At 37.0% G+C, this 118,189-nt stretch overlaps 14 protein-coding genes, 4 non-coding genes and 2 pseudogenes across 25 annotated transcripts; 11 read left to right on the top strand and 9 right to left on the bottom strand.

The window, feature by feature from the left end:
* The first annotated feature begins 2,057 nt into the window (after nt 1-2,057).
* Nucleotides 2,058-10,475, top strand: TIM50 (Haloacid dehalogenase-like hydrolase (HAD) superfamily protein). The gene is made up of 10 exons (XM_089136574.1): nt 2,058-2,500; nt 2,632-2,720; nt 5,165-5,201; nt 5,513-5,574; nt 5,725-5,838; nt 6,134-6,238; nt 6,651-6,749; nt 8,746-8,902; nt 9,031-9,142; nt 10,154-10,475. Exons 1-10 carry the CDS (start codon nt 2,236-2,238, stop codon nt 10,200-10,202), a joined length of 1,089 nt encoding a protein of 362 aa, XP_088992700.1. The 5' UTR covers nt 2,058-2,235; the 3' UTR covers nt 10,203-10,475.
* A 540-nt stretch (nt 10,476-11,015) lies between these two features.
* Nucleotides 11,016-20,172, bottom strand: LOC149003010 (isopentenyl-diphosphate delta-isomerase). Its single transcript, XM_089136575.1, has 6 exons — nt 19,772-20,172; nt 17,179-17,521; nt 14,261-14,345; nt 12,896-12,982; nt 12,577-12,813; nt 11,016-12,127 (listed from the first exon to the last, which is right to left on the bottom strand). Exons 1-6 carry the CDS (start codon nt 19,930-19,932, stop codon nt 12,051-12,053), a joined length of 990 nt encoding a protein of 329 aa, XP_088992701.1. The 5' UTR covers nt 19,933-20,172; the 3' UTR covers nt 11,016-12,050.
* A 1,083-nt stretch (nt 20,173-21,255) lies between these two features.
* LOC149003009 (uncharacterized) lies at nt 21,256-25,913 on the top strand. Its single transcript, XM_089138924.1, has 4 exons — nt 21,256-21,524; nt 21,629-21,824; nt 22,324-23,046; nt 25,252-25,913. Exons 1-4 carry the CDS (start codon nt 21,370-21,372, stop codon nt 25,444-25,446), a joined length of 1,269 nt encoding a protein of 422 aa, XP_088995050.1. The 5' UTR covers nt 21,256-21,369; the 3' UTR covers nt 25,447-25,913.
* Nucleotides 25,914-26,312: 399 nt separating this feature from the next.
* Nucleotides 26,313-27,707, bottom strand: LOC149003008 (hevamine-A-like). Its single transcript, XM_089138798.1, has 2 exons — nt 27,699-27,707; nt 26,313-27,140 (listed from the first exon to the last, which is right to left on the bottom strand). Exons 1-2 carry the CDS (start codon nt 27,705-27,707, stop codon nt 26,436-26,438), a joined length of 714 nt encoding a protein of 237 aa, XP_088994924.1. The 3' UTR covers nt 26,313-26,435.
* A 1,107-nt stretch (nt 27,708-28,814) lies between these two features.
* On the top strand, nt 28,815-28,886 carry TRNAG-UCC (transfer RNA glycine (anticodon UCC)). The gene has a single exon. It is a non-coding gene; the product is annotated as a tRNA-Gly (tRNA).
* Nucleotides 28,887-29,159: 273 nt separating this feature from the next.
* On the bottom strand, nt 29,160-30,347 carry LOC149003006 (acidic endochitinase-like). The gene has a single exon (XM_089137562.1). It carries the CDS (start codon nt 30,307-30,309, stop codon nt 29,401-29,403), a length of 909 nt encoding a protein of 302 aa, XP_088993688.1. The 5' UTR covers nt 30,310-30,347; the 3' UTR covers nt 29,160-29,400.
* Nucleotides 30,348-36,564: 6,217 nt separating this feature from the next.
* Nucleotides 36,565-37,519, bottom strand: LOC149003005 (hevamine-A-like). The gene has a single exon (XM_089137742.1). It carries the CDS (start codon nt 37,468-37,470, stop codon nt 36,565-36,567), a length of 906 nt encoding a protein of 301 aa, XP_088993868.1. The 5' UTR covers nt 37,471-37,519.
* Nucleotides 37,520-39,257: 1,738 nt separating this feature from the next.
* Nucleotides 39,258-39,329, top strand: TRNAG-UCC (transfer RNA glycine (anticodon UCC)). Its single transcript has one exon. It is a non-coding gene; the product is annotated as a tRNA-Gly (tRNA).
* Nucleotides 39,330-39,573: 244 nt separating this feature from the next.
* Nucleotides 39,574-40,847, bottom strand: LOC149003003 (hevamine-A-like). The gene has a single exon (XM_089137509.1). It carries the CDS (start codon nt 40,726-40,728, stop codon nt 39,820-39,822), a length of 909 nt encoding a protein of 302 aa, XP_088993635.1. The 5' UTR covers nt 40,729-40,847; the 3' UTR covers nt 39,574-39,819.
* A 7,353-nt stretch (nt 40,848-48,200) lies between these two features.
* On the top strand, nt 48,201-49,372 carry LOC149003002 (uncharacterized). The gene has a single exon (XM_089138487.1). It carries the CDS (start codon nt 48,302-48,304, stop codon nt 48,872-48,874), a length of 573 nt encoding a protein of 190 aa, XP_088994613.1. The 5' UTR covers nt 48,201-48,301; the 3' UTR covers nt 48,875-49,372.
* A 408-nt stretch (nt 49,373-49,780) lies between these two features.
* LOC149003001 (hevamine-A-like) lies at nt 49,781-50,845 on the bottom strand. Its single transcript, XM_089138486.1, has one exon. It carries the CDS (start codon nt 50,843-50,845, stop codon nt 49,940-49,942), a length of 906 nt encoding a protein of 301 aa, XP_088994612.1. The 3' UTR covers nt 49,781-49,939.
* Nucleotides 50,846-53,416: 2,571 nt separating this feature from the next.
* Nucleotides 53,417-54,604, bottom strand: LOC149003000 (hevamine-A-like). Its single transcript, XM_089137401.1, has one exon. The coding sequence runs from the start codon at nt 54,552-54,554 to the stop codon at nt 53,649-53,651; it is 906 nt and encodes a 301-aa protein (XP_088993527.1). The 5' UTR covers nt 54,555-54,604; the 3' UTR covers nt 53,417-53,648.
* Nucleotides 54,605-56,074: 1,470 nt separating this feature from the next.
* TRNAG-UCC (transfer RNA glycine (anticodon UCC)) lies at nt 56,075-56,146 on the top strand. The gene has a single exon. It is a non-coding gene; the product is annotated as a tRNA-Gly (tRNA).
* A 157-nt stretch (nt 56,147-56,303) lies between these two features.
* LOC149002998 (acidic endochitinase-like) lies at nt 56,304-57,476 on the bottom strand. The gene has a single exon (XM_089137531.1). The coding sequence runs from the start codon at nt 57,426-57,428 to the stop codon at nt 56,520-56,522; it is 909 nt and encodes a 302-aa protein (XP_088993657.1). The 5' UTR covers nt 57,429-57,476; the 3' UTR covers nt 56,304-56,519.
* A 2,562-nt stretch (nt 57,477-60,038) lies between these two features.
* TRNAG-UCC (transfer RNA glycine (anticodon UCC)) lies at nt 60,039-60,110 on the top strand. Its single transcript has one exon. It is a non-coding gene; the product is annotated as a tRNA-Gly (tRNA).
* A 1,393-nt stretch (nt 60,111-61,503) lies between these two features.
* On the top strand, nt 61,504-70,593 carry LOC149002996 (Intron maturase, type II family protein). 5 transcript variants are annotated; one of them, XR_016170204.1, is made up of 4 exons: nt 61,504-61,817; nt 62,508-66,330; nt 68,359-68,495; nt 69,043-70,593. XR_016170204.1 is itself a non-coding variant. In XM_089136859.1 (2 exons), exons 1-2 carry the CDS (start codon nt 61,682-61,684, stop codon nt 64,832-64,834), a joined length of 2,463 nt encoding a protein of 820 aa, XP_088992985.1. In that variant the 5' UTR covers nt 61,504-61,681; the 3' UTR covers nt 64,835-67,727. The 5 variants fall into 5 exon arrangements, 1 of the variants encoding a protein (XP_088992985.1); XR_016170203.1 differs by having other exon boundaries at nt 68,359-68,546; XR_016170205.1 differs by lacking the exon at nt 68,359-68,495.
* A 4,809-nt stretch (nt 70,594-75,402) lies between these two features.
* Nucleotides 75,403-84,838, top strand: LOC149002995 (Agenet and bromo-adjacent homology (BAH) domain-containing protein). Of its 2 annotated transcripts, none has more exons than XM_089136261.1 (6): nt 75,403-76,686; nt 80,984-81,102; nt 81,183-81,305; nt 81,391-82,215; nt 82,983-83,196; nt 83,920-84,838. In XM_089136261.1, the coding sequence occupies exons 1-6, from the start codon at nt 76,392-76,394 to the stop codon at nt 84,432-84,434; spliced, it is 2,091 nt and encodes a 696-aa protein (XP_088992387.1). In that variant the 5' UTR covers nt 75,403-76,391; the 3' UTR covers nt 84,435-84,838. The 2 variants fall into 2 exon arrangements, with proteins under 2 accessions (XP_088992387.1, XP_088992388.1); XM_089136262.1 differs by having other exon boundaries at nt 75,404-76,686; nt 81,008-81,102.
* A 612-nt stretch (nt 84,839-85,450) lies between these two features.
* On the bottom strand, nt 85,451-95,957 carry ADA2B (ADA2 2B). 3 transcript variants are annotated; one of them, XM_089136265.1, is made up of 13 exons: nt 95,599-95,957; nt 94,894-94,949; nt 94,144-94,322; nt 92,961-93,026; nt 92,697-92,822; nt 92,525-92,600; nt 90,948-91,003; nt 90,783-90,843; nt 90,552-90,665; nt 89,058-89,280; nt 87,946-88,156; nt 87,251-87,568; nt 85,451-86,684 (listed from the first exon to the last, which is right to left on the bottom strand). In XM_089136265.1, the coding sequence occupies exons 1-13, from the start codon at nt 95,646-95,648 to the stop codon at nt 86,493-86,495; spliced, it is 1,728 nt and encodes a 575-aa protein (XP_088992391.1). In that variant the 5' UTR covers nt 95,649-95,957; the 3' UTR covers nt 85,451-86,492. The 3 variants fall into 3 exon arrangements, with proteins under 3 accessions (XP_088992391.1, XP_088992389.1, XP_088992390.1); XM_089136263.1 differs by having other exon boundaries at nt 85,452-86,684; nt 90,783-90,841; nt 90,940-91,003; nt 95,599-95,956; XM_089136264.1 differs by having other exon boundaries at nt 85,452-86,684; nt 87,251-87,565; nt 90,783-90,841; nt 90,940-91,003; nt 95,599-95,956.
* Nucleotides 95,958-105,437: 9,480 nt separating this feature from the next.
* Nucleotides 105,438-106,738, top strand: LOC149002993 (serine acetyltransferase 1, chloroplastic pseudogene; annotated as a pseudogene).
* Nucleotides 106,739-113,181: 6,443 nt separating this feature from the next.
* On the top strand, nt 113,182-114,193 carry LOC149002992 (serine acetyltransferase 1, chloroplastic pseudogene; annotated as a pseudogene).
* Nucleotides 114,194-118,189: the final 3,996 nt, after the last annotated feature.

Genomic DNA, 118,189 nt, shown 5'->3' with positions numbered 1-118,189 from the left:
TATTTGATTCGCACTTAAAGACTTTTTTTTTGGTAAACCACTTAAAGACTCCAATCCCAATGGACTATATTCGGTGCTAGACTATAGTGTCTAATAAATTCTCAAATTGAGGCACGGCCTACTTGGACCCTGCTATTAATATTTACGGGTTCCAAAGGTGTGAAAGGATCGGATCTTCTACTTGTTAGGGTAGAAGTTTTTCTCATATTTTTCCACCATACAATAAAGGTGAGATATATTGAAATGGTGACAAACTTAATTAGAGATATGATTCTAGTGGATCCGAGCTCAATATCTTCTAAAATGCTGATAAAATGAATTAAATATATAATTTCAGTAGTTTCGAGATTGGACCGCAGTGACCTTAATCTTCTTTACAAAGCAAGGTAGAAATTTATCCAAATATTTGTGGCCTCTTTTGTTGAGGGATACAGATTGCAGATACTGATGTGGAAACTCAGATCAAAATAATGTCCCGCATTGCTTAAATTTTCAGTTCTAGTAAATCTGTCGGTAGGATAGAGAGCTAATTGGTCAGGGTTCTTGACTGAAAAATTGGCAGCACCCTTGAATTTGTGAGCTTTTTGAACTTCTTGTAGTTTGTATCTTTTTATAGTTAATCTGATTTTGATCTTCTCTTGGATTCTACTGTGAAGGTATCCAAAGGAAATACCAGATGCATATGAGAGGCTGCTACTAGATGCTATAGAAGGGGAACATCGGTTGTTCATTAGAAGTGATGAGCTTGATGCTGCATGGGGAATCTTCACCCCTTTGCTGAAGGAATTAGAGGAGAGGAAGATTGCTCCAGAACTCTATCCCTATGGCAGTAGAGGACCAGTTGGAGTGCATTATCTTGCCGCAAAATATAATGTTCAATGGGGAGATCTTAGTGGTAAAGATTCATGACTTGGTGTTACTACCTTAGGTCTGTGCTTGTGAAGCACAACACAGTTGATAAAGCACCAATGTATGAGGAGGTCTTGGGTTCAAGCCTCCTGGTTCTCATCTTCTATCCATCCCCATAGAAGAGGCACCCATATACGTTTGCCTCATTGTTTTGTTGTCATATGCTGGATGTAGAAGGTCCCCTCAGATGTTTGTGAAGCATGATCAGGATGTTTGACACTGAAACATGTCCAAATGGCTGAAAATGGATATATGAGAATCCCAAAGGGTTGAGTTGTGAAGATCTATCATTCAAATTGATATTCGCGGTTCCAAATTGTTAGAAGAGTGTTTTTGGGGTGTTTTGTTAATCCTTTGGAGTCTAGGTCATATCTCTGTTGAAGGAGTGTAATATGTTCCTCTGACACTTTTTCACTACAAATATGGTGGACCCACTTATGAATATTGCTCTCCCTTGACGGGAAGTGATCCAGAATCAATCCTGTGGGGGAGAGGGAGAAACCTGACTTCAAGGAGATTAGAACTCTTTTACTCTTATGCTAACTGAATCACATCTCGGGTTGGCTAAACTCGATGGAAAGACGAACAATTCTAATGGGGACATTTGGAGGGAATGGCAATGAATTTCGATAGCGGGTGGAATATTCCCAGCGAAGATTCTTAAACAAGACAATGTTTTTTTTTGGGTAATGAATCAAGAAGAATGGAAGTTGAAATTTTGTTAATTCAACTATCGAAGAAAATATTAAACTCGGGCCCACCCGAAACAAGGCCCAGGTACAAAATCCATTTAACCCGATGAGACTGGTCCAAATCCATACAACCCGGATGAGATTGGCCAGGTTTCGGGTTTGTAGTCTACCCGACCCGTTTTAAATCCGATACTCAATTCACCCCAAAGAAACAAAAAATCCTTTTCCTTTTGTGTTGAAAGAAAGAAAATAAAATAATTTTTGCTGCTATCAAGTATGAAGTACCAATTCTAGGTTTTCTCACGATCCATTTTGATCATTCTCAATCCAATTTCCAGTGAGAATTGGATCCGGATACGATCCGTTTTGAATGTAATTAAAATACCAAAACATGATATCTTATTATAATTACCCGGCCCGAATACGATCCGTTTATTCCCGTACAGCTTTCTTTTCTCTCATTTCTCAAAGAGCCGAGGTGGGGGCGGCGAAGGGAAGCGAAAGCTTCGTTTTTCGAGTTTCCATTGGTGTGGAAGTGGAACGCTCTTCTCAGCTTCTCGTGTTTCTCTTCTCTGATCTCTCCTGCTAAACCCTCTTAGCGGAACCCTACTTGTCTCGGAGAGGGTTTAGAGCTATGCATCGAATCGTTCGATCTCGTCTTCTCCCCTTCGTTTCCAAGAATCGTTGTAGAAACTTCTCTTCTAGTGCCTCTGCAGACCCTCCTAAGGAACCTATAGTCTCTTCTGCATCTCTTCTAAATGAACAACCTCCTCCTTCATCTTCTACTCCTCCTCCTCCTCCTCCACCTACAAACCAGAAGAAGTCATGGAATCTCCTCAAGTTTGGAGTAATCGGAGCTCTTACTACAGCTTTCGCCACTGCCGGCTACGCTACATATGGTGTGTAAAATTTTAATTTATGTTCTTGGTGTGTAAAATTTTAATTTATGTTCTTTGTGTACTGTTTCTATCTCAAGAATCAGATGATTTCGATTCTTGAATCCTGAAATTTCTTGTTGCTTATATTGCAGCTTACAGCTTGGACGAAGTAGATGAAAGGACGAAGCATTTACGGAAATTTACAGATTATGCTGTGGAGGATGATGCGTCTGCTTTAGATGTAAGCATTACCGCATATCAGCTTCATTAATAATTGGTACTTTGCATCTTGATGATGGGGAGGTCATCCCTTTACCCATTGTTGAGTTTAAAAACCAAATACTTAATAACACTTCCTGCAGTTGATGTGGTGGTTCTTGGCCGCCTTTTGTAGTAATTCCAAAAATCAACAGAAACCAGAACTGTAGACTAAGGGAAGTTTCTAGGATTCAGGAGAAAGAAAGCCATTAAAACAGAATCAGAAACTAATGTATCATTGATACTCTGTTCGAAAGCAATGTTTTACAGTAGAAAGAAAGCCATTGAAACAGAATCAGAAACTAATTTACCATTGATACTCTGCTTGAAAGAAATGTTTTATTTAAGAAGCAGAATATTAAAAGGTTATCGTATCCATTGGTTGGAATATGAAATCTGTAAGAAAGTGTGATAGGAATTCCAGAACGTGGGAACCCCAAGATGCTGACTTACTAAGCAGAAATTTGAGAAGGCTCAATAACTGGTTGTCACAACCTTGAGAAGGGTTGAGAACTGTTTTGAGGGTCATTTTAAGGGGAATAACTTTGGTATTTCAGCCAATTCTAATAATGGAGTTGGGAGATTTTGAAATTTTGTAACGGAAGTCTGAAACAAGGAATCTCAAGTATAATGACAATCAGTGCTCAGTATTTGCTCTTGGGAGAAAGAACAAAATATAAAAAATAAGTGATACACAATAACCAATCATTGCAACTAATAAAGAGACAATAGAATAAATCCAAGAACAACTAATAATCATATGGGGAATGTATACACGTTTTAATAATCCGTCATGTGTTCTGAAGAAGAATATGGAAAAGAGGAGTAGGATCTGACTAAATGAATCACCATCTAAGACCTGGATTGGATTCACAAGTAGATGCTTCTCAGTTTATCGAATCACCACAGATAAAGTTCATGGCATCACCACAATAGCATTTTGAACAACGCCAGGATAAGCTAGGCAAAGCAAATTATTGTTACTCAAATTTTGCACAAGGCTGGAGAGCATTCCAAACTTAAATAGTGCTTAAAACAAACAAAACACTTGAAAGGCTGGAGCCAATCTTTAAAAAAAAATAATAAAAAAGAGTATACTCTTAAACTGAATTTCTTTTTTAATTGGGGGGGGGGGTTGTGTGACCTGGATAACTCCTAATCACAAGCTATAGAAGATCTCCTAGACTTATTCGGACTTGCCAAAACATAATAGAAAAAGGGGTGGTATTTTAATCAGGATTCCAGCCTTTACAGGGGAACTAGTTAATAAAAAAGAAAGAAATTTGAAGGAGAACCAGAACTGACCCTTGGGTTCAGTTCCGACCAGAAATTTGACCCAGAATCAGAACAGTTAGGTGGTTTTCCAGACTGGTTCTTGTCCACGTGAGTTGAGTTATCCTGATAGTGTGTCTGCATTACCATTCCATCTTGAACGCCAGCGCAAGTAGTGGAAAATAATCCACCTCTGTAGTTGGATGAAAAATGTATACCCAAGGAATGGAGGGTTGGAGTTGTTTGATTCTGTTTGGTTTATCATTTTTAAATGTATGCAAATTTGAGACTTAATCCATGACTTGTTGCCCATTTTTGCATTTGCTGGACAAAGAAGCTCAGTGCATGATCCTTCACCCACATTTTGTTGCTTTCTGGATTCTGCAAATTCATTGTATGTAAATTAATAATTTTGGTAGGTGGTCTAAATATCTTTTACGGAGTGTTAGTGGTTAAGACTTGGAAACAGCCTCGCAAAGCAGGGTTAAGGCTCTGTATATTTGCCCCTCCCTGCAGGGTCCTTGTGCACTGGGTGCTTTGTTGAGTGTTCGTAGTTGAGAAGACATTAAAGAAACTACACATTGGACCTTAGTGAAACTTCATGCACTGTTTTGGAATCAATCATCTCTTCTCTGCGTGCTGTAAGTGAGTAGATATTACTTCATGAATTCTGTTAGACATTTATGACGGTGAAGAGTACATTGGTGAATTCTTGTATGAGGTCTTCATGGCAGAAAATAACAATTATGTGCAACAACAAGTGCGTTTTTTCCTTTTTATTGTTGAAATTAACCATCGTTTTTCTATGTTACTGGGTTGGTGTTTTGATTTATGTTGTAGTCTAGCAGGGGGAACTCATTATTCAAGGTGCAATAGTCATCTTAGAAAAAGGGAAAAATGAAAAATGAAAAAGAGCAGTAAGGGGAGAGGTGATGGTCAGTGATGGTTTTGGGACCAAAAAATTTATCTTTTGCCACTTTTGTTTGTTCTCACTTCTGATGATCCAAAATTAAGGAAAAAAAGTAGTTGTGGATTTCATGTATCTTTGACTACAGAAAATGACGTAGATATTGTTCTCTTCCGTTAGTTCTTTGTCATAATAGTGTCATACAATTTTGTCCGAATAATAACCCCCCCATTTTTTGTGTGTAACAGAAATTCCAGGCTATGCTATATTCAGCTGCAATGACAGGTGACTCTCTTAACCATGCTTTATTCTATAATCCATTATGTCATGGATCCTTGTAATTTTAGCGCATACCATTCCTTCTTACGGAGTCCCTAACCCCAACCACCACCCCAGTCCTCCAAAAACAAAGGGTGCATCTTCTTTCTTTCTATCTTTTCTCTCTCTCTCTCTCTCTCTCTCTTTTTCGTACCACTCATTTTTCATCTTAGGACTTTCAGTTTTGAGTTATTTTTTTCTAATCACTATGCTTCTCAACATTGCTAGGTCCTGAGTCAAAATTATAATGTTTTTGAATATTCTATTTTCTGATCCAGTGCCTGCCAAGACAATTGAGTTGTACTTGGACCTCAGGAGATCAATTGAAGAGCAAGTCCGGGTGTGTGTTATTTATTTTTCTTACTTGTCCTTTGTCCTGAGTTTTGAAGAATGTTAGTAATGTAGATATTAGCCAACCCCATTCAGTTGGGTTAAGGCGTAAGTAGTTGTTAGTTTTGTAATCCTTATCCTCGAATATGTATGGCTGCAGGGATTTACTGAACCATCCTCAGATAAGCTTCTTCCTGACTTACAGCCTCACGAGCAGCATATATTCACACTTGTTCTTGATCTAAATGAGACACTGATATATTCTGATTGGAAGGTAACACTGGTTTCTTTGGAGATAAATGGTTGTCATTCCTGTTGTTCTCTGCTAGAATGGTTTACTGTGTCTTCATAATCATGTTGCACATGGACTTTCATGGTCTACTTTGCATCTTATGACGTCTCTAATTTACTGTGATTACTCTTTCCTGCTCTACATTTGTATCTGTCCTTGTGAAGGATGTACTTCATATTGTTATAGTAACAATCTTCACGAAATTGGTCTTTCCAATATACTTTCTCTCTCTTTCCCACTAAACTGAACTTAACAATTAGTCTTTTGATGTGCAAAGCGTGACAGAGGCTGGAGAACATTCAAGAGACCTGGAGTTGATGCATTCTTGGAGCACCTTGCCCAATTCTATGAAATTGTTGTCTATTCAGACCAGCTGAATATGGTAACTTTTATTTCTGGTTCTCCGTTAATATTTCCTTCTCTTAGTTACAGGTACTTCTTGTTGTAACTAAATTGGAGTATTGAAAGAGAAGTTGTAACCTTCTCTTGATTGCCCTTGTTTTGGTCCTAAAGTTCTTTCAGGGGTCAAAAGGGTTTTTAAAACTGTTTGAAAGTTACTTGCCATTTTATCATTTAAAGAGTTGTTATTGTCTTGTATGCTTTTCAAGTATACATGTGATAACAGCATTTTACAACCATAGAAAGAAAAGTGTCATTGAAATGGGCCCAAAAAAAAGAGAGTAAAGGTTTCAACTTTATTCACCAACTTTCATTGCAACAAGATTTCCCTTTATTTGTTTACTGAAGCACCTAAATATAGTTAATTTATTTTTGGGCTGTTCCTTTGTCTGTAGTATGTAGATCCTATCATTGATAGACTTGACAAGAAGGGATGCATACGGGTTAGATTATCAAGGTCTGCTACTAGATACCAAGATGGAGTGCACTACAGGGTAAGCAAGACCTATGTACTATATTCTGTTTCTATGATGTTGGATGGCATATTTCAATAGTTACCTTTTTGCTTCACTAGTAGTTAATAACCATGCACTTCAGGCTTCTAATTCTTTTTCTGTTGTATATTTGTGGATCATATCAAATTTCCTGACCTTGATTCATTTCTGAATTAAAATTCAAGCACTCATTATTCTTACATTATAATTTCTTCAGATTGAGTGAGTAATTCTTCTGATTGCAATTTTGATTTGTATACTTTATGCATTTCTCATAATTTATATGTTAAAAAAGGTAAGCATACATTCTGGTGCATGTTTTTAACTGTGCTCTCATAGAACTTCTATGCCCCCTCCCCCCACCCTAACCCCCCAAATTTTTTTTTATAGAAATACATGTCGGCGCTGACATTTCTTTTTTGATAGTAATGAAAAGATATATTACTTTAGGATAGTTATGTGTGAGACATGCTTCTTCTCACAAATAAGAGTTGTACTGCTGCCTATTCTATTTGCAGCCAAAAGAGCTAAGTTATTAAAGCTAGATAAGAGTGGTGGGGATTTAAAATTACAAAAAGATGCTTCTGCGTAGTTTGTCAAGATGTTGATCAAAAGTTGTTTTGAAGTTGTTGTCCAAATTAAGGACATTTCGTCTCTCTCTCTCTCTCTCTCTCTCTCTCTCTCTCTCTCTCTCTCCTCTCTCTCTCTCTTTGCTCTCTCATCCAAATTGTTGCCAATTAAATCATCTGAATGAAATTGTTATCCCGAGAAAGAATTAATGAACCAAATATAATGGGAGAAAAGATTAGGATAAAAATTTTCCTCTCCATTCTGATATCTGCCGTTGTAATTCTGAGGCCCTAAATCTGAGAAGTGAAGGTTAGCTGCTATGGAAGGCTGGGCTGCTGTCCCCTACCTTATTCTCTATTTTTTTGCTCTTTTACTAGAGGCAGTTTTGGAATCTCATTCAGATTAGGGTTCATGGTGCCACCTGATCGGTCCTAGTATGGTGGGAAAGGTGACATGGATGTGGTAGCCCCTCTATGCACAATTATCCTCCTAACTCTTCAAGTTACCATTCCAAACTTTACATGACAGGCCCATCACAAGGCCTATCATCTTTCCCTCAGACCTGAACACTAAACTTCTTTGAGCATTTTATTTCGGTTCAAGTCCGTAGTTTAGTCATTGAATTCCTTACTGAAATCCAAGTAATGTTTCACTTTGGCTGCGTTTGTTTGCAAAGGTGGGGTGGGAAAAAAGGGGTTGGAAAATAACATGTGGGTCCCATATGTAGTGGGGTGAGGGAGAAGGAAATGAAAGGAAAGTGGGGAAAAGTGTTAATTGTGGGTTCCACATTTTCTTTTCCACACTTTTTTACAAAGTCCCACACATTTTGTGGGGTTTTGAGAAGGCTTGGGGTGGGAAAGTTGGGTTGCCACCTCACCAGATAAGTTTCCTCTAACTTTCCCACCCCAAGCAACCAAACAATCTACACTTTTAGGTTTTAAAGGAAAAGTAGGAAAAGTTTGCTTTTTTTTAAAGAATTTTCCCACCCCACCTTTATTCCAGCAAACAAATGCAGCCTTTGTTTTTTCAGCATTCAACCCCATGACCTGACTGTAGATTGACTTCAAGAGTCAACCACTGCAGTAACTCTTAGCCTACTTTCATTTGTTAAATCCCATGTTCCTGAAGGAAATCTTTGGCTATTATACATAAACATATTATAGAAACATATTATAGAAATAGAGTTAAAATAATTTTAAAATAGAAAGAAATAAAAAAATAATCCTCATTTTAGTCTAAGATTGTACCCAAAAAATATAAAAAGCAGTGACAACTATTATGGGAGTCAGAGCCTTTAATAGAATTCCTAAATTCCACCCATATTGAATTTTAATGACTTCTATCCTTAAGTACTCTTTTTCTGTGAAATATTTGTCACACACACATATCTATCAAATAAATAACTAGATAAACTTCATCCTGTCAGGACCTCTCAAAACTGAACAGGGACCCGTCAAGGATTCTCTATGTAAGTGGACATTGCACCGAGTCTTGCCTTCAGCCAGAGAATTGTGTTTCGATCAAGCCTTGGAAGCTTGAATCAGATGATACTTCACTTTTGGATCTTATTCCGTTTCTTGAGTGTAAGTGAACTACCACGATGATATATCCTTGTAATGTTGCTAATAGATGCATTACTTGTGCTTCTGATGATTTAATCTGAATCCCCCTGGGGCTGAAAATTTATTCATTTGACCTTCGGGTTATACAGATGTGGCCACCCACAGACCTGCTGATATAAGAACAGTTCTAGCCACTTATCAAGGACAGGACATCGCTAAGGAATTTATTGAGCGGTTGAAGGTGTTGAAGGAGAATCAGAGGTAATGTCTTGTCCATTCAGTGGAAGCTTAATTCAAGCACAGCTTTGAAGTTTGCACTTGACTATTTGTTGGTTATTTTTAAATCCCTCTGTATACCACTAAAATGTTCTTTTTTCCCAGTCCAAGCCACTGAAAATATCTAACTAGTTATTATATCAAAAAATTACTTTTGAGAAGGGCCATTCACAATTTCACATGTCTCTGTTTTACATGGACTATTAATAACTCTGCCTGTAGTTTGTGGCCTTGAGTGTTTTGAGTTAGCTCTTTGTTTCTGAGAGGGATAATATCAGTTTCACTGACCATCGAAGGATTCCCTCAGTTGGTAATGACCACACCTCTTAGTGAAGAGGTCACCGTTTCGATACTCCCAGTGGTATATGTACCCACCCCCTAATATAAAGCCATCAATCCCTCCCCCCCTAAAAGGTTTTTCACTTTCACTAATATGCCAACTTTCTTGGGGTTTGCTGACATCAATTGACAAAAATGCTTTTTTGCTTCTCCCTGCCCCGTTGTCCGTGTCATTCTACCATGCTGCTTTGAAGCCCCTGAATAGGCACATCCTTCGCTGCCATACAGTGAAAGATAAAGGGCTTAGAACACTGAAATTGACCAGGTTCATCTGCAGTTCCATTTATCTGCCAATATCCCATGTTACCCAATCTATCAACCACGATGCATATCACTTCAGTAGCTTAGTAGCTTAATTGTTTGTTACTACTTTTGGTTAGTCTGGAGCTTGAATTGTGCTCATGGATTCCTTGAAATATAGTTTGTGAATATTAAAGTGCTTCTCTTTTTGGATTTTTCCCCCCGTCTGACCATAATCATTGCTTTCCATTTTTTTCTTCAGTTTTTTTTTTTTTTTTTTTTTTTTGGGGGGGGGGGGGGGGGATGATGTGGTTACTTGTAATTAAAATGTCTTCCTGGGTATATTTATTTATTAGTTGAATGAGATCTGGTGTAATGTTGTTTACCTGACATAGTGTTGCTGTGTTGCTAATGCAGGGTGATGCAAGAAGAGAAGAAGAAGAAAGTCCTACCCTGGCAATGGTGAGGAAAAAGAACAAGCTGTGAAGGTTTTCTGTTCCATGGGCTAATGGGCAAATAACTTTTATTCTTTGATGATTTGAATCTTCTTTTCTTGCAATTTCTAAGGATATTCAGCCTGAGGGAGGGTTCTGACAGCTCCTTTTGATAATTTTTCCGTACAATTATCATTCTTTTAGGGAGGTCGTGTGTTGTATTGTTTGCTCCTTGTAACTTGATGAATTTTGACTGGAGTTAATTTTACATTGCCTTCAGAAGAAAACCTCCGGAAGTTCTAACTGCTGATTTGTTTGCCTGTAGAGGTATAAAGCATAAAGGTGTGATAAGCAAGATTGACTTAGATACAAAGGATAATTTGTTCTTAATTATATTTACATTTCTTGGGGTACAACTTCTGTTTTTTCCTTTACCTTGGCGGAGTTTGTGGTGGGGGTTAAAAACCCTTCTTTCTCTGAAGGGTTGTGTTTCATGGCAAGCACAATGTAGTAGTGGAACTGATGCTTATTGGCACCACGGTCTGGTCACTGGTGCCAGCAGTAGTTTTTCCTTCCTTTTTTCCCCTTAAAAGTTTTAGGTGATGGAGGATATGGTGAATATAAAAGGCATTTGATCTCGCCTAAAGTTGGGATCAGACCATTACTACAGTAAGTTCGGGTGGTCGACCATTACCATAGCATATTTGGGTCTTGGCTCATGTGGAGAGAGGCAAATTTGTGTAATTTTGACTTGGGAGTTGAAAGACCATTGCCTCATAATTAGCAGGCTAAGAGTTTTAATTCTCTCGGTCTTTCCCTTTAATATATGAGTTCCTTATGGGCTTGTTGAGATGTATATAAACTGACTCAGACGATTCAAATTTCAGTATAAAAGGAAAAGAGAACTGGTTCGAGTGCAATACCAAATGGAGCAGATGTATATTCTGTTCTTCAGATGATAACCTGATAAATGCGTACAGCCATCAACCATCACAGTAACTTCTGACTTGCAGTTCAGATAAATGGACTATTTAAAAAAAAAAAAACCCCAAAAAGTATAAATAAAGGTTGTTTTGTCGGTAATAACCTGCATGGCACCTCTTAATGAAGAGATCCCAAAATCACCTTCTTCCAGGCGGCATGAATGTAATGAAGTCATTCATTTGACCCCAACCAAAGCGTTATGAGACCACCATGTTTAACGGGGAAGCAATGAGATAACCCAGGTGCATGATCTTGCATCGTTGATGACTTGATGTAGTTCTCATTGATCATTAACTAGACTGCAGCTTGTTGCCTTCAACATATGTTTAGCTAACAGCTTCAAAGCAGAATTATGGCAGCCACAAACATCACTCTTTATTAGGTTTAAGTAGATACCGTATCTCTTATAAAAATGTAGGCATGCTATTTTAATCTGAATATTAAGTCTCTCAGCTTGAAGATTAAATCTTCGAACTTCTTCGCTCTAAAGTAGGACCACCTAATGCATTGTTTCCATCTGAGACGACATAATGAATCATGCATGTCAAACCATTATGTCTGTCAGCTGCAACTTATTTTGGAGGGTCTTAAATTTCTTACATTTGAGTTTCTGAAAATTGCACAAAAGAAAAGTTTCTGAAACGCATGAACAAAAACAAGATAAGCAATTGGAGTGGCGTTAGATTACCACTTCCACATCTGAGTCTTCAGCTACAGCATTTTGGAAATTAGAAGTGGGTTTTTCAACTCTGAATACCTGCCTCATAATGCTTTCAGAAAAACAGCTAAAATCTGTTCGAGGAACCGTTCTGAAGATCTGGGTCCAATAAAGGAGCACTGGTCCTAAAACCAAGCCAGCGTAAAAGTTAAGAAATGTTAGGCCAATCCCATGGCTTTTAAACCGCCAAGTGAAAAGCCCTCTCCAAACAAAAGGTCACAATCATGGGCCCTGTCAAGTCCCCAATAGCACAGCCTGTAGGAGAGCCACACAATTTGATATGTTAGCCAATAAAATGAAAAATAAAAGTATGGACCAAAACTTAATGCAACATGGGAACTACAGAATGACTACAACAGATTATGAGGAGGTAATGGTGAAACGAACACAAGGATAAGAAACTCAGGACCAGCTCGTGTTAGGGTCCAGTGGTAAAACAAAGGGGGGTTAAACTCAGGAAACAACCCCACTTGTATCACTAAAATTTGAAACACAACATAGAGCTGAGGCAGCCCAGAAAAATTAGGATGTCACATCAAAGGATAGAACTATTAAACTGGTAAACCGGACCGCACTCTTGCTGAAGCTGTGCACTGGATAAACCCTTTAGGGGGCCCTACACTCCTTCGCCGCAAAAACAGTCTTGACATTTTTAACAGGAAACGTAAAGAGTCAAAAGTGAAAATATAACGTAATCATCTTACCAATCCATTGTCCTGCTGATGGATAGAAAAGGGCACCAATCCCACCACCAATGGAAGCAAAGACCAAGGATGACCCACACCTTATAGTTGCATCAGAAACCTTCTTTCCAAGAACCCGAATTTGTTCACGTTTGGCAACCTGATCAGCATCTTCATCATTGGCAATACGAGAGAAGCAACGGTATATCTCAATTACCACTTGGACAGTCCATGATGCTAAGACTCCTAGCAAGTGAGCTGACAAACCAAACCAGTTGGGTTGTCAGGCACCCAGCACAATGATTAGAATGAACATTATTGTAATGTAAGGGTTTTTAACCTCTGAAAGTAGTTCTACTGACACTGTAGAAGTAAACAGAAGTAGGCATCCCCCTTCCAGCCTTGCGCCTTGCAGATTTTGGAGCATCTAATACGCAAATCAACAGTTTAGCATCATCAATGAGGGATAGAACAAAATTAATGAACATGAACAACATAGCAACAAAAGATATGGAAAAGACTGAGAATGAAAGGTTTATACAAGATTCACCTGACATTATTATTATTATTATTATTATTATTTTGGATGAATAAATAATTGAATAAAACAAAGAAGAAAACAAAGCGAAATGAACAGGGGGGGGGGACTGAGAACCCGCAAGAGGGAGCAACACTCAAGTTGGGGAAATAAAAGAGCAACTGAGGAGCCCCCAGGTGTTAACAATAAACCTATTCCTGGGGTTATCATCAACAGGGGGATGGGGAGAGGAGAGCAATCTAGAAGACACATAAAATAGATGGCTTTCCAAATCAAATCTATAGATCGAGATTTGGAAGTTCATCCCCTAAGGTTACGCTCCCACCAAATGTGGTGGATGGTGGCACTAAAGACTAGCTTGCCTATATGGTCGCAAATGGAGCGCCAGTCAAAATTCCTCAAGAACCAAGGCCAATCACGAACAAACCCAAATGAAAGTCTCGAGCGAGGCCAAATCGAAGCAATAGCTCTTCCCCAAAGGGGATGGGTAAGGGGGAAAGAGAAGAAGAGGTGATCAATGTCCTCTGAACCATTCCAACATAAGGTACAATTAGGGTTAGCAGGGATGTGGAGGCTAATGAGGAAGGATTGGGTTGGAAGGGTACGGTTGAGGGCTCTCCAAAGGGTGAGGGCATGACGGGGGATGTTGCTTTTGAACCAGACCAAGGGGGACCAGGGGTCCGGGGGGTTTGGGGAGCGGATAAGGTTCCAAGCAGAGGAAGCAATAAAGGATTTAGATGGAGAAGGGATCCAATTGGTGGTATCTCGGGGACGGTTATGGATGGGGGGGAGAGCATTCCAGATTTGTGTGAGACTGGGGTGAAGGAGGGGGGCCCAGGACCCATTAATGATGAAGGTATCAAGAGTGGTGGACTTGGGGATACGGGAATCATACATGAACGGGGGCCAAGAAGGGTGTAGAGAACGCCCAAAGGATGCCAGGGGTCTAGCCAAAAAAGAGTGGAGGATCCTTGAGAAATTTGGATAGAGATTGCAGAGAGAGGTCTAGACCACCTGGCATTATTTTGCTGACAAATAGCAACGAGTGAAGTGTACAACCCTAATTTTGGCCTATATATTATATACTTAAAAACATCAATCCCATATTTCTTTCAAGTTTCGACCAAGTTTTGTCCCTTTTAAGACTAATGGTTGTAGAGGGAGTACCTTTCAGCAGCTTCCATGCCATCCGCCGTGACACATAATGCACAGCAAGTCTTTCCAGCAGCCGCCTCGTTGTTACAATTGTAGTCTGCATTCAAATCTCTTCAAGACTCAGGCTAAGGATCAAATTGACAATGAGAAAACATGTATATTAAGAACCCCTTTTTATCTCCAAGAGTATAGAACATAAGCCTACATGACATGCTAAAAAACATATCAACCAAAATCTTCAAATACATAATAAGAATGATGCTAGACGATAAATAGTTCTTGGAAAGACAGAGAAGCAAGTTTGTTTCTGCAATCAGCTCTCCTCAAACACTTATTTCTAGTCCTAAGTTATGCATGTCTTTCTTATTTCTAGACAGAGAAGCAAATTTGTTTCTGCAATCTGCTCTCGTCAAACACTTATTTCTAGTTCTAAGTTATGCATGTCTTTCTTCACCACTTCTCTCAGACAATTGTATCGCAATTTATTATTTGTAAAAACTACAATGAACGAAGGACAATAACAAACTCAGCTTTATCTCAACTTAATGATGCCGGCCACATGAATCCTATCAAACAAAGTACATAATATTGAAAAGTGAAACTGCAGAATGGAAATTGAAATTAAGAGTGAAAAATTAAAAAGACAAATGAATAGAAGAGGAAAGAGGCACTGCCCAGCAAGTCAGGAAAATATCATCTAATTAGGGTCTGCTACATGGTCTTTGACCTCCAAAAGGATCTCTATTTGAGGTCACACATGGCATGGGACCCTAAAATATGCATGTCATTTCTCACAACTTCTCCTATGATCTAAAAGTTATAGCTAGAATCAACATAAACCAACTCACAAATCAGGACAGAATTAGAAGGTGTATGGCCAAACCAGACTGCAGAAATTCACTCAGGCAGGACAATATCTAGCCAACAAGTAGAAGAAATATACTGCAACAACGGTTTCAATTCCAACAGATGGATAAGCAAGAACTGGGTGGGTTTGCTAGGAGGAGGAGCAGCAAGCTTGTAACTGATTGCTTGAGAGTGATTGAGTGAAGTAAACTCAGTTTGCAGGCCTTCAACAGTAGCACAACTTCAGTGCGGTAATAACACAGAACAATAGAAGAGAAGGATGGATCAATTTAGCCCTCTAACCAAGGCCCCATAAGCCCTAGGGTCTAGCAGTAAACAGCATGGCCCCTAAGCTCTGGGTATTTAGCTCTCTCTCAGCAAGGTCATAGCCCTTCTCATCAGTCACAATGGACAAGAGACTCTTCATACCCAAAGGCAAAATATTCATCAATTCAATAATTTATTATTTGGGGGACTGAGTAGCTTTACATATTTATAGAGCTGTAGAGTACTAAAATAGGAAATAATTTTGCTCAGAATTAAAACTGATCTTTAGCACTAAAATAGGAACAACTTAATAGCAACTATGAGTCAATAAGAATATAAACATCCCTACTAACCCTAACTGCATCCTTTGTTGGAATTGCCTCGAAGACCTTGATCACCTCTTCTTTTTATGCCCCTTCTCCCGACCTCTTTGGGAGAAAGCCCTCACCTCCATTTGACTTAGGTCGAGACACTCTTACAGCTTTGCCCGAGATTGGGCTTGGTGCTTACGAGCCTTCCCAGGGTCCTCTCCTTGCGATCGAGTTGGCAAGCTAGCGTTTGGTGCGGTTATCCACCACTTATGGTTGGAGCGAAATCTTAGGTGTTGGTCTTCCAAATCCCGTTCCCTTAATATGATTTGGAAGAACATTTGTTTTGAGGTCTCTTCTAGACTCCTCTCTTCTCCCCACCCCCCGGTGATCGACTTTCCCAGGAATAGGCTAATTGTTAGTTCCTGGAATTTCACCTCTTCCTTTAGGCCTCTCACATGAGAGGCTTGTTTCCCCTGGCCCTTTTATTCTCTTCTTGTATTCTTGGCATGTTGTTTTTTAATATATTTCTTTATTCATCAAAAAAAAAAAAAAAAAAAAACTTCTAATAGATCTTTAGTCATCAAAAAGCTACAGATGCAAGTAATATTCTCATTAAAAACCAAAAAGTGATCGCACCATCAAAGAGTTGCTCAGTTGACAATGACCAACACCTCTCAAATGAGAAGGTCATGGGTCTGACTCTCCCTCTGATGGTATATGTAATAGTCCCCCACCCCTTAATATAAAGCTACCAGTTCCCCAAAAAGAAAAAAAAAGAGCGATCGTGACACTATTCACATGAACAGTATTTTGACCTCTTTTTGAGCATTCTAGAACACAGCTGGGCTGATTTAACTTGGTCCAGTTGGTCCAATTGAATCTGGTCTGGTTCTGCGAGGTTCCAGAAGAACAGTTACACTAACCTGTCATTCTTTTAGCCCTTCCACTGAAACATATCACTATGTAATGGGGGGAGTCCCCAGGCCTCCACTGGACATGATAAACCAGCTCAAATGACACTCTGAGTTTCTCATTGACAGGAGCAACTCCAGGCAGCTCTGTTACGATCATTCCTTACTTCATACCTTTATTTTTCCACTCATCTATCTTAACATCCTCATCTCTGCCACACATCTCTTCAATATGATACTTCTTAAAAGACCAACATTCTGGCCCAAAAGCTATAGTTGGATGAACAAGCCAGAATTCATCACTACAGAAGTTGGAGAATTGTTGGATGTTAAAAAGTTGGATCTTAAGTTGTTAGTTAGGTCAACAGCCAGAAGGCTTCAGAACCAACCAAAATGTGGTTCCCCAGAGTTTATCTATTCAATGCTTCCAATGGCACTAGATTCAAAACCCCAATTTTCATTTTCTCTATAACTGCACTTTGCTAATTATAAGGAATGAAAATGTCCCGAAATACAATGAGTTAGCAAAGAAGAAATTTGACATTGCCTAAACAGATAAATCTGAGAAAGGTATAGAAGAAAATGGAATACATACCTCACGAATGATTTGCTTGATAGATTTTTTAAAGGGAACAACCAAATCAACATGCCGCTCTTCTTCTGAGTCCTGTAATAAATCATCATCGTCCTCATTTATGTTGGAACGTGGCTCCAAAAGAGGCAAATAGAACATTAAGAAGGACCTCAAGGATGTCATTGCAAACGTTCTCAGTCCAAAAGCTGAGAATAAAGGCTTCAATTCTAAAGGGTATTCCTTGGTTTTGTATTTGATGGCATCATTCTGAAAGATATTGGCAGAAGCACTTCGAAAATTAGAAATGACATCTTCAGCCCATTCTGAACCAGCATCAGAAAAAGCAACTGATATCCCTCCATCTCTGAAACATACCAGGACAACACAAACAGTAAGGTTCATGCAAAGGAATGGTAAATATCGAGACAGAAAATCACAAATATAGTTTAGAAAGCAGAGCAGTTGATGTAGTAGTGCCACATGGCTGGACTAACATCTATCTGGAAACCAGACCAAGGAAAAACCACTTTTGGTCCAATATCCACATGTACAGAGATCTGCCACATATACATTATGCCATTCTTTTATCTCAAAACCTTGTGAAGATACTAGTGCCATATTAGAAAACCACTTCAAAAGAAAAGAGTTTTTAAAAATTGAAAACTTAATATTCCCAATTTTATTCAAAATATCCACCAAAAAAGGGGATAGACTGAGGGGCCAAGCTTGGTGCAGTTTATTTAGTTATTTGGGAACATTTCTGTAAATGTCCTTTTATTTCATATGAGAGGAACTAGATTGAGGTGTTAGTTATAGTTGCATGTAACCTACAATGGAAGACAGCGAATAAGAACATTAAAATTTCTCCTACTCTAGGTGACTTGTTACCCAGTTTTCTTCCACTCTTTAGCTTAATAATTTTTTTCTTTCAAAAGCTCTTATCTCTAATTCCAATTTCCTTTATTTCTAAACCCATCTATCTTCACAAATTGATTCCCCAACCAAGGTTTCACAGCTGTCAACTGTGACAAATCTCTCCGAGGTTCTCTAGGATGAACTGCTCCACTAGGAGAATGCCTTCAGGGTATTTGTTTTTGCTAAAGCTGATACTCTTCCTATATCCGGCTTTTATCATTCTGAGCTTCATGCCATCCTCGCTGGCCTCTAATCTGCTATGGACACGGGAGCTCTGAAAGTGGTCTTCTTATCTGACTCTACTTCAGCTATTGAAGGAACCAATGGAACATAACAATACACTAAAGAGCTTAGGATATGGAAAATCAAATTAGGACCCTGCCTTCTTCTCTTACAGATTGCTCCTTCCATTTTGCTACAATGGAGGAGACAACTTTGCAGATTGCTTGGCTAACCTTGTACAGTCCCATACAAAAATTATTCTTTGTATAGAAAGTGTTCTCCACCCCTCCGGCAACTAACTTTTTAAGATGCCACAGGACAATTTTATCACAGGATGTAATTCTTTTCTTTTTAATTGAAAGCTTACATCTATTAAAAAATAATAATTATTACAATAAAACTTTTAAAAAAGGGGCCTCATGTCAATGCCACATTGACAAATATCCCCCATTGCTGCCATTTAAGAAGTGCCAAGCAAAAAAGGAAATTTGAAATTAACTCCCATGAAGCATCAAGCCTTTGAATGCAAGCTGCGCCTTAGGCGACCAGGTTGAGGGCACACTTGCATTGGCATCACGCATTGCATAAAAGAAAACGTATCCCCAAAAAAAACTCATCCAATTGTAATTCAGTTTTGACTGCTTAATAAGGTGAATGCATATGGATAATTGTCATTGATTGAGTGGTTCATAGTGACCAGAAAACCGTTTTATGAAAATTGTGCTTATATGGAATACATAAGCAATAGAACCCAATAAAGGCAGAACATCGACACAGTGTAACTTCAGAACTTTGCAAGATGAAATGTCTGTTGCATAGAAAACTGATTAGAAGGGTGGATCTTTAGAAAGGTAATTGGTCACAGTATTACGGCCTCATAGAGTGCTAAGTCATTAAAGCTTCACATCCACATCATTGGAAAATATCCTACATCAATTTTGTGGTAACAAAACAATCCAAATTAGACTCCCAAACAGCCAACCACTCATTATTAAGGATGAAAAGAGACCAAAAGACAGCAAAACAATATGCAAAGAAATCTACTTACATGAGCTGAAAGCAGTCTGAGAAAGGGTGGATGCACAACCAAAAGGATATGGCAACAATTAACAGACAAAAAACGAGGGGGGGGGGGGGGCGGGATGCACAACCCACAGTGAGAAGCCAACATGAAGTTCAAATCCGTGAGACAATCAAAAACATGAAAGATTATCTTTTCAAAAATAAACTACTGATTCGTGCAAAAAACATTAATCAACCACCACTGCAACGACATACTAATTTTTTTTCTCTCCTCGCGTCAGTCATGCTCTGGTATCAACCTTTTTCTCGAACCAAACCTCAAAATAAACAATACTTCATTCAAAAGAAAGAAGGCAGGAAAAGAAACAAAAGAGAAAGTGAGGCGGGGAGAGAGATGGAGGAATTCGGATAAATTAGATGAGGAATAAAATGGAAATGATTAAAGAAAACATACCCGAACAAAAACCTAGAAGCGAACGGTCTTCCAGCTGCAACAGAAGCGGCGGCGGCAGACGCAGCAACACTTGCGGAGAATAAGCCATAAGAATGCAGGGATTGGGTCGAAACAGACGGATTTTTCCTCAGGATATCCAACAACAGAGCTATTCCTGCCATTATCTAAGACTCTTTGATCTTTTAGAACTAGTGATTGTGTTACTCAGATCGTATTCATGACAACCAATGTATGATAAAGAAGATTCGAATAAGAAGTTTAGGGCAGATGGATCGACAATGAAGTTTCGACTTGGAAGTTGAAACTCTAACCAGAAGAGCTGAATCTGTATCACTGAGACTTAGAGGATCCCATAACAGTAAGACAGCCAGGAGCAACACACCATCTTTTACGGACTATGAACCATGGATTCGTGGAACATAGACGGATCATTGGCTCCGCTGTCTTTGAGGGTGGGTATCGGGCAATCCGAAACCGACACGTATCCTATGACATGGTACTAGCCGATATGTATTCATAATGGATACAATCAATACTATACACTTCGATATTGTCTTTATATTGAAATGCACTAAAATAAATTGATCAGTATGATACGATACTCGATACAAAATAATACATCTCTTAAAATCATTTGACTGATACGATATTTGATACCAATACAGATTATCCTCGTTTTCTCTCCATAAATGGTTTATTAACTTTTCTAAAACCTTGTCGATCATTACTTATTCAATTAATTCATCGAGTTGATACTGGTCATCTTATAAATTACTTTCTAAAAAAAATAAAAAAAATTATATGACAAATAAATATACAAATAAAAATAAAGTCAAAGACAAATTCATCATAAAAGTAGACCGGACTACTAAAAAAGTCGGTCCAATGATTTATGTGCTTGCACGCGTTTGTGGAGTTCAGATCGTCTCTACTTAGGGCCTGTTTGGTTACATGAATTCAGAGATTTTAAATCTCTGATGGGAGACTTATACCTATTTGGTTGTGTGAATCCCTAGATTCATAAAATCTGGAGATTCATTTTTTTTACACTAAAAAACTGAATCTATAAATTTGTGGGTATGAGGTTCTGGATTTCACCTCTATTATAAAAGCGTTAAACATTTGAACCATAACTCAATAAATATTTTTTTAAGATGAATCTACAGATTTCATTTCAAAGATTCAGGCTAGTCAAACAATTAATTTTATGAACCATGATTCCATTTGAAATCTCTAGACTTTTAAAATCGTCATATTTAAGTAACCAAACAGGCCAGTGAGCAAAGCAGCATGTATCACACACTAGTGTTTGTGTGTGTATGAACCGGTCCAAGGATCGCTTCTTGGTTTTTTGGTACGGGTGTTCCCGCTACGCACTTCTCCAATTCAATTTTTTTTGAACGTGGGGCCACAAACGTCATAAACGATTTGCCTACAAAATCGAAACAGGTAAGAGTCGTAAAGACTCAGAACCTGAAGATCGAAGAGGCTCGAGAAGAATTAATTTCTGATATTTCGAATAAAAAACTCTGATGATTTGATAGAGTAAAAAGAGTGGCGTAATCGATTTTCGCTCACCGGTTCTCTGAGAAGAAGGGATGAATTCCGGCGATCTTAGCAAAGTTTGGGAAACCAAAGCCCTTAAAAGAGACGGAGAAAATGAAGCAAAGAAGATTCTTCAGAAAATCGCTAGCCAAGTAGAACCCATAATGCGAAAACGTAAATGGAGAGTTAAGCTTCTTTCTGAGTTTTGGTAATTCTTCTACAATCGAACTCTATTTTTTAATTTCTATTATGTTTTTTTTTTTAAATTAATTTTGACGGAAAATGAAAACGAAGAGATTAATTCAAATGCAGTCCCAAGTTCCAGCGTCTTCTAGGGTTGAATGTGGGAAAAGGCATACAGGTTAAGCTTAGATTGCGGAAGCCAAATAGAGAAGGGGAATTTTACCATTATGATCAGATTCTGGATACGATGCTGCACGAACTCTGTCATAATGCCCACGGCCCTCACAACGCAGATTTCTACAAGCTTTGGGATGAACTCCGAAAGGTTTGCCTTTTTCACTTAAAAAGATATACACTATCAAAATGAATGTTAACCCAGTAGATATTTGGGTTTCTAGCTGGAGGTTTTCTCAAGTTCTGCTTAAATTGAGCATTGTTCAATTGTTCCGCATAGAACATTCTTTAGTGAAGACCAACTGGGGAGAAGGAAGTCTGTTGATCCAGTGTTTGTTGTTGTTTGGAATATTTTTTTCTGAGTTATTTATGTTTTTGAACCGGTTCCCTTTGGAGTTAGCATGGTAGTTCCTAATGTATTTTCAGTATTTTCCAGAAAATATTATTTGTGCTCCACTTCTATCAGTTGGGCATATTTTGTCAAAACTCAGTTGTAATCATCGAGTCTATTTTATATTTCTTCGTCTCTTGCTTTTTAGTGCTCAAGCAGTTCTCTGTTGAAACAGTTGGAGTTTTTGTTGTATGTTTTGTGCTTTCTAGGACAATTCAGTCCTTAGGTTATTTGGGTTATTTGCCATGCTCTTCTGCAGGAATGTGAGGATCTTATTGCCAAGGGAATAACTGGCACAGGTGCAGGGTTTGATCTCCAAGGAAGACGTCTGGGGGGTTCTTCTCGTCAGCCTGCTTTGTCATTCCTTCGCCAAACTGCATTGACCGCTGCAGAAAAGCGATTGCGTCATGGATCTTTGCTACCATCTGGATCCAATCGCCTTGGGGGCGACAGCAATATAATGACTGCACTTAGTCCAATACAGGCTGCTGCCATGGCTGCTGAAAGGAGATTGCAGGATGATTTGTGGTGTGGATCTTCTGGAATGTTGAATGAAGAAGAAAGTGAATCCAATGTATTGCAAAAGCTTAAGTGCCCAGGTCCATCTCCCAAAAGCTTTGAAAATTTGGATAGTTCTGAATCACATGATTCGGGTCTGAAACCTCGGAAGAGAAGTCGTTTGTCAGATAATGAATCAGTTATCCATTCTTTTGATCCAAGTCCTGGATCTAGTTATGTGGATTTAACTGTAGAAGCTTCAAGTTCAACTTCAGGATCTATGCTTAAACCTCGGAAGAGAAGTCGTTTGTCAGATAATGAATCAGTTATCCATTCTTTTGATCCAAGTCCTGGATCTAGTTTTGTGGATTTAACTGTAGAAGCTTCAAGTTCAACTTCAGGATCTATGCTTAAACATTCTGAAATAGATGATACTAATGGTGATGTTAGGTGGGAGTGTGGAACATGCACTTTGCTCAATCCAGTGAGTCCCACAAACCTATTATCATGGATTTTTTTACTTTTTCCTGGAATGTGTTCTGAGTACTAATTGTTAGACATGCTTCCTATGCTTTGTATTGTTAAGTTCATACTCTTATGGGTCCCTAACCATATAACTGTTTAGGATTTTCATAAAACTCTGAAGAATGTTACTTAAAACTCTCTCACTGAATCTGTAATGGTTGATATTTGAAACTGTCTAAGAAGCTGGTGTTTATAACATTTTTCCATGGTAATATGATAGATTAATCAGCTGACTAAGGTTATAAGTTACTGCTGTATCAACTTTCTGCATCTGGCCATACTTCACTGAGCCAGGGGGGGGGGGGGGGGAAGATAGGTGCACAAGTTGTGCATTTGAGCATCAATTGAGTCTAGGTTGACCAATGCATTCTTTGACTGGCTTTTTGCTCTCTTTTATATATTTGTGTTAGCACAGTTCAAAATCTGGTTTCAGTAGGTCATTTTGGTTAGACCAAAATGCAGAAAAAACAGTATATGTTTTCGGTGAGTTACTTGCCATTCCCCTACACAGCTGAAATTTGTTATGATGAAACAATTTCTACCTCCTGTTTCAGAAATGTCTAGATTAGCAAAATTTTGGCAAAATTTGGAACCATGTGTCTGAGTCCTCAACTATGATTTTGTATGTTGGTTTTAAGGGTACCTAATCTATCCTCAAGAAATTCAACATAAATCTTGCTAGTTTAACAGCCAGTCATTTTTAACTGTCATTCCAACCAAATTCTTATGCTAATTTGTCAACAGTTGAAATCGAAATTGATTTAGAGTTAATGGATTTCATTTTTGTTCTAACAGTAGGACTATTTAGGTTGCATCTCTTTCCAGGTAAACATCAGGGTAAGGGAAAAAAAAATTTCAAGTAATGTCTTTTACTCCTTTATTTTTTAAATATAAATGATTTTCCTCAAAAATGTTCTCTTATATGATTTTATCTCACTGTGCTTGGTCCTCTTATGGAACACTAGGTTGCTTGCAAAGTAAGTAGCAGCTTTGTTATAACAATAGATCTGTATTGATTGAGTGATGGGAAAACCTGACTCCTGAACCCGAAATAATGACTTCACTCATGGTAATTCAGCTGTAATGTGTGCCATTGCCTGATACTCGGCCTCAACACTTGATTTGACGACAGTTTTTGTTAGTAGTAGAATGGAGATCATCATCAACACCAGCTTAGTCAGGGGTTTGAAAACCCAAGTTCAACCAATATTTGCTCTTTAAAGTACAAGCAGCCACTCAAGAACCAAGCAATTCTAGAAAACCTAGAGTTCAATGACAATCCAAATCGAAGTTAGTTTTAGAGTTGATATCCCAAATATAAAACTGTGCAGACCACATCTGATTAGTCTTCCTTTTGCAGATATGAGAGAATGAATTGAATTTATGCAGTAAAACAGCTTTTTAAAACTGTGAAATTGATTGGAGAAAAGAACCAGTGGTAGAAACCCCAAATAAGTAAATCATAAGCTGGAGAAAATCAAATCCTTGAAAGGGAAACACCACAACTATGGTCTTGTAAGGGAATCCATGTCTGGATTGGAACTATGGTAGATACAGTCCTCAATAATCAAACTCAGCTTGTGGGGAAAATCTCCAATTGATATTGGTAAGTACTAAACACATAAAATTATATCTAGGGTTTTAAATTGTAGTAGGTTGCAGCAGAGGGTGCTGCACCTTTTAAACCATTGCTGGATATATCTTCTAAGCAAAATCTTTTTTCAACAGGCAATCAAATAAAGTTTTCCTTTGCCATGTAGCGGATTGAAATCCTAGAACACCAGGGCTGAGAGAATGGAGGTGATGGTGAGTGGAGAAATGGAGAAGGGAACTGAATGTATAATGGAATATTTGAACATAGCTGTACCCCCCAGCCCAGCCCAACCCTTTATTTATATAATGCTGATTGCAGTGGTTCCTAATTTTTATCCAAATAGGAACCTCATAAACAAAAATAGAAACAAAACCAAAAATAAAATTAGGTAGAAGCATAAATAGGCAATAACTCGAATTTCTTCAACACCTTGGAAAAGAAAACTTTCCTACTGAGCATTTTATTTTCAGCCTGAACATAGTATTTCTTGCTTCTTGTGTCTATATACCATCCTTACTATACCTCACTTTTGATTGAATTTCATTGATTTATGATGGTGAGTTACTGCAGCCGTTAGCTCCAATATGTGATGCCTGTGGTAGCCAAAAGCAGAAAGATGCTGAACATAAATTCAAGACTTGGTTCTGCAAATTTTGCACTCTTGAAAACAGTGTCAAGGAAGAAAGATGCACAGCTTGTGAACGGTGGAGATATTCAAGTGGGCCGCCAGTGTCTGTCCCTGTATCCGTTGGTCTCTGGGACTAATAGCTGGAAATAGTATATTTTTTGTGAGGTAGAGAGAATATCTTAGTTGATTTCCTTTGCTCTCCTTGTCAATGGGTCATGATTTGTGAGCAAAACCTATTCTATGTGATTGATGGATGTTTGATATGACCTATTAAATTGGACATGGTTGTTAGGTTGAATATATCTGTATTTAACTCAACTGCATCCATACTTGACCTCAGGAATATTTGCTAAATATCATCTTTCTTGTTAAGAGTTGAAGTCCCTTGCATCCTCTTCAGATTGTTTGATCCTTCCTTCTGTAAATTATTGCTTTACTGGTCCAATTATTAGCATGTAAAAATTGTTTGTGCCTTTATACCCTGGGGATCATTAATCTATCTAAACCATCCAATTATGATGTTCCTTAGGAAAGCTGTAAGTATTGAATGTAATATTCCAACAAAAGAATTTTCAGACTGGTTTGCTTGTACAGTTTGATATGTTGATGAGCACACTGGTGCCTAAAATAGTTCGACCGATGGATTGGATTACCCATAAATTGAAAGACAGACATTTTAGGGGATTTGAGGCGGGAAATTTTGTAGTTGATTATTGATTACTCAATCTATTGTTTAAACAGGTATCTGGCCACCCACATTTGTGTCATTCTTATGCCAGATGAACTCCTGAACTGGTCTATTTGTCATTTTCACCATTAGATAATTGGAATCTATTAGATTGGTTGTATGTCAATTTTGATGGCTTATCTAAATCATATGATTCACCATCCATAGGTTTTCTTATTTGTTTGAGAAAATTGTTTGAGTTTTATTTTATCTGATGGAATTGTAATTCAGACCCTTTTGTGATTAAAGAGTTCTTCCATTTATTTTCCTGTGGTGGGAGACTTGTTCTCAAACAATCTCCATATTATATGAGAACGAGATACCTACTGGGTTATAAAACAGAAACCAACCTAGATTATTACAGAAACTCACTAGAGAATAGCAGTGATGGATGCTAATTCACACACTGCTCTTAATGGAGGAACTATATCCACTCTGAAGATCATAATATCTAGACCAGAGCATTACACCACCATAGTTTGAATAAGTCTTGGTTACTGGAAGTACTTCAGATTTCTGCACATCTGAAGGCATATATCCACTACCAGCTGCATCAGATGAAGCAGGTAAGCCTATGAAGAACTTCCCAGCAGGAACTGTTGATACCCTTGTCTTCCATGAATTCAAAAGATTTGTAACATTACCATTAGAGTATTCGCAGGGATTATTGTTATAGAACTGAATCCATACATAGTCAAAAAGACCTGTATTAGGGGCAGTTCCAAGATGTTCGTTAGGGTAAGGGCATTGTGGTGCTGCTGTTGAGTAAACCTTCTTGTTGCTCCCTTGGTTGTTATAGTTCGAAAGATACTCGGCTAGTTCGTCCCAGTATTCTGTCGATCCCATCTCGATATCAAAGTCTATGCCATCAAGAACAGCATCACCAACTGGTCTAGAAGAAGAATCACCACCAAGGTAGTTGTTCCAGAGGTAATCAGCAACATCTTTTGCATCTTGGGCTGAGGTTAGAGTATAGCTTCCAGAACCACCACCAAGGGAGAGCATTACCTTAATGCCAAGACTTTGGCAATATGTAATTTCACTACTAACAATGGTGCATCCACCTGAATCTGGATCACAATAACGGTGGCTAATGGTGTTACTCTGATTGGGATCCACATGTAATATATTACATTAAGAAAATTCAACATTAGTTTGTGATCTACTAAGGAGACCCACACATAAAAATTTTAAAAATAAAAATTAACAAAAAAGCACGAATTCAATGCTGAAGGCTTTCTGCATAAGTAAAACTCCCAAGAGAAGGTGGGAGAAGGCAATTTTTCCCATGGAGCCCTATCTCAACAATTTTTGCTAGACGGCTATTTCAACACTAACATAATATAAAATCTAAAAAATATAAGAATTTCATAAATCTTTATACAAAGACTTCTACTAGAGAATAAATTACCAAACTATAGTATGAATTCATTTGAAATCATATAATAACAAATTTTAAATTAAAGATATATTTTCTTACAAAAAAATAAATAAATTAAAAAATTTATTGGATCGAGAACATCTTATATATAATAGATAAGGGCTCATAGGTGCTCAAAACTTCATATGAGATTTTTTCCAAAAATAAAAAAAACCTCATATGAGATTATGACCTTTTCCAATTAAATTTATTTTACATGGTTTTTTTGAATGTATACATACCAAACTCATATTAGTGTTGACTCATGAATTCCCATAATGACTTTGAAAGGGTCAACTCATATTTAAAATAATTTATTTGGTCACGCGTACTTACCCATGAATAGTCTTCTTTAATGTTGATCTAATTAATTATATGATTAGTTATTCCTTTCACATGCATCGTATGGTTTAACGTTAAATCACCTTTTTTTGGTCAAAACCATCCTCTTGTGCATGTTACTAGATTTTCAACCGATGGTTTTTATAATTTTTTTGTCTTTATTATTCATAAAAATTCATATCATCTTGCTGAGAAAATTCAAAATTGACTCCTAAGTGGGTGGGAATGAAAATGATATCTTAAACTCTTCTCATGTCTACCGTCTTTGAATATGTTGCAAAGTAAACCTGCTTTCTAGATAGGTATTTGTTTTCTTCTATTTTGGCAAAACCTCGGAAGAGTTGACTTGTTCTTTAATTTTGTCACTAAACATTTATTTTTATTATTTTTCATTTCTCCACTTCTCTTAAGGGTAGTGCTCATTTATAAGTTAGTGTTTAGGTGCAAGACTCACACTCAATCCATCTCTATTTGCACCATCCTTGCTCTTAAAACAGAACTTGGCAATCCATAGAATTCCATGTAAATACCCCTATGTATCTATTCTCAATCTTTTTTCTTGTTTATACTTAGTTCTGTGAATTAATGGGTTTTATGGTCTCATTGAACTCAATGGATATCGTATAGCACACTACCAAAAAAAAATAATAATAATAAATAAATAAATAAATAAATAAATAAATTTGAGGGGAGAAAAAGTAAAGTGTGAATTTTGGGACTCGAGATCCTTAGCATCTAATCATCAAGGTGTGCTTGCATGTGTCTGCCTGTTAGATGTCCTGCCTGTGATACTCAAATTGGTTACTCTGTACCACGAGTAGGGCATCCAATGGGAAGACACCCTATCCGAATGCAGAGGATCTCGCATTAGAATTTTGGTGGGGTTCTATGTGAAAAACTCTTCTCATTTTCCTTTTGGTAATCAACATCATGAATCATCTACGCAAGAGAAGAATTATGATTGAGATTACGAAAGTAACAATACTTTTATACTTTATAGTCTGATTTGCATATCAGCGTTTGTAGTCCAACGGTTAGGATAATTGCCTTCCAAGCAATAGACCCGGGTTCGACTCCCGGCAGACGCATTTTTAACTTTATTCAATGTCTCAAATCTCAATCACACTTCCTCTTTGGGTAAGCAGGAGAAAACGTATCCTTCTCTCTGTCATTTTCATAAATAAGAATGCTTATAATTTTGTGCCATTTAAGATCAATTTGATTTTCTTTATATGTTATGTTTATCTGAAGTTCAAACTTGATAACAAGAGAGATTTGGCATCTTCATCACAAGGACCCATGAAGGATTCACCTTTGTGCATTGATGATGTCGATATAAGGAGGCAAAATCAGTAGCACTTAACAAACAAGAGTCAACAGAATGACAAAATAGAAGTATCGATCAGCAACTGCAGTAGTTGATAAAAGAGTTCTTTCATTTATTTTCTTCTGTTGGAAGATTTGTTCTTCAAACAATTTCCATAACATAAGAGAAAGAGAAAGAGAAAAGAAAACGACTAGACTGGAAAACAGAAACAAACTTAGATCATTAATGAAACCCAGAAATAATTGACCTGAAGAAAAGTAGTGATGGGTACCAATTCATACACTACTCTTAATAGAGGAACTGTATCCACTTTGAAGATCATAGTATCTAGACCAGAGCATTACACCACCATACTTGTAGGAAGTCTTAGTTACTGGAAGTACTTGAGAGGTTAGCACATCTGCAGGAATATATCCACTGCCAGCTGCATCAGATGAAGCAGGTAAGCCCAAGAAGATCTTCCTAGCAGGAACTGTTGATGTCCACTTCTTCCATGAGTTCAGAAGATTTGTAACATTACCATTGGAGTATTCACAAGGATTGTTGTTATAGAACTGAACCCAAACATAGTCAAAAAGACCAGTATTAAGGGCAGTGCCAAGATACTTGTCTGGGTAAGGGCATTGTGGTGCTGCTGTCAAGTACACCTTCTTCTTCATGCTCCCTTGCCTGTTATATTTCCAGAGGTTCTTGGCTAGTTTGTCCCAGTATTGTGTCGAACCCATCTCGATATCAAAGTCTATGCCATCAAGAACAGCATCACCAAGTGGTCTAGAAGAAGAATTACCACCAAGGAAGTTGTTCCAAAGGTAATCAGCAACATCTTTTGCATCTTGGTTTGATGTTAGAGTATAGTTTCCAACACCACCACCAAGGGAGAGCATCACCTTAAGGCCAAGACTTTGGCAATATGTAATTTGGCTACTAACAATGGTGCAACCACCTGAATCTGGATCACAATGGCCGGCGAGATTGATTTCCGGTGTCTGGCCGCCGCCAAACTTGTAGAGGAAAGCTAAGTTTACATAGGCATAGTTACCTGATGCACAGGTATCATTTAAGGTGCCCTCATATCCATTCTGACCCCAATAGATTGTGATGCCCCCCGCGAGAGATTCATCAACAATTAGGGTAAGAATAAGGAGGAAGAGAAGGAAAGATGATGCATGATGTTTGGAAGCCATGGCTAACTGCTTAACACTTTGCAGGAAAACTGGTTTCTTTGCTCAGGTGGTGATGTTTAAGAGAGAATGGACATGATCCCTTTATATTGGCGAAAGAAAGGAAGTCTTCCCATAAGAGTAAGTCTCCAAATTTGACTAGTTCTTTCCTCCTGTAGAGTCGAAAATAAGAGACAAATAAATAAAAAACTCTGTGATGGTATCTAGGGAATATTGAACAATTAATGCCATATAGTTTTAATAATTTCACTCCATTGACATAGAAAAACTTGATTTGTGAAGCAATGGATCTTACACCTTTAAATTTTTATGAAATTTAAAGAGAAAATTACATGACACTCTTTATATTTGAGGCAAAATTCTTGACCATCCACTATTACCTCATAAATTAATGGCACTTACATATAAATTAAAAGTTACTCACAGTTAAGTTTGTTGTTAAAATGAGTTATGAAATTACCTAAATGTCCTTTGATATCATACTCAACCCCTAGACGGGTGAAGGGCCATCTTGTTACTATGCCGGAAAATGCTCTTTACCATCGGAAACCACCCACCACCACCGACAACCAGACCTCCTCCGCGCCGGCGACCAGAGCCCCCCCAGACTAGATCGAAGAGAAAAGATTGTACGAGTAAAGATCGAGGTTGTTCAGGTTTCGGGATTCCGCGTCATCTTGTTCTATTTGGCATTTTATTCCAGTCTTCCAAGGATTGATAGTCCAACCAAGGTATCGCGGACACCACATCCATATAAACTTTTACTCTGTTTTGTCAGCCATTATATTAAGTCACTTTCACATTGAGTGGTTGTCGTCGGGGTGGTGGAGAGCATCCCGGTGTAGGAAGAAGATGGGCCACCTAAGGGTTGAGTATGATATCAAAGGGCATTTAGGTAATTTCATAATCCATTTTAACAACAAACTTAATTATGGGTAAATTGTAATTTACTTGTGGGTGCCATGTACTTTATGAGATAAAAGTGAGTGGTCAAGAGTTTTGCCCCAAATATAGCGGGTGTGCCATGTAATTTGCTCTATTTGGATATGAGTATTGGAATTTGTGAACTGTGGTTCTGACACAGTGATAACATTTTTGTATGTAAAGCCAATAAGACTATGGAAGTTCCAAGTTCCAATCTCCATCTCTCTCCACCTCCCCTATCTTGAACAAGTCTTGATTATAATATATAGAGCAAATTGCACCGGCACCCCCAAAATGGAGGCCTTAAAGCACGACACCCCACTTTATGTTTAAAAAACATATAAACCCCAAAATTAGATTTTTATTGGATATATTTGTCCAATTTATCACTAAAAATAGTTAAATTACTATTTATTTAAAAAAAAAAATTCCTATAGTAAACCGTGTTTGAAAGGTTTCAGTGATAAATTGGATAAATATATCCAATGAAAATCCAATTTTGAGGTTTTTGTGCTTTTTAAACATAAAGTGGGGTGTCGGTGCTTTAATGTCTCTATTTTGAGGTGCTACTGCAATTTTCTTTAATATATAACATAAATTTAATCTTGAATCCATGATCTTGGGCACTTAAAAAAATTATAGGATCAAATTTGAAAAGAGAATTTATAATTTAATATTTATCTTAAAATAACTCGTTATTTATTTATACAGAAAATAAATGTATAAAATTATTCTTTGGATTAACTTGAAATCATAAAATAGAATTTTTGTTGAAAAAAAAAAAAAAAACAAAGATACATTTAATATAATATAGTTCCCACAATGCATTCATGCCAAACGCACTATTATTGATAGTGAATCCATGAATGGGGATAGAGACTTGGAAAGGGTCAACTCAAACTTCTACAGGAGTGTGGACATGCATGCATGAATGATTCTCTCCACTATAAGTGGAATTTTTTTTTTAATCCAAAACCTTTAAAATTTAAGTACTTATCTTGTAATATATATTAATGTCAACTGGATAGACAATATTAACGTGATCTAGGAAACTTTCTTATTTTTATTATTTCAAAATTAACATAACATTTTGAAAATATTATGAAAATTTTTTTATCACTCTTTATACTTAGGCTCCATTTACTATAATTTTCTTACTCAAAATTTTACATTTGATTCCCCCAAAAAAAAAACTCTCATCCTTCTTTCTCTCTTAATGTTTTTAAATTCTCAATTATTTTTCTATTTTTTTTAGATGGTTTCTCTCATTTAAATTGAGTCACTTAATACTATTTGGTTCAAATCTATTATTTAAATTAACTATCGAAATATTTTGTATCTTCCCAACCACTGGAGTCAATTTGTCCAACACACACGTGTGTGCAATCGAACACATATTGAGGATTGTTGTCGAAATAAATAGATTCTTTGCTTGAAAACTCCTCACTGATGTACTGCCATCAAGAGAGACTTAGTCAACACTTGCAAGCAACACAGTGAATGTTTAGAAGGCTTTTATGAATTTAGGTTATATTTTAAGTAAATGTCTTGAACTTATGAAATGCAGCAATCATGTTAAAAACTACAACTCATTTGAATTAGTAAGCAAGCTAGATCTTTTAAGTTTTGAAGCTTGATGCTGAAAAAAATATTGGTGATGAAATAACATTCCATCCTATTTTTTTCTCTTTTTTTTTTTTGGAATTAAACTCCACTCCTTTCTCTATACTTGCTAATAAACAATTTCCTAGATGTGCTTATGCTAAATTTGTATTAATAACCATAATAGTAACCCCGGTAGCTCTAGGTGTGTCAATGGTGGGACTCAGGTTAAATGAGTCCTTTGTCTAAATTATAGAGAAGAGATAGAAAATTTTCCAATAACTTCTTTTGAATAAGATAAAAATTAGTCAATTATAACAATAAAAAATTAATCCCATCAAATTCAGAAGATTCAAAGCCAAATAAGTTGTTAGAAATCAAATTGAAATCTTCAGCCTTCTTTATACAAGCCGTCTTCTAGAGAGGTTGTTTGTTAGCCTTTTGGTTGAATTTATGCTTATTTTCATCTATAGGGTTTGACATCTATTTTATGTTTGCCATTGGAAAAATGAGTGATGGAAAGTCCCCACTTTGTCAAGATTCATAGCTAGTGAATTCCATTTGATCGATGAGGCTCCCTCCACCTCCACATTAAATTATCAGAAGTTGGCCGTGTATGGTTTGACTCTGGCTAAGATTCACTGCATTTCATATTATCACATTCAAGTTGTGTTTGCTGAACCACCTTTAGTTTTGTGATCATCTGGGTCTTCCTCAGAGCTGAAAGCTAAGGTTGATGAAGAGCAGAAATAAAGAAGTCTAGGTTCAAAACAACCTTCAAAAATTTCTTTTTGTGCAGTCCCTAAGAATGATGTCCAACACTCTGTCTGAAGTGCTAGATGCCATGGCTACCTACACTTCCCACAAAAGATTTAATTTACACCCCCGCTCTCATTAAGCCCAACATATTGTATTGGAAATATTATGTCAAGGGCTATCGTATAAGACATAAAACAGAATAATCAGTATTGAGAATGAGAACTTGTCTATTTCAAATGACATGAATAGTCTCCTTGCCAAAAACACTGTTTCACACATCTATCAAATGATACTTGAACAAAGTTGGCAGAGTTCAGACTTGCCGGTGCTGGCCGACACTTTTGTTAATGTATTTAAACGCCCTGAATAGTGCACACGGGTTCTAAGTGAATTTTCACCTCCAAGATCAAGACCCCTCCATCGCAGACAATGCACTCTGTAGCGAAGAGTTAAGGGATCCGAAAGCTACATTCTCCAATTCGTTGTTGACAATTTTTTAAAACAACTTCACAAAACAATGTTTGCACCTAAATAAACAATCTCTCTCACATTTATATAGGAGAGTAAAAGACACCACTGATGGTTGTTTCAAAGAAATACAACCCTTCCCTTCAGACATATACAGAACAAACTAAGGAACAGTTTAACCAAGATGTAATCACATTCTTATGGTATAAACCATACAAAAGTAAATAATAATAACCAAAATTGCAGAAACATGGGGAAATATCATCAACACCTTCACATACAAAAGAATTTGAAATATCTTTACAAAAAGTTATTGCAGGACATAGCTTTGTAAAGTGGACTGGGAGTGTGGAATCTTAGGTCTCTTCTTCTTCTTCATCCTCCTTTCACTTGTACCAAAGGAATTGTCTCAATTCACTGATCCTTCACTGGTTCACTTTCTTGCTCTCCTTTTAGCACAAAAAAAAAAAAAAAAAAAAAAAGAAAATAGAATAAAGATCAAGAGAATGAAAAGTAAAAACATCTAACAAAAGTGAAGCAAAAGATTAGCTACCATTGAAAGAATGAAAGAAAGCTACCAAAAGTAAGGTTTGGGTACTGGTGTGCTGCTTCTAGAGTTTCAACTTTGATAATTATTTACCACCTCCACCAACAAACCAAAAAGAAAGAATTTGTAATGGAAATAAAAGAAGAGAAAATAAACAAATGTTTAGAAAATAAATGTCAATACCTTTATTCCTTTCAATGGCTCTACTGATTACATAAACAAAAATGATGATCAGAGCAACTCCAACCAAAATTCCAATGATAATTGCAAAATCCTTTGAAGTTTCATCTCCTTGAGAAGAACCTACAATTTACAATAAGAGAATATACATAAAGAATTTATGAAAGTTATTTTATCTACCTTTTCCTTATGAGTATAGAAATAAATGCAAATTTTGTCTTCAAATTTGGCGATTGTTTTAGGTAAAGCGTCGTGGAAAATGAGTATATGGTGACGATTACAGGAAAAAAGCATAGCAAACCCTTTTCTTATAGTGTAAACACATAAAATTATATTTACGGTTTTAAATTATAGTAATTTGCAGCAGAGGGTGCTGCAGCTTTTAATCATTGCTTAATATATCTTCTAAGCAAAATCTTTTTTCAAAAGACAATCAAATAAAATTTTCCTTCTACATGTAGTGGATTGAAATCCTAGAGCACTAGTGCAAAGAGAATGGAGGTCATGGGGAGTGGAGAGATTCAACTAAATACATAATGGAATATTCAAACATAGCAGTTATCCCAACCCAACCTAACCCAACCCTTTATTTATATAGGAGTAAATTGCACTGACATCCCAAAATGGAGGCTTTAAACTACTGACACCAAAAAATCACTGACACCTCACTTTATATTTAAAAAGCACATAGAAACCCCAAAATTGAATTTTTATTAGATATATTTGTTGGATTTATCACTAAAAACAGTTAAATCACTTTTTACTTTAAAAAAATATCCCTATAATAAACAGTTTCTGAAAGGTTTTCAAGTGGGCCACCGATGTCTATCCCTGTACCCGTTGGTCTCTAGGACTAATAGCTGGAAATGATATATTCTTTGTGAGGTAGAGAGAATATCTTTACTTGATTTCCTTTGCTCTCCTTGTCAATGGGTCATGACTTGTGAACAAAAATTAAATTGGACATGGTTGTTAGGTTGAATATATCTGTATTTAAATCAACTGCATCCATATTTGACCTCTGGCCGGAATATTTGCTCAAAATCATCTTTCTTGTTAAGAATTGAAGTCTACTCTTGCATCTTCTTCAGATTGTTTGATCATTCTTGCAGTAAATTATTGCTTTACTGGTCCAATTTTGTTTTCTTTATACCTTGGGGATCATTAATCTATCCAAACCATCCATGCAATTATGGTGTTCCTCAGGAAAGTTGTAAGTTTTGAGTGTAATATTCCAACAAAAGAATTTTCAGACTGGTTTGCTTATACAGTTTGATATGTTGACGAGCAAACTGGTGCCTAAATTAGTTCGACCGATGGATTACCCATAAATTGAAAAACAGACATTAAATTTATAGTTGATTATTGATTACTCAATCTATTGTTTAAGCAGGTATCTGGGCACCCACACTTGTGTCATTCTTATGCCAGATGAACTCCTGAACTGGTCTATTTGTCACTTTCACCATTAGATAATTGAAATCTATTAGATTGGTTGTACGTCAATTTTGATGGGTGATCTAAATCATATGATTCACCATCCATAGGTTTTCTTATTTGTTTGAGAAAATTGATTGAGTTTTATTTTATCTGATGGAATTGTAATTCAGATCCTTTTGTGATTGAAGAGTTCTTCCATTGATTTTCCTGTTGTGGGAGACTTGTTCTCAAAACAATCTCCATAGTCTATGAGAACTAGATACCTACTGGGCTGTAAAAAGGAAACAGAAAAAAACCTAGATTATTACAGAAACTCATTAGAGAATAGCAGTGATAATTCACACACTGCTCTTAATGGAGGAACTATATCCACTCTGAAGATCATAATATCTAGACCAGAGCATTACACCACCATAGTTAGAATAAGTCTTGGTTACTGGTAGTACTTCAGATTTCAGCACATCTGGAGGCATATATCCACTACCAGCTGCATCAGATGAAGCAGGTAAGCCTATGAAGAACTTCCCAGCAGGAACTGTTGATACCCATGTCTTCCATGAATTCAAAAGATTTGTGACGTTACCATTAGAGTATTCACAGGGATTATTGTTATAGAACTGAATCCAAACATAATCAAAAAGACCTGTACTAAGGGCAGTTCCAAGATGCTCGTCAGGGTAAGGGCACTGTGGTGCTGCTGTTAAGTAAACCTTCTTGTTGCTCCCTTGGTTGTTATAGTTCGAAAGATACTCGGCTAGTTCGTCCCAGTATTCAGTCGATCCCATCTCGATATCAAAGTCTATGCCATCAAGAACAGCATCACCAAGTGGTCTAGAAGAAGAATTACCACCAAGGTAGTTGTTCCAGAGGTAATCAGCAACATCTTTTGCATCTTGAGCTGAGGTTAGAGTATAGTTTCCAGAACCACCACCAAGGGAGAGCATTACCTTAAGGCCAAGACTTTGGCAATATGTAATTTGGCTACTAACAATGGTGCAACCACCTGAATCTGGATCACAATGGCCGGCAAGATTGATTTCCGGGGTCTGGCCTCCACCGAACTTGTAGAGGAAAGCCATGTTTACATAAGCATAGTTACCTGATGCACAAGTATCATTCAAGGTGCCTTCATATCCATTCTGACCCCAATAGGTTGTGATGCCACCGGCGAGGGATTCGTCGACAAGGAGGGTGAGAACAAGGAGGGAGAGAAGGCAAGATAATGTTTGATGCTTGGTAGCCATGACCGTCTACTTAATTTGTAGTAATGGATTTACAGGAAAGAATTGGCTTCTTTGCTCATATAGTAATGTTTAGGGGAGAAGGGACTCTTAAAAAACCTTTTTATAGCGTGAAGGATGTAAGAAAGTCTCTCCTGAAGTACAAACATACATTATAACCTCCAAAACTGACCAGATCTTTCCAAGAAAATAAAAATTTTACTATAGATCATATTGATACCAAATACAATACTAAAAAAAAAAAAATCATGAATTCAGTGCTGAAGGCTTTCTACATAAGCAAAACCCGCAAGAGGAGGTGGAGGGAGGGTAATTTTCCCGTATAGCCTTATCTCAACAATTTTTGCTAAAAGATTGTTTCAACCCCAACATAACATCAAATCTTAATAAAATAATTTCATAAACCTTCATAATCCAATCTTAGTTGGAGAATAAATTACAAAACTATATTTTTGATATCATATGGCAGCAAATTTTAAATTAAAGATACATTTTTGAAAAATTAATGAAATATTTTAGGATCGAGAACATCTTATATATGTTTGGTTCAACCTCAATACTGTGTGCATTGTACTGCCTATGGTCAAGATCAAAATCTTAACCGTCCGTCTCATTTTTAATGATCTGGGAGACGAACATTTGATCTCGACTGTTGACAACAAGTGCTGCGCAACATTCAAGTCTTACTCATATTTGTTGATTTTTGCCCTTAACTTTTATAAGATTTAAGATTTATATTTTTTTGACCTAGATGACCTTTTCCAATTCAATTTATTTCACATGGTTTTCTGAAAGTATAACCAAACTCATTTATTAGTGTTGACTCATAAATTCCGATAAAGATTTGGAAAGGGTCAACTCATATTTAAAATAATTTATTTGATCAGTTGACTCATGAATTCCGATAGAGAATTGAAAGTGGCCAACTCATATTTAAAATAATTTATTTGGTCACGCGTAGTACTTACCCATGAATAGTCTTCTTTAATGTTGACCTAATTAATTGTATGATTAGTTATAGCTTTCAAATGCATCATATGGTTTAACGTTAAATCACCTTGGATGGAAGAAATTATCTCTTCATCTTCCTGGTCAAAACCATCCTCTGTATGCATGAAAAAGATTTCAAACCTATGGTTTTTATAAGTTTTTTGTCTTTATTATTCATAAGAATTCATATCATCTTAAGTGGTTGGAAATGAAAATGATATCTTCAACTCTTCTCATGTCAACTTATGATTAGCTACCGTCTTTGAATATGTTGCAAAGTAAGCCTGTCTTCTAGAGAGCTACTTATTTTTTTTCATTTTGGCAAAGCCGCTGAATAGTTGACATGTTATTCAATTTTGTCATTGAACTCATCTAAAAGTTGTAATTTACATGTAAAATGTTGAATTCATGAACAAATAGCAAAACAATCTTAACTTTGCAAATCTATCTCAATTTGCACCATCAAGAATTTTGAGGGGGGAAAAAGTATGGCGTGAATTTTGTGACTCTAGTTTCTTAGAATTTGAGTAGGGTGTACTTCCATGCGTTTGTCAGTTAGATGCCATGCCTGTGGTACTCGAACTAGTTATTTTGCACTGTAGGTAGGGTATCCAATGGGCAGATTCCTTGCATGTACGCAAAGGATTTGCAATTGAACTTTGGAGGGATTCTATGTGAAAAACTTTTCCCCTCTTTCCTTTAGTGACCAATATCATTAATCATCCATGTAATAGGAGAATTATGATTGAGATTATAAAAGCAGCAATACTTATCTAATTTGTAGTCTGTCTTGCATACTAGCGTTTGTAGTCCAACGGTTAGGATAATTGCCTTCCAAGCAATAGACCCGGGTTCGACTCCCGGCAGACGCACTTTTAATACTTATAATTTTTTTTCAGTCGCGCTTCCTTTTTGGGTAAGCAAGAGAAAACACATCCTTGTGACTGTCATTTTCATAAATATGAATGTTTATAATTTTGTGCCATCAAAATCAATTAGATTTTCTTTACATGTTTATCTGAAGTTCAAACTTGATAACGAGAGAGATTTGGCATCTTCACCACAAGGACCCATGAAGGATTCTCCTTTGTGCATTGATGATGTCGATATCAGGAGGCAATTTCAGTAGCACCTAACAAACAAGATTCAAGAGAAAGAGAAATAGGAGTCTCGATCAGCAACTGCAGTTGTTGATAAAAGAGTTCTTTCATTTATTTTTCTGCTGGAAGACTTGTTCTTCAAACAATTTCCATAACATAAGAGAAAGAGAAAACGACTAAACAGGAAAACTGAAACAAACCTAGACTATTACGGAAACCCAGAAATAGTTGACCTAAAGATAAGCAGTGATGGGTTACCAATTCATACACTACTCTTAATAGAGGAACTGTATCCACTTTGAAGATCATAGTATCTAGACCAGAGCATTACACCACCATAGTTAGAATAATTCTTGGTTACTGGAAGCACTTCAGATTTCAGCACATCTGCAGGAATATATCCACTACCAGCTGCATCAGATGAAGCAGGTAAGCCCAAGAAGAACTTCCCAGCAGGAACTGTTGATGTCCACTTCTTCCATGAGTTCAGAAGATTTGTAACATTACCATTGGAGTATTCACAAGGATTGTTGTTATAGAACTGAACCCAAACATAGTCAAAAAGACCAGTATTAAGGGCAGTGCCAAGATAATTGTCTGGGTAAGGGCATTGTGGTGCTGCTGTCAAGTACACCTTCTTCTTCATGCTCCCTTGCCTGTTGTATTTCCAGAGGTTCTTGGCTAGTTTGTCCCAGTATTGTGTCGAACCCATCTCGATATCAAAGTCTATGCCATCAAGAACAGCATCACCAAGTGGTCTAGAAGAAGAATTACCACCAAGGAAGTTGTTCCAAAGGTAATCAGCAACATCTTTTGCATCTTGGTTTGATGTTAGAGTATAGTTTCCAACACCGCCACCAAGGGAGAGCATCACCTTGAGGCCAAGACTTTGGCAATATGTAATTTGGCTACTAACAATGGTGCAACCACCTGAATCTGGATCACAATGGCCGGCGAGATTGATTTCCGGGGTCTGGCCTCCACCAAACTTGTAGAGGAAAGCTAAGTTTACATAGGCATAGTTACCTGATGCACAGGTATCATTTAAGGTGCCCTCATATCCATTCTGACCCCAATAGATTGTGATGCCCCCCGCGAGAGATTCATCAACAACTACGGTAAGAATAAGGAGGAAGAGAAGGAAAGATGATGCATGATGTTTGGAAGCCATGGCTAACTACTTAACACTAATAGATTTGCAGGAAAGAACTGCTTTCTTTGCTCAGGTAGTGATGTTTCAGGGAGAATGGATCATCCCTTTTTATTGGCGAGAGAAAGCAAGTCGTAAGGGTAAGTCTCCAAATTTGACCATTTCTTTGCTCTTTAGAGTCGAAAATAAGAAAAACAAAATAAAATAGAAGATTCTGTGATGGTATCCAGGGTATATTGAACAATTTATGCCATATAGTTTTAATAATTGCACTCCATTGACATTGAAAAACTTGATTTGTGAAACGATGGATCTTAAACCCTTAAATTCTATGAATTTTAAAATGCAAATTACATACACACTCAAGATTTTGAATCAATTACATCTACTATTCTTAGAAAAAAATCAATTACAAATGCTCATTGTTGTTAAGTGTTATGGATAAATGATGATGTCATGAGTTAACAAATATATTAAATATTCATTTTACTTTTTTTCTTCTGGTGCTCTTTAAAATGACAAATTACATATAAATTCCAAGGATTCTGAATTAATTATATCTATTACCCTTGAAAAAAAATTTAGTTACGAATGCCACTTAATATTAAGTGTTGGGGTTAAATGATGATATATTTCATTAATCTAATGGAAATAGTATAAGAATCCCTAAAACATATTATACTAAGAAAACTGTAACTTGATTTGCAATAACAAAATACTTCTCTCTTCAAAAAATGTTTATATTTGTTATTTAATAATTCTTTTAATTTTTAGGAGAAAGAAGGGTAAAATGAGTATTTAATTTATTTATTAACCGATGATATTATCATTTAACCTCAACTTAATAGTAGATGCAATTGATTTGAAATTCAAGGAAATTTATATGTAATTTACACAACTTTAAATTATGGATTTAGGTATTGGAATTTGTGAAACTTATTCTAGCACGATGACAACAAACGTAAAGCCACCAAGACTATAGAAGTTTCAAGTTTGAATCTCCATCCCTCTCCACTTCCCCTATGATGAACCTAGAACCTTGATTATAATATATAACGTAAACTTAATCTTGAATCCATGATCTTAGGCATTTAAAAGAAGAAAAAATATTATAGTATCAGATTTGAAAAGAGAATATATAATTTTTATATATTTAAGATAATTCATTATTTATTTATCCAGAAAATAAAGTTTAAAATTATTCTTTGGGTTCACTTGAAATCATAAAATAGAGTTTTTGTTGGAAAAAAAATATATGAAACCTTTAATATGATTTCCACTATGCATTCATACCAAACGATTTCCACAATGCATTCATACCAAACACATTATTATTGATATTAAATCCATAGATCTGGATAGAATCTTGGTCAACCCAACTTCTATAGGTGGGTGGACGCATTGGAATGATTCTTTCCTCCTAAGTGGAGGAAAAATTTTAAGTACTTATCCTAAATGGTTAATATAAGTTCATTTTCTTCAAAAAAAAAAAAAAAAAAAGCGAAAAAGTTGATTCAAATCATTTAAAAATTTAAGTACTTATCTTGTAATATATATATTAAAAACACAACTGAATTGACATTATTAAAGTGATCTATGAAGCTTCCTTATTTTTATTGTGGCTCATGTAAATTATTGTTGTCTTCCTTCTTTATAATGGTGTTAAGTAACCGTTAAGTTTAAATATATAATGTCTACTTTGTCCTTCATTAAAATTAAGAAATCAAAAGACGATACTACCTTCATTTATGAAAACAAAATTAAATGTCAATCGTACCATAAACTTCATTTATTTTGACTTAAAAAAAAGGGCAAAAAACCTAACCCCAATTTGGGTTCACGTCTTCTCCTCTTCGTCTTCTCCTCTACGTCTTCTTTGTTCGAACGCTACGCTGAAAAGATGAAATGTAAATAAATCTTTCAAAAATATCTTAACAGAGAATCTTGAAAATATGTTGTTCCATGTTCGTTTTTCTCAGTGGCATGTGAGAAAACAAATTAATCTTAGTAAAAACCTACAAATTAATGAGCAATGGCACCAACAAATCTCATGCTACCAAGGGTTTTGCCTTCCGCAAGTGGCCCATACTATTCACAAGTCTTGAGCACTTTTAATTGCCTCAAAACATAGAAACTCAGCTGATCGCGTTAATCTAGGGGTGTCAAAACCTAACCCGAACCGTTAAAACCGGACCGAACCGGCCCGCTATTGCCCAAACTGGCCCGAACCGAAGCTTAATGGATTGTGTTTAGGCTGAACAACCTCAGCTTGCAATGGTTCAGGTTGGGCCGGGCCAACCAGTGTGTGGCCCGTTAGCCCGAATCCGAACCAACCCGTTAAACCCGTTATAAAGAAATAAAATAAAATAAATTTAAATGTAAAAGACAAGAAAACCCCAAGTATCTATTGTTTTCCTTAATTGTTTTGCTATGGAATATGCAAACATCAAGCTTGTCAAAGCTTTCGCCATTTGAAAGATGGGCTTAGTAAATATTTAGCAAGTGTATTATCATTTGAAAATATTTTAATGCTTTATTTTGATCCATTTTTACTAGTGTCAAGAAGGGGGAGGAAAATAAGCAAAGACAACCCACTAAAATTCATCAAGATGCCAACTTTCTTTTGTATATTAGTTCTTTAAGTTTTATTTCTATGTAGAAAAAAAGTTTTTGATTTTGAACACCCAACACAAAAGACTTGGAGATAACTTAATGCTTATATGTGTTCACATACTCTTGATAAATTTCACATATCAACAAAGTATTCAAAACATACCACTAATAAAGCCAAACTCAAACCGTTAGTAAATACAATTTTAAACCGTTAGCCCTAACCATTAGTCAGCCCGAACCCAAACGCCCGGCGTGAAACCCCGGCCCGAATCCGTTATTTTCTTAATGGGCCGTATTTGGGCTGAGTGCTTTTCAGCCCGAAACCATTAGGCCCGGCCCGAAACCGGCCCAACTCGAACCGTTTTCAACGAAGAGAGTGAAGTTAAGGATTAAGTTGAAAATATTTTAAGTGAGATTTAGTTTTCAATTTGAGTTGATTTCGATCTTTCTTCCTCTATGGTGTCTATTTGAGCTTTAATGAATGGTAATATTGTAACTTGACAAAAGGATAAATAAGTAAAAAGATAAATATAAGGTTATTTTCAACGAACTGTCGTAGGCTATCGCCGATTCGCTACCCAGCGAACTTTCGCCAGAATATCGACAATGCTGAAGCTAGAATATCGGCGATGAGAGGAAGCTTCAGCAGCTCAGCTTTATGTTAAAGAAACTTTCGTTGGAATAACAGAACAGCTCAGCTCAACTCATCCTTTAACCTTTAAGGGAGAGACGATTTCAGTCAATAGCGAATTTCATCAAACTGTTGCACCTTGGTTATTTTCCATTTTTTTAAATTTAATTGGTTTCTCTCTTTTAAATGCATCAATTCACATTATTTGGTTCAAACCTATTATTTGAACCACTCGACTAAGTTGTATCTACTGATCAACCACTAGAGTCCACTCCTTTAATAATTAGAGAAAAACACATGCACACACATACACACAAACACAAGGGATTGTTATCGAGATGGATAGATTATTTGCTAGGAAACTCCTCACTGGTGTATTGCCGTCAAGAGAGACATGGTCGTTGCTTGTAAGCAACACGATGAATGTTTAGAGGTGCTTAAGGATTTATGTTATATTCTATGTGGAGGATGTCTTGAACTTATGAAAATGCGGCAATCATGTTAAAAACTGCGACTCACTCGAATTAGTGTGCAAGATCTTTTAAGTTCTGAAGCTTAATGCTGAAATATATGTTGGTGATGAAGTAGCATTCCATCCTCTATCTGCTTCTTCTTCTTTTTCTTTTCTTTTTCCTGGATGGAACTCCACCCCTTCCTCTATACTTGCTATTTGTATGTATATTCATAATAGTAAACACGGTGGTTCTAGGTATGTCAATTGGTGGGCTTCGTTTAATTTTAATTGGGACTTAGTTCAAATGAGCCCTTTGACTAAAGTACAAAGAAGAGATTAAAAAAAAAAAAAAATTTCAATAATTTATTTTGACTACAGGTAAAATTAGTCAATTTTAACGACAAAAAATTAATCCCATTATATTGAGAAAATTCAAAGCCGATTAAGTTGTTGGAAAATCAAAATTGAAATCTTCAACCCTTCTTTATGCAAGCCGTCTTCAAGAGAGGTTGTCGTTTAGTCTTTTGGTAGAATTTATTGTTTGTATTCATATGGAGAGTTAGACATCTATTTTAAGTTTGTCACTGGAAAAATGACGATGGAAAGTCCCACTTTGTCAAGATTCATAGAGAATTCCATTTCATTCAGCTCCTTCCACTCCACATTAAATTATTATTTGGCTGTGTATGGTTTGACTCTGGCTAAGATTCACTGCTTCCATATTATCATATTCAAGTTGTATTTGCTGAAGCACCTCTAGTTTTTTTAAGCCATGAGATGCTTCTTGATAAGATTCTAAAGCTTCACTTGCTACGTTTCCTAATTCATAAAAAATTTGACCCCATCTCATGCTATTTGGTTCTACATAAAAAAATCTTGCTACTGTAGCAGCCAGTCATTCTAACCAACTTCTTGTCCTAATTTGTCAACAGTGGAAATCGAAATTGAATTAAATAAGTTACTGGATTTCGTGTTTGTTCTAACAGTAAGACTATTTAGGTTGCATCTCTTTCCAGTTAAACATCAGGTTAAGGGGGGGAAAAATTCAAGTAATATCTTTTATTTTTTGAACACATATGATTTCCCCAGACATGTTCTCTTATATGGTTTTATCTCAATGTGCTTGGTGCTCTTACGGAACACCAGATTGCTTGCAATGTAAGTAGCAGCCTTGTTATAACAAAACATCCATAATGATTGAGTGACTGGAAAAATTCGACTCTTGTACATGAAGTAATGACTTCACTGTAGTGTATGCCATTGCCTGATAATCAGCCTCAACTCTAAATTTAACAACAGGTTTTGTTTCTTGCTTATTCCAGGTGAAGTCACCATCAACAAACATATAATCACCAGTGGTAGAATGGAGATCATCATCAACAGCAGCTTAATTAGTCGGGTTTGAAAACCTAAGTTCAACCAATATTTGCTCCTTAAAGTATAAGCAGTCACTCAAGAACCAAGCAATTCTAGAAAAGAATCAATCTAGAGTTCAACAACAATCCAAATCAAAGTTAGTTTTAGGTTGATATCCCAAATAAAAAACCATGCAAACCACATCTGATCAGTCTTCTGATAAGATCCCTCATGTTGCATATGAAGTTCAATATCAAAACCAAGAAATTAACAAGATATTCTGGTTTTAATGGTGCCAGTCAGTCCTACACCGAATGGTGCCCTCAATCAGAGACTGTCCTAAAATTCACGTCTAATACCTGATACGCTCTTCTCTCAACTTCTGCCCTATTTATAGCCCCCAGCAAAGCCCTCTCTCTTTCTCTCTTCTCCACATGACCTAATTCCAGGGTCCTGACATCTTTATTTTGCAGATAGGAGAGACTGAATTGAATTGATGCCGTAAAAAGATTTTTAAAACTGTGAAATTGATTGGAGAAAAAGAACCAGTGGTAGAAACCCCAAATCAGTAAATCATAAGCTGGAGAAAGCCAAAACTGCAGTCATGAAAGGGAATCCATGTCTGGATTGGAACTAAAGTGGATAAAGTCCTCAATAATCAAACTCAGCTTCTGGGGGAAATCCCCAATGATCTTGGTTGGTACTAAACACATAAAATTACATTTATAGGGTTTTTAATTGTAGTAGTTTGCAGCAGAGGGTGCTGCACCTTTTAAATCATTGACTAATATATCTTTTAAGCAAAATCTTTTTTCAACAGACAATCAAATAAAGTTTTTCTTCGTCATGTCATGTAGTGGATTGAAATCGTAGAACACCGGAGCTAAGAGAATGGTTATGATGGTGAGTAGAGAGATGAAACTGAATACATAATGAAATATTCAATCATAGCAGTTCCCCAAACCCAACCCAACCCTTTATTTATATAATGCTGATTGCACTGATTTATAATTTTTATCCTAAATGAAATCATCAGTGCAATCAGCATTATTTAATAGATGAAAGACAGACAATTTCGAGGATTTGAAGCAGGAAAATTTATAGTTGATTATTAATTACTCAATCTATTGTTTTAAAACAGGATCTGGCCACCCACACTTATGTCATTCTTATGCCACATGAACTCCTGGACGTTTATTTCTCACTTTCTCCATATAGAAGATAAATGGAATCTATTAGATTCGGTGTATGCCATTTTTGATGGTTTATCTAAATCATATGATTCACCATCTATATGTTTTCTCATTTGTTTCTTCAACAGTTATTGATATTCAAACAATAGTCCGTGGAATTTTTGTCTTCCCATTATTCATTACTCCTATATGGAATTACAAGTTCTACCGAAAAAGAAAAAAAATGGAATTATGAGTATTTGGACTTCCTTTATGAAGTAAATTGCAGAAAAATAGTAAGAAATTACCGAAAATCACGTTTTTTAACTGAAATTTGTCAAACCGAATTACCAATAATAAATGTTTATTGCCACAAGGCCTTGAATAATATTGCTCTTTGCAACTCTTCATCAGTAAACAGTTTTTATTTTGTTGCCAATGACCATTGGGCGCCTTAGAATCTGAAGGAGCTGTTAATTATTCAAGCGTAGGTGCAATAACCCGTTTTCCCTCTTTTTCTCTTAGGATTTGAAATCTTGTATTTTACATATCCATTCGGTTGAGTCCCCAGGTTTTCGAAATAGGGTAAAAAGAAGTACTTCAAATCATTGCTATTTAACTCGGACTTGTTCTAAAAAAGTTGAGGCATTTTGAATTGTGGCCATAATTGGCCTAGGGGGAGAGGGGAGAGCTATAGCAATAGCTCTTTCGGACACTGCTTTGGTACTTATCAGATAAATTGTATTATTTTTGGTAATTTAGTGATGGGATTCACATTTTAGAGTAGTTTAATAATTTTCCTCATAAAAATGACCCACTGGGATTTTAAGGCTCTCCTTAGTATAACTTACCTTTCTATGGACTAAGCATGAACTGAGATGGCCGCTGGATGTGCTTCTGGCATAGTGTTAGCAATCTTGTATGTGGCCGCAGAAAGTCTAAGGAGGTCTTAGTGTTTAAATCTCTGTCCTTCCATGTCTTCTTCCTCTCTTTTGATCTCTTGGGACTATGAACCCCACCAATCCTTGACTGGTTTGATGATAGACGAGAGAAAATGAAGAGGATGGAGCCTCTTTTGCCTTCAAACAGCAGCACTAGAAAAAAGTTGGGTTTGTAAGGATGTAAAATGGTTGGGCCAAGACTGGACTAGACCCAATGGGACATGATGGGCTCATCTGGTGCTGTTGATGATGATATTGTTTAGAAACGCTACAATGTTTAAATATGCAATGGATAAGGCTTTGTCCAATACACTCCACGGCAGCCACCCATTCTGGGAGAGAAGAAAAGCACTCTCTAGATTGGGATTACCTTCAACAGGAGCACAGAGAGAGGAGAGAGAGAGACAGAGGAAGATAGTAAAGTAAGATGACAACCTGTGCTCTAAAATCTCATATTTCTATGCCGATGCAATCTAATCTCAATCGGCAAACATCTGAACCTTCCACCCATCTCCTTCCTCTCAGAACCAAGGCAAGGAGGAGCTCTTCAGATTCAAGACTACAAAGCCAAGTGACAATATGGTTCAGTAAAGAAAGCAACAGGGTTAAGAAGACACTCTCCAGCTTCGGCTGCGAATCCAATGTTCTTATACCTTCACAGAAAAGAACTGGGCTTCAAAGGTTTGTGATATTTGGTGCCGCTTCTCTTGGGTTAGCAGTACTACTTGCAGGAATAGATGATGGGAAGGCCTTGGCATTGGGTCCTGAAGGACCTTTGATGGAGGAGTTTTGGGACAACATGAGGAGATATGGTCTATATATTGTCACAGTTAGCACTGGTGTTCTTTACACTGTCTTCCAGCCTATTGTGGAGCTGTTGAAGAACCCAATTACTGCAATTCTCATCATAATCATCCTAGGGGGCGGCTTTTACATTGTTACCCAGGTTCTTTCAGCTATGTTTGGTGTCTCCGAATTTGCTTATGAGTATGGCTATTAGTACTTTATCAGCCATTCTCGATTAACAAGTAGTAGATGCTATCTTTTGATAATGAAACTCCCATTAAACTCGAGATATGTTCTGCACCTCTGCTAGGATTTTGCTTGGTGATTGGTAGTTGATGCCTCAGGTTCATAAAAGTTTCCTCCTGGTTGACTATCAGGTTGTATGGTACCGTTTTTGTTTCGCTTCCCTCTTTTCTTGGTAAGAAACAAATTTTACTGTTTCTATGCATTTTTATAGTTTTTGTATGCTAAAATCATGTATGGTTAGTTGGTTAAAAAAAAAGAAAGAAACACAGAAAGCAAAAAAAAAGAAGTAGAAAGAAGGAAAGAAAAGACAACCAACGTTTGTGTAACAAAAAAAATGATTGAAACATGGAAGAGATTTTAAATAAGAGGCTATGTTTGATGTCAAAAGATAGGAATATCCCTATGCCTTCTTGAGGTGCCTTCAAAAATGTTTTAAAGCCGCTAACTCTTTAAAAAATGGAGGAAAAATACCAAGAAACAAATCGAATTACACATACATATTTTGGGTTGTTTATGTTCCAAATTTCCAATGCAAAAGAATGCTAGAAATGAGAAACATGAACTTTATGATGCAACCCCTATCAGAATAACTCTTGTTCATTAGTGGTTCAACCTTGTTATATTTTCATGTGTTGATCCTCCTTCGCAAGTTTTTATTAACCGATGAACTGGGGTAGAGATTTATCAAGGTGTCAGTCACACATGGACTGTGGATATTCGAAAGCTGCAAGAGAAGGAGACAGTGATTCTCATTATTTTATAAGAAAATTTTCTAGGAAACCTTGAACAAGGAAAAAATTAGAAAAGAACAGAAATGGGTTGAGTTCAGTTTTATCTAATGGAATAATTCAGATCCTTCTATGATTAAAGAGTTCTTTCATTTATTTTCCTGTGGTAGGAGACTTGTTCTCAAACAATCTCCGTAGCATAAGAGAACGAGATAACTACTGGGCTGGAAAAAGGAAATTTACCAACCTAGATTATTACAGAAACCCAGAAATAATTAGACAATAGCAGTGATGGATGGACTAATTCACACACTGCTCTTAATGGAGGAACTATATCCACTCTGAAGATCATAATATCTAGACCAGAGCATTACACCACCATAGTTAGAATAATTCTTGGTTACTGGAAGTACTTCAGATTTCAACACATCTGGAGGCATGTATCCACTACCAGCTGCATCAGATGAAGCAGGTAAGCCTATGAAGAACTCCCCAGCAGGAACTGTTGATACCCATGTCTTCCATGAATTCAAAAGATTTGTAACATTACCATTGGAGTATTCACAGGGATTGTTGTTATAGAACTGAATCCAAACATAATCAAAAAGACCTGTATTAAGGGCAGTTCCAAGATGTTCATCAGGGTAAGGGCACTGTGGTGCTGCTGTTAAGTACACTTTCTTGTTGCTCCCTTCGTTGCTATAGTTCGAAAGATACCCAGCTAGCTCGTCCCAGTATTCCGTCGATCCCATCTCAATATCAAAGTCTATGCCATTAAGGACAGCATCACCAAGTGGTCTAGAAGAAGAATTACCACCAAGGTAGTTGTTCCAGAGGTAATCAGCAACATCTTTTGCATCTTGGTTTGATGTTAGAGTATAGTTTCCAACACCACCACCAAGGGAGAGCATTACCTTGAGGCCAAGACTTTGGCAATATGTAATTTGGCTACTAACAAAGGTGCAACCGCCTGAATCTGGATCACAATGGCCGGAGAGATCGATATCCGGGGTCTGGCCTCCGCCGAACTTGTTGAGGAAAGCTATGTTTACATAAGCATAGTTATCTGATGCACATGTATCATTTAAGGTGCCTTCATTTTCATTCTGACCCCAATAGATTGTGATACCACCGGCTAGAGATTTGTTGACAAGGAGGGTGAGAACAAGGAGGGAAAGAAGGCAAGATAATGCTTGATGCTTGGTAGCCATGACTGACTACTTAGGACTAAATAGATTTGGAGGAAAGAATTGGCTTCTTAGCTCAGGCAGTAATGTTTAAGGGAGAATGGAAACTGAGCACCTTTTTATAGTCTCTGGCTGAAGGAAGTTAGAAAGTCTCTCCTGAGTTAACAAATTTGATCCTTAATTCAAAAATAAATAAAAGTCTCTCCTGAGGTAGATTGAGCCCCCAAATTTGATCAGGTCTCACCTCTTGTATAAGTCAAACATATGAGATGATTTCTAGGGAATCTCTCACCTATATATATCTCTGTAACAACATCATCTCTTAGGATACAAGAAAATCCAACAATGATTGTTTTTACGTTCCCTCATGCACAAATGAGACCTGAATCACAGTATAGGAGAGACTTTAAATAGTTCATTTTGTAAAACTAGAAAAGATCTACTATGCTGAGGCACTGAGACACCTATATAACACTATAAATTTTAAAGAAAACACTCTTTCAAAAAGTAAAATTAAAGGAAATACACTATTAATACGACTTTTTTTTAACCAATAGTTTATATAAGGAAGATAACTAGTTTATATATACAGGACTTTGCCACTAAACACTAGCTCTAAGGAGGTTTGAAGTCTTGGCGTCTGAGACAATGCAATTACCTTGAATCATTGAACCGATACCATGGTATTTATTTCATGTGGATTTCTTGAATTTACATATAGGAAACTCATTAGTGGGATTGATGCATGAATTAAAATGAAGACTCGGAAAAGGTGAACCAACATTTAAAATAATTTATTTGTTCATGAGTAGTCACCCATAAATAGTGTTGAACTAATTAATTATATGATTAGTTATTCCTTTCACATGCATCATATGGTTAAACCTTAAATCACTTTTGTTATGTTTTGATCCAAATTCTTGTACTCAATTTTAGAAGATGAACTCACATCCACATATTTTGGTAGAGAATCCGAATGACCCGTTTGCAGAGATATTTGGTGCTTGGGATGGTATGACCTGACCCAATGGGTCAACCCATTTACCCGATTGGAGTCTTTATATATGTATCTTATGTTCGTTTACCACATTATCGAGAGATTGGAGATTTGAGATTAGGATTTTAGGAGAAAATTCTTGTAATGCTATTTTTGGCAATTGGTTGTGAGATCTAGTTCTATTCTTCTTCTATAAGGTGAAAAACTCTTCTTCTTCACCCATGGACGTAACATACCATATCAGTATGTGAATCACATTAAATCTTTATTTGTTTTCAAGTTTGTTTCTTTTTTAATTCGTTATTTCATGATATTTGTTATAACAACTTTAGATGAAATTATCTTTTCATCCTTCATAGTCGAAACCTTCTCTTTATGCATGTAACAAGATTTTCATCATATAGTTTATAAGTTTCTTTTTTATTCATAAAAATTCGTACAACCCTGTTGAGAAAATTGAAAATTGACTCTTAAGTGGTTGGAAATGAAAAGTGAGACCCTCAACCCGCCACAGGTCAATTGTCAACTTATGATCAGCTACCTACATTGAATACGTTGCAAAGTAAGCATGTCTTCTAGAGAGTTTATTGTTTTCCCTTTTGGCTCTAGAGAATTGGCATCACTTTAATTTGCCATTTGAAAAATGGGGGTTGTTATCTATTTTAACTTTGCCATTGAAAAAATATTGAGTTGACATTTATTTCATTATTTTAAAAAAATAACCAACGTTTGTGTAACCCAAAAAATGAATGGAACATCGAAGTTAGGAGGCTATATTTGATGTCAAAAGCAAGAATATTCTTCTGCCTTTTCTTGAGGTGGGCTCAAAACTATACCAAAGCATCCATTCTTTCAACAATGGGGGAAAAAAAGACAATGGGGGAAAAAAAGAAATAGATTGGATTACACATACATGTTTTGGGTCGTTTCTGTTCCAATGAAAAAGAATGCTAGAAACGAGAAACAAGAACTTTACAATGCAACCGCTATCAGAATAACTCTAGTTCATTTGTGGTTCAACCTCTGTTATATTTCCTATGTGCAACACCGAGTAGGTGAATTACCTTCTTACCTCTCTTGAAATGGAAAATCATATGTGTTGATGCTCCTTTGCAAGTTTTCATTAACCCATGAACTGGTGTAGAGATTTATCAATGTGTTAGTCACACATGGCTGTGGCTATTCGAAAGCCGCAAGAGATAATGAGCCCAATTCAGCATCCCTACCCTCGACTCCTCATACCATACACTCAGGGGATCCACCCTATCAAGTTTCAGAGGTGAACTCCATACCTAAATGTGTAAAAGACCGAGGTAAAATATCGAGTGAAGATGTCACAAGAACTTGTAGATGCTTAATAGGACTAGGCAAGTTATAGCTTATCCTGCTTTACATGTAACAAGTAATTGTTTGACTTGACAAACAGGACTGAACCTCTACTTAATTTGACTTTTAGTATAGGGAAGGTTTACTAATTCAACCATAAATTGTAGATATCTGGTTTGAAGTAGTTTCACCTTCCAGAACCAAAGAAGGAGACCGTGATTCTCATTACTTTATAAGAAAATTTTCAAGGAAACCTTGAACAAGGAAAAAATTAGAAAGAAAAAAAAAAAAGAAAGAAAAAAGAAATGGATTGGGTTCAGTTTTATCTGATGGAATAATTCAGAGTTCTTTCATTTATTTTCCTGTGGTGGGAGACTTGTTCTAAAACAATCTCCGTAGCATAAGAGAACGAGATAACTACTGGGCTGGAAAAAGGAAATTTACCAACCTAGATTATTACAGAAACCCAGAAATAATTAGACAATAGCAGTGATGGATACTAATTCACACACTGCTTTTAATGGAGGAACTATATCCACTCTGAAGATCATAATATCTAGACCAGAGCATTACACCGCCATAGTTAGAATAATTCTTGGTTACTGGAAGTACTTCAGATTTCAGCACATCTGGAGGCATGTATCCACTACCAGCTGCATCAGATGAAGCAGGTAAGCCTATGAAGAACTCCCCAGCAGGAACTGTCGATACCCATGTCTTCCATGAATTCAAAAGATTTGTAACATTACCATTGGAGTATTCACAGGGATTGTTGTTATAGAACTGAATCCAAACATAATCAAAAAGACCTGTATTAAGGGCAGTTCCAAGATGCTCGTCAGGGTAAGGGCACTGTGGTGCTGCTGTTAAGTAAACCTTCTTGTTGCTCCCTTCGTTGTTATAGTTCGAAAGATACTCGGCTAGTTCGTCCCAGTATTCGGTCGATCCCATCTCGATATCAAAGTCTATGCCATCAAGAACAGCATCACCAAGTGGTCTAGAAGAAGAATTACCACCAAGGTAGTTGTTCCAGAGGTAATCAGCAACATCTTTTGCATCTTGGGCTGAGGTTAGAGTATAGTTTCCAGAACCACCACCCAGGGAGAGCATTACCTTAAGGCCAAGACCTTGGCAATATGTAATTTGGCTACTAACAGTGGTGCAACCACCAGAATCTGGATCACAATGGCCGGCGAGATTGATTTCCGGGGTCTGGCCTCCGCCGAACTTGTAGAGGAAAGCTATGTTTATATAAGCATAGTTACCTGATGCACATGTATCATTCAAGGTGCCTTCATATCCATTCTGACCCCAATAGGTTGTGATGCCACCGGCTAGAGATTCGTCGACAAGGAGGGTGAGAACAAGGAGGGAAAGAAGGAAAGATAATGCTTGATGTTTGGTAGCCATGACTAACTACTTAGGACTAATAGATTTGCAGGAAAGAATTGGCTTCTTTGCTCAGGCAGTAATGTTTAAGGGAGAATGGACACTGAGCACCTTTTTATAGTCTGAAGGAAGTTAGAAAGTCTCTCCTGAATTAACAAAGTTGATCCTTTCTTCCCTCCCCCCCCCCCAAAAAAAAAAGTCTGTAGATTAAGCCCCCATATTTGATCTGGTCTGTCTGTCCTCTTGTAGAAGTCAAACATATGAGATGATTTCTGGGGAATCTCTCGCCTACCTCTGTGACGACTACAAGTAACAACATCGTCTCTTACGATACAAGAAAATCCAACAATCATTGTTTTTATGTTCTGTCATGCACAGATGAGATCTGAATCACAATAGGAGAGAATTTAAATAATTCATTCTGTAAAACTAGAGAAGAATATGCTGAAGTGAAGCAGTGATCGAGACTCCTATATAGTACAGTGTACAGTCATAACACTAAACATTTAAAGAAAACACTCTTACCAAAAGTAAAATTAAAGGAAAAACACTAGTAAGTAGTTGGAAATGAAAAGTTTCTCTGGTCAATTGTCAACTTATGATCAGCTACCGACTTTGAATATGTTGCAAAGTAAGCCTGCCTTCTAGAGAGAGGTTATTGTTTTCCCCTTTGGCAGAACCTCTAGAGAGTTGACATCTCTTTAAGATCTACTTTAGTTTTGCAATTGAAAAAATATTGAGTTGACATTTTTTGGGGGGTTTTTCCGTTCACCTGTAGCACCCACCTCCTAGGATTATACTTTTTCTACGTGCAGCTCATCCAACGGCGGAGCTTCTCTAGGGCCATGCCACAATTTTTCTCGATTTTTTGAATTTTCTTTTATAAATACCACTTTGACTCTCTTTTCACTTGTGTAATACTAGCAAATGTCTCCCCTCTCCTGTATTGATTTGTTGAAATTATCTTAGAAAGTCTCCTTTGGTGTTCCTTTTATGTGTAAAATACCAGTATTTCGCCCCTCTTTAGAGAAATTTTTTCACAAAATGACAATGAATTGGAAGGTCATTGTCAATAATTAGCTTTTATGATATTTGACAAATTTGTGGAAATCAAAACATATAATTCAACATTATTTGCCTCACACCCCTACCCCAACCCAACTAAAAAATTGAATCCTAAATCTGCCCTTAAGCTCATCTAAAAGTCGAACCTTACATGTGCCTCGTTGAATTCATGCTCAAGTAAGTACCAAATGAATCCAAACATTTAGACCCATCTCCATTTGAGTTTTCCTCAGTCTTAAAAAGCTCTAGCAATCTATAGGATTCACGTAAACACTCTACAAATCTGCTTTCAATCTCATCTTTTTTTTTTGGAAACAATCTCTTTCTTCTCGTTAATTCTTAGTTTTGGAAACTAATGGGCTCTATGGTCTCAAGATATTGTAAAAGACAGGTGAAAGAAAAAAAATACTAGATGGTTGTTCGATTCAAGCATTTATCCAGGTTTTATCACTAACTATGTGCGTCCTGTCATGTAAGCGTTTGTAGTCCAACGGTTAGGATAATTGCCTTCCAAGCAATAGACCCGGGTTCGACTCCCGGCAGACGCATTATGCAGGAATTCATTCTAATTTTTTGTTTTTTTTCCCTCCTACTTGGCTGAAGTTCTAAATTGATTAGTGAGAGAGATTTGGCATCTTCTTCATCACAAGAACCCATTAGGGATTCACCCTTGTGCATTGATAATGTGTATACAAGCAGGCAATTTTAGTTGCACTAAACAAACAGAATAGAATTAGGATTATCAGCAATTGCTGTTTTTATTAAAGAGTTCTTTCATTTATTTTCTTGTGCTGGAAGACTTGTTCTTCAAACAATTTCCATAACATAAGAGAAAGGGAAAACTACTGGATGCAATACTGGAACAAACTTGATTAGATTATTACATAAACCCTTATAAGAAGAGCAGTGATGGGTACCCGTTTATACACTGCTCTTAATAGAGGAACTGTATCCACTTTGAAGATCCCAGTATCTAGACCAGAGCATTACACCACCATACTTGTAGGAAGTCTTAGTTACTGGAAGTACTTGAGAGGTTAGCACATTTGCAGGGATATATCCACTACCAGCTGCTTTAGATGAAGCAGGTAAGCCTATGAAGAACTTCCTCGCAGGAACTGTTGATGTCCACTTCTTCCATGAGTTCAGAAGATTTGTAACATTGCCATTGGAGTATTCACAAGGATTGTTGTTATAGAACTGAACCCAAACATAGTCAAAAAGACCAGTATTAAGGGCAGTGCCAAGATACTTGTCTGGGTAAGGGCATTGTGGCGCTGCTGTTAAGTAAACCTTCTTCTTCATGCTCCCTGGCCTGTTATATTTCCAGAGGTTCTTGGCTAGTTTGTCCCAGTATTGTGTCGAACCCATCTCGATATCGAAGTCTATGCCATCAAGAACAGCATCACCAAGTGGTCTAGAAGAAGAATTACCACCAAGGAAGTTGTTCCAGAGGTAATCAGCAACATCTTTTGCATCTTGGTTTGATGTTAGAGTATAGTTTCCAACACCACCACCAAGGGAGAGCATTACCTTGAGGCCAAGACTTTGGCAATACTTAATTTGACTGCTAACAATGGTGCAACCACCTGAATCTGGATTGCAATGGCCAGCGAGATTGATTTCTGGGGTCTGGCCGCCGCCAAACTTGTAGAGGAAAGCTAAGTTTACATAGGCATATTTACCTGATGCACAGGTATCATTTAAGGTGCCCTCATATCCATTCTGACCCCAATAGATTGTGATGCCACCCGCGAGAGATTCGTCGACAATGAGGGTGAGAACAAGGAGGGAGAGAAGGATAAATGATGCTTGATGTTTGGTAGCCATGACTAGCAATACTTAGGGACTAATGGATCTGCAGGAAAGAATTGGTTTCTTTGCTCAGGTAGTGATGTTTAAGGGTGAATGGACTTGATCCCTTTTTATAGGTGAAAGAAGTCTTCCCTTAGGTATGAACATAGAGCAAGTCTCCAAATTTGACCAATTATGGTACACACACTGACACACATAAAAATAAAAAAACCCTCTTTGGGATATCTAGGAATTATTGAACAATTTATGGCATACAGTACATTGAAAAGTTTCATTGTGAAGCATGGATCTGAAGCTTTAAATTTCTATGAAATTTTAAATTATGAATCCAGTTATTAAGATTCATGAATCTGTTTCCAGTGCACAGTAGCAGCAGCTCCCTACATATAGAGTCAGTAAAACCATGAAAGTGCTGAGTTTAAGCTTCCATTACTCTCACCTCCTCAGCCTTGAATTAAAGCCTACAGTTATAATATACAATATAAACTTAATCTTGAATACATGAACTTAAGTATTTAAAACAACATTACATGATCAAATTTAAAAATTATATATATATATATAAAATTGATATTTTTTTCTTAAAATAACTCATTATTATTTAATACAAATTTTGTTTTCAATTTAATACATATTTTTCACCTCATTTTCTCAATGTTAACATTTGTGGGTCTTTAAGATCCCACTACCGAAGACCATGACTCATGATTAAGAAAATAAAGTATAAAATTATTCTTTGGATTCACTTGAATCATAAAATAGATTATTTTTAAGAAAAAATACAGACACATATAATATGATTATCACAATGCATTTATACCAAACACACTATTTGATATTGAATCCATGAATCGGGTTAGAAACTTGAAAGAGTCAACTCTACCTTCTAGGTGGTGATTCTCTCCAGTCTCCACTATAAGTGGAACAAAATTTGATACAAATCATTTAAAAATTTAAGCACTTATCTTGTAATATAGATTAAGGTCAACGACTTTCACCAAAAAAAACTGGATAGACATTATCAAACCGACTTTGGAAACTTCTTTATTTGTATTGTCATTTGTTATGAAGGTTACACAAACATTTGACTTTTTCTAGTAAATTTTTATCACTCTCTTATACTAGGGTTCTGTTTATTAAGATTTTTCTGCTTAAAATTTTACACTTAATATCTCCAAAATCAAAACTCTCACCTTTCTTTCTCTATTGATAGTTTTAAATTTTCAAAGTTACTTTCTATTTTCTTTTAATCTAGGTTTCTCTAGTGATGATTTCCATCAAGATAGATAGATTTTTGCTGGGAAATTCTTCACCGGTGTACTATGGCGGGAGAGACAAATGAAAATGGGGGGGGGGGGGGGGTGAGCACCCTAATTGCTTGTGAGAGATCATTGGCATCGAACGTGTTTCTTATTGAAGTGTTCATCTTCAAATATCATCCTTCATTTTTGCTTCAGTGGTGCTAGATTTTTCCTTTTCTTTTACATCATTTTTATAAGGTTGGAATATATCTTCAAAGAAGTATTTTAATTCTATCACGATTCTGTCAATTTGTAATTTCTTATTTTATAGATTAAATAATCTTGATTCTATGTTTTAGCTAGTTTTTCTAATAGCTCTAATAGTACACGCCCTATTTTGAGGCGGAGAGCATTGACGATCCTTCGCCTCCTCCTTTTCCTCCATTTCTTCGCTGCTTCTTTCTTTTCTTCTTCCCTCACTCCTTTTTCTTTGTTTTTCCCTCTTCTTATGGTTTTGCTTCTTCTTTTTCTTTCCCTAAACTGCTTTGCGATCTGCTACCTGTGTTATTAGAGTTGCTTTGGTTTGTTGGGAAGATTCTAGCACCACAGTCAGTGATGTGTGTCAATCCAGTAGTGATCAAGATGGTCGGTCATGTTGTGGCACAAATCGCAAGTTCTTCATCTGTTTGTGGTCATAGATCTAGCTGTTCATCTCTCAAATCTAAGCGTTTTTTTGCCGCAAGCGTCTCCCTCAACTTCATCTGACGACAAATCTGGTGCCAGCAAAGTCACTATTGCCAAAGGACTTGCCCATCCGCTCTTCCAACTCGATTCAGTAAGCGTTTCCGCTAAAGCTTTCTTCGCCCCTATGGAGTGTACGTCTCCGCCTTTGTGGTGTGTCCGTTAGCCTTTCCGCCTTTGTGGCGTGTTCTAAGGTTTTATTAGGCTTGACTCATACCTTAGGAAGACTCTGTCTATTACATGTATGATAGTTTGGTCAATTCCTCTCCTTGGTTTCGGATGTTCTATTCGAACCTTGTGTTTGCATGCCTTTATCTTCTTCTTTTTTGTGTGTGCTTCTATATCTTTTTCAATTTTTTTTAATGAAGATATGTTCTTCTTACCAAAAAAAAAAAAAAAAAAAAAAAAAACAACACAAAATGAATCCAGCCGATATGGAGAGACTCAATAGATAAACTTTTCTAAACGAAATAAAGAAAAGATTTATGCACTTAACTAATCAAAGAAAATACAAACTATCATTTTTATTATATTAAAAATAATGTTACAAGGAAAAACTCATTTTTCAGATTTCTTCCCCTAAAGAACAGTATAATTTTTATTGTGTGAGTAGATAATTAAAGTTATGCACCTTTTAACAAATGCGTTTGTAGTCCAACGGTTAGGATAATTGCCTTCCAAGCAATAGACCCGGGTTCGACTCCCGGCAGACGCATTATGTAATAGTTCATTTTTTTCCCTTTTCTTTTTCGCCTTCCTCCTTCTACCTAGCTGAAGTTCAAACTTGATTATTGAGAGAGATTTGGCATCTTCATCACAAGAAGTCAAGAACCCATTATAGGGATTCACCCTTGTGCATTGATAATGTGTATACAAAGAGGCAATTTCAGTGCACTCAACAAACAGAACAGAATTAGGAGTATCAGCAATTGCTGTTTTTATTAAAGAGTTCTTTTATTTATTTTCTTCTTGTGCTGGAAGATTTGTTCTTCAAACAATTTCCATAACATAAGAGAAAGGGAAAACTACTGGAACAAACTTGACTAGTTTATTGCATAAACCCGTATAAGAAGAGCAGCGATGGGTACCCATTTGTACACTGCTATTAATAGCGGAACTGTATCCACTTTGAAGATCCCAATATCTAGACCAGAGCATTACACCACCATAGTTAGAATAATTCTTGGTCACTGGAAGTACTTTAGATTTCAGCACATCTGCATCAGATGAAGCAGGTAAGCCCAAGAAGAACTTCCCAGCAGGAACTGTTGATGTCCACTTCTTCCATGAGTTCAGAAGATTTGTAACATTGCCATTGGAGTATTCACAAGGATTGTTGTCATAGAACTGAACCCAAACATAGTCCTCTACCCCTAGGTGCAGTGATGGATTGACATTTAGAAAATGAAGTTTTAAAAAAAAAAACCCTAAAAAGGTGCCTCTTCTTCTAATGGTGTGAATTGTGATTGATATATTTTTCCCCCAAGAGTCTGCTGCGTTTGTTTTCGGGAAAAAATGTGAGGTGGGAAAAAAATTGAAAAAGCAAACTTTTCTATTAAATCCTAAAAGTATGGTTTGTTTGGTTGTTTGGGGTGAAAAATTTTTAAAAAAGTTTGTCTAGTGAAGTGGCATGCTAACTTTTTCACTCTATGTATTTTCGAAGTTTCATTGTTTTGAGGACCCATTTCTTCCGGTCCAATTAGATGCTTTTCGGGTGGTGGAGGACGTACATTCGTTTGCTTCCTCGCTTCGAACCATCTTGGTCGGTTCAATATGTTTCCAGATGGGCTAATTCTATAGCCGATAATCTAGCTAGGAGGGTCCTGTCCTTGGCATGTAAGACGGTATGGTTTATTTCCATTCCTTGGCTTCTTGAAGCTTGTACTCAGGATGCCTCAGCCTTTTCTTGCCATGCTTCTAATTAAAGATCTATTTACCCAAAAAAAAAAATTATGAAATTTTATAAAAAATATGAAAAACTAAAATATGAAACCTATATTTAACATTTTTTCATAAAATTCCACCATTTCCTTTCCTTTTTCCTCACTTCAATAAACACCAAGCCTTTTTTTTTTTTTTTTTTTCTCCCACCCCTTTTTTTCCCAGTATACCTTTGCAACAATTTGCAAACGCAGCCTGAAAAAAATTCCTAACAACGTTGCTCTAGAAAATGATATTTCAAGAAAGGGCCCAAGAACTCACCAACTTCGGCTCTCCTTTCGGACCTTCGAGGTCTCATTAACGATTGCAAGTTGCAACCTAAGAAACCAGAAATCACTTTCGGCAATGGTTGCAGGCATGCCGCGGCAAATCTCCTCCATCTTAGGGTATTCAGATCACTTCGCCTTCTCTGTCTTCATTTCGTGTGGATTGCGGCGTCTCTTCTCCGTTCCCAATCGTTTGCAGCAGCCCCTTCGCCTCTGTAAGTGTCTCTCTAACTACGTTGCTTCGATTGCTATGTTCCTATGGCCTCATAGGAGTTGGGAGATGGATGTGCAAGTGCCAATTTGGGATGGGAATAAGTAAGACTAGATATAATATTTCTGACTTTTATAGTTCCACTTAGGCTTCTGCAACTTCTCATCAGATTTAAGCTCTTTCTTCTTTAGCTTCAGATGCTTATGCATTATTCCCTGTATATTGTTTTCTTTACTAGAAGAATATTAATAGAACTAACCATTTGAAGCTATTTCTGTCATTTAGGATAGGCTTCACATGCTTTCTCCAATAAAGCTTTATTATTATTATTATTATTATTATTTTAAATTTAAGTCAATAACTTTTAGGGAGGAAATTTAGGATTCAAAACTGGGAACGGGAATGTGGTTTTTGGGCTTGTCAGCTCATCACAAGCAACATTTGCTGAAGTAATCTGTCAATAAGTTCTGGAGTATGAATCTTCTTTGTCCGTGTTCATCGTTCCTGGTCAACTTGGGTAATTACCAACTTGTTTAAGACTGCGATGAACTTCTTTTGGGTCTATGATGTTTTGGTTTTTTGTCAGCAGTAAGGTTCTTCCCTCTCCCTCTCAGTATTCTTGGTGGCTGAGACAATAGGTTTTGTCCACTGCCTTGTTTTATATTTAAATTAATGATGTTTACTTCTGGAACAGGGAAAGGTTACAGACAATTTGAACCTTATGCAGTATATTGTACTACTGCGGCAATAAACAACAACGATGATAAGGGAATTAACCAAATGCCGTTGTCAAAGAGCTTAGCCTGTTTAGTTGACGAATCTCTTACTTCTACCAAGACAAGGCAGAATACCCGGATGGAATTGAAGAGGTTAAAAGAAATGCGCATCAAGAAAAGAGTGAAGGAGCATTACATGAACGGAAAGTTTCATGACCTAATGAGAAAGGTTATTGCTAATCCATTGACTCTTTGCGATGCTTACCAATGTATTAAGCTCAACTCCAATGTTGATTTAGAATCAGATGATAATGATATGCCTTTTGGATCCATGGCAGATGAGCTGTTGAATGGGAGTTTTGATGTCAAAGCCAACACCTTCTCTATCTCAACAAAGGGGGAGAGGAAAGAGGTCTTGGTCCTTCCTAATTTAAAGTTGAAGGTCATACAACAAGCAATCAGTATAGTTGTAGATGTTGTTTATAGACCTCACTTTTCTAAAATTTCTCATGGCTGCCGGAGTGGAAGAGGCTGGCTTTCAGCTTTGAAGTACATCCGTAAAGAGATTGATAATTCAAATTGGTGGTTCACATTAGATGTGAGGAAAAAGGTTGATGAAAATGTTCTCAGTAAGCTCATCTTAACCATGGAAGAGAAGATTGAAGACCCTGATTTGTTTTCTATCATACGTAGCATGTTTGATGCTGGAGTGCTGAACTTGGAATTTGGGGGCTTCTTGAAAGGCCATGGTCTTCCACAGGAGGGAGTGTTATCTCCTATTTTAATCAATTTATATCTTGACCTATTTGACCGGGAATTTTACAAAATATGTATGAGATATGAAGCTCTGGATTCTGATGTTAATGCTTCTCGAGATGGTTCCAGCTCTAAGCTGCGTAGTTGGCTCCGAAGGCAGTTAAAAGACAACAATAAGGACAACGACAACAAACAGCCAGGTGATACTAATTCTGGTTTAAGATTACATGCTTGTCGCGTCATGGATGAGATATTTTTTGCTGTTTCAGGCCCCAAGGATGTTGCTTTCAAGTTTAAGGCTGAGGTGCAGAACTATCTTCAACACACCTTACATTTAGATGTGCATGATCAGATGGAAATTTTATCCACCAGTGATCCACATGGAATTCGGTTTCTTGGTGTTGCAGTGAGAACAAGTGAGAGGGAAAGTCCCGCTGTTAGAGCTGTTCATAAATTGAAGGAGAAGGTTCAATTATTTGCTTCACAGAAACAAGAAGCCTGGGATGCTGGAATGGTTAGGATTGGGAAGAAGTGGCTCGCTCATGGTTTGAAGAAGGTTAAAGAATCAGAAATTAAGCATTTGGCAGACAGCAGTTCTTTATTGTGCCAAATTTCATGTTTCCGTAAAGCAGGAATGGAGACAGATCACTGGTTTAAGGTCCTACTGAAGATCTGGATGCAAGATGTGAATGCCAGAGCTGAAGCCAATGAGGAGATTGTCTTATCCAAGTATATTGCAGAACTTTCCATTCCAAAAGAACTAAGGGAATCCTTCCACAATTTTCAAAAATGTGCAGAAGAATATATTTCCTCTGAGACTGCTTCAACTCTTGCATTGCTGCCCAATTTCAACTCAGGCACTCAATCTACTGTCATAATAGAAATTCTAGCCCCTGTTAATGTTATCAAGAAGCGTCTCTTACGTTATGGTTTGATCAACAGTGAGGGACATCCCCGTCCTGTTTCAGCACTCATCTTACAAGACAACAGCCATATCATTGATTGGTTTTCTGGTCTCATCTACCGGTGGCTTAGGTTGTACAGTAAATGTGACAACTTCAGTGAAGTCAAGCTCATGATTGTCAATCATGTGAGGTGGTCTTGTATCCGGACACTGGCAGCAAAACATCGGTTGTATGAACTTGAGATTGAGAAAGTGTTCAGTTCTGAGCTTAGTTTGCTCCCATCTAACCAAGAGATGGAGATAGAGATGACACATGAGATATCAGATTTTCAAGCTTTTGATGCTGATGAGGCATTGATGTATGGCATTTTCTGTAGTGGTTTATGTTTACTGTCTCTAGCAAGAATGGTAAGCGAGTCACGACCTTGCAACTGTTTTGTAATAGGGTGCTTGGCTTCAGCACCATGTGTTTATACTCTTCATGTGATGGAAAGACAGAAATTTCCAGGTTGGAGTACAGGATTCTCTACGGCAATCCATCCCAGCTTGAACAGAAGGCGAATTGGGCTTTGTAAGAAACATGTAAAAGATTTGTATTTAGGTCATATATCACTTCAATCCATTGATTTTTGTGCTTGGAGATGATTTTCCCTAACTTTTTTCTGGAGAATGCCAAATTTGCCTCCATAACCCAATTTTGAAGGTGAGTGAGCTGATGTTTATTGCTACTTTTTGTCATGGTGTGGGCTACTTGTGTGGTCTTACCAGCATGGACCAGGAAGTTGTTTCACATTTATTCGAGTCTGAGTGGAAGTTCGTGTTGCTAACGGCTCAATGTGCCGGGGGATGCTACTATCATCTCGCTTATCTGTGCTATGGGAACACAATATTATGACAGGACAGGAAATGCTTACACAGGTTTCCCCAGTTACTGATTTGTTGCAGTTGATGGTTCATGCTGGTAGACCTTATATAATTCTGGCAACTGTGTCAAGTACTATAAGTTCTCATCTGAAGCATTGCCAGTAGAAAGTCATTTGCAGCATTATCTGCATGACAACCCAAATGCGGAAATAGTTGTTGGTGTAATTGAGAACTACTAGATGTTAATTCTGATAAATACAACCTCCAAGGAGTTAGCCATGGGCATCTCTCTGATCATCTCGCAGAGCTTCTGGAGAACAGATTCAGTGACTTGGAAGCAAGTATATGTGTTGCTATAGAGGATGATATGGACCTTTCTCCACAGAACTCGGGATGATAGCTTCATATGCCTCATGCTAGTGACTGCTTGAGTTCATCATTGTCTTCCAAGACAAAGATGAAAGACCTACTTGAGATTCTCGCTTCTGCTTCTGAATATGCAGATATTCCAGTACGACCTGGCGAAGTAGTGCTGATAAAAAGTATGGTTAACCATCAGAGGTTTGCATTCGATAATCCCAAATGTACCAGACTTTGATTTGGTGGAGATGGAGAATGATTAGTGACAAAAGTTGCTACAGATGACAGAATCACAGTTGCTGCATATTGCATGCTTCTGCAACTGTTTTCGCCACATAGATATTTCATATGAGCTACTGAGAGTGACAATATAAAGCTGGGGATGATGTAACCTTTCAAGTTACCCTTGAACAAGATCTTGAAGTGAGATCCGAGGTTGGACCTGTTTATGCTCTGAGGTACTCCAAAGATAAAGAAGAAGGATGTTGGCTTGTTGATGGTGATACCAAAACTAACCAGTTGCTTGTCATCAAGAAGACTCCCTCCAGTGGGAAGTGGAACTCAAGCTTGAGTTCATTGCTACTACAGAAGCTGGAGAGAAGTCTTATACTATTCATCTTTTGGGGTGAAGGGTTTTATTCTCTACTTCATGTGTGGTTCATACATGGTTGTGACCAGGAGTATGAATATAGTGAAGTGGAACTCAAGCTTGAGTTCATTGCTCCTACAGAAGCTGGAGAGAAGTCTTATACTATTCATATTTTGGGGTGAATGGTTTTATTCTCTACTTTATGTGTGGTTCATACATGGTTGTGACCAGGAGTATGAATTTAGTGTTCATGTCAGAGAAGCTGCAGGTGCTGGTGATCATAGCGTGAGGGAATGATACATGTTTCACAGTATTCATTGATCTGAAGGTAATATATGTGTGTATTATATCATTGATCTTTTCTCAGAGAAGATGTTAAGTTCGAAGGATGACTAATAGTCTAATATATCAAGAAATCAGATGATGTGATGAACCTCAAGTCAAGTTCAATGTCTTGGGGGATCTAACCATTGCTGAAAGTGTGAATTTGATCTGGTGCTTCGATCAGAATACATTGGTTAATCCAAGTTCTAATAGGTAATACATTAATTTTAGAAGACCAAAAGAGAAATCAGAAAGATGATTTGAATTCTGTCAATCGGTTCTGGATATGTATAACAAACAGATCATAAAACAGTAGCTTGATAATATGCATAAATCAGTAACTAAACTAGAGTAGGGGCAGAATAGATTGATGTTTTGAAACTTGAATTGAGTACCTAATATAGTGTTCAGTAAGGGTTCAAACAAGGACAATCCTGTCAGAAACATTAGAAAACAGAAGCAAAACAAGATATTATTGAATAAAGCTTTGGGGGACTGTTGAGGTTCTTTTAGTATTCCAATGGACGTGGGGCTTTAAGACTCCTGGTGTAGCTCTGATCCCAAAATTTGAAAGAAACTCTGAACTGTTTTCATTTTCTTTAATAGGATGTCAGAATGGAAGAGACTACATGTCAGTTTAGTCCTCAAGTTTTTGGTGGTGTAATTGCAAGCCCTGAGATTTATTAAAAAAATTCAAAAAATTTAGAGTTTCATAGGAGGCATAACATGTTTTTCTATTGGCATTTGTCAGTCTGAAATGGTTTTAGAAATTATAGGAAGGTTGGAAGTCAATGGTTAAGCTTTTTTTAGTTTTATTTACGGTGAATTGAAGTATACTATAAACACCCTAAAGGGAAAGAAGAGAAAGTACAAGGGAGGAAAAAGGGGGGGGGGGCAAGCCAAGCTAAGAACGCCTGGAAGTAACTAACAATGAGCTATTAAGACCCCAAGTAACAACAATATCTTTGTTCCTTGGGGTATCTACAAGGGCCTTATGAGGCAAAAAGCAACGCTTGGAGCTAACATCATAATAGATGGCTTTCCAAATCTAATCGATGGTCTAGATTAGATAGTCCATTTGTGCCCCAGTCAAAGGTGGGAAATGCAGGCCCCAAGAGATACTGATAATGTTATTAGTTGAAGAACCTCCAAAAGTTTACCAAACGAGCAGCACCCAATGCCTGGGGGCGGAGAGCACTTAGGTCTAGGCCAAATGGAGGAGAGAAACAAGCGAAATGGGATGGGTGGAAGGGCAAGCAAAGAAGAGGTGAGGGATGGTCTCATTTTCTATACGGAGGATGTAAGACGGATCGGTTAGAATGGAGTGGGGGAGCTTCCTTTATATTTGATAGTTGGCTATCAAATTTTGCATGATTTTGGTAAGCAGAAAACATGCATGATAAGTCAGTTCAGATAATGATCAAGCTTGGCATGATATGTTTTCCCACCCCCCACCCCCACCCCACCCCATTTTCTTTTTTCTTTTCCTTTTTTTTTTTTTTTTTGGGGGGGGGGGGGGGTTGGTTGTATGGGTGGTTTTAGGAAGGCTTGGGGAATGGTTTCATACTCTATTAACAGGTGAAAAAAAAATGAATTATTTTGTTTGAATGCTTAAAGGCTATATGCTGCAATCCAATCAATTTTGTTGGGGAAAGGTGCATGGGATCAAAGGCAACTGACCCTTGGAGACTGATTGGGGAAGAAAGCCACAGAAGTATCAGTACTGTATGCAATCATAATGATTACTTTTTGCTCGAAATAATATAGGGACAACTGATAATAATTTATCGAATGTGACTTTAAAGAAATGGAGCATCTGCAGACCCTTAACTTCGTAAACAAAGTTTTTACATTCGGTTGATTTTTCTTCCCAATTTCTTCTTTCTCTCTCCTTTGTCTAATTAAACGGACAGACATTACCATCTTTGGCAGCAATAATTGCTTTCTTAGCCAATTATGTGCAACTTGCCAATTTGATTGGTAATCTTTGAAGCTTGAAACATTACTTACTCTTCATTTCTCTTGTATATAGGTTCTGAAGAAGTGACATTCATATATTTCTTTTTTCAAATTCCTCATTGTTTGATGAATTGAGCTTTGTTATGGATTCGTATGCATTGAAGTCTAAGCTAGATTTACCAGGCCTTTCTGTTCAACTTTTAGCTTCAGGTATTTTATCGGAATCTCAACATGGTCTGTATATGGTGCCCTGTTGCTAGGGTAAGTGGTAACACATTAATTGCTTCCCTTTCTGTGTCATTTGATTCTTGTTTGGTACTCTTTAGTTCTTATACAAATGATCTTTTACAAAACAAGGGGGAGGGGGACTCATTAATTATGATCCTAGCATTATGAAGGGATTGGCCCAAAAAAACACACATTTTTGAGGCGTACAGAAGTATTTTATTTGCTGACAGCACAAACTTTCGTGGTTTGCTTGAATTTAATTTTGTGTATTTCAACCTTGCAAACTGCCATGGTTTGCTGGTTATTATGCCTGAGCTGCAAACCTGAATTCAAATCTGGACTGAATAAACAACTTCAAAAATATGTTCTCTTCTTCTCTTGGAAACACCCAATGGGAGAAAAGGAAAGAATGTCTGGTTTAACTAGATATTTCACAGCCATGTGCCTTTGATTTGATCAATTCTTGCAAAAAAATTCCTTACTATAATCAGGACGTCTCAAGATGATAAATTTGGTTTTTTCATTACAGATACTGGAGCTTTTTACAGAAGTAGCTGTTCTGGAAGGGGAAGCAGTTTGGCTTGAAGAACAAGTTTTGAATGTTAGACACCTCTTCTATCACGATCCTATCTATATTGCATCTTCCACTAAGAACATGCAGGGGATGCTTAATTTGTTTGTGCCTCAACCATATGAAAGGTTCTCAACCGGATCAAGCATATTTTTCATCCTAAGTTGAAAGCAATACAACATATATTATCAAGCTTCTTAGCCTGGAAATTCTGTATGTTTGATGCAATTGAATTTTCATTGATCAAACTGTTTCAATCGGCCACAAATGTGAAAACTAGAAAAGAAACCTCATTGTTCTTTGACATTTGACTTTTCCAAAAGAGAAACACATCAAGGAGAATCAATTCTGTCCTGATTCACTACAAAGTTGTTTGATCTTTTTACATTCAATAGAGAAAAATGAGTTAAATAAATTTACTTGAGTTTTCAATGTAATTAATATTTTTATATTTAATATTTTGGATGATAAACTTTTTACTAATCTTTTATTTTCTTTTTTGAGCGTAGTTGAATCTTTATTCTTTGGTTGCACCTCTCCCCATATAATTACATGTCTTGTGGAAAGATGCCCTTGACTGTTTATGAATCAGTATATGAGAGAAATATTTAATGGGGCAATATATTGGTATTATTGGCTATTAACTATTTGGATTAGCCACGCTTAAGGGAGGACATTCACTCGGTTAGATCAGCTATGGATCTTTTCTGTGCTATATCTGGACAGTAAGTAAACCTTGAAACAAGTGGTTTATTTTTCAGTCCTAATACCCCTGAGATACTAAAAATAGAATTAAATCCATTTTGGGTATCCCTCTATGCCCTTCTCCAGTAAATACTTAAGTCACATTTTTATTTCATTCTGGATCTAGTCAAAGATTTTAATTTTTTAATTGATAAACTCTAACTTTAGATTGTTGTCTTGGAAGGCTAATTGTTTAAGTTTTGCAGGAAGACACATGTTAGTTCCATCTGCCCTACTCTCCTTTGTGTTTAGTTGCTTCCATATACCTGCTAGTGTGTGCTCTATATTTGATTCAATTACTAGCAGATTCTGAAGAGGTAGCCTTTCTTCTCACTCTAATTTTTCTTGTATCATTTGAGATAAAACCTGTGCTCCAACTGAGTTAGGTGGGCTTGGTTTCCAAAAAGCCTCCACCCATAATAAATATCTTCTTCTTAAGCAAGCCTGGAGGATCTTGGGGAACCTGAATCCCTGTGGGCGAAGGTCCTAAAAACTAAATAGTTTCATAATTCATCTATTTTTTCTCCTGAGACTTTGAAGTCCACTGGGTCTTGCATTTCGAATGGCATCAGATCAATCTTACCCTCTCTAAAATTTTGTGTGTTCAAGAGAATAGGTAATGGATCTTCAACTTGCATCTGGAATGATCTGCAGACTTCTTCCTCTCCCTTCCCTATCCGATCTTTCACGTTTTGGACCAATCTTCTCTGGTTTCTGATCTCATAAGAGATTCATTGTGGAATGTTAATTAATTGCAGGCTTTGCCCCCCCCCCCCCAACCTTAAAAAAAAAACAATTTAGTGTCTCTTAATTTTGAAATTCCTGTCTCTGATGACTCTGATGAATGATCATGCACTCTATCTTCTGATGGAAGATTTTCAACCAAGCATGGGGCAAAATTTCTTGTATGAGCCCCTAATGTCTCTCCCAAACTAAATATTCTCCCAAAATTTAAGATTTTTCTTTGGAGGACTTTTAACAGAAGCCTCCCTGTCGTGGTATGTATTTCCCCTTTTTGGAATAAGGAAAACCTCTGTTTCCTTTGTGAAGAACATGGAGAAAATTAAAGGCACCTCTTCTTGGATTGCATATGGTTAGAATGTGTTTGGTTTGGTGGCCCGCTTGGCTGGAAACCTAGCCTCGTCAATGCCATGGATTTTGATCAGTATTGTTTGCGGATGTTTAGATTGCAAAAGAATAACAGAGTTCAGCAAAGAAATTTTTTCTCTATATTTGCTATTTCTTGTTATTATATCTGGCATGCCAGGAACCAGGTCAGTAATGGTAAGGCTAAGCCCTTCTGTTATTAATTTAATTTATAAATGGTCACCCATCTAACTGGGTGTAGTTCTGCTTACAGCAATTAATCCTCTATGCAACTCCTTAAATTCTGATTCTTATCAAAGATGGGTTCCTGATTGGAATCACGTTACTGATACCTGTTTATTTATTGCAGGATCGAGCATTAAACAAAGGAAAAGCCAAGGTTGGGCTTATTGCCTAATTTCACAAAAAGCATGTGTAGCTCAGGAGGAAAAGTTTTACTCTTCATCAGCCTCTCTAGATGCGTGTCTTTTTGCTTGGAAGAAAGGGCTACAAGCCATGTCTGCTGGACTGAACCAGTCATTTCAGTCTTTTGAAGCATTTTGATTGAGGACCCAGCAACTATTCACAACACATGTTTATGAAAATGCTGGACTGAACGAGGCACTTCAGCCTTTTGATCTTGGTGGAGGACCCCAACATACAATTTCTGACCCTTTGGTGATAGAAGAAATGCCACAAAAGAATACCTGGTTGCTTGGTTTGTTCTATAAAGAGTTTAGCCATGAAAACGTTGTTCTAATAGAATGTCTTTTACTTCTGTTGTTGGATTCCCTTTACAATGACTATGAATGCACTTGAGGAGGTGTCTAGAGTTGTTAGGGTCCAAATACATTTTTGGACTGAATTGGATTCATCATTGCCATTCGAACACATGAATTTTCATCTTTTGCAAGGTTAACTCGTGCTGCCAGTAATCATTTTCATTTCAAAACAATCACAGACCAGCATTTCACCTTGGACAGTGTAAAGAGTTGGGTGCTAGAAGTGATGTGCGGCACATTCAAAATGTCAGAGCAATTTAAAGCAAGGATGAGAGGGAAAGAGAAATATGAGATTGATGTGCAATTTGCTGTTGTCATCATTTCAAGATCAGCTTTGGAGATGGCTATGAGCAAGGGAAACTCATCTTCAAACTGCAAAAGCAAGTACACCTTGCCACACCGACTCTTCAAGCCCTTACCTCTTGGATTCAGGTCTGTGCTTGCAGAAATAAATAGAAAATGATGGGTTTTGGAAAAGAAAAATCAAGGATCCTTAAGGAAGGTTATTCAGCTTAGCATAAAAACCAATGAATTCCTGAGATTCTATTTGAGTTATTGATGTCAGCCCACAAGAATCAAGAAGGAGATGGTGAAGTCAGAGATGAGTGAGTGACAGTTTCTTATGCAAGAAAGGAACATTGGGGCATGTTCGCGCACAAGTACAAGAGAGACTTCCAGTGTCCCACCATTGCCATCTTTGTAAGCAAATGCTAATCTCTTAACATGGGTTTTCCTTCTTGTGGAACTACATCAAGAGTAGCAAATCATAGCACATCAAGAGATTCATCTTACTCACATAGCAACTTCATGCTTCTGCTGGTTAGTATCATCTCCACACTGATTGCTGCAATGACAAAAGGAGTGCTGCTCCTTTTGAGAAGAAGAGAAGTACCTAAGCATAGAGTATGGTTCATGAGGTTTGCAAAAAAAAATTCTCTCATTTCATTGGCAGCTCTCTTAGATCTTAAGACATGGAATTTCAGTCTAATCCAACTTTTGAGTGTTCAAAGTAGTGTGAATTGGTTTTATCTGGCTTGGCTGTCGTTCAGAGCTTATTATGTTGCTCCAGGTGTTACGGCACTCTTGGAATTATATCCGGTTCTGTTATTGGTTATTACTTGCTTGGTTAATACATTATCTTGGTGTGTTTTTGGACTAAGGTTAAGACCATGCAGCTTAAGGCAGAAGGAAAAACATGTGAACCTGAAGACTCGTGTATTTCATTTGGTTCTCATCCAAATCGCCTTAGGCAGTGAGAGAGAGTTTTGTACATTGTCAATGTTGGTTACACTTCAGTTGGATTGGCCAAGAGATCAGGTCTCAGTTTAGGTCCTAGAAGACTTTGATGAAGACAATAGAACATTACTAAGGGAAGCTGAAGTCTCTACAAGGAGGCAGAGAGGACTGGCCATAACCTACAGGCTCCAAATCCTAAGGGACACAAAGCTGGCGACCTAAATTCAGCCCTGGGTTGTGATTAAAGCAAAAAGTATGCATTTGTTACTGTTGATAAATTTGAACCCAGTCCAAATTTCTTAAATTACCAATCCCACACTTTCAGGTCAATTCAGAGCATGGTCTTGTTGAAGCATGGTGGTTTTTCACGAATGAGGAAGGAAGCTTGCAAATGAGACTTCCAGAAAAACTTCTTGGCTTCCACCTTGAGGTAGAGCAACAAGTAAATGGCATTCCCTCCTACTTCTGGGTGTTCAATGGACCTACAGCTGTGTGGAAAATTAAGACAACTGAGGCAGCACTCTTGACAAATCTTGGTATCCCAAATCAGTAATTGGATGGAAGCTCATCTTTCTCAATAAGTCTACCCTACAAGGAACAACAGCATCACTCAAAGAAGTTGTATTTACAATATATTGGTGATTATTGCATCTGAACCTTTGAGGACGAGGTTCTCTTAAGGGGTCGGCAATGTTACGAATATGGTAGAAGGGTAAATTGTAGAGAATATTGGGGTCAAGGGTCAAGGTATTTTAGGAGTAAAATGGTCTAAGAACAGAGGGTTAATCTTTGTTTATAAATGTAATACAGTAATACATTTGGAGGTAATGGGTTTGACCATTGAGGACAGCATATGTAATACGAAGAAGATATTTGATAAATGACCTGATTGTTGTAAGGAGTGAAAACAATTTCAATGTTTCCATTAAAGATTGCAACAAGATTGGCTTTGTTGAACATAATTTTTATTAGCATCTTTGAATGATTATTAGTGCTACTAGTTGACTCCCTGACTCAACTAAAAAGGGGGGGGGGGATTTCTGATTAAGTTCAAGAGGTTGCTCAATTGGTAAAGATTAACTTCTCACAGTATAAGGTCAAGAGTAGAATTTTCTTGGGGGCTCTAGGGCCAAAAAAATCTCATCATTACAAGGTTATTCATTGGGATGTGTAATTAAGATATGCATACCAAACAACACTTAGCTTTGGAAGAAGAAAAATAAATGAGTATAACGAAACTAATGAGATTTGAAACCATTTAGCTTAAATTTTTTTTTTGGTAGAACCATTTAGCATAAACCAATGGAACAAAATAGTTTTGAGTAGTTTACCAAAAAGGAAATAGTTTAGGAGTATGTACAATCATTTAATAAAACCATTTGTGGGTGTGCTTCTAATGCACGGGAAGCAATTTCTCGTTAGAGGCCTAAATTCCTAAGAGATTTGTGGTTTGATCTTCCATTCCCTCGACATCTCTCTTCCTCCCCCAATTCCATCTCCAAAGGGCTTATGGGCCCTAATCATGATGACCACAATCTACTTGTTTAATAAAAATAAAACCATCTAAAAATCATTTGTTACATAAAAATGATTTCAATTTTGATACCATGTCAAATGGTTTGGACCGCATCATTTTAATTATTTTTATGACCCAAATGTCCTTTGATTTTTTCTCATCAATTAATTATTTTTATGACTCAAATGTCTTTCGATTTTCTCTCATCAATTTATCAAAGTTAGTTATTGCTAAAATAAATAAAAAATTAACAAGAGATTAGAAGAATAAATATGGTTAATTGCCATACTCGATCATTACTTAATGTAGGCCAAAAAAAACAAATAATTAAATCAACGTAGAGAGACAATAGCTAAACAAAACTCGTTAATAGCCTAGTTTGCCTACTTAGGTCTATCCCTATAAATCTGCGGGCTCATGGATGTTCGATGTAATCTTACAAGTCCCAACTTCCCTTGTAGCTTACATGAAAATTTATTTTCGTGAAACTTTGCTTTTGAAGAAAGAAAATTTAAAAAGCATATAAATATTTTGATCGTGACATTAACTAAACTAACCGAAGTTGTTGGACTATTCAGAGTGTCTTAAGAATACCTACAAGGAGGTGAATATTACATTTGATTCAAACCTCATATGTCCAATTGAAAATTATGCATAAGGTTTTTTTTTCTTCTTTCTTTTTCATCCTAAAATTGACTAGACTAGTAGAATCATTTGGTCATTGATGGAGTGTATTTGGTCTTTTTCGGATATCATACGAGTAACTCCTTTTACTTTTCAACTACAAAATCAAGTGAAATTCATAAATGAAAAATAATAAATAAATTTAAGAGGAACAGGACCCACAATGGTATTACAGCCCCCCTTGTGTTCGTGGTTGGTAAGCATTGAATAGCTCCTTAAATCGCCATTTACCCAAAATTTTTGAGAGGAAACATGTGAAGAGAAAAAAGGCGAGTTAGAGGAGAGTGTTAGGTTTGGAAGGGGAAGGGGTCACATGAATCACTCTCACTGCCCCCATTAAAATTATTTCTTTTAATTACACTCACCCTGAATGCTTAAAAATAATCTTTTGTTCAGACTTTTTTAAAGAAATGCTTAATGGAATCCCTGTTGAGAGACAGAGAAGACCTAATCACACCCCAAAATGCTCTTGAGGCCAAAAAATAATTGAGCAAAAGATCATCACAATTGTTTTCGAAGCTCTCCTTGCATATCTCTCTCTCTCTATTCTCCACATATATCAGTTGTAATGGGATGTGAAGCTCCAAAGCCCAGCACAGACGACTCGTTTTATGGGTTTTCAATCTCCATCTCCTTCCCTTTAGTTGCCACCTGCCCGTGCAAAGATGAAAAAGAAAGAAAACGGTTTGCTCTCTTCTTCGCTGTTACAGTTTTCAGGACCGTTTCACTCTTTTCAGGGCTTTCTAATCACCTCTTAGACTCCAATTTTGTCTACTCAGAGCCGAAGGTCTCTCTCTGCTGTTGAACTGAGGTAGCCTGTTTTGTTCGTCGATCGGTTTTGACCCATAAAGAAAAAAGATGCTTGAAAGTTTTCGTCTTTGCTGGTAGTAGGGCTTCTGGGCTGGGAACCCAGGTTTTCTTTTTTCTTTAACTGAGGTTTTTGGTCTAGGGTTTTGGTTTTAGAGCCCTAGAAGGGCATGTCTCCAAACCATCTTTCTGATCTTCTCTTGTTTAATCTGGTGGTCCTGGAGACCGACTTCTGTTTCTTAGGTTTTCCCAACTTGGGACCCATTTTTGTTGGAATTTTCGCCTCCGATCCTTGAGAACCCTAAGGGTTTCATTCTTTCCGCTGATTTCTTCTCTCTTTTAGGTTGATTCTAGCTTTTTGGGCTGGATTTTTGGCATGTAATTGCACTTTTCCTGGTATATGAGGTTTGGGTTTCTGTGGGAATTAGGATTTTTCCCTGCTCTCAGTCAAGATGTCCGCAGATGTTCATAGTTTTGTCGAATGGAAGGAGCAGTTTGTTTCGCAGGAACGCGGTAATCGGGTGGTTCACTATTTCTTGAAGAATGCTGCCGGTGATTCAGTTCTTGCTGTGGTGGGTACGGAGAGGAGTCTGAGGCACATGGTCTATGTTGTTGCGGAGGAGTTCTTACAGTTTCATGGGTCCGAGAAATCTATCAATGCGGGCTTCAAATGGAGATCAAGGAGAGAGGTTGTCGACTGGCTAACTTCGATGCTGTCGAAGCATCAAGTTCCGCATGACTATACAAGTATGTACACCGTAATTCGGTTTGGAACTACTAATTTCGTTTTAGTTTTGTATGTTTTAGTTGTTTATTTGTGGGGTTTCATGGTTTCTAGCATCTTTCATATTGTCTGTCACTCTTTCACCTGAACCGTAGCTTCTTCTTTTTTCTACCCTTTTTTCTCTACCCTTGATTTGTGAATTTTACTCGCAAGACTTTTTTTGGGTACTCGAACTTGGGAACAGAGAGGTAATAATTCATGACTTTGTTTAAAGTAGACAATTTAGCCTTTTAATTAGACTGTGAACTTATAATTCCATTATAATAGAGAAGGGATTGGCACGGTTGTTATAATTCCCAAAACCCCATTTGTTTGAGGGGGCTTTTGATGGTGGGAATGTTGCTCCACTCATAATTTCCCAAAATCATGTTTTTATTGCTTACTTTTGGATATTCAAAGTGGAAAACCTAAGAAGCAGCGGACAAAAGTCAGAAGATTCCATCAGTGATCTGTTCTCTCTACTTACTACCTTTCTTGAGAGAAAGCAGATAATGTTAGTAGAATTATGACGTGCAGTGGTTGCGGCGGGGAGGTTGCAGTACATGAAGACTACGGCTAGTACTCCTTCAATCGGAGATGTATTTGGTTCCATTGCGGAGGATGGAAAATCAGATTAAATTTACAGTTGCTTGCTCTGTCGTCTTGGTTTAATAACTAGGTGGGAAGACAAGTACAACAGGAGAACTACAACTGGATTTATTTCAGAAAAGCACTGGAACTTACTTCATTCCACTTGAATTATTTTTTTAAATAAAATTTCTGCACGGTTGTAGCTTGAGGTCAGCATTGAAACAGCCTCCTGGGGGGTAAATATTTGTTGAGTTAGGTTGTATAGGAAATCCCCCCTCCCCCAGGGGAGTTTGATTGTGCAGAAGCCTTCGCACCGGGTTCACGCTTTTCTACTTCGGTGTCTTGTAAGGATCTGATGGCTTAGAATTACTTTGTATCTCATGATTAACGTGTTAATGTGTCAAAGTATCAGATTATGATTTTTGCTGGTGGTCCTCATGAGTTTTATGTTTAAAATCCCTATCCATCTCTCCTGGCGATACTTCGGGTCTTATTATCTAACCTATTAACTCCCTACAGATGGAAAATTTAATAGAGTATGTGATGGTGGAAAAAAGGGCAAGTGTTGCTATAGCTAACAAAGAGAAAGTAAAGAGGAGTGAATTGTGGATATATTTACAAAAGTAGTAATTACAGATTTTAAACTTATCTTTCATCTATTTTCCATAAATTAGGGATGTAGATAAAGAATAAAAGACACACACTCTCTCTACTCCTGCCCCCTGCAAAGCCTCTGTGGAAGTGGATGTGAAAGAAAGCTAACTTCACTATTGATGTCATCTACAATGCAATAGCTTGTAGGTTGAAGGTTCTCATACAAGACTGATTCCGTAATTGGATCGGAGCTGGACTTTAAGCACCAGACTTCCGTTTAATTTGAAACTGGACAAGTCTCACCTAAGAGAGGAGGCAGAGCAGCTTTCTTGAATTTTCAAGATCTAGCATTTGAGAGATCTGACATGGTGAATTTGGATCAAGCACTAGGTTAATAATGGTGGTGGTGGTACTGTGGTCAAAAGATAGAGGTGGTCCAGTGGTCTGATGGACTTGGCAGAACTTCATAAAGAACACCATTCCTGTATCCTATAGAAGATTGTGTTGTGAAATTGCTGTCTTTAATGACAGTGATAGACCCCTTATCTCTCGAGTCTATACTCGCAAGCATGGCAAGACAGATACAAGATCTGCTGCACAGCAGCCACAAATGGAAGGCTATAATTGAGAGATATAGACTGCCTTATAGGAATGGATTTGGGGGTGATTCTATTAAGGGATATTGTAGGTGAGTAATTACTATTAATAAAGGGAAGGGAGAGTAGGTTAAGGTATGCTTTTGAGTTATTGGGGAAGTAAGGGTGAGGGTTATTGCTCTCGGGTAGCTCTAGGTACACCTATTGTTAAAGAGATTCAAGGTCAAGTAGTGGCATGATTTCTAATTCCTCTACCCTCTGCTCCATTCGGCTTTTTACCATTACCCTGGAGTCGTTTGGCTTTGATACCAAATTGTTAAGTACCTGAATGCAGTAGCTTAACAATGGTGGAACGACACAAGGAAATAGTAGTAATAGTAAACTTTTATTGAATGCTAAACTAGAAATAAAACACACTACCAGTAGTAGGTGTACCTACGATGTAATAGCCTCACCCTTACTTCCCCCAATAACTCAAAGGCATACCTTAACCTACTCTCCCTTCCCTTTATTAATAGTAATTACTTACCTACAATATCCCTTAATAGCATCACCCCCAAATCCATTCCTATAAGGCAGTCTATACCTCTCAAATATTGCCTTCCATTCGTGGCTGCTGTGCAGCAGATCTTGTATCTGTCTTGCCATGCCTGCGAGTATAGACTCGTGAGATAAGGGGTCTATCAGACAGCAGCTTCTTTAAGTCTGAAACTTGGAGAAAGCCTTGATGGTGATGGTGGTTCTTCAACTTAGTTGAAGGAGAAGACAGACTTGAACCTCCCAGGCTACTACCATCAAGATTGGTCCCAATTAATCTGAACAGCAGCTTAGACTTTAAATGCAAGGAGCTAGGAACAGTTTCAACTTGAATCACTGTTTGAGGAACGGAGGAAAAACGCACTCTCTCACGTGCGATAGATGAAGGCAGCAGTTTCTAGATTCAACGTATTTGTCTAGAGACATTGTGCACGTGTTCCATATTTTAGGAATTAGGATAAGGGTTGTGAATCATCTATAGCTGGCAGTCTATGTTTGCATTCCCTTTTCCATCTATAAATAAGGTGGTGCCTCTATCTTCATTACAAGCAAAGTAATTCTCTCATATTTCGACTCAGTCTACTTCCTTTTCTTCCATTGTTGTAATTTGAGGTTTAAAGAATCCCATTTCTGACCCAACAGCCCACTCTGCAGGCCTAGAGTTTTCTGTTGAAAATTATTATCCTAGAGTGATTTATACCTAAGAGACTTATGCCTGAAAGCTTTCCTTGCTGTGACTCGTGAATGTTCTGCTATCAACAACTCTGGATTCTCTTCTACATCCCTGGAAAATTTTCAGAGATCAAGGACTCTTTATTTCGTTTTATTGGCAACTCTGACGGGTTGAACCAGATGAACTCAGAGCTGCAGCCATTCTCCAGAAAATTCAGGCCACACAAATTCCTTTAGAGAGTTTCAATGTATTGAGACCCCTTCCTTCAGCCGCTGGTGTTCATGATAAAATGTTGAAGATGACTCCTCAATCTCCCTTTGGTAATAAAAAAGAAAATCTTGATCCCATTTCTTATTTCACGCTTCCTTTATTCTGTAATTATATTCTGTTTTTCCTTCCATTCAAAAACTACCATATTGCTCCTTTCCTTTTTTTGATCTAGTTGCTTTTGGTTTAAACTTGTGGTAATTACATATATGCCACTCTCCAACTATTTTCATGTTACTTAAAGAATTGCCACCCTCCTAGGCATTGAATTACATGCTGTTTTGTCCTGTAATATTGAATTTGAGTGTTTTGTTGTGGGTGGGTCCACAAGCAACCCAATAAGGGTTAATTCAATTCAGGCTGCAGCATATATTTTTATAGCAATTGGATGCTTCCATACGTGGAAAGAAATCCCCGCAGGATGGACATCATCCTAATGGAAACAGGTATACAAATCTAGCCCGAAAGATGTAGTCAACTGGAATAGAAATACTAGGAATAAAAATTACATGTCATGAAGCAACTTCTACATGTATTGGCCATGGGCCCACTTAGAATATTCTTGAACTTTACTCACTCCAACTGCTGGCCGATATATCTCCCAAATTAGCTGAGTCCATTCCCCCCCCCCCCCCCCAAAAAAAAAAAATAATAATAATAATAATTGAGGGTGTTGGGGGGGGGCATCCATCTACATCACAAACAGAGCCTAAACTGCAAAACTCCCCCTCCAAACCACTCTCTCAACGCACCCCCCTCCTTTTTGACACACCTCCCTCTTCTATAAGTGATGCCAGCCCTCATTCTTGTATAACGTGATGTACGTTTTAACTTTTGAGAACCGAAAGCCATATCAGTCGCCTTGATGTTGACATGAAATTTCGTTAGTGACTACTTGAACCTCACAATGGCTTTGTGTTCTTTACCATATATATGTTAAGCGTTAAATGTGTCAGTTGATTATATTTCTTCAAAAACTCTGCACATCACCATTGAAGTGAACAATTGCTCACAATTGCTCAGGAGGCTTACCTTTGCATATGACAGAATTGCCAACAACTGATTCAGCACAAGCTATTGGAGCATCTGAATGCCCTATTGCTGGACTTGACGCACACAGAAACCTTCTTCTGGATCACACGGTATTTATATTTTGGTTTCCTTAAATGCCCTACACATATTCTTGTTTTCATGCTTTATGATTGTCACTTTTCCATTTCAGAGCCGGGTTGCAAGGAAATTAAAGGGCCGCAGCACAGATATTTCGTGGTCTGGTGTTGCCTGGACGTGCGGTAAACAGCTTAAGCATTATCCAGCATTTTGCAGGAATGAAACCACCATTGCTGTAAGTACTTCAAACTTTGGTGCTAGTTTTTTGATTTCATTAAGACTTAAAATTCTCAAATCCCTCTTTCTCCTCTGGTATCCAGATTCATTCTTTTGTTCTTGTCATGGCTAAAGAAGAGGATCGCTATCTTGCATACTTGGAAGATATGTATGAAGACAAGAAGGGACAGAAGAAGGTAAAAGTGCGATGGTTTCACCATAATGAGGAACTCAAGGACGTGGTTCCTCTGCCAAATCCGCATCCTAGTGAAGTTTTCTTTACACCTAATTCCCAGGTGATCAGTGCAGAGTGTGTTGATGGTCCTACAACTATTGTAACTCCTGAGCACTATGAGAAATGCTTGGCTGCTCTTCCAGAAAGTTTCTCATTGAGAATCCATCTTTGCTCTAGGCAGTTTAGAAGCAACAGGATTAAACCCTTTGATCTGAGTAAATTGCGTGGCTATTTTGACCAAGCCATTCTCTCATTTTTAGATCCCATTCCATCTGCCAAGCACAAACTAACTTGTGATAGCTTGACTGGAGTAATGGAGGAAGAGTTTAGCCAAGGAGGCACTGTGAGGCAGGGAGCTAAGCGAACCAGGAGTTGCAGGGGACGTCAGAGGTTTGTATCGAATCGTTCTGTTGCGACAGTTTTGGGTCCAGGGAACCAGATAGCACCATATCAGCCAGCACGCCAGAACTTGAAGTTTAGATTATCAGGTGGGATCCCACTCTCTGTTAGGTCTATTGGTCCCCAAGCCAATGTTGGCACACCTTTTAAAGTTCAAGAAAAGATAGAGGTGCTTTGTCAAGATAGTGGAATTCGAGGATGCTGGTTTAGATGTACCGTCTTGCGTGCATCTCAGAAGCATCTGAAGGTTCAGTATGATGATTTGTTGGATGAAGAAGGAGATGGAAATCTCAAGGTATGCTTCAAAATCTCAGTCCGTTTTTAATGTTTTTGTTTGGTACTAGTTATTTAGAAGAGTAGTAGGGCAATAAACCTATGTGACCATCTGAAATTCCTTCATCATGTACCGTCCCTGGCTGAGCGCAATTTTGTATGTATGATGGTTGTTCAGTAGATGGGTTATCTCCAGTTGCGCACTGGCATGATGATTGTTTTAGTCAGATGTGTTGCAGCTAGCATTTTGCAGTGCTGTTTCAGCTGCTTTTCTTATTATAAATTATAAGAAGCCAACTTAGTTGTTATTAGTGGTCATATGGGTTATCTGGTAATAATGCTTATTCCCTTCTGCTTTATGAGAAGCAAGAGTTTTGGCATATAGTTGTCTCTATAATAAGGATTTCAACAGTTAGCCTCCCTGTGTTTCATTTTGGCCTGGCGTGAAATCACAGTTACTTGAGATTTTGGTTAGCTTCAACTGACTCTGAGATTTAGTTGCGTGGATGTACATGCTGTACTTGAATGCTTATCCAGAAGGTCTAATTGTGGGATAAGAGACTAAACATTGTGGTAACATTTACATTCAAAATCAAAAGTCCACAACTGACTAGCCTGGAAAGCATTTGGGCTACAAATGATTGAAGAGGTCATTTGATAATTTAACAGTAACTGCATCATTGCTACCTAGGGATTGTTTGAAATACGGGAAAAAATTGATCTCATGGAATCAAGCCGTTTCCTGCAGAAAATTTGATGGCATGTTTTCTTTAATGAATTAATGTGCAGGAATGGATCCCTGCTTTCAGACTGGCAAAATCTGATAAATTAAATATGCGGTGCTCCGGTCGTCCGACAGTTCGGCCGTTCCCTCCTGATCATCCGACAGACGCATCTTTTGAGATAGGAGTTCCAGTCGATGCATGGTGGAACGATGGCTGGTGGGAGGGGGTGTTAACTGGTGTTAATTGCTCGGATGATAGCCTTCAGGTTTACTTCCCTGGTATGCTCCTTTTCCTCAGAGCTTTTGTTACTGTTTTTAGTGGTCGCTTTTCATTGGTCCCCTGCATATGTGACCGTTCCTCTCATTTTCTGAGAGAGTAATGTACATATCAAGGTCATTGGTTATCTCTATGAATCTTAAATTGAATAAATATCTGTGTTGGGGAGGAGGGACATTCTTTTTTTCTTTGATGTTGGGGGGCAGGGGTTGTGGGCTTGAGACGATACAACAGATACCTGGAGAAACTCGGTGCAGAGGTGCTCCTGCATGATGCTGCATTTGGATGGGGGAAAATTGCTATGGCAGTTCCCATAAATTCGGGCATCTGTGATTCTCGCACCAAGTATCCACCATAAGTGCATTCTCCACTTCTGTGAAGTGCAGCATGCAGGGGTTATCCCTGTAATGTGTCCTAGCACATAATATGCTCTCCCCCAATCCTGTGTGCCTGACTGTGATTAGTGGGTGACTTTACTGGATATTAGTACATGCGAGCATGCTTTCCCATGTCTTCTCACATCCCTGACACACTCTCTTCTGTTACCATGTGTGCACCCAACTGGTCAATTTGATTGCTGTGCCCGAATCAGGGTTGCGTGGGAGACCACGAACCCCCCACCCCCCTCCCCAAAAATAATCTCCCTCATGCTGCAACAGAAAAATTTGCCCATGTATTTATTTGAAAGTAATATTGAGGCTAGGCTTTGCTTTCCTTCGTCTCAGGTGAAGATGTGTTCTCAACTTTCCAGAGAAAAGATTTAAGGGGTTCCAGGGATTGGCTGGGGAACCAATGGGTTGATATTGAGGCAAAGCCAGATATACTATCTATCATATCTGCAGCTGTCAGCCCTGGCACAAAGCTCTCTGCAAGCTCCACTATGGCAAAAGGGACTGACTCTGGTGTCTCAGCAATGTCGGATCGTGAAGGTCCATCTGCTTCCAGACTTGAAACGGTTGAAGAGGGCAATCAAGAAATAGCTGTTTCTGCCGGATCCGGTGGCATGCTGGAGAATGCCAAGTGCCTTAACACAAGGAAGCGGCCATGGGTTGAAGACGAAATTAAGAAAGGCAGGGATGATGATGGGCATAATGATAATGGCGAAGGTGATGAGTATGGACATGACGAAGGTAATGATAATGATGAAGATCATGCGAGTGAGGGCAGGTTGAATATGGAAGAATTTGACTGTGCTGGCCAGAAATGTGAAGCAATGGAACCCATGGAAGTTGCAGCCTGAGATGGAGAACGTATTTCAAAATGTCACCGATGATTACCGGTCAGGCAAGTCCATGGAGGTAGGCGTAATCAGATGTAAGGTCTCTGTAAATAAGATAGAGGTCAAATGCAGTATCTATAGGGGGGTTATTTTTGTTACAGCTTTGGAGCTTGGCCAATGTACAGTTATATAGTTACAAAAAGTTCTGATAGGTGTTTCTCTTAGAAGGATGTTAGAATTGTCAATTGGGGGTTTAGAACTAGTGGTATAGAGTCCCTTTGGGCATGTTAAGTCTGAATTTGTACCAAAAACCAGGGAGTTTAGCAGTAAGTCACCATTAGAGTCTAAATTGTTTTCTTACTATACTATCTAGTGGTAATATAATGTTTATCAAAATAGTTGTTCGAATGAACCATTTGTGGTTTTGAATTGTTTGGCAATTAATGGTTCTGTTCTTGTAATTATGGTTTTATGTTCATTTCACCCAGCTTGGAACAAAATTTTGTGGATCCATGTTTTAGATGAAGAATCCATGCTCTAGTGGATGGTTCAGTCCATCTTAACCTGTACCTATGTCAAATCTTAATTAAAAAAAAATACCCATGTCAAATCTGAACTTGATTTAGCTTATTCTACCATCAAATTTCCCAAGCAATGGAATACTTGGGGTGCATATTTCCATGGAGTAATAGAAGGGAGACTGTATGAAAGGAAATAAAGCTGGCAGTGGTGTTGTTGATTGGTAATCAAAGATGGCTTGAGAATATGATTTGAAATCTTATTGAGGCCGAAAGACTGCATGGTGCAGTGGATTTGCGTGCTTGACTTCAGATGAAAAGGTTGTGGGTTCAACTTTTACGCACAACGATCACAATTAAAACCCATATTGCAGCATTGCGAATTTTAGAGGATGTGAATTCTCTTTTAAGGATCTTAATTTTTACAAGTCATGTGGAGACAACGAATTAGGACAATTCAAAGAATCTGAATTTTCGAAACCATCTTCTTTTAATTTAGGAATCATCAAATTAAACACTGTTAGTGTATTATACGCACAAAACAAAGAAAAAACTACAACTTTTTAGGATCTTTTTGGTTAGGGGTGAGGGGAATTTGAACCTTCAACTTATGAACACTTCTACCAAAAGAAATAACTTATGAACACTTGAATATGAGGCCTAGTCACTTACCCCTTGGGTTTTGGACTAGTGCTAGGTACCAACATGGAACTGCCGGGATTGGAACCAATTGCTTGTGTTCAAAGCCACATCACACTTCAAAAAATGGCCTAGTTTTTATTTTATAGGCTCTTTCTCAGGTTGGTTTTAATTTGCATTGCAAAATCATTTGTTCTAATTTGAACACGAACACATGCCTCTTTGACTTAAATACTAGTCCATCCAGATGTGTAGATAGAAGACTTTGCTCCCCTCGCACATTTCTATCCCACGTTGAAGAGAAGAATTTACCTCTAAACAATAGTAACATGGACAAAAAGCAATCCCCCTCTTGAATATATAGTGAAAGAATGTGAAGAAGCACACTCCTCTATCCTTGCAGATAGAAGATCACAACTCGGTAAATAGTTAATACAATAAGCAACAACTGCTATTCAGATAGATCTACATCAGGATAGTATGAAGATCAATTTGGCCAATATTGATCGCATTACTAAATCCCTGTTGTATTTACATAGGGTTGCAACAGAATCCAGTTGCTCCAGGCTTTTTGAAACCTTGACCCTATCCATAGCCACAAAACAAAATAAAACAATCTATAATTCTACAATGTTGCTCTGCATTTACTAAAATATCCTATAGAGCAACAGGATTGGATCGGACCAGATCAATCTCCTAGTTAGGCTGCTAAACAAAAAATATATATAAGATGCAGAACAACAAATTAAACAGAATGGTAACCTTTGAAACTCTGACTTATTATAAATAGTAACCGAAACAAGTTGAAGTCTAACAAGCAGGTATAAAGTTTATTAAAAAATAAACTAGACCAGACATGGACAGGGACAGGGATGAAGAATTAAGTCTTGAAATCTGAAGAACTAAAGAATTTCGATGGAGCTCATGGTTGAGCAATACCCTTTTTAACGAGCATGTCATAAACTCGATCTACTTTACTCGGTTCAACCTTGAAGAGACGGTAAGCATCAGATTTCCTGGTGATATTTCCTATCAAAATCTCCACTGACATTTTCTGCAGCATATTAAGATAGTGAGGAGGAAGTAACTTCAGCTCTCGGCATAGCTGGTTTTCCTGCCATTACCAGAATCAACCAAAGTCAAATTCAGATTATACCATGATCTTATCAAATGCTATCAAAAGATTCAAAACACAGAATTTTACATCATCCAAGAAATTGCTGGTATGATTCCTGAAGTCATAAACCAAATTAAGGTTTTGACAAGATAAAACATTTTCGACATCTGTTTACTTTAGATGTGTGATTCTGTCGAGCAAGGTGAAAAAACACTTAGAAAACAGTGAACTCCCTAAAACTGAAAATTATAAATCACAAATACTCTATGACAAAAGATTAATGCCAATCCTACCTGCCTTTGATATATATATATATAAAATAGCCCATAAAAACCCTGACTAAATCTTATCTACAAACGATCACACATACTGACAGGCTGACTGCCACCCAAGACCCAACAATGATGTTAGCAATGAGGTGAATCAGCCAGCAAGCAGCCTCAAACAACCATTTAAAAAAAGATGATTCATCCATGAAATACATTTCTTGGGTAAAGAAAGACCAAACTCAAATAAAACCATCTATGGCAACACAAAATAGAAACTAAAAAGTGCACACTTACAGTATCAGAAAGTAGATCGGTCCCAGGAAACCCCGTAATATCCCAATCATCCAGAGCACATGAAGTAGCCAGTTTCACAGCTGTAGAAGAATCTTTGCCACTTGAATCCAAACCCAAAGACCCCTTTGCACCACCCCGAGGGCTGCCATCAGGTTCTCCTTTGGGGCGATTTATCCTTTGAAGTACTTTACCACTTGGACCAGACTGGTTGCTTTCCTTTGCCTTACGAGCATTTTCTTCAGCTTCCTTCTTCCTTTTCTGTTCAACATATCTTTCAGCTTCAGCTGAAAATCTGCACCCAGCAGCTCGAGCTTCCTGCTAGAAGTTCATGAAGGAACCATGAAGTTGAAACAAATAAGTCCATGATGTTAAAAGAGAATCATTATGCCACCAGGATGTTCTACCACATTCACCATCTACGAACTTGAGGAATGTGTTCAATGCCTCATATTGGCATGCCATGGGTAATCGCTGGCCATTTGATTTATGTTGAAAGCACTGGATGAACTTTGATTTCAAATACCAAAAAAAAATAAAAAAATGCTAAAAGACAAAAGTATACACATGATGAGTTCACACCTAAGCAGGAAATAGTTGGGAATAGATGTCCTTATTGCGTATTATCTGTAAATATTATAAGAATTATCAAAGAAGAGATAGAGAAAGAATGAGAGGAAGCCAGTGAAAAGTTATACCTGAAGATCTCGAATTCGTTTTTTCATCCGATGTTCATCAATAATAGTCCTAAGAAACCCCTCATGTTGTTCTTTAGAATTAAAACGCATGAAGACCTTGTAGCGCTGACATATCTCCCTTTCCTCAGGTGAAAGATCCTTCTCCATAAGATTAGGATAAAGTAAGTTCCTTTCCAATATGAAATCCTTCCTACGCTTCCTCTCGTCAAGCCTGTTAACACACTTAATATGTCTGAACCTTGGAGTATGTAGTATTAACACATCACACTACCTATTAGCTCATAAATTGAGCCACATGTACATTCAATACAGATACCCTTTGTTTAAGGCATTGCACATTATATTCTGAATGAGTATGGACAGACAAATCTATCAACAAATGAAGCTGGTCATAGCACCAATACTCAGCTAGTCACCCCAACATGTTCTGCACTAACTTATGCTGCATTTGTACAGTTCTGAGAATCAAAAGTTGACAACCAGAAGCAGTGGAGATAAATATTGGCACACCAATGAACACCACTTGTCCAGCCATCAGGTGGATCTATGAAACACGTATAATCTACAGATTAAATAAATAAAAAATAAAATGGCCTACATTTGTTATTAGTGTTCTGGTACTCTGCTAATTACACCACATGCATCAATTAGTGCAATAGCATACAGTGCATTTTTTAATTTCCTATCAAATGCACAAGACTCGTAGCACGTTATCTGTTTAGGAACATTTGATGAGACAATGCAAAAAAACAAAGTCATTAGCATGACTAGCTAGGAGTTGAAAACATTTTGCTTCACTAGTGTTTCAGATTTACCCTGGAAATATCATATTGTATTTTTATCAACTTAATGAAATAGAAGACACAGAAGAAGGAACCCCCCCCCCCCCCTTGTGAGAACTTCTATTTGCATTCAAGAAATGGATTGAGCAATCAACCATTTAAATTAATCAAGGAGGTAAGCTGCACCTACTTTTCCTGCTATATTTGTCTTTGTCCTAAATTTCCCCAGGTTGTAGTACACACAAACTTCATCAGAGGATGCATAAGAAAATCATCCATAAAGCAGTTACCTTGTTATTTATTTTTGTAAAAAAGGAAAGATGTACAAACCTTTTCAAATAAATGCGCAACACTCTCAACTTCAATTCACGGTCAGCTTCAGTGTCAGTTTCTTTAAATTCCATCTCAGCCAATGATTGCTCAGCATCGTTATCATATTCAGGATCAAACTCCTGCCTCTTCGGGTTATATCCACTTAACTCAGTCATAGATGGCCCTTCATCACCCAAAGATTTAGGTTTTTTTCCTCCAACACTACGATCTACCTGACCATCTGCAACCAAACATATCGAAGATTAATAGATAGCAAGACACAATTTCTCTCATCATAAAAATGTTAAGAAATTTAAACAGACTAACAAAGAAGGATAATCTAGACTTAAACGAGTGTCCTGAATAATAAGCATAGTTGTCACGGCGATGAGGCAATGCGAGGCGGTTTAGGCTAGTTGAGGCAATGAGTTGATGAGGCGCCCTCTGACGCGCTTTTGAGGCGGTTGGGGCATTTTAAGTGAAATTTTTAGTGTATATCTCATTCACTCCAATTCATTATAAATCTATCTTATCTTATATGATAAAACACTAATATTAACCTACCTTAAGTCATCCAACATACTACAAACCACACATAGTAGGTCCTAAATAAAAAGTCGCGGGAAGAAAGGAAGAGAAGGAGTTATCTGGTCACGTGGCTTGCCGAGTGAGAGTGAGAGTGAGAGTGTGAGACTCGAGTCAATAACTTATTCTCTTTCAATTTTGTTTGTTTTTTTCATTTTTTATTTTAACATTTGATCACATGTAGTGTCATTATAAATATGCATATAGGTTCAAACAATAGATAATTTACAATTGGTTCCTAATAAGTAATTCAATAGATGACTTCAATTTGGCAACTTTCATGTGATTTAAAAAAGAAAAAAAACCGAAGCTTGGGGTATAAGGCGTCCGAGGCTCTTGAGGCGGTCGCCTTATTGCCTGAAAATGAGGCGACACCGATTTGAGGCCCTCCGATGGTGCCTGTACGCCTAGGCGACACCTTAACAACTATGATAATAAGTATACAATACTTGGATCAATTAAGATTCCAGCTCTTACAGCGATCATTTTAAGGATCCCTTGATCTTATTAAAAATATTAATGTCTCCCCCAACACACCCCGCTCCCCACTTCTAAATGATTACATACTTTGTTCACAAGTTTCAACACAGTTTGAACACCTCCAAATAGTCGGACTGCCAATACCAAACTAAAAGACATTGGGAGTAAGAACAGAAGTGTAAGACACTACTAGGTTGTTTTATTACAATGGCCATTCATAAACCATAACCAACTTGGTTTTTCACAATGCCTATTGTGTTTAAGAAACACTGCTTAATGCTTCAGTTTGACTGCCAAACATCCAGCATCAATCTTTTTTGGAGATAATGAAGATGTAGTATAAAGCCAAAGCAACTAAAATGGGATGACCTTACCAAAGATCCTAGCAATATACAACTATCCGAAAGGGAACCGTACAATATAGAAAGAAGTGTCTTAAAATCATACCTTCCACTTTAACAGTATCAGGACCATCTTTAACCTTGGCCATGTTTGATGCCTTCTTAACTGAACTTGTTGCCATCAGATTTGTGTTGCCAGAACCTACTCCAGAATCCACATCTGAAACACAAGAGAGTATGATGTTTTAAGCAGTATGACTACCATATCCTCTAACTATTTGAAGAGACAGACAAGTCAATAGCAGAAACAGCTAGCAAAGAATATCCCTTTTTATACCTGCACTTAGGCTGGATGGGGAACGACCAGCTGAAGCTTCTTTACTCAAATCCTCAATCCTAAGAAAGCACAGTCAAGTGAGTTAGCATGCAAGGACTTCATAGCCAAATTGAAGCACTGGTGTACCTAAAAAGAAAAGAAAAGAAAACAACTATACTTGACTCTTGAAGGAGAGAAAGGAGACTCTTCCTTCAGTGTAAGGTCCCCAAACGTAGGATATCCTGAAGCAGTAAGAAGCATGTAAGAATTTGTGACCTATTTGAAGAAAGAAATAGGACATCTAACATAAGTGTTTTAAGCAATAGGATGCAGTACTAAGGCAACTAAACCAATAATTTTAGAATCCACCAAGAAAGACTGGTCATTGATGTTAGAAATATGCCAAGTGGGTTCTTGCCAAGTGGGTTCTTTTTAACTGAAGATTATTGGCGAAGGATTATGAGCAGTTAACCATTAGACAGGGGTGTTATTTGCAACCCTAGAAATTTTATAAGACTAACAGTAAATATATGGTGTTACTAGCAATTATAGAAATTTTATAAAATTAGTGGGAAATATATGTGTTACAGATTGAGTATAGGATTCAAAACCCCATTGATCTAGTTCTCCTCGCCCCCCCCCCCCTCCTTATTTTCCATAAGTTCTCTTCTTTCTCTTCTCCTGGAGATCCACTTCTTCGATCTGTGTTCTGTTATACATTTTCTGTCTGTTTACTGTTGAATATAGTCCAGTTCAGTAAGAAAAATTGGAAGTGTATTTCAAACGCAGCTAAACTAATGGATAAACGTAAGTAAAAATATATAAATGGAGAATGAACTGTAACTAATATTGAATTTCAACAAGTCCATCAATGGCAAATTTGTTTGTCTAGTCAGCAGGTTTGGATCACACATCAAGGATAGAGCACCCAACAGACAAAGCTATAATTCAACCTAATTTCTGCGGTATGTGGTCTAGAAGCAATTACTGAAGCTGTTCATGGAGGTTTTGGGTCTTCTGGGCTTTCCCACTGAATGTAAAAATATGTTTTTGAGTTGTTGGAGTGTGCTCTCCAGCCCTCAACATCCAAGCTATGGAATATTACAGTTAATGCCAGCTGCAGTATGTCACTTCATTCAGAAAGGAAAGCAACAGATTGGAAACCGCATGAAGGCTACACAAATTAACAAGAAATCTTAGGTCTCCACCCCTGGGGTAAAATGTATGATCTTATATGTCGGCCATACAAAAATTCAAATTAATTAATTAATTAATTTGAGAAAAGAAACTTAAGAGTCTAATCATTAGAATTTAATCATCAGAAACTGAGCCACCTAAAACAAGATCAAACATCCAGGAATGATTGACTTATATTTGTTGACATTCAATGCAGCTTATTAGCAGTGAGACGGATATTCTTCTGTCTTGAATCCTTCCCTCTTCTTTTTTACTTTAATTACTAGAAAAGGAAACAGAACAACCAGAACATTCATTAAGTGGCAAATTAATTCAAACATGAGTGCGACACAACAAAACTAAAACTGAGACTTAGGCTTTTACAGCCTTTTATACAGTACTAGGTTGGGACTATCCTCTTGTACAAAAAACAAATTTCAAGTCAATTACTTTCGTATATTCTTGGAACTAATAAGACAGCCATAAGATATATGGGTCCATAAGAAAGATAAAACAATAAGGGACTAAAAGAGTAATTAAATGCCTCATTAAGAGTGTCAAGCTAATATACTGTCAATGTTGCTAACCTTTCTTCCCCTCGGCATGCCCTTTAGCCATAGCAAGAAGCTCTTTTCTGTTCTTTCCAACGACATGAGACATGTCCTTCAGGAAAAAAAGGGAAAAAGAATAAAACATAAGTGTTCCCATGACAGATGCTGATATAAAAAAAATCAATTTGGATTTAAATAAATGTAATACCGGCAGAGGAAAGCATGGCGAATTCATGTATATTGTAGTATAGTGATCAATGCACTGTGCCTTGGTCTTTGTACCAACATGCTCAGCAATTTCAGCCCAGTTACCCATTCCATACATTTCAATTCCCTAGAACAAAAACATAGAACACTAAACGCATGGGCACCCTAACATGTAATCCTTCAAAAATCAAAAAGAAAATGCACAAATGGAAAAAGACCTGATATTAGCAATCACTAGCATATTTGAACAAGGAAATACACATACCTCTAGCAGCAGTATCTCTTCATCTGCATTCCAATCTGGACAAATAAGGGGGAAAGATAAATTGTCCTGTTGAACAAATCACACCATGAAAAAAAAAAGTTTTAGGACTTCATAACATTTGCCAAATCAACTAATAATTGTACTTCTGCATGGAACAACACATAAATTCATCAGGATGTTTAAAGCGGAAGCAATTTCACAAAACTAGTCACTTGTTTGGACTTACAAGAATCAACTAATAATGCATTTTTACACGATTAATTAATATCCAATGTTCAAAATGGAAGCAGTTTTGTAAATCTATACCGTCATTCAGACTCCTACAATGAAACTGTACAGTCAAAACTTAAAAGGTGCACATATAGTAACTTACTGGTAAGCCAAAGAGGAGCTAATAATGAAAAGGGCAAGCTGCCATAATATCCATTTAACAGCAGAAGAGCCCACTATTGTTTATGATTGCAGCAAACAAAAAAGGTAGCTTACTTGCAACCTTAAGCACATTGACACCTAGGTATTTCATGTATGAAGCCTATGTTAGATCTTTGAACATCGAAAGATCTGCAAATGAGAACTTGTTTGAGCTGGCAAAGGGCCCAAATTTTTGAGTAACTCCTCTTTAGCTCAAAATCATTTTGCCTAGATGTCACCTATCTTATTAGAAAGGAGATAATAGAATAACAATGCATTTTTCATGAGTAGGTTATTTTTAATTCAGTTTTCAATATGTTCAGGATGAGAACATAACCTGGTTATGCCTCATCATCTGAACAAGGTGCATTTGAGGTGCCAGCAGGGATTTGGCTTCAGATTGCACAGAAGGAGGAAAAGTGGGGGGGAAGAAAAAAAGGAGTGTTTGTGGTTGAATACCTAGTTAAATTTGGGGTACCAAAAGGGAGTGGATTCAGATCCATATCCACACCCAAAAAGAAGAAAGAGCCAAATTTTAGGAAAAAGAAGAAAAAAACTTTGGAACCATAATTAAGCACCTATCAAATGCTTGGGGGAAAAGAGATAATACTTGCATTGATTGGTATAATGCAACATGACCATGTAGGTCCTGATTTTTATCCCAGTTCGTACTGAAAAAGAAGTAACTGCTCAATGAATCATGCAATAATATTATGGAAAGTTACACGAGAGAAAGGCCTTAACCGAACATTCTGTGAGTAGTTTAACTAACCATAACCCTGTAAGGGTGATTGCATTTGTGAGGTGTAACCTCAGCCCCTACAGAAAAGCACTCCACACATAAGTCAAAATCAGGACATTTGGCACACTTAATGCGAATCTTCCCAGAAATATCTTTGTTGCAATAGTTGCAGTGGTATAAGGCCTTCTTCCCTTCAGCTGATCCCTGATCTGCCCCAACAGAAAGTGGAATTACCATTAGGAATCATAGACAAATGGAACCTTAGATGTTCTATGACATAAGATGGTAGTTTCAAATAGGGAACCCTGTAAGCACAGCCAGATATGCCTCACCAATCATAAAAGTGTGTAAACATCAGATCAAACCTGACATCAGAGAGTCTACCTAGGTACATCTCTAAACTCACAAGTCAAAATGAAACCACTCCCCCCCCCCCCCCCAAAAAAAAAATCCTACAATCTGATAGACCATAGGAAAGGTCTAAGGTCCACCAGAAGACAGAAAATACAAAATGTTCAAGGAGGTTGGTGTACACCACAAGGCAGAATGGACCTACTTATGGAAATCCATTAATCAAAGTAGGAAGGAGGTGAGAACCCATCCTACATGTCCAACCTATTGATCTTCCGTTAGCAATTAAATTATCTCTGATTACAATTGCTCTAACTTCCCATACTCAAAAGTTCAGCCCGTACAATTTATTTCTACATCATGCTACAACAAAAAACAACGAACAGTGTAAGATATTTCTTTATTTGATTGAAGTTATTGACACCATACCTGAAGCGCCAGGTTCTAAATTGTCTGCACTTGATACATTCCTCTTTCTCTTTGTTCTATAAAACAGACAAACACAGTACAGGTTCAATGGAAGCTAATGAAATTAACATTCAAATCATACAAATTCTATATGCAATTTTAATTTTTATAAATACTCAATTCACTCAATGTATAAAATGATGATACTATAATGAACATACGGCAATGTAGATCAAATGTTTGAGGGAGTGGGAGAGAAGTATTAAAAACCAGCATTGTACTAAATTGTCCTAAAGTGATGAAGGAAATCGAATTGAAATGGTAATCCATAAAATAAAGGATGGAAGGTTCATCAAATATGTAAAAGGGGGGACAAATCAGTTTTTTACACTTTCTTATCTTCAAGTTAGACGATTTCATCTTTAGAGTTCACAATTAAAATAAAGCACTGAGATATCGATTGCAGCCATTCCAACGCAGCTTCCTACACCGTGCCATTCACACACTAACAATTCCGAAATGCAAGCAAAACAATAGCAGAAAGAGTCTTCTGAATCAAGTTCAGTGAAACGGAACCGGAACCGAAAGCTCAAAAATTTATGTGTCAACCAAGTAAAACTATCAACAAAGCAAATGAAATACTTAAAACGAAAATAAAGCTCAATCAGAAACAGTTTTCAGCTCAGTGGAGTGAAAAAAGAGGCAGAGAGAGCGAATTGAGAAAACCTTTGGCTGGGATCTTCATCTGCAGAACTCGGAACGCGAGAACGCCCCATGGATCATTCAATTTTGAAGAAGGAAGTAGAATTGAAACTTGAGCTACTACTGTTAGGGTTATCAACTGTCGATTGGCAATTTAGCACACAGAGAGAGAGCCGAGAAAATCCAAACGGGAAAACCCTAGAAATCTCTTTCGCCCAACAGTGTCGACTCTCTTGTCTGATCAGTTTTATGCAACGGTACTCTTCGAATATGGCAGTTTCGCGGGAGATCCTCTCTCCTTGAAAACTGAGAGTTGGAAAAATTGAACCTGGACCGTTCTCCACTATTATCATAAATTTTGCTTCATTGTGCTACTCCTTACCAAAAATAAATAAAAATAAATATGGACGATATTATACGCTCCGCTGCTGTGGTTTATCTAGTGACTGACCAATCATAATGCGGAAAATGGTTTCGTCAACAATACTGGTTAGCAACTTAATGCATCAGGAACGTCTGATTTTTTTTTATCAATCAATCGATGCTTGATAGCTTGAGCCTTGAGGCTAAAATGCTTGAGAATTGATCAGGTCGGCTTCAGGTTTCAAAATCCAACAAAGTCAGGCACCCCCCAAAAAAACATTGTGGGACCCACTAGTCATGTGGGCCCATGTTGACTTTCCCATGAACGGGATTATATACCCTTGGTTGAATGAATCATGTACGAATTCAACCAGAAAGGAAAAAAATCATTACAAAAAAAAAAAAAAAAAAAAAAAAAGGAAAAAAAATCATATAAGAATATTTTTGACAGAAATTGTTCGAAATCTATTTCAATTTAAACCCTTAAAATTAAATCACAGATTATTCAGATTCTAGCCCTATCATGTCTCAAAATTTATGCTTAAGAGAAATTATATCTGTGACACTATAATGCCTCGTTCTTCTCACACATGGTTGAGATTCTTGCAGAAATTTGGGAGTTTTATAGTGAAATTATGGAGAGTATCAATGTAGCTAACTGATCGATTTACATAAAATATCTATCAAAGCTAATGTAACCAAGATTTGTCGGAGAACAACCGTCAATATTTAACTTAATACATTCTATCTATGGTTTCTTATCAAAATCCAATAAGATATTGTACTTGAGTAATAACACGATTCATCATTACTATAGATTAACAGAAATAAAAATTGAAATAGCTATCCAAGTATGATGAAATCCGATAATATAGCAAAATGCTATAGATCTCTTATCTCCAGTTCCCCAAGTATGAATTTATCGAACAAAAACTACTAATCAAACAAAAGAATAGGGATACCTTAGTTTCATAGTCAAAGTTTCTGCTTTCGGCACAGGATCTACCACAACGAAGCAAGGGTTGAAATCAATGCAATCAACCACTCGATTAGTCGAACTCGAGTCAATCACTTCAGCAATCGAACTACGATCCACAACTTGATTCACTATACTTCGGTCAACCGCTTCATTCATCAAATTACTTTCAACGACTTGACCCATCGAGCTCTGATGAACCACTTTAGCTATTGAACTTCGGTCATCCAGTTGATCCATCGAATTGCTATTAATCACTTCATTCATCAAACTCTGATGAACCACTTGAGCCGTTGAACTACGGTCATCCAATTGATCCGTTGAAATGCGATTAACCATTTCATTCATTGAACTTTGATCAACCGCTTCATTCATCAAATTACTTTCAACCACTTGAGCTATTGAACTCTGGTTGTCCAATTGATCCATGGAATTGCGATTAACCACTTCATTCATTGAACTTTGACTAACCACTTCATCCATCGAACTATGATCAACCACTTTATACGTTGAAATTCTTATAGGTTTGGGGCTCCACTAACCCTAGTCTCTACTCAGAGGATTACTAAAGACAAAATATCAAAGGAGGAAGGAGGCGGAGGGAGAAGAGAGTAAACGAGCTCAGCCGCAAGGGAAGGAGGAGGAAAATCACGCTTGGAGTTCTAACTCTCATTGCGATGCATTAAATAGGAAACCCTAATATGTCTCTAACAAGGTAGGCGTTTCCTAATCTATTTATGCCTTTTGAGATGTGTATACTCTCTCATTGATGACAACCATCACTATGGCTACAATAGGGTCAAATTCAGCGGGCTACTTAAAACCTTGGCCTAGACCCAAAATACCTTAACCAGGGCCAATCCAAGCCAAGCTAGGTTAGACGCTTAACTTTTAACATTGGCTTGACCCTTAACTAAAAATAATAAAACAATGCATAATTCTTATTATTACCAAAAAAGAACCTACAATAAGGTAAGGTAGGGTGGGACAAGGTCAGCCCTAGTGAAACACTCAACTCTAACTTTGCCTTCACCATATTTAGGGCCACTATGAGTTCTCAAAGCTAGAATTTTGTGCCTAAGCCTTGTTTAGGCTCATGAAAGGTTCAGGCCATCAAGGTTAAATGTGTTAGTTCAAATTTTGATTGTGCTCATCTCATATCCCCTACCATACATTTAGATGGGGCCCACCTTTGAATATTGACAAAGTTGTATAAATCTGGAAGATTTCTAGAATAAAAAATCAACTTGATAGTTCATCTCCTAAGGATAATGGCCCCGCCCCAAACATGCATAAACCTTTCAACACTTATTTGCCTATTTAAAGATTTCTATATTTCTTTGGGAGAAGGTGGTGGAACTTGGGGAGGGCCAGGGTAGCGTGGGGGGTGGGGGTGGGGGGGTGGTAGTGGTGGTGGCGGCAAGAGTAGCGGCAATAGTATGGTGCTATGGTGCAATAGCATAGTGGTAATTCACTTTTACATTGCATGCTATAGAGATCAAACTTGAACAAATTTCATCTTTTTTAATAGAAATGGGTTATAATAGTCATTAAGTGTACCTTACTTACTGAACCTACAAATATAATTTTGATGAATATCATTAAAATTATTTGTTCAAAAAAATATATGATGTTTTAGTTATTTAATATATATTTGTTACTAGTACTTTGCAATTATTGTAATAACTATTCACAAATGAATAGTGAGTAATAAAAGGTAAATACATATATAAAAGTTTACGAAGAAGTGAAGAGTCAAATGATTTAAAAAGAAATTAATAATTAGCCACAAGTTCGAATTGTTCAAAAAGGAGTAAACCTGGAAAAGAAATCTTGCCTCGAAGTTGGCCTCGAAAAAAAAAAAAAAAAAAAGCTTCAAACATTAAAATCTACTTAAGCCAGTTAATATATGGAGTAAGATTTATAATTAACATGATTCTTGATGCCCCAATTTTGTAACTATTTATATTAGTCAATAGGAGTACGTTTATCATTGATCCTATACAAATAAGATGTTATAATTATTATAATATTTGTCATTAGTAATCGTGGTAATATAATTATTGTAATAAATATTTGTCAAGGCAACCTAAAGAATGTGATGATGCATCCAAAAATTGTTCAGTCCTCAGATTCCTGTAAGATAGACGTTAGATGTGGCCTAGCTACATCCAAAGGCTAAGTCAGTATTGGATCACCACATAGCTCTGACTAGTTGCAAAGCTTCAATTAAAAACGATAATGGAGGGAAAATGATTCAGTTACCTCAATTGTGCGTGAACCTTTACTTTATATAAAGTTTACCTTTTATTCTTGACCATTGGATTTGTTCTAGATCCTTTATTCACAGTCGTTCGATCCTAGGGTTTTACCCTTCTTTCGAAGTTGTTGGTAATTTCCTTTTGGAGCCCGATCGTAGATCCCACATTTCATGGGATCACATTTCTTATAACCGTTAAGGTTCTTTTACCTTCAAGTTACTTATTGGTTCGAGCTCTAGATTGATCCCGTCTAGGTTTCTTGACCCAACCCAGCCGTGGTTGAGCCCGTCTTAGACCGAAGTCCATGAACCGACCGCGGTTGGACCTGGTTCGATGTTATTTTATCCTCATTAGAATGAATAGAAAATCATAAAGGATAAAGATGTAATAAAAGTTTATCAAAAAGATTGAGAGTCAAAAGCTATATAACAATATTTGAGGGCATTTTAGGTAGTAACAATATGTAGTCATGTTCTTTGAGTTTATGTTTTTACAATGGTAGTTAGTACGATATGATAATATGATTTTAGGTCTACTAATGTTGCTCGTTGTATGGATATGATTTTGACACAGTAGAAGGTAGTAAAACCAAGGAGGTCTTAGTATCAAATCTTCGTCCCCTCCCCCCTCAACCCAAACCAAAGTTTGAAGTATCGGCCTGTATCGTATCGGCTATACGTATCAGTATCAAAAACATGCGATACGATACAGACCGATACATATCTAAACTTTTTGTTTTTTTTAATCGTCTCTCGCATCTCACAATGTATTGGCCTATACGTGCCGATACAATGCAATACACACCGATACATAGAGATACAATGCAACACACAATGATACATACCCATACATATTGATCTAGTGGTCTCGAGCTGCAAACTCTTGCATTTCCTACTATTTGTGACTAGCTCACACATTGATACTGAATCTTGTACATCCTCAAAACTTAGGGGAACTTAATGTTTGGACTGAAGGATGTGTTATATCGAAGAGAACAACTTTCAAACCCCTTAGCTGGCAATCTACAAGCCATGTGACTTGCTGTTGCAAGATAATGGATTGGACATACAAGCCTCTCAATTGAAAGATGATTTTTTATTCTTATGGTCATTTTTTTCCCCCTTCTTTCTCAAGATAGAGTATACTGTTTTTTATTTAAATTAGATTATTTTCATATGTATTTGATAATTTCTATCTCTTATTCACCCATCAATACATATCTTCGATTTAAAACAATACGATACAAATTGAAACGTCTCTTAAAATCGTCCGACCGGTACATTACCGATACGCGATACTTTAAACCTTGATCCAACCCACCCAAAAAAAAAGAACAAAAAAACAAAAATCCGCCCTAAGCCCATAGGTCCTTGTCATTATAAGTTGTTTAATGACGACCAGAAGAAGTTGCCCATTATAATAAACACCCATTGGGCCAGAAGTCCAAGATGTATAAAACCCAACTTTAAGGCTTATCTGAATGAAATTAGGCCCACTATGGTGTTTTATTTGCATCTGATAGGGTTCTCTCAACTTGGAAAATGGGTTTGGCTATTCTTAGATCAGATTTCAAAAATTAATAAGTATGTGCTTGTTTGAGAGGGCTGCAATTAAGACAAATTTCAAAGGCAGTCCTTAGTACAATATTAAAGATCTATCCATTATATTAGGTAGCCATAGATTTTTTGGGATAAAAAGTAGCCACGGGATTCAATTCTTAGTGCAATGTTAAAAGATCTATATATTGGTCTAGCTCATTATATATTTTCTTTTATTTTTTTGAATAGCAAAAAGACGATGCAACAATGGCAATTTTACGCCTTCCGCTACGCAATATTTTGGATTTTTGAGTTTGACCTATACAAGCATTAGTCCCAAAAACTAGTCGCAAACAATGCCCCGTAAGACCACTGAAAAAAACTACTAAATTTTGTGCAAATGAGCTTGACATCGGGTCTTGCTTGGATCATGCACGGACCTGTCAAGCCACACACTATGGGTTGTTAGATCTAAGACCGAAATTTCGATCTCGATCATTGAAATTCAATGGTTGAGATTCAATTTTGACCAAGATCTCAGCTTCACGATAATGTGCATGACACAAGCAATTTTGCTTGACACCACTGAATTAAATTATTATGTGTTTGTTTTTTTGGAATAAAGATGGGGTGGGAAAATTCTTAAAAAAACAAAATTTTCCTACTTTTCCTTTAGGCTGCGTTTGTTTGCTAGAATAAAGGGAGTTTGGGAAAAGGCGGAAGGGGGGGGGGGGAATTCTTGAAAAAACAAAATTTTCTTACTTTTCCTTTAAATCCTAAAAGTGTAGGTGGGAAAATTTTTCCTGGTGAGGCGGCAAACCAACTTTCCCACCCCAAACTTTTTCAAAACCCTACAAAATGTGTGGGACTTTGTGGAAAAAGTTTAGAAAAGTAAAAAAGTTAGACCCACAATCAACACTTTTCCATAAAATCAATTCCTTCCATTTCCTTCTCCCCCCCCCACTACACATGGGGGCCACATGTTTTTTTTTTCCACCCCACCTTTGCAAACAAACGCATCCTTAAATCTTAAAAATGTAGTTTGTTTGGTTGTTTGGGGTGAAAAAGTTAGAGACAAGCGCCGGTCGCACACCTGGCTGTGGTGGGTGAGTCGCGATGATTTTTGCATTTACAAAATTTCGATACTGGGACTTTGCTTGAGCGGACCAAGCTACTTACCACTTGGACCAAGTCCTGTTGGTCTCCAAGCCTTTTTAAAACTTTACAATCTGTGTGGAATTTTATGGAAAAATAAAAAATAAGACCCGTGATTAACACTTTTCTACACAATTTCTTCTTTTCATTTTCCTTCTCTCCATTCATCATATGGACTCACATCATTTGTTTTTTTCCACCCATTTTTTTCATTCCACCTTGCAAACAAATGCAGCCTTACCGTGAGGGCTTACACGATCTTCAATCGTATCTTTTCTTCTCGATAGAAAGATAGAAACAAAGAAAAAAAAAAGTCTTCTCAATCTGTCCAAAACAGTAATCAATTCTCTGACAAGAACTCAAAGCCTGAGCCCTATCCAGAATATATTTTGCTTACGTGGGAATGTATGTGCAAGCACGTGCATGTATGTGTTTCTGACATGCAGACATGCATGCATGTCTGTCGCCCACTGATGTTGACAATTGACATCTTTGCTTCTACGAGCACATAGAAATATCCAAACAAAGTTTAAAAGCAAAATAAATCTCAGCCCATAGTTTATCCAAATTTGATATACACTTGAGATCTAATTACTCGCTATTATTGTTTATCATTTCGGTTTTTTTTATCATCCGTTATAATCTAACGGTTATAAGAAAGGGGTATTATGGTAATTGTATGACCTACTTAGAAAGAAATGTTAGAATTTACAAAAGGTTGTATTTAGTAACCAATCAATTCACAAAACGAACCCAAAAGCTAATCAGAAACGAGATTTTGGAATCGTGGAAACCCTAGTTGACTTCCTTCACTAGTGACCCAATCCATCCAATGCGACCGTGAATTTGTTCTTCCATTTGAATTGTGCGTCTGCACTTTTTCTTTTCTTTCTTTCTTTTTTCTCCTAAGGAGAACCACAAAGAAGAACTCTAGGGTAAGGGATTTTGGGTCTGCACTTCCTTCGATTTTCACTTTTTTTGTAACGATAGCATCAAGGTTAGGGTTCTTCAAGAGAGAAAAAATTGTGAGCCGTAGGGTATTTGGCTAGGGTTAACACCATCCCAAAGTGATATCTTCAAGTTGAAACGATGAAAAAAATCAAAGATATTGGAAGTTAAAATGAAAATTTGGGTCTTTAACCTGAAATGATTGAAAAAATCATAGAGATCCAGTTGTGGTGGTGGGTATATTTTGGGTCAAAGTTTAGATTTCTCGTTTTTTGAATCGTTTGGTTTTCTGGGGTTCATTAGGTGAATTTGCGTTTTATGAAGGATGTGTTTGCAAATTTGAAAGGTATTTTTTTTATCCTAAATGATCCAATTACAAAACTACTCTTAGTTTTAGTTGTTGGATTAAAAATTTCCCATTTCTATGCTCATGTGGATTGTTAAATTCAAGATCTTGCTTGGTTATCATTCCTCATCGATTCAACCATCCTTGGTTTACAAAATTACATAGGATTTTTACCTTCTGTGATTCGTTATTTTAAAAAATATTATTTACTTATTTCTTCGCAAGTTGTCTCATTTTTATGCTATTGCACTTTAACTTTTTTTTTTTAAAAAAAACCAAGCTTTCCTTGATTTTTTTTTTTTTGCCTATTTATAGGTGTAAATATTTTAATATTTTTATTCAATTGTGAGTACTATAGTTAATCAATTTCTGGCAACCAGGGATAGGTGCAATAAGGCCCATGTGAATAAATTAATTCAAGTCATCCTTTTATTAGGGAGTTACTGGAATTGTTTAACAAAAATGCATACTTCTTAAAGTAGCTCATCTTAAACTCCCATGAGCGTTCAATGAGTGATATGATTTAATTATATAAAATATTTTAATCTAAATGTTAGGGTTTATTCAATGAATACATTTGGATTAGAATATTACACATTGTTGAATCATATCACTCATTGGAAGATTTCTCAAAAGAGAAGAGCCAAATGATGCTTAAAAATCTGAACAAAAGGAAATTACAAAAAACACATTCACATATTCCTAAAGTACTACTAATTGTTCATTTTTTTTGGTAAGCTTGTTGTTAAATATATGTAGATCCCCCATCCCTCCTAGTAAAGCATAAATACTTTATTCAATCCACGAAGTTTTGACTCTGTCTTCTCTCCCTTTCCTCATTGGATTTGGATTTCTTCCACCAGGGTGCACCGTATATCCAATTTTTTCCTCTCACAGCCTACCTAACACAGACCATCTCAGATCCACCTGTGTTTGGTGGACTGTCAGAGTGAAAGTTGGACACACCATGCACTTGAGTGCAAAGAATCTAAGACACACCTCCTCACCTTCCCCACAAACCTCCAAAAAAAACATAATAATATATACTAAAGTGGAATCATTGAGTAAAGGTGGAGACTAAATGACACTTAGCTAGAAACTGCATAAATTTCTTCTTTCTATTTTTTTGGGTAAAAGAAACTGTCTCAAATCCGCGACAAATATTTTTGTTTTTTCAATGAGATTAGAAACACTATAAGATTGGAAAAAGACATTCATTATAATGGCTATTAGTGAATATTGTAACTATAGTAATCAAAGAAAAAGAAGAGAATAATGAAACTATAATCACTTTTAGGTTGAATTTTTTTCCTTTCATTTAAATGTCCTTTTGAGAATAAAATAAGAGACCATCAAAAGAGTTTTATGACTTCTTAATTCAGTCCATGAAAGGAGAAAAAGTGGATAAATGCAATTGAATTTTGAAATTCCTCATATGTCCTTGGTTAACTTTTGATATGGATTAGCTTATTTGACTAATGTCATTCCATTATTGAGTTGAAATTATTACCCAAAAAAGCAATAAAAAGAGAGGAGAATTTCAACTCTTTCCTTTATTTTATTTAATTTTTTACTAACAAGTGGGTAATAAAGTTGAATAAAAATCATTCAATTTTACATCACAAGCAATGACAACCACAAAAAAAACACACTATACTCTTTAATATGAGTGATTCAGAAGACATGATTAATCGAATTCAAAACCTAAACCTTACAATATCTACATAGGTCACTTTTCAAGTCCCATTTGATTTGCATTTGATTTAATTATCCTTTTGTCCTGTATTCCTTGAGTTTGATTTTAAACAACTCTCTTTTGATCCTCCGCTATACTTGTAGGGTTCTGAAAATTTACTTTATTCGTATTTAAAGGCGGGCTTTTGATTTAATTTTCCATCTACTCAATATTCCTTGAGTCCAATTCTAGATAACTTCTTTGAATCTCCTATCACTATAATTTTAAGAATAATTTATCTTATTCGTGTTCAAAGGTTTATCTTATATAGCTATACCCTTCTACCCTCGATTCCAAATTCTATTTTGATAGGATAAACCTTATCTTACCCACAAAAAAAATTAAAAGAACTAAAAAAATTGAACAATTGACACTTTACCTGCTGCATCACTGTTATTTTATTATTATTATCTTTTTTTGGGAGTGGGTCAATGTGGTGTTAAATTAATAAAAAGCAAAACAGCAAAAGTTGAAAGATGATTTAATATTACCTCAGCAAGTTTTCTCCGCTTCTATATAACCAAACCATCCTCAACAACGATCTCAATGAGGAGCATTGAAACTTGAAAGCTCATCACCATCCACAGCAGCTGCCACTGCAAGATTTACAACAACATGACCAAAATCTCTGCCATCAACCCTCTTGGCTTCGAATTTGATCGAACCCATGTCGCAGACCACCATCTCTATAACTACGTTTACTTCTCCAACACCCGCTCCGCCGCCGGTGCCGGCAGTGGCAACAAAGAGGAAGAAGATGATGAATTGTGGTTAAAGATACGAAAGGAAGCTCTGTGGGATGTGGAGCAAGAACCCATCTTGTCAAACTATTATTTCACTACGATTCTTTCTCATGAATCCTTAGAAAGTGCTCTGGCAACACACTTGGCCACAAGGTTGGGCAATTCAAGTCTTCCTTCAGACACCTTGGTTGGAGTCTTCTATGGCGTCTTCAGAGAAGATCCAGAGATCAGAAAGGCTATACGTGCTGATCTCATGGCAGCTAAGGAACGTGACCCTGCTTGCATCAGTTATGTCCACTGTCTTCTCAATTTCAAGGGGTTTCAGGCTTGTCAAGCTCATAGGGTTGCCCATAAGTTATGGACTCAGGGAAGGTATGTATTGGCCCTTTTAATTCAGAACCGGGTATCCGTGGTTTTCGCGGTGGATATCCATCCCGGCGCGAAGATCGGGCAAGGCGTTTTGTTTGATCATGCAACCGGCATTGTGATCGGCGAGACGGCAGTGGTGGGGAACAATGTGTCGATCCTTCATAATGTTACTTTGGGAGGTACTGGCAAGCAATCTGGAGACAGACACCCGAAGATTGGAGATGGGGTGTTGGTGGGTGCAGGGACTCAAGTTTTGGGTACTGTTAGGGTTTGTGATGGTGCAAAAATTGGTGCTGGATCGGTGGTGCTTAAGGAAGTACCTGCAAAGGCTACTGCAGTTGGGAATCCAGCAAGAATTCTTGGTGGGAGGGACAAGTCATGTAGGATGAGTAACTTCCCTGGTGTCACCATGGATCACACTTATTGTGTCCTATCAGACTGGTCTGATTATGTTATATAGGGAAGGGAATGCTAGTTAGTCTCAATGGTTCATATTGTTCTATATACTTGTCGACCTAAGCTCTTATTTTATCTTGTTGAAAAAGTAAGTTGTGTTCAAGGAAAGGAATCAAGCTCTCTGTGAATCATATAAATAAAGTTGGCTTGTTATAGTGTCCTTTGCCAGTAATGTCAGTTTGGATCATGAGAATTTCAATCTTAGAGTTTTCAAACATCTATTAAATGTGCCCAAAGTTCATGTGTTTTCATGTTAAGAGAGATAAATATAACTAGAGAGGGTTGCTAAGTTTTTTTTTCTTCCTTTGGTAAGAACATCAAAAGGATTTCATCATTAACTATCATAAGTTATCTACAACAGCTAGATAAGATTTTAGGGTAGTTGCAGGTAAACCATTACTCCTAAATGTTATTCTACTCTTAGACTTAGCCATGTAGTTAGAGACTGAGTACAGCAAAATGAGGGATCCCAATTAAAGGCCATGGTTTGACAGGTTTGGGCAATAAGAAGTTCCATCCAATAAAATCAGACAGCACTACTTTTATTCTGACATAGTTAGCTTGGGCATAGTTAACCCCAAAAAATAAAGCAAGAGACATCTTCATCATTACCACTCTTGAGTTATGTACAAGGTAAAAAAATTCTGAGACTTAGACGATTCCTTAATCCTGAGCAGTCTGCCAAAATCAACGTCGTATTAATAAGAGTACTCCATGCATAAGACACAAGAGGCAAAGGAAGCAATGTATCACAAGGTCTGTACTCCCAGACATGATCCCCCAATAGCTTAGTCAATGAGTTGGTATGTGTAGAAATTAGTTTAGCAAGCTTAAAAGGTTCAAAATGCTGTAAGTCCAATCTTTATCTTGTTTCTTACCTGCCATAGAAGATAACAAGTAGTAGTTATGCCACAGAAAATCAAAGATAATTCTCTCACCCCCTCAATTATAGTTTATGCAAAGTTGGAATCATACATCAATGGGGAATCAACTTACCCCCAAAGGTCCACACAGCCAAAGTTTGTCATTCCATTCACAATCAAAGAATAGATGCATAACTGACTCAACATTCTTCTTGCATAAGATGCAACAAGAGCTGACAGCAGACCACCTACTAATCACCTCTCCAACAAGGATTCCATTGCTTTAAGAGTCGCAAAAATAACATTTCATACCTGGGAACACCTTTGAGCTTCCAGTAAAAACCCAACCATTGCTTAAGTTGATGATGCACCTGCGTTTGAGGCCCTAATTTTGCAGTCATAAGTTTCATAGTAAATAAACCATGTTTGAAAGGGTTGCTGAGTTATACTTTTCTAAGTTGTTCAAATAATTTTTCAGTCAATTACATAAAAAAAGGAATTTGATGTCAAAGACTTCCACATTAACATAACTTTGGGGCTATACAATAAAAGGATAGTGGAGAAATTTGCCATGACCAATGAAATAAAAACGCACTGCTTGCATTTGAATATTTCTTGGAATGCATTCCAAAAGTGCAAATAAACATCAGCATTAGATTATAGTATTAATTGGCATCCAAGGTATGTTTCAGTCCAACTTGGTTTGCGATTTTGACCAAATTGGAATTTCTGATTGCAGAGCCATAGATTTGTTTAATGTTCGGAAAATTTTGAAATTTAGATGGTGCAAAAAACAATCAATAGAGCCTCATTTAATAATAATAACACTTCTTGGAGAAGAGGTCATAAAGTATTAATCCCTTCCCTTAAAAAGAAAGCAAGAGAGCAAATCATCTTATCATGTGATTAAGTATGTAATCAATTAATTTTTTGACAAAAAATTCAAAAGGCTGAATCATGTGCCTTATTGCTTACATGTGAATCTATGTGAACGTTCATACATGTGTGTATGTAGCCCTTGTTGTTGACATCCTGCCTTAACAAACCATTAACAAACCAAGGAACCTTTGACCTGCAGCAGCACATAGAAATCCAAGAAAGTTAAAACAACCAGAAATCTCAGCCCATGGTTCATTTATATAGTTGCTTTGTATTAAAACATTTATCATTGTTGTACTAATGTGGATATAGAATTTATACATAAGTTAAAGAGTTAAACTCTAGATGTTACTTGGGTTATCATTCCATTTTAAGGGTTTTTTTTTTTTTTGGGTGAAATAGGTAATTTTCATTTGGAATCCCTAAGGTTCGATTTAAGTTATTTTTCATTCAAAAAAAAAATAGTATCTTCCATTTGCCTCTCCTATGATATCTAAAAATGTCTTGCCATGGATATATTGTCATTTCTATGTCCAAATGTTTAAAACGCTTTTACCAAAAAGAAGGAGAAACTTACTAAAGTAAATCCAAAACTTTCTTAGGATTATTGCTTCTGCATTGAAAGCTACCATTACTGTTCCAAAAGTACCTCTACATATTCACCAAATGCTACAAATTGTTGTTAGTGTATACAAAAATTTTGTTTTTCTTTATTCATTTGAGACCTTATTACTTGGTATTATTGTTTTTATAAATATTTATCATTTTTGTACTCATTTGGATAGTTAAGGGCCTTTTTGGTTTCAATTATCATTCTCACTTTTTGATATTTTTTTTGATATGTTTAGCATTTATTTTAAATCAACTTTTTATTTAAAAGAATTGAAAAATCACCAAAATTCATAGTTCATAGCAATCTTTTTGTCTATTATGATCTATGGTCCCTAAATTCATTCCAATCATTTTTGTGGCAAATTTTTAAATTCAAGTGATTTCAAAGTTGCAAACTGAGGGCATATTAGTAAAAACATATTTTTTTTAGAAACACCATGCTCTGTGCTCTCTCATCTCGCTTCCAACCCCCCCCCCCCATTTCTCATGACTATGCTCCCTGCTCAGTAGTTGGAGCTTCTCGTTTGTTTGATCTGCTAGGTATAGTTTGTGACTGAGTACAGATTCTTGCCTTAGTCAAATTGCTTATCATTTATTTTCGATTTAACCACTCCTTACGTTTAACAACATAATTAATAAGAATAATTTTTAGTTTGAATCACTTCAGGTTTGATTCAAGTTATTTTTCATCCAAAGAGAAAGATGCTTTACATTTGCTTCTCTTGTGTCCAAAAAAGTCCAGCTAAGATAGATCATCATTTTTATAGCTAAAATGCACTTATGACCTTTCCATTTAACTTTCCAAAACAATATTAACAAAACAAGGAAATAAATAAATAAAACCCAAAGCAAACCCAAGACTTTCCTTGGTTAATTGCTTTAATTTATAAAAAGTTTGCCTAAATTATAAGGATATAATTGTCTTTTTAACTATTTTTATTCAATTATAAGTACCGTAGTCAAAGCTATTCAATTTTTGTTTTGAGTTAATTTTCGGCAACCAGGGATAGAGATGCAAATCAAGCAATGAAAGAGAACCCATACAGTAGAATAAATTAATTCAAAAGAAAAATCACTTCTTTTACCAAAAGGAGAATAACTCGAGAGAATACGTGTAGTAAAAATAAGTACTTCATAAAATAGCTCGTCTTCATCTCCCATGAGTGTTCAATGTGTGACAAGATTCAATTATATGAAATATTTTAATTCAAGAGTAAAGATAAATTCAAGGAGTATTCTTGTTGAATCTTATCACTCATGAGTTACTTATTGGGAGATTTCTCCAAGAAAAAGAGTCAAATCATGCTTAAAAATCTGAACAAAGAGGAATTACAAGAAGCACATCCATATATTCCTAGAGTGCTACTAATTATTGGTGGTTTTTTTTTCTTTCTTTTTCTAGGGGTAAGATAATTACTGTTAAAGCTACGACACCCCTGGTATAGCATAAACACTTTACAAGAGGTGAGCCAGGGTGGCAGTAGCAGTTAAGCACGTTCTATCAATCCTTGTGATGCAAAAAACCACCCCCGGTGAGAATAATGAAGCTATAATTCACTTTCAGGTTGAAAAACAAGTCTTCACCTTTCACTTAAAGTCTTAAAAGAGCCTTTGAGAATGAAGTGAGAGACAATCAAAAAAGCTAGTTTTATGACTTCTTAATTCAGTCCATTAAAGGAGAAAAAGTTTGGTGACTGTAGATTTATATTAACAAATAGAAACATGCCATTGAATTTTGAAAATTTGTCACACCCTTTCGCTAACTTCTATATAGATCAGCTGATTTGACAAATCACATTCCATTACCTTTGAGTTGAAATTATTACTCTACAATAGGAGAATTTCAATCTCAAGCTATGGAATGAGATTATTTATTTATTTATTTTTACTGACAAGTGGATAATAAAGTTGAATTGAAATCTTTCAATTTAACTTGTAATGAGAAATATCAAGAAAAACACTATATGCTATGTTGAAAATCGGTTTAGAAAATTACATAAACTTGAACTGTTGTTGTAATCACAATACTCCTTCAAAGCTGAAATGTATCAGAGGTATTTTCTTTAAGGTATTTAGATACCCCAAATTGTATAATATGGGTTCTATTTGTGTCTTCACCCCAAAATCAGTCAGTCGAAACCTTTAAGGTTGTACAAAATGAACTCGAAAATAAGTTTATATAGATCCCCAAAAACTGTTGGTGAAAGGGTAAGGCCACATTTCTTTGTGAGAGTACCTATTCTGCTCAACTCCCTTTAGAAAGGTACTTAACTAGTTGACATCCCTACAGGAAAGTGCCTCTCTAATGGCATCTCCATGTTTTCACCTAGCAGTGAGCTTTTTAGGAATATGGTCCATGACAAAATGAGTCTTCTAGATCAAGGCCTATGACCCAAGTCATATAGATTTATTAATATTAATATATATCTATATAATCATGGCAGAGTCACAAAAAGTTCAAGCTCAGTTCATGTCGCACAAACTGAATATTACATAGGCCCTTATTATATATAAAATGATATAATCAGCTCCTCTCAACCCGATGTGGGATTAAATAAAAACCATAAGATATAAGACACGATTAAAACATATAAAAAATATTAAATAAATTTTAAATATATTTACAATACGCTATAATATGAGGACCTCAAGGACATGAGTAATCAAACTCAAGACCTAAACCTTACAATATCAGCAAAGGTCACTTTCTACTTGGAGTTCCCCTTTGGTTTGCTTTTGATTTATTTTTATTTTACCTGGTATTTTTTGGGTCAAATTTTAGATAACTCTCTTTTGATTCCTCGCCACTATGTTTGTAGGGATGTGAGAATTTACTTTATTAGTATTTACAGGCGGGCTTTCAATTTAATTTTCCTTTCGCCTTGTATTCCTTGAGTCTAATTCTAGATAACCCTCTTCTAATCCCTTGTCACTATACTTTTTAGGGACAATTTATCTTTTATGTGATTAAAGGTATAGCCTTCTAAATGTGTGATACACAAAATTTATCTTACCATAAAAAAAAAATTGAAAATTATTTTTTTGGGTAAAAAGGATAATTTATTTAAGCCAGAATATACAAGGAGGGGGAATTTATATTAACAAATAGATACATGCCCTTGGTTAACTTCGATATGGTTCAGCTGATTTGATTATGCTCATTGTTGAAATTATTACTCAAAAAAAGTAACAAACAGAGAGGAGAATTTCAATTTGAAGCAAATGGAATGAGATAATTTCCTTTTTATTTTATTATTTTTTTCTAAAAAATGGGTATAAAGTTGAATAGAAATCATTCAATTTTACATTGCAAGCAATAAGAACCATCAAAAGAAACACCATACATTATAATATGAGAAACCCCAAGGATATGAGCAGTTAAAGTCAAAATCTAAACCTTACGATATCAGCAAAGGTCACTTTTTAACTCTTTCCTTTTGTCTGGTATTTTTCTAGTTCGATTTTAAATAACTCTCTTCTGATCTCCTGCCACAATGTTTTTAGGGATCTGAGAATTTACCTTATTAGTATTTAGAGGTAGGGTTTCGATTTAATTTTACTTTTGTCTTGCATTCCTTAGTTCGATTATAAATAACCCTTTTTTAATCCCCCGTTACTATACTTTTAAGGAGAATTTATCATTTCAGTGTTTAGTGATAGACCCTTTCAAAACACGTGATACACGAAAAGCGAGGAGCTGAATGATTGCAAGATTAATTCCTTCAACCATTAGTTTCTTTGAAGTCGTGCTTCAGTCCAGCACATTTAATGCGCAAAACAATCAAGCGGTACATTTTGATCCGCAGATTGAGATCTTGTCGAGATTTCGATCTTGACCATTGGGATTCAACGGTCGAGATCGAAATCTTGACCAAAATTTTGAATCCAACAATCCGAAACTTTACTTGACCGTCAAGCACAACTAAAGCAATTTCAACTTCTGTATACCATAAAATTTAGCAATTGATGAGGGTTTTTTTCGGATTGCCTATGCTTCCATGATAAAGGGAAGAGGAGTTACCTTTCCCACCTGAAATAGAGAACAAGAAAAAATGGAACAATTCACACTTAACCTACCATATTGACCAACAAATTTTTTTTTGTTAAATTAAATGTGGTAGTTAAAATTTCCGGCCACCTACCACATCACTGTTTAACTCTTCAATGCTGTAGGAAAATTTTTTTAAATTTATTTTTTATTTTTTATTTTTGGGGTCAATGTGGTAGTTAAATTAAGAAAAAGCAATACAGCAAAAGTAAAATTGTCGGTGAAAAAGATGATTTAAAATTAGGTCGGCAAGTTTTTTCCGCTTCTATATAACCAAACCATCCTCAACCTCGATCTCAACGAGCAGCACTGAAAGCTCATTACCATCCCACAGCAGCTGCCACCGCAAAACCCACAATAACATTTCCAAAAAATCTCTGCCATGAACCCTCTTGGCTTCGAATCTGATCGAACCCATGTCGTAAACCACCCTCTCTATAACTACGTTTGCTTCTCCAACACCCACTCCGCCACCGGTGCTGGTGGCGGAGAAGAAGATGAAGAAGATGATGAAGTGTGGTTAAAGATACGAAAGGAAGCTCAGTGGGATGTGGAGCAAGAACCCATCTTGTCAAACTATTACTTCACTACGATTCTTTCTCATGAATCCTTAGAAAGTGCTCTGGCAACACACTTGGCCACAAGGTTGGGCAATTCAAGTCTTCCTTCAGACACCTTGGTTGGAGTCTTCTATGGCGTCTTCAGAGAAGATCCAGAGATCAGAAAGGCTATACGTGCTGATCTCATGGCAGCTAAGGAACGTGACCCTGCTTGCATCAGTTATGTTCACTGTCTTCTCAATTTCAAGGGGTTTCAGGCTTGTCAAGCTCATAGGGTTGCCCATAAGTTATGGACTCAGGGAAGGTATGTATTGGCCCTTTTAATTCAGAACCGGGTATCTGTGGTTTTCGCAGTGGATATCCATCCGGGAGCGAAGATCGGGCAGGGCGTTTTGTTTGATCATGCAACCGGCATTGTGATCGGCGAGACGGCAGTGGTGGGGGACAATGTGTCAATCCTCCATAACGTTACCTTAGGGGGTACAGGCAAGCAATCTGGAGACAGACACCCTAAGATTGGAGATGGAGTGTTGGTGGGTGCAGGGACTCAAGTTTTGGGTCCTATTAGGGTGTGTGATGGGGCGAGAATTGGTGCTGGGTCGGTGGTGCTCAAGGAAGTACCTGCAAAGGCTACTGCAGTAGGAAATCCGGCAAGAATTCTTGGTGGGAGGGACAATTCATGTAGGATGAGTAACTTCCCTGGTGTCACCATGGATCATACTTATTGTGTCCTATCAGACTGGTCTGATTATGTTATATAGGGAAGGGAATGCTTAGTCCTCGGTGATTCATATCATTCTATACACTTGTCCTAAGCTCTTATTTTATCTTGTCGAAAAGTAAGTTGTGTTCAAGGAAAGGATTCAAGCTCTCTTTGAATCATATAAATAAAGTCGGCTTGTTATACCAATATACTTTGCCATAAAGTCAGTTTTGATCATGAGAATTTCAATCTTAGAGTTTTCAAACAATTCATTTTAATTAGCCTATTAAATGTGCCCAAAGTTCATGTGTTAGGGTTGCTAAGAGTTTTTTTCTTCCTTTGGTAGGAACATCAAAAAGGTTTCATTAACTATCATAAGTTATCTACAGCATAGGTAAGATTTTAGGGTAGTTACAGGGTAAACATTACTCCTAAATGCTATCCTACTCTTAAACTAGGCCATTTAGTTAGAGATTGTAAGAGTTCAACAACATGAAGGATCTCAAAGGCCATGGTTTGACAAGTTTGGGCAACAAGAAGTCCTATCCAATAAAACCAGACGTCAAACATCACTACTTCTATTATGATGTAGTTAGTTTGGGCATAGTTAACCCCATAATATAAAGCAAGAGAGAGCAGGTGTAAATGGTCATGAACATAGGTCTCTCCCATCTTCATCATTACCACTCTTGAGTTATGTACAAGGCAAAAATCTAGCGACTTAGATGATTCCCTAATCCTGAATGGCCTGCCAAAATCAATGTCATATTAATAAGAGGGGTTTCAATCCTCTCGGCCATCAAAGGAGCGGCCATCCAGCCGTCGCTCCAGATGGCCACCACATGTCATCTCAAAAAATCAGAATCGTTGAAGGTTTTTAGAGTTTTTCCTTTGTTTTCCCATTGAACCAGCTACAAAAATTCGGTTCAAATAAATGAACCGGTCCGAGTTACTATTTAAAAAAAAAAAACTCAAAACCAACTGCATTGTCTTCGTTGTTCCGAGAAATTCATGTTTTCCTTCCTTTCTCTCTCTCTCTCTCTCAATGGTTTCCTTTCTTTCTCTCTCTCTCTCTCCAGGAATTTTCATCCATGGTTTCCTCTCTCTCTCTTAATGATAAGGTTTGTTGAAGAACAAGAATCCATTGTCTTCTATCTCAATAGCGACACGATGGAGAAGACCAAATTCCTGAATCGAGTATTGGTTATATATGGTACTTGAAACTCTTAATTGGAGTCGGAGTTGGAGGTGGAGTTGGAGTTGGATTAAATACGGTAATCATGATTGTTTCCCTAGAAGATTCGATGGATTTTGGTTTTCTTTTTGAACGCTAATGATCGAATAGCAAACTAGGTTTTAGATACCATCAAGAGAGAGAGAGAGGAAACCATGGATGGAAGTTCCTATTGAGAGAGAGAGAGAGAGAGAGGAAGGAAAACATGGATTTCACGGAACAACGAAGACGATGAAGTAGGTTTTGAGGTTTAATTTTTTTTATTTTTTATGTTTTTTTTTTTTATAGTAACCTGGACTGTTTGAACCAAATTTTTGTAGCTAGTTTAATGGGAAAATAGAGGAAAAACTCTAAAAATTTTCAACGGTTCTGATTTTTTGGGATTACATGTGGTGGCCATCTGGAGCGGCCGCTAGATGGCCGCAGAGGATTGAAACCCTTAGTAAGAATACTCTATTCATAAGACACAAGAGACAAAGGTATCAATGTATCACAAGGTCTATACTCCTAGACACCATCCTCCAATAGGTCAGCCAATAAGTAGGTATGTGCAGAAATTAGTTTACCAAGCTTAAAAAGTTCAAAATGTTGTAAGTTCAACCTTACATTATTTCTTATCTGCCATAGAAGATAACAAGTAGTAGACTAGTAGTTATGCCACAAAAAATCCCAGACAATTCTCTCACCCTCCAATTATAGTTTATTCAAAGTTGGATACATAAATCAATGGAAAATCCAGTATACATGCTATGAAAACTCACCCCCAAAGGTCCACATTTACAGGCGCCAAAGCTTGTCACTCCATTCACAATCAAAGAATATATGCATAATTGATTCAACATTCTTCTTGCATCTTATGCAACAAGGGTTGACAACAAACTACCTACTAATCACCTCTCCTATAGAGACTCCATTGCTTAAGAGTCACCAAAAGAACATTTTATACCTGGGAACACTTTTGAGCTTCCAGTGAAAACCCACCATTGCTTATTGAGGATGCACTTGCATTTGAGGCCCTAATTTTGTTGTCTTAAGTTTTGTACTAAATTAAACATGTTTTAGGGTTGCTTAGTTATACTTTTCTAAGTTGTTTGAATAATTTTTTAGTCAATTACATAAAAAACGGATTTAATGTTGAAGGCTTCCACATAAACAGAATTCTTTGGGCCTGTACAATGTAGGATAGTGGAGAAATTTCCCATGAACAATGAAATCAAAATACTTCTTGGAATGTGTTTCAAAAGTGCAAATAAACATCAACATTAGATTGTAATATTGATTGGTATCCAAGGTATGTTTCAATACAACCCGGTTTGGGATTTGTACCAAATCGGAATTTCTGGTTGCAGAGCCATGGATTTGTTTAACATGAGAAAATTTTGAGTTGCGGTGGAGGAGGGTTTTGGCAATGTCCTGATGGAATCAGATTCTGCGGAAGTGGTTAGGTTTGTGACCAAGCTGGAATTGATTCCAATGGACATTCAAAACTTAGTATGGGATGGTGATTCTTGCATCTGGGCTTCAGAAAGTTTCATTTTGTTTTGTTAAATGGGAGTGCAATGCTGTAGGCCTGTAGTTGACTTCCTTGCTGGAAAGATTGTGTTGGGCTCTAGAATAATGCATTTTGTTTTGTTAAATGGGAGTGCAATGCTGTAGTTGACTTCCTTGCTGGAAAGATTGTGTCTGTTGCATGCCGGACTCTTTGGCTTAGTCTAGATCTTGATTTCTTGGATTTGTGTAATCGTGATGTTTTGTATGGGTCACGCATTAATATATAGACCTATTTCTAACAAAAAAAAAATTAAAAATTTAAATGGCACCAAATAGCAGAGTATTATTTGATAATAATTAATACTTCTTAGTACCTAAAATCCAGTATTCCCTTTTCTTAGGAAAAAAAATGAAAGCAACAGAAAAAATCATCTAATCATGTAATAAAGTATGCAATCAATTCTTTTCAAAAAACAAGTCAAAAGGCTGATCTATCGGGAATACATCTATTTACATGTGAATGTATGCAGCATTCATGCATGTGTGTTTAAGATGCACACATGCATGCAGTGTAGCCCACTGATGTTGACATAATACCTTCTAGCAGCACATAGATATCCAGGGAAGTTTTTCTCCTAACTGGTTAAAGTAAGTCTCTTTGTTTGATGAAAAGAAAAGAAAAGAAAAGAAAAGAAAGGAAAAGAAAAGAATACAAAAGCTACAAATTGTTTTTTATTTTTTTATCATAAAAGGAAAAATATATTGCTAATTAATTGTCATACATTATTCATAAGTTTCCATAGGTAGTTAGGTTCCTCTTCTGTTGGTAGAGGTGTTAGTACCACAAGCATTACCTACTAAGTTGGTGAAAAAGTCTAGAAGTGTTGGGGACTTATAATTACAAAACAAGGCCAGTTAAAATTTGAAGATTTATTCTTTACAAGGCATTAAAAAAATTGGGATTAGGTAAAAAGACCATTGCTTATTGGGTGGGATATTAAAGATAAGAGTTGCTTCCATATCATTTATTCAGATTTATTAAACTTGACCTGTGTTTATTTTGATGTGTTCAGTGTCATCCTTCATGCCTGTATTAAAGCATCTAGCACATTACTTTTTTTTTTTCCCAATATCTATGCCTTAGCATAGATAATACGATCATGCTTCACTAGTCTCACACTCCAACCTGCTATATTTAGAAGATTCATTAAATACCCATGCACAAAATAAATTTAGGGCGTGAGTGCATGATATTGGTGTTGTAGGAAGGTTGGGGTGGGGGTTATGCATTGTGGGTTTTAGTGTTTGCTTCATGAATGGTGTTATGTTTATCTC

Source organism: Hakea prostrata, chromosome 10, assembly GCF_041222555.1.
Source record: "Hakea prostrata isolate BN-2017 chromosome 10, UWA_Hpros_2, whole genome shotgun sequence".
NCBI classification, from domain to species: Eukaryota; Viridiplantae; Streptophyta; class Magnoliopsida; order Proteales; family Proteaceae; genus Hakea; species Hakea prostrata.
The sequence above is the reverse complement of the archived record's forward strand: the minus strand, read 5'-3'. Positions and strand labels throughout refer to the sequence as shown.

Bases quoted from the DNA above. Each gene is read 5' to 3' on its own strand.
- LOC149003002 (XM_089138487.1), top strand. From the start codon at position 48,302: ATGACAACCTGTGCTCTAAAATCTCATATTTCTATGCCGATGCAATCT.
- LOC149002995 (XM_089136261.1), top strand. From the start codon at position 76,392: ATGTCCGCAGATGTTCATAGTTTTGTCGAATGGAAGGAGCAGTTTGTT. The intron at 76,687-80,983 runs GTATGTACACCG...ACAATTGCTCAG, and splicing joins AGTTCCGCATGACTATACAA to GAGGCTTACCTTTGCATATG. The intron at 81,306-81,390 runs GTAAGTACTTCA...TCTGGTATCCAG, and splicing joins GGAATGAAACCACCATTGCT to ATTCATTCTTTTGTTCTTGT.
- LOC149003010 (XM_089136575.1), bottom strand. From the start codon at position 19,932: ATGGCAGGAATAGCTCTGTTGTTGGATATCCTGAGGAAAAATCCGTCT. The intron at 14,346-17,178 runs GTATGTATTCCA...ATTTGAATGCAG, and splicing joins TCAAGCAAATCATTCGTGAG to ACTACAATTGTAACAACGAG. The intron at 12,814-12,895 runs GTTAAAAACCCT...TTGGTTTGTCAG, and splicing joins CAGTAGAACTACTTTCAGAG to CTCACTTGCTAGGAGTCTTA.
- ADA2B (XM_089136263.1), bottom strand. From the start codon at position 95,648: ATGGGGCGTTCTCGCGTTCCGAGTTCTGCAGATGAAGATCCCAGCCAA. The intron at 94,323-94,893 runs GTATGGTGTCAA...CTGTTGGGGCAG, and splicing joins TTTAGAACCTGGCGCTTCAG to ATCAGGGATCAGCTGAAGGG. The intron at 93,027-94,143 runs GTTAGTTAAACT...TTTGTTCAACAG, and splicing joins ATCACCCTTACAGGGTTATG to GACAATTTATCTTTCCCCCT.
- LOC149003003 (XM_089137509.1), bottom strand. From the start codon at position 40,728: ATGGCTTCCAAACATCATGCATCATCTTTCCTTCTCTTCCTCCTTATT.
- TIM50 (XM_089136574.1), top strand. From the start codon at position 2,236: ATGCATCGAATCGTTCGATCTCGTCTTCTCCCCTTCGTTTCCAAGAAT. The intron at 5,202-5,512 runs GTGACTCTCTTA...TTTCTGATCCAG, and splicing joins ATATTCAGCTGCAATGACAG to TGCCTGCCAAGACAATTGAG. The intron at 9,143-10,153 runs GTAATGTCTTGT...TTGCTAATGCAG, and splicing joins GTGTTGAAGGAGAATCAGAG to GGTGATGCAAGAAGAGAAGA.
- LOC149003006 (XM_089137562.1), bottom strand. From the start codon at position 30,309: ATGGCTTCCAAACATCATGCATCATCTTTCCTTCTCTTCCTCCTTATT.
- LOC149003001 (XM_089138486.1), bottom strand. From the start codon at position 50,845: ATGGCTACCAAGCATCAAGCATTATCTTGCCTTCTTTCCCTCCTTGTT.
- LOC149003005 (XM_089137742.1), bottom strand. From the start codon at position 37,470: ATGGCTACCAAGCATCAAACATTATCTTGCCTTCTCTCCCTCCTTGTT.
- LOC149002996 (XM_089136859.1), top strand. From the start codon at position 61,682: ATGGTTGCAGGCATGCCGCGGCAAATCTCCTCCATCTTAGGGTATTCA. The intron at 61,818-62,507 runs GTAAGTGTCTCT...CTTCTGGAACAG, and splicing joins GCAGCAGCCCCTTCGCCTCT to GGAAAGGTTACAGACAATTT.
- LOC149002998 (XM_089137531.1), bottom strand. From the start codon at position 57,428: ATGGCTACCAAACATCAAGCATCATTTATCCTTCTCTCCCTCCTTGTT.
- LOC149003000 (XM_089137401.1), bottom strand. From the start codon at position 54,554: ATGGCTACCAAACATCAAGCATTATCTTTCCTTCTTTCCCTCCTTGTT.
- LOC149003009 (XM_089138924.1), top strand. From the start codon at position 21,370: ATGAATTCCGGCGATCTTAGCAAAGTTTGGGAAACCAAAGCCCTTAAA. The intron at 21,825-22,323 runs GTTTGCCTTTTT...GCTCTTCTGCAG, and splicing joins TTTGGGATGAACTCCGAAAG to GAATGTGAGGATCTTATTGC. The intron at 23,047-25,251 runs GTGAGTCCCACA...GAGTTACTGCAG, and splicing joins CATGCACTTTGCTCAATCCA to CCGTTAGCTCCAATATGTGA.